General features: G+C 37.9%; 2 protein-coding genes across 2 annotated transcripts; one reads left to right on the top strand and one right to left on the bottom strand.

Moving 5' to 3' along the window:
* Positions 1 to 3541: 3541 nt before the first annotated feature.
* Positions 3542 to 95285, top strand: HHIP (hedgehog interacting protein; the record flags this gene model as incomplete). The annotated part of the gene is made up of 13 exons (XM_083367778.1): positions 3542 to 3864; positions 21478 to 21670; positions 31868 to 32024; positions 39670 to 39871; positions 72586 to 72737; positions 74233 to 74406; positions 75967 to 76110; positions 79226 to 79347; positions 80748 to 80871; positions 84108 to 84238; positions 86350 to 86431; positions 93948 to 94096; positions 95092 to 95285. The coding sequence occupies exons 1-13, from the start codon at positions 3592 to 3594 to the stop codon at positions 95283 to 95285; spliced, it is 2097 nt and encodes a 698-aa protein (XP_083223904.1). The 5' UTR covers positions 3542 to 3591.
* Positions 95286 to 103527: 8242 nt separating this feature from the next.
* LOC310643027 (uncharacterized protein) lies at positions 103528 to 104451 on the bottom strand (the record flags this gene model as incomplete). The annotated part of the gene is given in 3 exon segments (XM_083367054.1): positions 103528 to 104070; positions 104074 to 104091; positions 104095 to 104451. Coding segments are annotated over 3 exon segments (918 nt in total).
* Between the last annotated feature and the right edge of the window lie 39728 nt (positions 104452 to 144179).

A 144179-nucleotide genomic window follows, 5' to 3' on the forward strand; every position in this document is an offset into this window, starting at 1 on the left:
TATATTTCTGACTAACATCCTGTCCTATCATTATTTCTGCCATGTTTTAATGGGTTTTATCGCTCTTGACATGTCCATCTTTAAGTGAGCAATTAAATATATATTAATAATATCCCACACTGACTTTGGAGTCCAGCGGTTTGATTTCTTCTTTAAAAGATTCAACGTTATTTCATTTTTCTCTTTGACTTACTATTTTCTACAGAAATGCTAACATTAAACATCGCTCTGTGGTCAATTACCAATGTTCATCTTGCCCAACAGAAGTACTGCATCTCTGGGTGGTGAAAAAGATTAGAAGCTTTTTTGATTTCCTGTATTGGAAACCACTCCTAAAGAGATTTGTGGTGACTGTGGTCTGTCTGTCTATCATCTATCTATCTATCTATCTATCTATCTATCTATCTACCTACCTACCTACCTACCTACCTACCTACCTATATCTGATTTTGGTCTTTGACCAAAAACAAGCAGATTAAATGATATTTTCATTTAAATTTATTTATTTTTAAAAAAATAACTTTATTGCAATGTACATTCAAGTGCATGAATTAAACTTATTTAGACAATACACTCTGATGCAATTAGAGTATTTTCATCTCAATAGTGCAAACACCATAATGTTTTAAACAAGTCCTTGAACAGTGGGTGGGATTCAGCCAGTTCGTACCAATTCGGCAGAACCGGTAGCTAATTTTTTGTTGCCCAGGCCCAGAATGGACTTCCGGAAGCAGCATTCACACAGAGAACCGGATGTTCACATATTTGAATCCCACCACTGTCCTTGAATTGACTGGCAATAACTCCAGTCTGTTTCATTATACTGCAGGAGGAATAGGGATTGTGGCAAAACTCCATGGAACCTCTTAAATATGAATGGATTTGTGTTTTTTCTATATATTTTTCCCTTTTCCAATAAATTCATCTGAGATTGTAGACTGTATTAAAACATGTTTTCTCCAAATGTTTTAACTGAAATAGATGTAATACCTTAATTTTATTATTCCACATAATAACTTATTAAAAATAATTAATTTGAGTGCCAAAGGATGAGTAGCTTGGCAAAACCTGATAAACCTTAACACTTCATGATACAACTTTTCTTTTCCTCTGCCTCCACTACAACAAACTATGTATTACTTGCTAACTCTCTCAAGACCAAGAAATCAGAATATGCTTGAAATTAGATATATTCAGTGCTTTTTTTGTATAAGAAAAAGGTGCCGGAACTCACACATCATACAACCCGCCTTGCCTACCCTACAAGGTTCCATCCAAAAAAGGTGCCGGAACTCCGTTCTGAGCGTACTATGAGAAAAAAAGCCCTGGATATATTTGCCTCTAAAGTGTCAAGTCAGTCCCTGAGCCCGTAAAAAAACCCACAATCATAAGTCAAACAAAAATAATGTCAAGGACTGTTTTGGATATAAATAAAATGCATTTTCTTAAGAAGAATATGCCACATGTCACCTTTAATGTGGATTAACATATGACTTATATTTGTACTGAGGGTTTTTTTTCCAAGAAATTCAATGCAGTGCACATAGCATGTCATACTTCCTCTACCCCCAATTTTTCCTTCAAAACACAGTGAAGTAGATTAGGCAGAGACGATCGTTGTTCATAGCTGAGCAGGGACTTGACCTTGATCTCTTTAGTTTTAGTCCTCTAAGAAAGCGTACTCTGTCATGTTTGGAAGATTTTCTCACAGTTCTCTAAACATCTAAAACAGCACCCTTCCCATTTTTGGACCAATTCCCAGATTTGTCAGTTCAGGCTGGGAACAGCTGATATAACTGGGCAGTAACTAAAGACAGGACATTTTTAGTGGTGGCTTCAAGATTACTGGTTTTTTTAAAAAAAAATTCCAATATTTCAGAATTCTAGTTTTTATTTTGCCTTACACAGAAAAACAAAAAATATCTAAAATAAACACACACACAGAGAGAAAGGCAGCAAATAACATATATGTATATTTTAAAGAATCTCACTTTTAAAAGATATTAACCCTTGATCCCACAGAAAAAATAGTGATCGCTGTTTCCAAGACATGCTGCACACACAAGACTTTAAACATAGTGCACAATGCACTGTAGTACAGGTATTTCTCAACTTACGGCCACAATTGAGCCCAAAATTTCTATTGCTACGTGAAATATTTGTTACGTGAGTTTTGCCCCATTTTACAATCTTTCTTGCCACAGTTGTTAAGCGAATCACTGCAGATGATAAGTTAATAAAACCAGTTGTTATGTGTAACTGGCTTCCCCATTGCCTTTGTTTGTCAGAAAATTACAAAAGATAATCACATGACCTTAGGACACAGCGGGGTGTGTGTGTGTGTGTGTGTGTGTGTGTGTGTGTGTGTGTGTGTGTCTGTGTGTGTCCATAAATATGAACCAGCTGCCAAGCATCTGAATTTTGATTACATGACCATGGGGATGCTGCAAGGGTGGTAACTGTGAAAAAGGGTCATAATCAATAAAGGAGAATATCTGTAGCTCAAAGTTGACTGTGGTTCTTTGGTGCTCTCTGAGCTTGCTTGTTTTCTTGCAGACATTTCATTACCCCAACTAGGTAACATCCCTAGCACTGATGATGTTACCTACTTTGGGTAACGAAATGTCTGCAAGAAAACAAGCAAGCTCAAAGACCGGCAAGGTCCCTTTCCAACGGTCACCAGTCACATTTTTCGGTGCCGCTGAAACTTTGAACGGTCACTAAACGAACCGTTGTAAGTCGAAGACTACCTGTACTAGAGTAAGTCACGCCGATAACTTTCCACACACCCTCTCACCCCACCCCACCCCACCCCCACCCCTCTTTTCGGCTCTCTCCGGCTCGGCGCGATCGGGACGCTCGCGCACGCGCCGTCTTTCGCCGCGGCGGCGGCGGCGGCGGCGGCGACTCCCCGGCGTGCCTTCCCCTTCTTCGCGCCCTCTCTCGCCGCCGCGCGTGCTCGAGCGCTCCTCTCCGTCGTATCCCCGCGAATCCCTTCCTCGGTGACGTGTAGGGGCGCGCGGTGGCAGCACCTCCCCGCGCGCTGCTTAAAAAGAAGAAGAAAAGAGGGAGCGAAACATGAGAGCCCTAGTGAGCTCCAGCTCCCGCCGGCAGCAGCAGAGGAGGCATCACGCCCGGCAGGCTGTCCTCCTAGAACGGCGGCTTCGTTTATATGGAACCCCGCAAAGGGACTTGCGGCTGCCGCCTCCACCGTCGCCTCCTTCGCTTCGGCCGCCAGCGCGGAGAATCCTCCGCCAGGAGAAGTTTACGCTCCGCGCTCGGGCGCCTCGGGAGCGCCTGTTAAACCTGCCGCCGCTCTTGTCAAGTGGCGCAAACGCCCCGCGTCGAGGCTCAGCATCTTCTTCCCTTTTTGCTCAGCTGGGGCGTGCGCCTGTCTGTCTGGTGGCCCGCCGGGTTTTGTTCGCTGCCGGTCCTTCAGCTGTCGGGCCTCTCGTTCGCCTTGCAAATCGACCTCTCGGGTAAAAACGCAAAAACTCCCGAGGTTTCCAAAAGAAAAGCCTTGCCTCGTTGGATCGATTGCCTTGGGATTGGTCACATCGGCCGGCGGCGCTTGAGGTTTTCCCCAGTGGCATGGTGGGGCTAAAGATGCTTCCGTTGAAGCTGCTCTTGGTGACCCTGGTCCTCTGCTTCTTGGAAGGGGAAACCAAGTTGGGCGAGACCGCTGCCAAGAGGAGAAAGTGCTTGAATGGCAGCCCCCCCAGACGCCTCAAAAAGCGTGATAGGAGGCTGATGCTCCTGGAGCCCCCCAACAGAGGGGAGCTGTTGTGCCAGGGATTCTACCCCCGCCTGTCCTGCTGCTCCAGGGCTGAGAGGCAAGGATTGCTCCAGATAGAGAGCAACAAGGTAGGCTCTAGTTGGGCTGGATAGGGTTGGGTGAGAGACCGAAGGGGCATGCTAAGAAACCAATCTTTGGATCTAGGGTTCTAGTGATCTGGGAGAGGGAGGACAACCAATGGAGAACAAGAGGTGGAACTCACACGCATCACTTAACAGTGCTTGGAGAGGTGTTTCAGGGGGATACAAGAAGGTAATAAATCATCTTTACTAGGTTCTGAGTTTTGCTGCACTGGAAGGCCACTTCATTGACTGTTGGAAGTTGTGGGTTGAGAAGTGTTCCTTGTGGGTCCTTCTTGGATTACAGTGGCACTATTTCTAAAAACCCTCGTCATGCTGGGTGAGAATTGTTGGAGCTGTTATCTATTACCTATGAAAGACTGTAGATTGAGCAAAAGCTGACTGAACAATAGTCTTCACTGAACATAGTGAAACAGTATGGGAAAATGCTGTTCCTTCTAGATGTTGCACTTTTGGCATTGGTGTAATCCAATTTGGGGTGTTTCTAACTAAATGGGTTTAATTTTAAATGTTTCTTTGTGTTGAATCGAACTGCAGCATCCTGTATCTTTGTTCCACCTGGGCAAATTATTTCAAGTGGGTTACGAGTATTGGTAGTTATTACTGACCTTCCAGATTAGAAGGAGGATGCATTCTAAATGCTGAAGAATAATTAGGCAACAGAATAAACCCTGCATACACTAAACAATCTAGTTTACCTCTGCCGTTACTAGCCAGGTGCTCAGGGGATTCCAAACATCCACGGAAGAGGAGGAGAGAAGCAATATGTTATGAAGACAGCAGGGTTTATGTATTTATTTTAAAAGACAAATTTTGAGATAAGGAACCAGCAAAGGAAAGGAACAGAAACATCCTTCTGAGGATTTCAGCTATCAGATAGGAACAAATGCAGAAATGAATTCATGAATAAAGTAGAAACAGGTACAATTTGGACCCTTAGCTGAAAAGATGTTGCAGATGGAGGAATCTGTCAAGAAGGATTAGTGGGTTTTTTTGGACTCATTTGGCATGCCACGATAGTGATGAATTGTAAATTAAGGTGGTGGTATTCACAGTTTGTCCACATGTTTGTGCAGGAAACTTAAGTTAGCAGATAGTGACTGGGAGAGCAGATGATGCCAGGATACTGCAAAACTTTTACGATCCTTTCAGGTCCTCCAGTAATTTACTCAGACTCTTCTGGAGAGAAACCTGAGAGGACAGGATGAGTGAATTCTATGAACTTGTTCACAGCAAATCGGTATAGGATAATATCGTATGTGCAGTGGTTGACATTAGTTTCACCAAGAGAGAAATGTTGAATACATTGTCTCTTATGTTTCAGAACCCTCTATCTATAAATATATCATTGACTTGAGAAAAGAGCATTAATGTGTAACTTTTATTGGAAATGTGATGTGGAATGACAATCTAGCTATTTTAGAATAAGAAGATAGTCTGCTTCTTAATGGGGCTGCAATTCACTGCCTTTCAGCATGTGGATGTTATAAGTTTTGCAGCCTATTGTTTTGATCAGGAGTGCAACGTGCAAAACTGAACCTAGGGAGTGAAACGGGATGAATAAATGTCATTGAGAATCACTGCACGTGAAACAAACAATCAGGTGTCTTTCTCATTGCCCTCCTTCTCCCCCCCCCTCCAGCATTTAGTTTAATTAAGAATTCCTCTGTTACAACACTGCAGTTGTCAAGGTCTGAGAGTGGCTTGGAAAACTTGTGCTTCAGTCTTTCTGGCCCAGGCACAATTAAAAAAAAATACCCAGGCTGAATCGAATTTTTATGCTCAGTTCACGGTAGATTTCACCCCATTCTCATGTAAACAGCTTCTACGAATCAACATATGTGTCTGGGTGGTATCTCTCACTTTGTTTTGTAACAAAAAGCCATATTGCATCATTTAATTTGCTCAAGTCATGCAAATAGGGAAAAAAATCAATAGGACAAAAAGGGGTCGACTTATCCTCCTCCCCACTAAACTGCTGCCCACACACAGAGTCCTGTTGCTTATGGCAAAAGAATAACAACAACACCATTGTGTTTGTTGGTTGGTTCAGTAATGGGTGAAACTGGAGAACATCATTCTCCTTCAGTCTCCAGCTCTGTCCAAATGTTCATGCCTTTTGAGGGAGCATTTGTCCTATTGCCTCCACTCCCAGATGGGTGAGAGCTGCCTTTGCTGCAGGGTTTCAGCGAATCAAACTCTATTCTTAACAGATGCAACAGGAGCTTGGATGGATATTTTCTCCTCATGTTTGGCCAGAGGTAGTGTCAGCAAGCTCCTGTGTGGTAATCACATTAACTGCACACTAACTGCATTCAGATAATTTTTTAAAGGTTCTAACTGAAACCCACAATGGCCAAGCCAAGCTGGGAAGGAAAATGTCCTTAATCTGCCCAGTTAGCATCATTGACAGTTAGCCACTGCAGCAGTAGCACAACATCTATAATATGAACTCACTGGAGAATTTTGTAATAAAAAGTTGTATTTATGTGATGAATTAACAACGAGACTGATTTTAAACAATTCCTGAATTTCTAGGAGTTAGTAATTTGTGACAGTTATGACATTTATCTCTAAGTCTTGTTTTTTTAGCATTTTTCACATTTGTGACAATGCATTTAATTGGAAGACATAGACTTTATCATAGAGAGAGAGAGTGCACCAAATAATTCCAATTGTATTTTTAAAAGACTGCTTATTTTTACAAACAGAAAAACAAAAGTACATACTTTATATTTCAGTAACAGTAAGGACGAATACAATGCAGTCCTGTTCATACATAAGTAATTTACTTCATTTGCAATAGGGTTTAAGATCAGTATTTGGAGTTCAATAGAACTAGCTCCCAGATAAAGTTTTCTAACAGATGCATGTGGGATTTGTTTGGAGTTTTTTTTTAAAAAAAATCATTTCTTGTTCATTAGACATCTGAGGCATAACTTTTCATTGAAAATGCATCCAATTTAAAGTCATCAAACCCTGAACAGGGTAATCTGGAAGGAATCCAAAAACTACATTAGTATGTTTTGAAGTGCCACAGCATATATGTGTTTGGTATAGTGGTGAAGATGCTAGGATAGAAAGTGGGAGGTGATGAGTTCAAGTGTCGCCTTAACCATGAAAGTCAGCTGGATGACTTTGGGTCAGTCACTCTCTCTCAGCCCAACCCATCTCACAGGGTTATTGTTGTGGGAAAAGAGGAGTAAGGTGTGTTGGATATGTCTGTCACCTTGAGTTATTTGTGAAAGTAATAAAGATGGGATACAAACAAATAAATAGGCAAATAAATAATCTAAGGAAAGGTGTTTCGGCAGAGTTAAAGTAAGGCAATGTGTTCATCAGTTACTTTAATTACAAGGAACCTCCAAAATTAAGATTACATTTGTCAGCCCTTTGGCTGACAAATTTTATTATCAAAATTAATGACTGCTAAGAGAAACATAGCCAGTCTCTTAAGAATCACAAAGATGAGACAGAACATATTTTAATGCACAGAAATGAAACGACAAGCTTCTCTTTTGTAATGATATCATTGACATTTTTTCTTTTAATTTAATTCACTAATCTCATCAGCAAACCATACATTTTAATATTTTGTGGTTTAAAGTTTGTTTGCAGACTGTCAAGCATAGTGGTTTTTCTCTATCTTAGTTGGTTTCACAACTGAGGCTCTTGTGGAATGAATGAAAAGTAATTGTTTTCAAGTGTGCCCTTTTAAGATTGCAATTGTTGTGTCTAATTCTTTCTTAAACAAAAGCTATTGTTGAACACATCCAACTAAACAAATAAGTCATCTTGGGGTCCCTTTAACAGCTGCCTTGGTACAATGATCTATTTATTATTGTCCTAAAAATGAAACTGAACTCCTTAATGACACAATCTAGCACTATAGTCCCAATGAAGTTTATGTTCAAACTAGCAGATGAATAATATTGCAGTTAAAAGAAGTTAGTTTCAAGTTTCAAATACTGATTAATCTTAAAGCTTGAACTTAAAGATTTGAACTTTTCCCTTCCCCCAATCTCAAACATCACTTCCCTATTGAACCCTACTTGAAAATAATAAATAGATTTCATATGCAGAAACTATGTTAATCTGTGTCTGTTATGTTTTTTTGCTATTAACCTATTGCCAGGCCAAATCTTTCAATACCTGCCATTTTTATCTGTCTTTCTGTAAAAGTTAATGAATAAATTAAGAGATGTCATAAACTAGTCAGCAGTAGACATAATAATTAGAATGGATGTTTCAAAAGTGTAAATCAATATGTTATAATTTTACATATTATTTTTGAAAACAGAAAACAATTAGCACAAATTTTTAGCTTCAGGACATACTTATTATTAAAATGAATTTGAATTTATTGGTGCTGTTGGAGCAATTAATACATTTATTCAGGCTCAGTACATTATTATTATTATTATTATTATTATTGTTGTTGTTGTTGTTGTTGTTGTTGTTGTTGTTGTTGTTGTTGTTTTTGTTGCTGTTGTTGTTATTTGCCAGTTAGTAAAGCCAAGAACAGAACATTATGTACTGCATATGAGCAAACATTTTCCAAAGCTCAGGCTGATCTTCAGTTTAAAATATCTCAGTTAACAGATCCATATTGTGAAAATAATTGAGAACAGACTTTTGTGTGCAAAATTGCCAGGTTCAGTACCTGATATCTATTCTATCCTCCTCACTGAAGACCTCAACATCATTATTTAAAAAATTATGTCAAGACTAGATAGGTTGTGTCCAAAGATGACTGATCAGACCACTTTGGGCACTGAATGTTCTTACACAGTTAGACATGTATAGCCAATGCAGTTGTTGCACTAGTGATTCTGGTCTTACCTAGCTCAGGCTTATGTTGTGTTTCAGCAGTGTGCATTGCTTCATAAGCTTGACAGCCATTATGGATGAGGCCACACCAGGTAGGGAGACTTTTTTACAGCATTTTGTAGTAACCTCAGGGAGCCCTTTAATGGTTCTTTGTACCATTTCTTCTATCCTCCATGTGACCATCTTCCAGCAGAAGGAGCTCTTTAGGTATGTGCTTTTCCAACATGTGGATGACATGATCTGCCCATAGATCTATACTCTCATCAGCCCTGTGTGGACTTATCATAGACCTGATGGTGAAGTATATTTGAAAAGACATTAGGACATTTATTTCTTTCAGCTACAGTAGATAATAATGAGTTAGATAGTCTGATATCTTGGAAGGTAGCCATACGAGCAGCTGAGCTCACATAGAGTAATTCTGTAATGTGACAGCAACGTTAATTATACATATGACATCTAGATTTTAAAAAAATGGGGTCTTCCTGTAGAAACGTTTCCATATTTCAGGAAGACTTAATCTAGCACACATTTGATTTTCATTTCTCAAACCATTCAGAGCCATCCATAGCCTGTAGACCAGGGGTGTCAAACTCAATTTCATTGAGGGCCGCATCAGCATTGCGGTTGCCCTCAGGGGGCCAGGTGGGTGTGGCCAGGGTGGGTGTGGCCTACTGGGTGGGTGTGGCTAGAGTGCATATGGCCTACTGGGTGGTTCGCATCAAGAATGCCTATGGGGGCCTGGGCAGGAGTGGGACAGATCTGAGGGTCTCTGGCAGAAGGAGGGTCTCTGGGCCAGGGCCAAGGCAGTGGGGGCCGTTCCCTCACTGTTTCCAGGATGGCTTCACGGGCCGCATGAAACCACTTCGCGGGCCACATCTGGCCCCCGGGCCTTGTGTTTGACATGTCTGCTGTAGACTCTCTTTCATTTGTTTGACTGTGCAGCAGGACACAAGATGGGAGATTCTGTGGCATTTCTAAGGCTCCAGGTCATTGAGGATAGTAGTCTGCCCAGCTGAGAAATATTTTCCTGTGTGTATTCTTATGACCAGCCCAACTTTATAGTCCAGTGTTTCACAAACTTGGCACTTTTAAGAAGTGTGGACCAGCTCCCAAAATTTCTCAGCCAGCATGCTAACTGAGGAATTCTTGGAGTTGAAGTCTACACATTTTTATAGTTGCCAAGGTTGAAAAACATTGCTATACGCCAGGGGTGTCAAATGGCCCATGGGCCAGATGCATCACATGGAAGCCCTGCCCATCCTAGCTCTGGCAAGGGGGAAAAAGTCATGATACATCGCAACACATCATGTGATGCAGTGAGTTTGACACCCCTGCTATAGGCAAACAAGGGAAATCTAGGATGCCAAAAATTCTTGCCTCTGATATTTAGATAAGAACATAAAATGAGCTGGATCAGACCAAACAGTCTGTAGTCCACTCTTATGTTTTTGGGAAAGAGATAAGGAAACCCAAAAGCAACAGTAGAATTTTCCCATTTCTTTGCCCCAATGCAGGTGTCAAGAACATACTGTTTCTTGTGTTAGAGATCAAATAGAATTGCCATCAACGGTAGCTACTCTAATACTAATCTGCCTAAGTCCTGTTCAAATTATCAACATTGATAGGTATCGTTACATTCTGTGTGAACAAATACCACAGTTTCCAGATAGGTAAAATGACCAAAAAAAATCTCCAAGCTTCAATAATTGTTGTTGTGGTTTTTTTTTTAAAAAGCCTTCTTTCCTAGAAGATCCCTAAATCTTCCATTATTTAGCAACTTATGATTATGACCTTAAATGATAATTTTCTGAGAGAGTGAGAAAACCTTATCTCCTTTCACTTGCACTATTTAGATGTAATTTTATAAATATGTTATAGGTGCTATTTGCTCACTTTTTTTTCTAAACTAGAAATAATAATGTAAACTCATTGTAGCGGGGTACCACAATAATTTTGGTTGCCCTCTTCCTGGTACCATTTCTAGCTTTTCAAAATGTAATTTCAATGAATTTACTATGCATTTTTAAAATAATTTTATCTTTTAATCATCTGGTACATAAAACTGTTTTCCGCAAGTTTTTTTTCAACAACAACAACAACAACAACAACAACAATAACAATAACAATAACAATAATAATAATAATAATAATAATAATAAAAGTTGGAAAGGGCCTTGGAGGTCTTCTAGTCCAACCCTCTGCTCAGGCAGGAAACCCTATACCATTTCAGACAAATGGTTGTCCAGTCTCTCCTTAAAATTGTGATTGTGAACCAGTTTTTATTTTCTGATAATATAATGAAATTTGATTATTTTTTCTGAAATACATAATTACATTCTGCTCATAAAATACATGTTTGAAATAGAGGCTAGTGATATAAGTGAAATGTATTCCTAACCAGAAAGCAAGTCTACTCTACAATTTACAAAATAAATTGTATTTTGTCTACTACAATTTACTGTGTCTACTCTACAATTTACAAAATAGGAAAACATTGCAGAACATTAAGAAAAAAAAACATTGACAAGAACAATTTGACAATGATAATCAATTCCAGAAGGTGATATTTCACCTTAGAGATTTTCAAGCCAAGACTGAACATCAACTTACTTGCTATATTCTGAATGGAGCAGAACGTTCAAACAAATGGACTAAACTTTCCGTACAATTTCAAAAAAGGAATAAGGAAATAATTGTATAGCCATAAAGTAGAATCTCTTTCTAAGAAACTGAAGTGTTCTCTTTCAGTACACACCTATTCAGAGGACAGTAAACCAGATTCGATGTCAGCTGGACACTTTGCATCATAACAGTCCAATCAGAAGCTATCATCAGGAGTATTTTGTGTTGGAAGAAGTCAAAAATTCCGTATTTCTTTTCTACCTTCAAACATTTCTATGTTTATTCTTCATTTATCTTTTCTGTCTATTCTAACAGGGATTTGGAAAACTCTTGTTAGGACACTTTTACACTTTGTAAGACTTTAAAGGTAAACTCATCACATTGTATATGATGTATTTTAACTTTTAATTTTCCCTGTAAACCGCCCTGAGTCCTACGGGAATAGGGCGGTATATAAATTTAAATATAAATAAATAAATAAAAATCTGATTTGCTAGAAAAAGGTTTCCACTATTAAAGCACTGCAGCTTTGCCAACTCTATAATAAGACACTGCAATGTCTTCTCAAAAGAGAATGTGTACTATTTTGCTTAAAATAGAAATATCATTCCTAAAGTAGAATAGAATAGAGCTGGAAGGGACTTTGGAGGTCTTCTAGTCCAGCCCCCTGCTCAAGCAGGAGAACCTACACCGTCTCAGACAGGTGAATGTCCAGTCTCCTCTTAAAAATGGAGCACCCACGATTTCTGGGGGTAAGCTATTCCAACTAGTTGATTGTCCTCACTGTCAGGAAGTTTCTCCTTAGTTCCAGGTTGCTTCTCTCTTTAAATTAGATTGGCTCTAAAACATGTCAAAAACAAAGACTGGTAGATAACATTATCTGCTATTCAAGATATGTAAGATATTAATGTCCATTAGGCTAGTTTTTAGGGCAGAATTGGCCACCCTTTGAGCAGTATGACCTTATCATATGATTCTGTCAGTTGCTCCCTATTCAAGGCTGAAAATTGTAGCAAAGATTGTAGCAAAATCACGCATTTTAAGACTAACAGTTACAGTATATGATGCTGAAACAAAAGTTCAGAAAGCAGCTCACCATGCACATTTGGTTGTGTGTGTGTGTGTGTGTGTGTGTGTGTGTGTTTGTGCACCATTTTTAAGTGTAAAATTACATTAATGATGAAGATCCATTATGCTAAAGCTTGCTTAGAGATTACAAATCTAGGTGATATTCCTATTGCCAGAGTTGGAATTAAATCTGCTAAATTCTAAACACGTTAAGCACTATTAGTTTATTTTACCCATTATTTTTGAACTTGTTACTTGAGTTATTCGGCTTTAACTCGGCTACAGAATACATGCGATGCAGTCAAAGAAAAATGTAATATAATTGTTTGAAGGTATTGTAGTTTACAAATAGGGAATGTAAAGCTGAATGCCTAATAATTAAATTGATATTCCAGTGTCAAAGCACTCATAATACCTTCAGTACATTTCATTAGCTTAAATGTATTAAAATCACAAACTAATTACATATCACAATTAAGTCACCCTCTGATCTACTTTGAAGATAACTATTTTATGATTACCATCAAACCAATAAAACATGATGGTCAAAATATCTTGTAGAACTGCAGTATCTCAGAAGATTCAGGAAACTATACATATATATTTCAAAAGATATCTGAATTAACAATCCTGGAATTGGCAAAGAAAGCAATTAATTGAGCAGAATGAATGGAGTAATATAGCAAAAAAATTTTTTTATACATTTGCCAGAAATATTCATTAATAATTACAAATCTAAATCATCACACATATCGCTCCTATTCCATGGTCTGAATAAATTTAATAGGTGTTGAATATCAAATTAATTCTTGGTTACAACATTAGAATGCAGAAAATAGCTGGAATGCTACATTATTTTTTGGAAGGAAAAAATATAATTAGTATAAGTATGCATGCATAAATCAATTATTATGAAATATCTTGTGCAAATTTCCAAGATTATTAAGTTTATAACATAAAAATAAGAGCATGCTATTTCCTTTTCTACTATAAGATTACTACACTCCTTTAGTGTTGTGTAAAACTCATTAAAACTAGTTAATGAACAGTTTAAATATTTAAAAACTCTTATATAATAGAAAAATGGACATTTCACTCTGTTTTAAATAATACAAAACCCAAAATATGTTGTAAGTATATATCAATGAAGGAGAATATTTGTAGTTCAGGATTGAAATGTGGTGTCCTTGGTGCTCTCTGACATTGGTTGAATTATATTGAATTATACTGTATATATTATTCAGATATCGAATAAAATATGTCCATGCGAAGTGTGTGTATTTTTAAAAGAAACTCAGTTTTAAGACTGATGTTTTAGTATGGTTTCTATTTTTTTCAGAAGCTATATTACCTTTCAAGAAAATTTGGTTGCATTTAGCAGTAAGTGTTTTACAATTAGGGAATTTATCAAAATTCAAAGTGAGTTAATTCCCTTTTTCACTTTAGCTCAATTGTTTTTCTTTCTGTCTCTGTCTCTCCCAGACTCAAACTTTTACACATATATTTTTAGAGAAATGTATTGGCGCAAGTTTTTGAAAAATCACAACACTGCACCATTAAATAATGAAAACAAATATGGCTACACCTTTCAAACAACTGACTGTTGATTAACAATAATTAGAAACCAGCACAAACTACCTCGAAAATAACTTTAATATATATATATAAGTAGATCTCGACTTATGACCACAACTGAACCCAAAATTTCTGTTGCTAAGCATGAAGTTGTACCCCATTTTATGATCTTTATTGCCACAGATTTTAAGTGAATCACTGCCATTGTTAAGTGACTCATGAGGCTTTAAGTGAATCTTGCTTCCCCAGTTGGCTTTACTTATTGGAAACCAGCTAGGAAGGTTACAAAGGGTGATCACATGACCCCAGGACACTGTAACCCCCATAAATACATGCCAGTTGTCAAGCATCCGCATTTTGATCACGTGACCATGCAATCCTGCAGTGGTTGTAAATGTGAAAACTGTTCACCATTTTCAGGGCCGTTGTAACTTTGAACGGTCACTAAATGGTCACTAAACGGTCACTAAACAAATGACTGTAAATCTAGGACTATGGGTCCGGATTACCTACGGCAACACCTGCGGCTGGCGTCAACTTCCCTCCGTCCAGTGCGCTCCCACAGAGGAGGCCTCCTCAGGGTGCCTCCGATCAAGGAATGTCGATTGGTGGCCCCCAGGGGGAGAGCGTTCTCTGTGGGCGTGCCAGACCTATGGAACCGCTTGCCGGCTGGGCTCCGGACGGCCCCCGACCTTCGCTCCTTCTGGCGCGATCTCAAAACCTTTCTTTTTGAACAAGCTGGCCTGGTCTGATGGGTTGGGGTTGGGTTTTATAATTGGTTTTAACTTCAATATGTATTAATTTATTACGGGCATTGTTGTTTAATTACTTTTTAATTTTTGTATCCGGTTTTTTATTATGTATTGCCCTGTTCACCGCCCTGAGTCCTTCGGGAGAAGGGCGGTATACAAATTAAATTATTAAATTAAAATTAAATTAAATCTGTATACAGTTCTCAGTGAAACAAAAATAGCAACAACTGCCAATCCAAGCACTTCAGATTCCAAATGACACTCCCACCTGATACATTTTTATGTCATATCCAGCTTGTCTGAAAAAACTATATATAGTACGGGGGGGGAAACTATACACATATCTAGCCATCAATCAATAGACAGCTGGAGGAACCCTTACATTTTCATTCATTCAAGTTGTCTCAGCTAGATCAAGGCTCGTGGGCCCGACTATTAAGATAACTACTATAGAGGCAGTCCTTGACTTACAACCATTTGCTTTGCAACTGTCTGAAGTTATGACAGCGTTAAAAAAGTGGCTCGCTTAAAGGTCCTCACACTTACAACTATTGCAGCATCCCTATGCTCATGTGATTGCAGTATAGATGGTTGCAACTAGCTCACACTTACAACATGCAAATCATATGATTACCATTTGCAGTCTTCCCAGTTGGCTTCTGACGAACAAAGTCAATAGGGAAAATGATAAGAAATGTCACAAGTTATGGTTACTTGATGTCTTGCTTAAAAAAACAGCAAAAAAAATTTAAGATGCAATCATGTGATGCTTTACTCACCTTTTAATGAGGAATTTTCTGATTCCACTTGAGGTCATAATTTGTAGATTACCTGTAACTTATTGGTTCAGCATAGAATTACTTGACTTGTATCTGGTGATGGATATAAGTCAATTTAGCTACACAGAGATCAAGAGCCTTGGTGGAGCAGTGGGCTAATGCCTCCTTAAGTAACTAACACCAGCTGCCTGCAATTAGTGCAGGTTCGCATCCCACCAGGCTCAAGGTTGACTCAGCCTTCCATCCTTCCGAGGTAGGTAAAATGAGGACCCAGAGTGTTGGGGGCAATTAAGTTTACTTTGTAATAATGCCGCTTGGGGTGTGTGTGTGAAAGCCCTAATAAGCAGGCATATACATAGAATGAAGGCTATTGCTAAGCACATTGATTTGTGCTTAGATTGTAAGCCGCCCTGAGTCTTCGGAGAAGGGTGGGATATAAATGGGATTAAAAAAACAAAAAACAGAAAGTTCAGATGTCTTCTCAATCTTTGCTCCATAGAGCCCATGGTGAGAAGCTCAGACATTAACGTTGCAGAGTCAATACATTTTGAACAAAAGAGAGGTTATAGCAAGAATTATAGTAGTTATCTAGTTTGCCAGTAGTATTCTTGAAAAGCAACATGAAAACTGGGGAAAAAATTCTCACCTTTAGGTTCAAAACTTGTTTAAAGTAGGATTGGGCTGAAAGAAGAGTAGAATGGGACCTGGGCTCTGTTTCCAAAAACAATTCCATTTACTTGCCTAACAGTGATGTGATATTATTTAATCAGGTTGGTTTTTAAGAAATTGGAAATGAATGGAGCAAGCCCTAAATATGTTTGAGTTGTCATCATTTTGTTGTAGGCAATGTCTGCTCACATAATTTCCATCTCTATTTTGACTGCTGCTGTGGCAGTTCTCAATTTTTGCCTAAACCTTTCCCCACTTCCTCTCTTTCTCTTTTTTCACTGTTTAATGGGGAATGGACTCCTCTGTGGTGAGTGGCAGTGCCGGTTACTCCTGCTCTTTGTCCCGCAGTCTTTTTCTAATGCTGATACCATCCAAAGTTCCAGCTGCCACTGTCAGCTCTTTAGGTTGCAGCTGCTTTTTTCCTTTGGGCAGCCCAGCCATGCAGCTGTGGGAAGCACAAAAGCTATTACAGCTATTGCTGTCCAGTTTCCACTACTTTCTCCACTCAGGGAATTATTGTGGCCAACACATGTCTTCCCCTAGCTCAGCTCAGGCACTTTGGAGACACTGAGTCAGGAATAAAGCCAGCCGTTGCCTAATTTACATAACACCTAGGTGGCCATGGGAAATTAATACTGAGATAAAATTTTTGTCACTAATAATTTGTTGCTAATAGTTTTTGTAAGGCTAATAATTTTTCCCCCCACTTAGTGGTTCTTTACACTGCAAGAGATGTTCTATCCTACTTTAAAGAAATGGAGCAATAGGATTGGAGGTTGTATGCCCAGCCCATCTTCTCCCATCTATTTAGGGCTCACTTACTATACAAGTAGTCCTCAACTTACAGAAGTTCACTTAGTGACTGTTCAAAGTTACATCACTGAAAAAGTGGCTTATGACCATTTGTCACACTTATGACCATTGCAGCATCCCCATGGTCACATGATCAAAATTCAGATGCTTGGGAATTGATTCATATTTATGACAATTGCAGTGTCCCAGAGTCATTTTTGCAACCTTCTGACAAGCAAAGTTAATGGGGATACCAGTTTCACTTAACAACTGTGTTACTTATTTACCAACTGCACTGATTCATTTAACAACTATGGCAAAAAGAGTCATAAAATGGGGCAAAACTCACTTAACAAATGTTTCACTTAGCAACCAAAATGTTGGGCTACACCTTTGTATCAGACTAACGTCTCTGCTTATTCATTGAGTATGTAATGGCCTAGTTTATTTATTGTTTTTGCTTGTCGGTTATCAAAAGTAGGACAAGATAACCTTTATTGTCATTTTTTTTACTGTGGGCACAACGGCACACATCAAAAATGAAATTTAGTTGCCTGCTCTCAAAGTGAAACACATGACACACACCTAAACATACTATATACAACATATGTATAGACCCATACCCCTATATTACATAACAGATAAATATTAAATACTGTCCATCTTGAATATATAATGGAAGAAGGAAGCCTGAGAGTTCACAAGGTTAATGCTGTATGGAATAAAACTATGGCTGAATCTGGATGTTCTGCTGTGGATACCATGAAGCCTCCTCCCAGAACAAGGAAAACAGGTTGTGAAGAGGATGTGTAGTGTCCCAGATAATCTTACGGACCCTGCTCAAGCAACGCTTCTGTGCTATGTCCTGGATGGGAGGGAGGGAACTGCCAATAAATCTTTTCAGCCATCCTCACCACTCTCTGCACCGCCTTCCTGTCTGAAGCAGTGATGCTTCCAAACCAGACTGTGATGCTGTATGACAGGATGCTCTCAATCGTCCACCTGTAGAAAGCGGTCAGGACTGGGGAAGGAAGATGTCCTTTTCTCATGTGACGCAGAAAATGCAGGCACTTCTGTGCCCGCTTCATCAGTTTCTCACTGTTGAGCAACCAAGCCAGCCTACTCGTTAGCTGCACATCCAGGAATTTGATGCTGGTAACCGTCTTCACAGGTGAATCATTAATGCACAGAGAAGTGTGGCTGTGCCTGCCTTTTCTGAAATCGACAATGATCTCTTTGGTTTTTCCAGTATTTAAAACTAAGCTGTTTTCCTTACACCAGTTCACCAACCCCTCAACCTCCTTGCGGTAAGCTTCCACCTTGTCATCATGAATAAGGCCCACTACTGTTGAATCATCTGCGAACTTCACAATATGGTTGGTGCCAAACCTAGCACAACAGTCATGGGTCAACAGGGTGAACAGCAGCAGACTTAGGACGCAGCCCTGAGGAGAACCTGTGCTCAAGAAAATGGTATTAGAGGTATTTCTTCCAACTCGCTCATATTGGGGCCTGTTGGTAGAAAATTATGAATTCAGTTGCACAAAGGAGTGTTTAAGCCTAAAAGGCCCAGTTTGTCTACTAGATGCTGGGGAATGATTGTGTCGAACTGAATCAACGAACAATCCATTGCTTTGAATTAATGGCAAGACAGATGTGTACAAAACCAGATTATTATTAAATATCTACCCAGTGTTTCTTAAAGTGTAGTCCTAGGACTCCTAGGGATCCATCAAGGCCCTCCCAGAGATCCATGAAATCAAAATTATTTTCCAGCAATGTTGGAAATGAGAAGTAACGGTTGGTAGCAAATGAATCAATTTTAATTTTAATTTTAATACAATAAATATTGATAAAAATAATGCTCCTTTGTGGTCTTCTTTAATTTTTAAAAGTGGGAAAGGGTCCTGAGAGAAGAAAGTTTAAGAAAAACTCGTCTAGACTATTTTATACTTTAGAAGTATTCCCTCTGTGCAAAGAGCACATTGATTTGACTGTCTGAATCTCTTTTTGTGGACATTGTGATTACTAATAAGAAGAAATTAATTATGTGCCATCAGGTTGTAATCAATTCCTGTGGACACATAGGTAGATTTTCTTCATGATGATTCCTAACCTGCTTTTTCAAATCTTCCATCAGTGCATTCATCACCACTGTAATTGAGTCAATCCACCTTGCTACTGGTTGTGCTCTTCTACTCTTTCCTTCTTACATTCTTAGTACTGGAAACTTCATTTTTAGCTCTATTGAGAAGTCCGGGTTGATTTGTTTGATGATCCGTTTGTATTCTTGGCTGTTCACAATATTCTCAGGAAACTTCTCCAATACCAAAGTTCAAAAACATCAATAGTCTTTTTATTCTGCTTGTTCAAAATCAACTTTTGCTTTTAAGAGATGACTTACTTAACAACTACATCACTTAGCAACCAAAATTCAAGTCCCAACTCTGGTCCTAAGTCAAGAATTACCTGTATTACAAGTTCCATAAATAATCTTTGCTAACTTCAATTATATTTTAAAGAATATAAGAATATATTTAAAGATATACTGTAAATCATTTAAATGTTTTAATGGATATTGTTGCTCATGACCCTCAGCATACTTATAAATTAATTTTTCAAACTAATGTTAGTTATACACAAACTTTCAATTACTTATGAAAGGTCAATGGGTCTAATAATAAATACATTATTAATCAATTCAGTTTATAATGTAAAGTCGGGGAGGAATAGAGATATGAACAATTTGTGTTATTTGCCAGTTTGGATAAAAAGCCTAGTTGTATGAACATACAGATAGTCTTCAACCCTATTTGAGCCCCAAATTTTTGTTGTTAAGTGAAACATTTGTTAAGTGGGTTTCGCTCCATTTTATGACCTTTCTTGCCACATTTGTTAAGTGACTTACTGCAGTTGATAAAGTTAGTAACTTGGTTGTTTAGTGAATCAGGCTTCCCTATTGACTTCGCTTGTCAGAAGGTCACAAAAGCTGAACACATAAAACCTTGGGACATAGCAATAGTCATAAATATGAACCACCTGCCAAGCATCTGAATTTTGATCACATGATCATGGGGATGCTGCAAAGGTCTTAATTGTGAAATATGGTCATAAGTCACATTTTTCAGTGCCGTTGTAACTTTGAAGGTGACTAAACGAACTGTTGTAAGTGGAAGATTACGTGTATAGATCATATTTGATGATCAAATATGATGGGGTCATATTTCAAATGCAGTTTTTTTCCAGGATAGAAAATGCAAGTTTTCTGACATCATAAAAACAAACAGCTTAAAATATGATCTGTTTTGTATGCCTAGGAACTCGTGATTATTGTAGTAGTTTCCACTTCCAATATATTTTAAGGATGGTTTTCTACGCATTATCATTAACAGAGATCTATCTGGATTAATACCAAGAGATATAAAGGAAAATTACTTGACTCCTTCTATATATTGTCTGTCAGTCCACAGTATTTTTAGAAGATAAAAGAAGTATTTTTGTCAAGATCTACGTGTAAAATACTGGCTAAAGTTTAGTGTACAGTTAAAAATACCATCATGCCATGTATTTGGGCATGCATAACACATACATTACAGTATTATATTAAATGTAATTACTTTTCAGTATTACAGTAATTAGTAGCATAAATGGGAATTATACTTTTATTATTTGTGGTGTTTTGCTCAATTAACTTGAATTGGTAAGATGTAATTTTCACACATTTACAATATCTTTATTTCAGTGAAAACAAGACATACATTATAGAATTATAACCCAACAACTTATCCAGACATGTAAACAGTGACAGCACTTTATTGCTAAATGCTAGTAGAAAAAGATGTGCACACCTCAAATTCAATTTTGTGTTCTGTTTACACACAAAGAATTAGGAGAAGAAAGCCAGAGCTGTGTTATTTATTACATGAATAATTTAGCTTCATTATTCTGTGTATTCCTTTGTACTGATGCTAGAGTGAGGGTTGTATCAGCACCTTTCCACAACCTGGTCTTCATCTACTAAAGCTCTCTAGTTCTTATGTTAACAGCTTCGCTCTGTCATGGGAGTGAGTGAAACCATGTGTAACAGGTATGCATATCAAATAGCCATGCCCTGGAAGAGACAACCGATGCAATATAGGATAGAGCAACTTGGAATCATATGCAAACTATTATGCTGTGTACTTCAAATCAGGTTTCACAGAACCAAATATGAGCTAGGTGAGAGGAATTACTTTTATAGGATATAACTGAATGTTTAAACATAATCTATCTTTTAATCTAGCTATATAGAATTTTAATTACCTATGTGATAGCTTTATGATTACATTTTTATTATTTAATCCCCAGAATTGTGACAATGACTTACTGGTTTTGTTTTTTTACATATAATAGGCATAATAGGTTTAACCAATAACGATCTTGGTTAAATTGGCATAGATTTTTTATATAAGATTGCAGTGTGCTTTGTAAGATACAAGAAAGCTTATATGTTTCTGGTTTGTGGCTTGCAGATCTTTTCTGTTACCAACAACACAGAATGTGTGAGGCTGCTGCAGGAAATGAGATGCGCTCACTGTTCACCGAATGCTCAGAATCTGTTCCATTCAACTGTGAAGGAAGCATTGGAAAGAGAACTAGCCCTTCCTTTCCTGTGCAAGGATTATTGCAAAGAATTCTATTACACTTGCAGAGGTCACATCCCAGGTAAAATATTGGAAAAGAATAATAAATTGAGGTGATATATACCTACCCTAACCACATGTCCTTTATTATAAAGGACAAACTTTTATTTTAGAAAGTTATACTTTAAAGGTATTTATTTTTTTAAAAACTCAGTTTTGTCCTTTATTTTCATCATTTAACTACAAATGGTACCACTTAATGCAGTCTTTCACATTCATGTGAAAAATATGGAGATTGAATTATTTTAAAATGTACTATTTGATTTAGATATTTTTATTATAATATGTGAATTTGTAGTTTTCTTAATTCTGCTGTTGAATTTTCTTTGTAAAGCCAAGTTATCAATATAAACATTTTTTTATTCTTATAAGGCTCTTTCAGATTTGCCATTTTTTCAAATTTGTCCTTTATATTTTCCAAGAAAAAAATGGTCACCATATGTTTACTTAAATTTCTTATACACTGTAAAAAAAACATTTATTTAATACTCATGTTCTTTATCGGGAAAGTACTGGTAGTTATTATAAAATGTTACCTAGATCTGAATTTCTTAACCAAGGATCCATATACCTTGGTTGGTACAAAAGCAGTTTAGTGGAACATAAAGCGTTGGACCAGTTTATTTGAGAGAGTGTCTATTTCTCATGGTTCCTGCCTAATTGGTATTGGGCCAACACAATTGCACGGTCCCTTTAAATAATGTCACCTCTGACAACCCAGGAAATGTGCCATCTCTGTCAAGGCAGCCGTCCTTAGAAGATGGACTCTCCTGAAAGCCATGTAGCTTCTTCGTAGCGTTCCAGGGGATCTTAGAAGACTTGGTTGTTCCCTCAAGTCTTGTGGGTAGGGTAGATGGAGGCACTTCTGGGATGGATTTTGTAGATGTTTTCCTCTTTGAAGTTCCCTGCTTACATTCTTATGGGCCAGTGTTTCAACTGAAATAATTAATATCTTGGTCATTAATCCACCACCAAAATTTGTTACGTTATCAGTCATGGATCCTTTCTTATAATAATTCCTCTGGATAATTCCAGATGGCTTCCTTCATTTTTTTTAATTTAAACATTTTGGAGAATTTCCAACTGACATAATTTTGTTCTATGAGCAATTTTTAATCTGAGTTTTGCATTTTATATGTTAAAGTGGATTTTGGCTTGACCTTTATACTTATTTTGAGATTTGTTTAGAAATGACGTATTATCGCTAATTTTTTAATACGGAAATTAAAATAAAATAAATACTGAAATTAAAATATTGCTAAAGAGTAAGTTTAGACCTTAAATAATGTTTTGAAATAAGAAATAGAACTGAGGTAGCAGAAGAAAAAAACCAGAAGTGAACGTGAAACAGGAGGAAAAAAGATGATTTAGTTCAAACATTTATCAGAGGAATAATAAGCAAAGTCTACCCCAAAAGATTAAATTATAATGTTACAACAACCTGGATGCAAATATGAATCATAATGCTAAATGGCTAGTAAATTTATTTCAAAAGTTTATCCTTATAAAAGAGATGATTTGCTAGTGATGTAAGAAAGCTAAATCAAACTTTCAATTGATTTATAGTTCTTGGAGGAATTCCATGATGTTGTTAAACACATCAGGTAAACAGAGGCTTTTGATAAATACAAAAGCCCACAACACTGTAAATGAGATTCTTCATGCACTGTAAAACAGAAAAGATAATTTATTCCATCCAAATCTTTGTTGATCACACAGAAGCATAATCCAGAGGAATTTGAGGCAGTTAATTTTTCCAATCTCAAATGGGATTTAGGAGTACTTTACCCCTTTCTGTTGGCTGAGAATTCTAGGAACTATTGTTTAGGATATTGAAAGCGGGAAGGTGGAACTACAAAAATTAATAATTTGCTAATGTTAATAATGTTTGGAAGGAATCAAGGAATCCATAATTAAGTGTGATGGTTGTATGAGTCCTAGTGTGTCCTGTGATACACATCAGCCTATTTCCCAAAGCTCTGCAATTGAAACAATAGTATTATTGAACCTGAATGCAACAGAGCCACTGTGGTTTTGCAATAAACAGGAAATCTGCTTAAATGTTATGCATATAATTCTATCTTTGATTTGATATTACATCTGAGCATAATCTACACAACATGAAAAGTGCCTGTTGCACTGTTTTTATCACATTTTAAACTAAACAGTAAACATTTATGAAATAAATGCAGCTTTTAAAAAAACAAAAAAGTTTAAAAGGGGAGCAGACTACTATGAAATAAATTAAGAAAAACTTTTAAGAAACACTCTATACTTTTATTGCTTAGAAGTCCCATAGATGCATAACTTTGAACTGGGGGACGGGGTAGTCTTCTCTGATTAACATAAGGAAACATTTTGAAAGGGATGCTTTTAGTGTGGTTTAGCATGTATCTAAACTCATTAAAATATGAAAATATTATTATTGTCTTTCTAAACTACAGAGACATTTCTTAGGCTTTTTTAAACCAGCTGTTCCTTACTCTTTATTGCATTCTCCAGAGCAAAGCAGAATAGATCACAGTTGCCAAGACTGCCTGTTGAGCAGCGATAACAGATTAGATTAAATATTTGGCTCATGCTGCAGGCCTCCAAGGGAGGTTATTATTAATAATAATAACAACCCTCTACATAAATATAATTTTAATTAGCATATGTGTGTGTATGTATGTGTGTGTATACACACACGTGTGTAGATATATATATGTATGTGTGTATACACACACACACACACATATACATATATATAAAGAGTAATCTGCTAAATTGCAATATTCTTTTTTCCCCTAAAAAGTCATTATTCTTAAGGAAAATTTGCTTTTGCAGAATAAAAAGATTAAATGCTGAAACAACGGGGAGAAAGGCATCTTAGCTGCACAGGAGCTGGAGTAGAAAACGCTTCACTCCCCAGATCAACATATGTGGTGACAAATGACAAATTTATTTTCCTACAGAGTTTGTGTATATGTAAAACTGCTGAAGTGCATCAAGATGTCAAGTGGTTTTTGTGACCACCCAGGTTGCCTTGAAAGGGAACCAGATGAAAATATCACTTTAAGCACTGGACAGAGCACTGAACTTTGCATGCTACACTATCAGCCAGAATTGGGTTTTCTATATCAATAAGACCCCAATAACAATTCTATTTATTCTAAGAGTGGATAAGAGAATTATCTACCACAAATGACCCCTCCAAATCAGCATACCCATGGCCAATCAAATTAAGAGATCTGTTTGGTATAGTGATACGTTTATTAATCAAAGTACTATTCTCAGATTTGATTACTATTTCTGGAGCTAGAAATGATTAGACTGTAAAACATAATTACAGGTAGTCCTCGAGTTACAAGTGTAATGGAGTCTGCCCATTCCACTTGTAACTTGAAAACTTGTAGAATGAATCTCATACCTCGAACGAGATTACTCCCTTGCTCATTAAAATGCATGTGGCTCGTTAAGCGAACATGAAGTATCTCAGGGTGGGGAAGGCCACGGAGGACCAAGTGATGGAACAGGCCCCCAAGGCCTCCCCGACTCACTAAGATACCACATGCGTCCCCTGCTTTCCTGTCGCATTGGACTCACCTGGAAAAGATCTGTCTCCTCTCTGCCGCAGTTCATACTACTGCTCAGATCTAAGACTGGGGAACACTTCCGCACCCTACCACAGCCTGATCTGGACTCCGGAGTCCTTTCCCAGGCCATTGCCGCCTAGATCTAAGACCGGGGAATGCTTCTGTGCCCACCCCACCCCCGCAGCCTGATCTAGGTTCTGGAGGCCTTTTCCAGGTCATTGCTGCCTGGATCTGAGGCCAGCAAATGTTTCCGCAGACTCTCCGTGGCCCTATCACGCCTGGAAAAGGCCTCCGGAGACCAGATCGGGCCATCGGGGTTGGGGGGCAGAAGTGTTCCCAAGCCTCAGATCCGGGCCACAGTGGCCTGGAAAAGGCCTCAAAAGCCCCAATCCATGTGGAAGCATCCCCCAGCTTTGGTTCCATTCTCTGTTGCAAAGAACAGAGGCCTAAAATACCATGAGATCGTGCGAGATCAATAGCGTGAGATCTCACCCCACTGATCTCACGTGATCTTGCATTACTTTAGGACTCCATTTTCTGTGAACACACCGAAGGCCTGGAGCAGGCCTCTTCACAGGGTGAGTATTGAAGGCCTGGTGCCTAGGCAGACCTGGTGCGTAGGTGGGGAGGGAGGGAATAACCAGAGTGAATGTTGCAGAGCCACTACTGTCGCTCGTAAGGGCGAACGACTGTTATGGTGCTGCAATATTCGTAACTTCAGGACTTGCTCGTAAGCACTAGGAGGCGCTCATCACATAACTTTGAATGAGCGTAATTTGGGGATGACCTATACTTTAAAATATTGGTGTTAAGAGTAGAACCTTGCTCTAAGAAAGCATATATAGCGTTACACTTTATTTAACTTCTATTGTCTCTTAAGAGATTTAGCCATTTACAGAAATGTAGTCAAGTTTGTTTGTTGCAATAAACATGTTCAAAACTAACAATTATTTTATAGCACAACCTTATGGATGGGAGGTCTCAAATCCATAAGAAACTCCCTAATGCCCGATATACATATTCATCATTAAAATATCATATGGCTCTTGTTTTTTTTTCCTAAGAGCTGAATACTGATTTTGATAGAATTAACCAGTTTCATAGTTTTGATTACTGAGGAAGAAGCTTCAATAGCTGGCTTATTCAACAGAGATATTTTCTGAGAGGGAAACACAAATGTATAGTATAGCTATTTAATTATATTAATAATAAAGTAAAGGCCTTTAAGTTGAACTTGACAGATATGATTGTGCAATATTCTTGGCAAAAGAGTGGAAGTGATTTGCCACTGGCTTGTTTGGTTTTTTTATAATTTTATTTTCCAGTCTAACTAAGCAGCCATGATCCTGCTTGGCTTCATTTCAATAGCTGTGCCCAACTTCCAATAATTACTTAGTGGAACAGCTTTTGTCTGCTGACGTGTTTGTTTTTATTATGGTGTGGAATTGATATCATGCATTTTGGTGAAATGAATAAAATATTCCATTTCCCGATATTACTATGAGTGTAACTTATATGACATGAGTATCACTTTTTATCTTTCTAAACATTTGGATAGCCATATAAATAAGCCAAACTTATGTATTTATAATATATTGGTGATAGTTGGTTGTTAATGAATTCTTGGTGAATTCTCAGTTGATCGGCATTCTATATAGCAATAGCACTTAGATTTATTTTGCACTCCGTAATGCTTTAGAGCCGTGGTGGTGAACCTATGGCACGTGTGCCACAGGTGGCACACAGAGCCCTCTCTGTGGGCACGCGCGTCGTCATCCCAGTCCTAGGCCTTCAGCTGGGTTTTATAAAACCTTTTCACTTTAGGCCTCCGCCACTGTGTGCAAGGAAAAAAAAGGTTTAATCAATCAATCAATTTCAACTTCTCGCGGGGAAAAAAAAGATCTCGCAAAGTTGGAATTGATTGATTGAACTTTTTAGTTCCACCCAGTCTGCCGTTACCACTGCAGCCATGCCCACCCAATGGGCCACACCCACTCAATGCACCACGCCCACCCAATGGGCCACGCCCACCCAATGGGCCACTAACACCTGGCACCCGACGATACATAAGTGGGTTTTGGGTTGCAGTTTGGGCACTCGGTCTCTAAAAGGTTCACCATCACTGCTTTAGAGCATTCTCTAAGCAGCTTATAGAATCAGCATATTTCTCCCAACAATCTGGGTCCTCATTTTACTGACCTTTGAAGGATGGAAGGCTGAGTCTGTCTTGAGCCAGTCAGGATCAAACTCCTGGCTGTGGGCAAAGTTAGCCTGCAATTCTGCATTCTAAGCACTGTACCACCATGACTCAGTAACAATTTAACTGAGAATTCAAAAAATAGGAAGAGTTTCTTTTGCTTTGATGTAATGCAAGGGCAACTTAAATTTTTGTTCAAATTCATGGGACCAATTTCAAAAGCTTTCTATAAGCTATTAGATCAGTCCTTCGGCAAGGATATAATCACAACTTATGACAGATCATTATCTGTGTAAATTATTCAAATTGCTAATAAAGAATTTTTTAGGGAGGCTGAAATGATCATTTCGAACTTCTTATGTTCTCATCAGTCAATCATACCCTTTTTATCTGAGATTCGAACCTGGGCTGATTATAATGATCACTGCCTTGGTGGAGCAGTGGGCTAATGCCTCCTTAAGTAACACCAGCTGCCTACAATTAGTGCAGGTTCGCATCCCACCAGGCTCAAGGTTGACTCAGCCTTCCATCCTTCCGAGGTAGGTAAAATGAGGACCCAGATTGTTGGGGGCAATAAGCTGACTTTGTAATAATGCCGCTTGGGGGTGTGTGTGAAAGCCCTAATAAGCAGGCATATACATAGAATGAAGGCTACTGCTAAGCTTGTAAGCCGCCCTGAGTCTTCGGAGAAGGGCGGGATATAAATGGAATTAAAATAAAAAAAATAAATATAAATAAATATACATAGAATGAAGGCTATTGCTAAGCACATTGATTTGTGCTTTAAATTGTAAGCCGTCTTGAGTCTTCGGAGAAGGGCAGGATATAAATGGGATTAAAAAAAAATTCAGCCTCCCTAAAAAATTCTTTATTAGCAATTTGAATAATTTATATATATATATATATATATATATATATATATATATATATATATATATATATATATATATATATATATATATATATATATATATATATATATATATATATATATATGTATGGTGGGACGCGGTGGCTCAGAGGGTTAAGACGCTGAGCTTGTCGATCAGAAGGTCGGCAGTTTGGCGCGTTGAATCCCGAGTGCCGCATAACAGAGTGAGCGCCTGTTACTCGTCCCAGCTTCTGCCAACGTAGCAGTTCGAAAGCACGTTAAAATGCAAGTAGAAAAATAGGGACCACTATGGTGGGCAGGTAACAGTGTTCTGTGTGCCTTTGGCGTCTAGTCATGCCAGCCACATGACCACGGAGACGTCCTCGGAGAAGCGCTGGCTCATGGCTATATCAGTCTCCCTTTAATTCTTTGTTAGCAATCCAAAATATTTATTATATATATATTCCACAAAGACATTTTGTGGTATATATTCCACAAAGACATTTTTTCTCCCACAAATTAATTATGTAGAACTATCCATAAATATTGTTTATTAGTAAATAAATAATTGTATTATTTATCTAAAATTATAGCTCTTCATACGTTCATTTGGGCAATGTAGAGTGGATTGAATATATTAGATTGGTAGACATGTTGTACACTCTGAATTTGTACTGAAATTATACAAAACATAAGACTGAGGACCTCCATGAATGATTTAGTTTTAGTCTGATTATTTTTTCTGTGGACAAAAGTCATTTGATCACATACTGTATTTTAGAGAAATATATGTGTAATTTGTATCAATATTATGCACAGAAAGTTTTTCATACAGATTGTGTAAAGTATATGCTCATGTGAACAATATATTTGTTACTTTTACAAATCAGCTATGGAAATTGATGGTCTTCAGAATAAGTTTGTAAAACTCTAATGCAATTATAAGTTTGTAACATGTTTGAAAATAAACTCCAGTATAAAAGCAATTAACTTGTTTAAAGAATTTGCAGAATGTAGCTTAATTTTCAAGACCGTTTTGCTCTTATTTTTGATTTTGATAACCTAATACATTGTAATGTAAGAAAGCTGTAAATTCAGCAAACTGGAAAGATAGATGGCTTCATTCCATCTGGTCAGTTGTTTTTCAGGACCACACGGACTGCATCTTTATGAATATATCTGTTGATGGTTGTCTGGAAAACATGTATAAATAATAAGAACTGTAGATAGTTGGATTGCTGCTCCTAAATCTGAGAGTTTGGCATGATTTCTAATCAGTTTTATTATTGATCTATGATGTGATATTTATATAATTTTATCAAATTCATCAAGAATAAGAAATAATGTATAACAAATAATATATCTAATTATTTGGCAGGTTTTTATTTTTCATTAAAGGTACCTACATTTCTCTTGAAATGTTTTAGAATTTTTAGAGTGGCATGCATGCTGCAAATTAAACTAAGAAAAAACAAATAAGCAAAAGTTTGGAACTTGTATCTATGTCCAACATATTATACCTCGACTTTTTCTTCACATGCCTAACTTTTTTACTTTGTTGTCTTCTGAATAACACATATAGTCATGCTGGGCTCATTTAGAATTTACAGATGAGTCAGTGAAATAGGACAAATGTAATTTTTTTTTATTTTATTTATACTTCAAATTTCAAGGCTATCCAACTTCAAAGACACTGAGTGACTAATATATAAAATGGTAAAAGTAAAATTTGAAAAGATAATCATTTGAAGGAAACAGCTGTTTCTTCCCACCTGTCGCAACAAGAGATAGACAAAAGGCTACACAATCATCCTAACCCAAAACTGGGAAACAGCCATGTTTTTAATGCCCTCTTAAAGACCAGTCAAGTGATCTGCAATTACTGTAAAAGATCATAAGATCCTAAGAGATAAATATTCTTCCAATAGAAAAATGAGGAAGGTTCATGTTATTTCTTACTCTCTACTGATGTTTGGGTTTATGAGTTATTTTAGGCGTTCATGCATCATGAAGATTTGAATGCTATTTCCAAGCTCTGTTTATACAGTAGATAGACTGGAATTTCAGTCACTAAGCAAGGTGGATGTTAAGCAAATCATTTCACGACCAGGCCTGATTTTATGAACATTTTACCACTGCCATTAAGTGATTAACTATAATTGTTAAGTGAATCACATGCTCATTAAGCGAATCACATAATTAATAAGTAAATCTGGCTTCTCCAATTAAGTTTGCTTGTCAGAAGCTGGCTGGGAAGATCACAAATCATGATCTTGCAAACACTCCAACCATCTTGAAAGCAAGCCAGTTGCCAAATACCCAAATTGCAGTCACATGACCATAAGGGTGATGTGATGGTTGCAACTTCAGTGATGGGTTATAAGTCACTTTTTATGAGATTACTGTAACTTTAAATGATAGTTAAACAAACGGTCATAAGATGAAGACTACCTGTATATTGATAAAAAATATTGATGAAAAATACCCTTATGAAATAATTGTAGGATACAAAAATGATTGGAAATCTGTATTATGTAGTATATAAATATGTCTATATTCAGTATTATTGTAAAGCTTCTATCCATAGATTCTGATATTAACAGTACTTGTCAGAAAGGAACTTTTTGATAATTGCTATTTGTCAAAACTTAATTTTTTATATATATTGTGCTGCAGAGATTCAAATGCTAATAAACCTTTTCTTGGTCTTATTTGCCTACATTAATTTCCTTCTATAGCAGGGGTGTCAAACTCAGTTTCATTGAGGGCCGCATCAGCATTGCGGTTGCCCGCAGGGGGCCAGGTGGGTGTGGCCTACTGGGTGGGCGTGGCTAAAGTGCGTATGGCCTACTGGGTGAGCATGGCCAGCTCTACATCGTTCGCATCAAGGGTGCCTATGGGGGCCTGGGCAGGAGTGGGACAGATCTGAGGGTCTCTGGCAGGAGGAGGGTCTCTGGGCCAGGGCCAAGGCAGTGGGGGCCGTTCCCTCACTGTTTCCAGGATGGCTTTGCGGGCCGCATGAAACCACTTCGCAGGCCGGATCCGGCCCCCGGGCCTTGTGTTTGACATGTCTGTTCCATAGTATAAAAAAGTATGCCTATGTACATTCTTGGGAAGAACATTTGTATTTTAAGAGATATAATGTATCAAAATTACTCAGTGGTCTAGTTCATACATAATATACCAACTGAAGAGAATATATGTAACTCAGGGTTGAATTGTGGGTCTCTTTGTGATCTCTAAACTTGGTTGTTATCTGAAATGTCTGCAAGAAAACAACTAAGCTCAGAGAGCACCAAGGACTTCACACATAATGCTAAATTGCAATTCCTTTTTACTTGTGCAGGTAGTTCTGTTCCATTCTGTCATACGTAATGTATGGATTTTCATATCATATTAATTTATCATACTATTTTGGTTAACATAATGTGTAAACCAGAATGATATCTAGTGAGCATTATGTGTGAATCAGAATGATACCCACTTTTTCTACAATTCCTTTGTAAAAAGTAGCAAAGTCTAAATAGAAAATAACACAAACTAATTTGCTAAACATTTCTTCCTTCCTTTTCAAAGGTTTGCTCCAAATTACTACTGATGACTTTTGTTTCTACTATGCACGAAAAGATGGTGGTTTCTGCTTTCCAGATTTTCCAAGAAAACAAGTTCGAGGACCGTCTTCTAACTATTTGGATCAAATAGAAGAATATGGCAAAGAAGAAGATATAAGCAGGTTTCTAAAGATAAATATTTTTTAAATCAGAAAGCCTGACAAATCTTTGTGGCCTGATAATGTGTTGAGTCAGTTTCTGCTTGTGCTCTCTAGCTATGTCATCCAGATGTTGATTTTTCCAGCTTTGGCTAAGAAACTGTTCTTTAAAGTACTGAATTCTTGCATAATACATACTTTACTAATGATTCATAAAATTGTTAGATCAAATATATTGCAGATGTCTTATCTGAAATCTTATCAAGGTTACTCGTTAATATTTTTCTGATTTGTTGAAAAAAATCACTCTTGCTTTCCTGATTTTTCTTTTTACTCAATATTTTCATATTTTGTATTTACATATTTTATTTGCATAATTTATAATCTGCCTGATTTCACTAACTACATAACAATACAATCATTTATGATTAAAAATGGAATAATATCATTTAAATGTAGTGCAATTAAAAAGGTGTTTCTTATGTTGTCAATATTTGATAATCATTGAAAATTAATGAGAAATTCAAGCAGTGTTTTTAGCAATGAGAGTTTATGCTCATTGTATGAAGTTACATAATATCCAACAGTGGTCCAGTTGAAATTTCTATAAATTTATTCCAGACTCTTTTATTCCAGTTTTATTTATGACTTCTATATTATGCTTTGTTAATTCATTTTAATATTTTAAATTATTTGATTTATATACCTCACATAGCATTGGTTTCTACTATTTTTTCCTGAAATCTCTCCACACAGCCTTTAACTATATAAAAGTGCTAATATCTAAACGTAAAAGACCACAGTCAACTTACTATCAATTGGCACTACATGAACTAATTCTCCCATCTCAGACAGGAATCCAGGTTTGATCATGATTGATGCAAATCAGCCTTCAAATGTTACAAATCTAGCAACTATCCCACCATTATAACTTATCCGTTAGATTGAAGTCTAACAAATCTAATAAAAAGAACCAAACAAATTATCTGGGACCAACTTTTCCAAGCTAAAAATGAAAGAAGTTCCTGTCTTTTAAGGAAAATAATTGTAAGTTCCTCGATTAATAAGACTTTTGGCCTGTGATTAAGATGTTCAAAACAATAGCATACCAGATCCTCATTCATATTATGAGTCCATTAAAACTAATCTATAGCAAGATCAGGATTTGGAGAATGCCGGCGGGTTATTCCCAGGGGAAGGGCGTTCTCTGTGGGTGCGCCTGCCCTATGGAACCAACTACCCACGGAACTTAGGACTGCCCCTGACCTTCGCTCATTTCGCCGGGACCTGAAAACTTGGCTCTTTGATCTGTTTGGTCCAGACTGTGGGGTTGTTAATTTAACTGGGTTTTAGATTTACTCTTGGGGCTTGAATTTAATTTAATTGTTTTAATTGATTTTAATTTTTTGTATTTCATGGTTTTAACTGCCCTGTAAACCGCCCTGAGTCCTACGGGAATAGGGCGGTATACAAATTCAACAAAATAAATAAAATAAATAAATTTCACCCAAGAGGTGGGAAGAACTTTATTGTGCTATACAGGTCCTCCTCCACTAGTTCTTTGCCTCAGTTCATGCCTCTAAACAACATTGCCCTGGCCACCAATCTCTCATCTGATAATTATTAAATTAATCAATCAGTTAAAAAAGATAAAGGGCCTGATAGCAATCTAATAAACCCAGTTGGAATGGTATAGCAACGTTATTTGGTGGGTAAACCCCGCCCCCTCGGCCTTTAGTGTTAACACATTCCAAATAGCCAAAGACTGGAATTGTTTCATTACTATTCCCCTTTTTTAACACAGGAAATAGCATGGAGCCTTACAATTATTTTCCAATCAGTTTTTAAGTATTCCTACTAAGTTGTATGCATGCTTTCTATAAGCCTCTGGATTGGCTGGAATGTGAGAAATTTCTAGTCAATAAACAGTGTCTTTAGACAGGCCAAATTCATCATGGATCAATGTACTATTTCATAGTTTTTAGCAGAGCAATATAAACATATATACAGGCACCATTGTTATATATTTCATTATTGATGCAAAATAAAAAATTGATTCTATCCCTAGAGAAAGTTGTTTCATTCATCTATAGCCAGGAGATTACTTTGCTTAATTAGGATCTGTGGCTGGCCGACAAACCATACTCAGCAAGTAGTCCTCAATGGTACTACATCCACATGGAGAGAAATAATCACTGGGGTACCGCAAGGCTCCCTCTTAGGCCCAGTACTCTTCAATATCTTCATAAATGACTTAGATGAGGGAATAGAAGGGGAACTCATCAAATACAGATGACACTAAACTGGCAGGAATAGCCAACACCCAGAAGACAAGCTCAGGATCCAAAAAGATCTTGACAAACTTGAACAATGGGCCCTATCCAACAAAATGAATTTTAAGGTGGAGAAAAGCCAAGTTTTACATTTAGGCAGGAAAAATCAAAGGCATAAATACAGATTAGGTAAGACTTGGCTCAAAAACAGTAACTGTGAGAGGGACCTTAGAGTCCTATGACTATGAGCCACCAGTGTGCAGTAGCAGCCAAAAAAGCTAATACAATCCTGGGTTGTATAAAAAGAGGCACAGAACACATGAAGTATTAGTACTGCTTTATAAAACCCTAGTAAGACCACCAAGCAATTTTGGTCACCATACTACAAAAAAGATGTTGAGACTTTGGAAAAAGTTCAGAGAAGAGCCAACTAAAATGATCAAAGAAGAACGGCTCCAGGACTTGGGTTTGATTAGTGCAGGGGTAGGCAACCTTGGCTCTTTTATGACTCGTGGACTTTAACTCCCAGAATTCCTGAGCCAGCCATGCTGAGGGAAAAGGGAGAGGTTTCCAAGCTGAGCCATGCTGGCTCAGGAATTCTGGGAGTTGAAGTCCACGAGTCATAAAAGAGCCAAGGTTGCCTACCTCTGGGCTACTGTAAAGAAAAGAAGAAACAGGGGTGACATATATTTGAGTGGCTGTCACAAAAAAGAGGGCATCAAACTATTCTCCAAAGCACCAAAGGGCAGGACAAGAAGCAATGTTTGGAAACTGACCAAAGAGAGAAGCAAACTGGAATTAAGGAGAAACTTCCTAACAGTGAGGACAATTAACCAGTGAAACAGTTTGCATTCAGAAATTGTGGGCACTCCATCACTGGAGGTTTTTAAGAAGAGACTAGACAGTCACTTGTCTGAAATGGTATAGGTTGTCCTGTTTGAGCAGGGGGCTAGACTAGAAGACCTCCAAGGTCCCTTTCAGCTCTATTTTATTTTAAGGATGTTGCACAAAAAATACAGTTACCGGTATGTAAACTAGATGCAGTAGTAGCAATTGCCTTTCTTTATTTAAGAAAAGAGTAAAACGACTATATTGTAATATTTTAATATTTATGTAGACAATAGTTATTACCTTAATTAAAGCAGGTTTCCACCACAGTAAATCTGACAATAGACAGATATCTATGATAGTCTGTACTGATGATCCAGCCATTCCATCTTTAATTTTGTTTGGCTTTAGAAGAAGCCTCTAGGGGTGCCGTTAATTACTGTAGAGAAGAAAAGGTCACAATAAATTATTTCAAAACCAAAATCTAAAATTTATTTTAAATGACTTAAGATATCTCATATATTGATTGCAAATAAACAATCATAATAATACATTCCAGTTTCATCCTTTAAATAGTTGCACTTGCATTCTAAACCTTGACATCTGGTTTGAATAAAATTATTTTTGACAAGGCCAGCAGCAGATTTTTTTCATATAAAAGGAGTGAATGCTAGACTTTCAACTAGAAAACCTTTAAAGGCAGATTTATTTGCCAAATGTGGCATAGCTCTCAGGTATTGCATATAATAATTTACAGCCCTGAGATATGATCTAGTCCTGCTTCTTTAGAGCACTATGTAAAAGGAAAAAAATCACATTTCATTTAGAAACTGGAATGACCACGCTGGATTCTAGGGTCGCCATATAACAGCTGTATTTCTCGTTCAAGATTTATATTTCCAGCAATTCTACATAATTTTTTTTCTTTATGTAGAACCAAAATTTAGAATGATCTATATCAGTATGACTTCTGTGTAGGGCATTTTGGTCCATGAGTCTATCAAAAACTAGAAAAACATTTTGGTAGTGTGTGTTTGACATAACTCTCTAAGTCAGGGGTCCACAACCCCTGGTCCGTGGACCAGCAACAGGCCGCAGCATACCAGAAACTGGTCTGTGCAAACAAAGCCCCATCTTCGGGATGTAGGAAGTACATGAAACCATGCCCCCTCTGGTCCACAGAAAAACCTCTCTCCACGGAACCGGTCCCTGGTTCCAGTGGTGAAAAGAAGCAAGGCCTCTTTAAGGAAAGGGTAGAAGAGACAGGATCAGAAAAAGGAAGGGAGGCAAGGTTGTCGTGCAGGAATGCAAGCTAATTTGAGGGCTAGTCCACATGGAGCTCCATTTCCATCTGTCCTGTTTGCCATTGTTCGCTCCCTAGAGACTAAAATAGAAGATCTGTAACTTGAGTTGGCCACGAACAAGGAGTGTATATCGGAGGTGGTGACACTTTGAGAGTTGTATGCAACAAAATTTCACTTTGATGTACGCCGACTGGTGTACATTCAAAGTGATAATAAAGGTATTATGAGGATGATGGTGCTCAAAAGGTTGGGGACCTAGACCTCTGCTCTAGGTCGAACTTGGTAATCTAGGCAACCAATACCAGCAGGATATTTATTTATTTATTTATTTATTTATTTATTTAGATTTGTATACCGCCCTTTCCCGAAGGACTCAGGTCGGTTTACAGGGTAATTAAAACAAGAAATACAAAAGTTAAAAACGATTAAAAAAATTACAACAGTCCCTGAAAAAGTAAAAGCCCCCAATTAAAATTAAAATTAAAATTCTCAGCCTGGGCCAGAGAGCTCGAAGAGCCAGGTCTTCAGGTCCCGGCGGAATGAACGGAGGTCGGGGGCAGTCCTCAGCTCCACGGGCAGCTGGTTCCAGAGGGCAGGCGCACCCACTGAGAAGGCCCTCCCCCTGGGTGTTACCTGCCGGCAATCTTTTACCGGAGGCACCCTGAGAAGACCCTCCCTGCGGGAGCGCACTGGATGAAGGGAGCTTGATGCTGGCAGCAGGTGTTCCCTCAGATATCCCTGACCCAAGCCATTTAGGGCTTTATAGGTCATTACCAGCACCTTGAATCTCACCCGGAGGGCAACCGGAAGCAAATGCAGCTCGCGGAACAGAGGTATTACATGGGAGTATCGGGAAACCCCCATCACAACTCGTGCGGCTGCATTCTGCACCATTCTCCAATATTAAAGGAAACCAATCACATTACAAATTCAGTATGACCAGTCCAAGAACACTGTAGAGCTCTTTCCTTAGCCTGCTTTAATGCCTTTAATGTGATATTGTAGCAAAGGTAAAATAATATCCTTTTTGCAGAATTAACTTGCCCCCGTGACTTGTAGGAACCTGAGAATCTAGCCTACATGTCCCTTCAGTGTTTTTTCTATATATCAACCTGTGCCCTACCCTCCCAACTTGTTCATAGGATTACCCTAAAATCACCAGAACAGTCACAACATTTTTTTCAGCTGACGTTGCTCTACTCAGGAAAATATTTTGCTACTTTAATCAATTACTATTAAGTATTTAGATTATTAGTATTGTTCTAATATTTATTAGAAACATTTAGTAGTTTGAAGAATTTAGTAGTCTGAATATTTTATTTACTAGTTATTTTTATTACTCTTAGAAAACCTGTGTGAATTTTAACTTGGATCTTGTATTCTTGTAAGCTGTATAACATGATGGTCAGTGACCATAAAAGATAGCCTGTAACAACCCTAGGAGATAGATTGGGCTGGGAGTGCTGCGATGATTGTCTCTAACACCTTAACCACTTCCTATGTAATAAATAAAGTTTCAGTGTAAATAAATGTCAGCCGAGAGAGAGAGCTAATGTGATACAGTGATTAAGGTATTAGATTAAAGTCAGAGGGACCCAGACTCTGGTCTATTTTTGGTCATGGACACCTAATTGCATCAGTAATCATATGTAGGCAGTCCAATTTATCAGGTTTATTCTTTATGAAGGAAGCGTTTCTATGTGCGCACTGACCAAAGCCATTAAAGAAAATGTAAGAATGCACAGAAACAAGTAAATAAATTAGTAGTTTTGTCACAATCTGGTTTTTTTATATTTTGTAATATTTTTCTAATCATTCCAGATCTTTTCGTGTTACCTTAGCATGGATTTTGAAATGAACTACATGATATCGAGCTTCAAAATAATTAATTTGGATGCTAAAATTTGTTACATTATTTATGCAAAGTATTGCTCATTTCTTTTTGGAGAGATAGCAAACATTCCTGAACAATATGGGATGAGACATATGGGGGAATAGGGAAAACATTCCACACTATTCAGGAGATCATCCCAACCTTTCTGAGTGACTGTTGCTGGAATACATCTAATTCCAGAACAGAAGAGCAGACAGGAAACCTTATTTCTTATTTCTTATTTAAGTTAAATTACCTTAGGAACAATTTCTTTTTATGCAGAATAAATGTGTTCATTTTTCTCCTAATTTATAGTAATGTTTTTGTACTATGTGAAAAATTCTGGGCAGAAAGTTTAGGAAATAAATACATAAACAAAAGTGAATTGGAGCAAAAAGATGTTTCTTTAGCAGATAGTATATTGTCCTGGAAGAGTCATGTTGCCATTTACTTTTCCAAGTCATTATCTCTAGGTCCACCTAATTTTCTCCAAACTCTCAATATTATGTACTCTTTTTCTCTGTTTTAGATGCTCTCTTTTTCTACTTTCTCTTCTTCTGCAGTCTTATTTGTTAGTTGCTTCTCTATGTGTAAAAAATGGGCTCTGAAAGTAACTAGTTAATCTCCAAACAATTAATAAATATTTATTATTAATTTGTCAAATTTGTAAGGCCACCCAACATCAGCAAGATTCTGGGCAGCATATGACAAAGCAAGAAACAATATAACAAAGAAAAGAACAATGCATGTCTAGAAAAGAAAAAATATTCAGATGAATATGTTCAAGCATGCAAAAGACTTGTATCTCACTCCAACTCAATTGTTGGGGAAAACCCAAGTTTTAAAGACCTTTTCAATACAGTCACAGTACCGACTGTACCATTTTCCGGGGTGATGCTGTTCCAGGGACAGGCACCATGACAGAGAAGGCCTCTTTCCTGGGACCCATCAAATGATGTTATTTCCATATCTCAGTGTAAATTCCCACAGATCAAACAACAACTAATATTGTAGACCAGTGGTCCCCAACATTTCCGGCTTGGTGGCCAACCAGAGGGATGGGGAAAGGGGATAGTTCTGTGTGAGTGGCAGGCAAATGGAGCTTCATGCACAAGCACCCACCACTCATGCAGCCCGGTTCCAAACGGGCCAAGGCTGGTAATGGGCCACACCCCATTACAACTGGGGACAGTTGTAGACAGTTAACTAAAAACTTAGCTTATAAAAGAATGGTCAATTATCAGTTTTATTAGCTGGTTTTTAAAGTGAAAGTTACTTTATCATCAAATTGAAATATATCATGCTAAATAAATGCCACCAGTATATCACATTTTGTATTTTTTGCTATTAAAAATAAAAATAAAAATAATTTTCTTATTTGTTTGTTTTAGGAAACATAAACACAACTGTTTTTGCCTCCATGAAGTTGTAAGTGGCTTCAGGCAACCTGTTGGAGCAGTACATTCTGGAGATGGATCACACCGTCTTTTTATCCTTGAGAAAGAAGGCTATGTGAAAATATTAACACCTGAAGGAGATATAGTCAAAGAACCATTTCTGGACATACACAAAGTTGTTCAAAGTGGAATAAAGGTTTGAATTCCTTTTATTTACTATTGGGGACTTCCTTTCTTTTAAGTCTAATTTTGTGTTACATTTTGTATTGTTTTCAATTTTGCTTAATTTTAACTCTAGAAAGTAAATAATAAAATAGAACATAAGTCTTTTAAAATGAGGTTTTCATTTAAGTTGTTAGAAAAATAAATGGCTTCAGCCTAATGTGCATTCATCATGATTAAGATCCAACCATGATTTGAACTCAGTTACTCAATCAGTCCACAGTTCCTGTGCAGACTTTCAAGTAAAGTATTCAATTTTCTTTGAGCGTACAGCTATAAATGTGATATAGTTATGCAGTTTAGAACCAGATCATTATCTATCTCAGTTAAAATGGTAGCTCTTTATAAATTATTTCTATGAAATAGATTCACCCCATTGGTAATCAAATGCTGTTATATACAGAAGGGGGAGCTCTCACTGCATCAACTATTTAAAATGATAAGTCTTTGCTTATATTAAAATCAAATTCTCCACTATAAATTAGACATTGAAAAAGTCCTTTCCCCCCTTAATCTTGATTATATGTGTCAAAACATATTGCTTTAGAAAAACCAGTTTTGTTTGCAAAATTAACCCATTAACCTGTGAAATTGGAAACTTTCATTAAAATAAATAGAATGATGTTAACTGAAAACAGAATAGCTAAGTGACTCTGTTATACTTCAGTATACAGTATGTATTAACAACTGAATGGTTTAGTGACTAAAGAAAATTCATGAAAAAAGGTATGTTAGGATTATTATAAAGCAATGGTATATTTTCTAATTCTAAGAATATTTTTATATGATCACATCAAAAATGTATTACCTGAAAGTACTATCACATATATTAGTTATTTAAAGTCTAGATCTGTTTAAAAACAGCATGACATTTAAATGTTAAAATTGAGATAAAAATCTATATTCAGGTTAATAACTGCAATCTGGTCTTATTTATTATATACCTCTTCATTAATCTGAGTCAAGAGATGGCATTTTAGTATATTATAAACTGTATATTCCTTAAGCTTGATTCCCAGACTTTTTTTATAAAACTTTTATGGGTGTGATTGTTTTGAATTATCATTATTAAGTGTTTGTGACTAAACTTGATATGTCATTTCATTGTAGGCTGCTTTGTTAAAAGTAATTATGAAAGATCATAGAAGTTGATAAGATCTATGAAAACAATTTCGTGTAAGACCAGTTAATCTTCCCTCCTTAGGCAGTCTGAGTAGTCAAATACTGAAGAAAACATGTGCCATGGAAACTGACAGAGTAATTGTATCAAAATCATAATGACCCAATAAAATAACTTCCAGATGCATTGAACTCTCCTAATTTCCAGGTAGCATTGCTTAGTGACAAGCCACACTATTTAAAATTATGGGGAAATAATCATAGCTTTCTCGTACTTTGTGTGAGGAAGCTAAGATATTGTATTGAAATCAACCATTTAAAACTGATAATAGCATTTCAATCATAAATCATATAGAAACATAATGAAAACATAAATCATCTAAGGAGAATGAGAGAACCTCCATGAAAGGGAAAACATATGTCAGGGAAATGAGTGATACTGGGGAGAGACTATTAAGAATATATGGGCTAGACTCCTTGACCTCAGCCACCTTATACACCCCTCCAAGCTATGAATTGTTTTTACATGTCACAATGGCTTAAATTTTAATAGGAAGTTTCCCTAAATCTTGAACTACATCAGCTTCTTTGTTTCTTTCTACAGCTGAATACCACAGTGAAGTCAGTTACACAAAGTGACTTCTAGCTTTTTTAACAAGCCAATACAATATTTCTATATAATTCCTTGTATAATCTTCTGAATAGTTTGCCACAAATTATTTATTGCAATTTATTGATAAGAGCAAAGATATATCACCAATATATATATTAGAGACATTTTTTCTCTTTGTCCTTGTAAATTACATCTACCTATACATTGGATATATCTAATGTATATATCTAATGTATATTTCCAATTCATGTCAATAAAATATGTTTATTAAAGTGCCAATACTGGACTTTAATAAATATATTTCATAAAGAAAATGTAAATATTTTTATTTTCATTTATTCACATTTCATATATACAGTTCTTATCTCATTGCTATTGATTGAATGAATATAGTAATAATTAGACAAGATACTAACTATGTGATCTGTAAACATCCCATATAATGGGCTTCTCTCAGGTATCACTGATAGATCCTATCATGTCTGCACATTCTATTACATATTAAAAATGTGCATCTGCCCTTCAACTATCCATGCATTTGTCACATAGGCACTGTTATTATGACTGGACCCCAGAAGAACTGATTATAATAATAATAAACCTTTATTGTCAAAGTACAACATGTGTACATTGAGATTAGCTGAGCCTCCCCCCGTGCTCTCTCCCCCCAACACACAGTGACAACAAACCCTCCATCCCACCACACTATGTGAACCAACTACACCACACACCGGCCTCCCAAGTCAATTCTGCATAAGATTATGTCCCATTTAAAAGCCTAACAGCCCACGGATAAAAGCTATTTTTCAGCCTGTTGGTACGGCTGGCTATATTCCTATATACCGTCCAGGGTATGAGTCATCCCTGAGAATCTTCCTCACTCTTCCAAGGCAACGAGCCCTGGCGATGTCATCCAGTGGTGTCAGGGAACAGCCCACAATGTCTTGTGCTGTGCTCACTACCCTCTGTAATACTTTCCTATCCGCGGCTGTCAGACCAGCATACCAAACCACAATACCATACGAGAGGACGCTCTCTATAGTAGACCGGTAAAAGAGGGTCATTAGCTGTTGTTCTACCCTGTTCTTCCGCAAGACCCTAAGAAAGTGAAGCCTCTGTTGGGCCTTTCTAGCCACCTGAGTTGTGTTAACTTTCCAGGTCAGATCTTCACAGAGGTAGACTCCCAGAAATTTATCATGCCTGAAATGGAAATATGCAGTAGAAAATGAATAGAAAGTCTATTCTTTCTTCCTTACTAGATCAAAATAAAAGCCCTTTCTCCTTTCCAGTGTTGGCTTTCAATAATGTAACATAGCTACTATTATTTCCAATAGAAACTTCACACATGCTTCTTGAATGGAAGTGTATGTATGCAGAGACCGTGGTTAATTTGTTTCATATCTCTGCTCTTAAGATTTAGGTATCAGATCATTCCAAGATGATCAAAACTTCCTAAGAACAACTCCATAGCTATCATTTAACACAATGCTAAGTGTGATTAGCCTTACTGAAACAGAAGACATTGAATACATAAGTGACTTTCTAGTCTAAAGTCATATTTCCTATACATTCTGGAAGTAATTAGAATTGTTTAGGAAACCAACAGCAGTTAAAACATGAAACATCACAATGTTATAAGTATTCTTTAATAAATTGTCTACGTTCTTGAAACAACAGGCTTAAGCACTAGTGAATATTTATAAATTACATGGTATGCATTTTTAAAAAAAATTAAGGAAAAATATGACCAGACAGGACAAACTGTTGTTTCAGTAGTTTCCTTTTCAGCAAGACAGTTTACTGCATTTGCATATTATACACATTCAAAGCTGCTCTGTTCAGAGAAAAATACAAAATATGGCATATGTTTTTAAGATTTGTAGTCTCATCTAAACTAAAATTCAAATAGTAATTACAAAAAATAGAATTGCAGCTATACTTTAAGCTACTTGTTGAGCATTTCATCCCTTAAATTTGATAAAATTCATATTCTGTTCACAAATACTATGATTGCTTAAAGAATGTACATGTACAAAATAAGATGTAACATCTATCAAGTTATGTCTATTCTCTGAGTTCAGTTAATCAGTATGACAATATATAGCAGGGCTTTTCAACTAGTGGTACGGGTACCACCTGTGGTACATTGGCACCTGGCAGGTGGTACGCGACCGTCCTAGAAAAGTGGTAGTGGGGGAGGGGAATCAGCTGAACTGGTGGCAGCAACGCACAAGCCTGAGCGAGAGATGGCTGGAGCTACAGGGCTGTCAGGGCTCAGTGAAAGCGCCAGGATCAGCGCCAGACTCCAGCTGGAGCTCAGTGCTGATCGTGGCGCTTCTGCTGAGCCCAGAAGAAGCACCGATCACCTGGAATGTTGCAGCATCTCCAGGGTCTTGTGATTTACATTCAAATGCTTTGCAATTGATTCATATTTTTGATGGTCACAGTGTCCCAGGGTCATGTGAAGTGACCAAAACCTGCTGCAATCACCCAGCAGACGGGGGAAATAAAAATCAAACACCCCCACCCCACTCCCGCTGCCAATCCTCAACAGAAATGCTCACAACAGTGAAAAGCCTTGGTGGAGCAGTGGGCTAATGCCTCCTTAAGTAACACCAGCTGCCTGCAATCAGTGCAGGTTCGCATCCCACCAGGCTCAAGGTTGACTCAGCCTTCCATCCTTCCGAGGTAGGTAAAATGAGGACCCAGATTGTTGGGGGCAATAAGCTGACTTTGTAATAATGCCGCTTGGGGGGGGGGGCGAAAGCCCTAATAAGCAGGCATATACATAGAATGAAGGCTATTGCTAAGCACATTGGTTTGTACTTAAATTGTAAGCCGCCCTGAGTCTTCGGAGAAGGGCGGGATATAAATGGGATTAAAATAAATAAAAATAAAACCTTGGACAGGAGGAAGAGTGCTGCCAGGTGGGCAGGCAGGTGCCTTTCTCGGCTGTGGCTTGGGGGCCAATTTTTTCAGTGCCATTGTAACTTTGAACAGTCACTAAGCAAACTGTTATAAGTCGAGGACTACCTGTACTTCATCACTTTTTTCCTTTTTTGGGGGGGTGTCATCAAGTTTTTGACACCTTGCTAGGCGACTGGTGGTACTTGGATGTTGACATATCCTAAAAGTGGTACAATGGGTGAAAAGGTTGAAAAGCCCTGATATAAAGTACTGCATTGTTTCTTTCTTACTGACTGAGAAAATGACTGAATATTTAATTACCTGTTTTCTTAAAGATCAGAAATAGGTTTTTATTTATCAAATTTATTTAAAAAATTTATATATCCACCTATCTTACCAACAGCTACTATGAGCAGTACACAACAATCAGGTAAAAGCAGCAAATGTAAAAACAGATATAAAATATAAAAATACATATTAGTACATGTCATAAAGTTCGTAAACTAGGTTTGAATAGGCTAAAGATATAATAGTTTTAGCTGTCAATAATATATTTTTATTTAGTTATATTTATATACCGCCCTATTCCCTGAGGACTCAGGGCGGTTTACAGGGAATTAAAAATCCAAAATACAAAAATTAAGAACCAAATTAAAAAATATTAAATTAACCCTGTAGTCAGTTAAAAAGAACCCCAAATTAAAAATTCCTCCTCAGTCTGGGCCCGAGAGCTCAAAGAGCCAGGTCTTCAGGCCCCGGCGGAATGATCGGAGGTCGGGGGCAGTCCTCAGCTCCATCGGCAGCTGGTTCCAGAGGGCAGGCGCTCCCACTGAGAAGGCCCTATCCCTGGGTGTCACCCGCCGGCAATCTCTCACCGGCGGAACCCTGAGCAGACCCTCCCTGTGGGAGCGCACTGGGCGAAGGGCGTTTGATGCCCTTGAGCTTTATAAAAATCTATAAATCGGAACAAGATCACTCAAATGAATGCTACTGTATGTAGAACGTTTTGATGACATGTGGGCAGTATGTTTATGCTAAACATTATATAATGTTGATTTTGGGTCCCGTGCCTTATACTAGAAAAATGTCCAGGAAGAATTATGATGATTCTTTATCATTTTTTATGCACATGTGTAGGTTTAATGTCCTCTGTTTCCTCAAGAAGAATCCCCTGGTGCCAATGAACTGAGTTTAGTCCAAAACAAGTCTCTGTTTGGAAAGTGTAGTTTTCATTGTGGGTGTTCTTGAAATTGTATGCTTTATACCCTGTTATTATGGAGATGTGTGTAGTATGATCATGACTGCCAGTTTCTTTTCTGTGCACTATATGAATTAGAGCTGTATCCCACACACAGTGTTAGATAATCTATATGTTTCTGTTTTGTTATATGTACAATTCAATTTTGACATTCAGCTATTTAAGAAGTGTTCAGAATATCTTCTTGTGATATGTAATTTGTTGTAGGCAGAGGAATGTTTTAGTCAGAAAAATCTCAAAACCAAGTAAATGACATGTCATTTAAAATATGTGTAATTAAAGAAAGGGAAAAAAGAGGGAAAGGAGGACAGAAGACAAATCTAATAGCCACATCATGGTATCCTCTAGCAGGGGTAACCACCAACAATTTAAATCCAAAATATTGGGATTTTGAGAGTTAACCACAGCATTTCCTCGACGTATTTAACAACTTCCTTTTTTAAAAAATGTGACTCATCCAACCCACTGGAGATCCTGCACTATACTAGTAGACACAAATTTTTATAAAATATCTGTGGCTCAGTGGGTTAGGACGCTGAGCTTGTCGATCAAAAGATCGGCAGTTTGGCGGGTCGAATCCCGAGTGCTTTTTCAGTTCATTTTCTGTATCACAACAGACCTGTGAGATGAAAGTGTGATTGGCTTGGGTGCGACCTATGTGCACAGACCTGTAAAATTTTGGAACTCGGAACTGCAGTAATGTTCAAATCCATCTAGAAACCTTCATCCCTTAATGTATTCAGAATCCTTTAGTCAGGAGGTTGTAGTAGAGCATCTTTCGTGATCAACAGGGAGATCACATGACATACACAGGGCAAGTTTCAGTTAAACCTGAATGGTTAAATCTGCACATATTTCTTTCTTGTAAGGCTGTTTGCTGCCAAATACATAGTTCTTAAAGGTGGGATAATTCCATGGAGAATATAATGAGCAGTCTTGGCATAAAACAATACTGTCCTTTGCAGTGATAGAAAAGTGTTGGGACAGGAGCCTCCCAGGGCATACCTGCAAAGAGGAGAAAAGAATGAAGCTCTTTCATTCTTGACTGTTTTTTCCCATTGTTTTCCCATTTGTGTAGCCAGACTAATGGTAAATGTTCAAGAACCAAAATCAGCCAAGATGATTTTAGGTATTCTACCAACTAGGAACCTGCTGAAAAAACCTAAAAGAGAAAAGCAGAGATTGGAAGAATAATCTTCAGGTTCTTTGTATCTTGCAGGACTGTTCCCTGATGGTTGAACAAATCCTCAAAAAACAATGTTTTTAATGTTGTTTATAAATTATTAGAGGGACGCGGTGGCTCAGTGGGTTAGGACGCTGAGCTTGTCGATCAGAAGGTCGGCAGTTTGGCGGGTCGAATCCCGAGTGCCGCGTAACAGAGTGAGCGCCTGTTACTCGTCCCAGCTTCTGCCAACCTAGCAGTTCGAAAGCACGTAAAAATGCAAGTAGAAAAATAGGGACCACTACAGTGGGAAGGTAACAGTGTTCCGTGCACCTTTGGCGTCTAGTCATGCTGGCCACATGACCACGGAGACGTCCTCGGACAAGCGCTGGCTCTTCGGCTTTGAAACGGAGATGAGCACCGGCCCCTAGAGTCGGAAATGACTAGCACGCATGTGCGGGGGAACCTTTACCTTTACTTAATTGAGAAAAGAAAAATAACATAGCAAGGGTCAGGGTAGTTGTTTTGTATTTCAGATTTACCTATCTTAGGAACTATCTTTGTCCTCTGCAATATTAAATTTTTCTTCTAATATTAACAATAGCAGTGTTAAATCCTGTAATTTAGTAACTGGTCTTTGGCAAAAGAAAACACACCCTACTGCCAACTCCTAGAATAAAAACCACCTTATGAAAAATTTTGCAAGGTTTCTTTGCTAATGTTGAAGTTAGGTGATAACTTTGAGGATCTGTCCTCAATGTGATTGTTGACATCATATCCGTGTTTTACACAATTGGTGTTGCAGTCCGACTATTTACAAATGGAACATGAGTTCAGAAGTGTTCTAGAAGATAAACACTCAAAAGACGCTTATATACATATTGTCTGTTTAATCTATGTAATATTCTATATTTACAATAATGTTATCTTTCTGCCAGAGAGAGCTCTAGCTGATAACTAGATATAGTGTTATATATGAAAATTACTAATTACCAAGATGTCTTTAGATGTTAATGCTATGAAATACTAATGATGTTTCAATAGTATTGAGGAATTTCTTTTTACTGTTTTTTATACAAAATAAGTCTAATAGTCTGTCCTTCCTCTTCTTCTCTGATTCTTATCTTTTGGTACTTATACTCCAATTATTTGTACTTTCTGAGATATGCCCCTGTCCACAAAAGAAATCAGGTGTACAATAGTCAGAAAGAAATTAAAGGATGAAACTATGAAATGAAAGGAACAAAGATGACAAAATGTAGTCTTCCCATAGATGCCTGACCATAGTGGCAAACAAATTACGGGACTAAATAATCCCTAGCCTTTCTCAGAGTGGTCATTCTGTAGATATTATTGGTTTCATTAGAGCAGTCCGTTATCCAGAAAGCCCCAGGGCAGTGTACAGGTAGTCCTTGACTTAGGACCACAATTAAGCTCAGAATTTATGTTGCTAAGTGAAAAATTTGTTAAATGAGTTTTGCCACATTTTATGACTTTTCTTGCCACAGTTGTTAAGTGAATCACTGCAGCTGTTAAATTAGCAACACAGTTGTTAAATAAATCTGGCTTTCCCATTGACTTTGCTTGTCAGAAGGTCACAAAAGATGATCACATGAACCTGGGACCCTGCAACTGTCGTAAATATGAACCAGTTGGCAAGTATCTGAATGTAAATCATATGATCATGGGGATGCTGCAATGGTCATAAGTGTGAAAAATGGTCATAAGTTACTTTTCTCAGTCCATTGTAACTTTGAATGGTCAGTAAGTGAACTATTGTAAGTGGAGTATCAATAAAAGAAAAATAATCCCTACCTTTAGGCTTACAATGAAAAAAGTTTAAAAAAAAATAAAAAAGAGATATGGGAATGCAAACCAATAAATGCAAACATTTTTAGTGATATATAATACAGATATAACAAGCACCATCTTTCATTGGGTAGAAAAAGGTAATATCTCAAGCAGCAGAACTTAAAGGCACATTGGGGCAGTGAGGTATCAAGAAAACAATGCTGTGTCTGCTGTATAGTTTGTTTTTTATCTCTCTGAATATTCAGCACCCTATCTTATCAGCTTTGGAACATGAGTTGAGTGATGGCTATCAATTCTGACTCAGGAAATAGAAAGTTTTGGCATACTCCAGTCTGTAACTCTGCAGTTTTTGCTTTAAAAAAAAAATCTTTTTAGCACTGGTAGGAGGAATGGAAACACCTTCTCTAGAAGAGTCCAAAATTGCTGGCCCACATAGCTAACAGAACAGCCTGGTGTCTTGTTTTTTAATCTGTTAGAGCCTGGTAGCACAGCTCTGATGGAAAGTTATGATGAAGCGAATGGTTTTTCTGCCTCTAATGTTTATGCGGCTTGCTTAACTTGACAGGATAAATAATAGAAAGTTGATAAAGTCAAAAACAGCAGGATTTTTCTATTCTTCAAACCAAACACAAACTTTCAGTGATTAAATTAATTCAGACATTTTGTAGTTCTAACACCAGGGAGGTCTGTTATGACATTGCAGAGGTTTATCTAATCTAGGAAGATCAGGTCTCTGAATTTACTTTCTTAAGGTATTTATAATGTGCTAGCCATCATAGTGCTTAGCACAGATGTGTTTGCTTTTCCTTGTATGGCTGTTCATACTTGATATAATCAAAGGGAAATCTTTCTCCTTCATGAACTTGATGTGCATTCTGGCCTATTTTCAATTGGCAGAGTTTCAGCTAAGATCCACAATAGCTTTCCAAAACAAATAACATTGGCCCAAATATGCCATTTCTGACCAAAATGCAATGCAGCTAGAATATTTTCCTGTTGTTTTATTTGTGCAAAGAATGCAAAAGCCACTATATGACAGAAAGTTTGCACATAACCTTGACAAATCTAGAAGCGAAGAGAGTTTTAAAAAGAGTTTTTAAAAACTATTGTTCAGATATTAAAAATCTGTCTTCAAAAAAAGTATTTTATTCCATATGGCAGGTTAATCCCAATATGATACTGTTAGATCAGGTCTTCCCAGAATTCTTAACTATCATGGCCAAAGATTAGGAAAAGTTGTAGTGCATAGTTATTCAGATAAATTTAAAACAATGCTTACCCATTGGTGTTATCTAAATGAACTATAGACATAACCCCAGAACCTGAAACAATCAGCAATTTCAGTGAGGTAGATTTTCACAGGCCATAGAGAATTTTAGAATTAGTCCCAAGCATAATCTGAGCATATAATATGTTGCCATGTTACTAGAGCTAAGTAGATTTGAATCTACCTATATTTGGACGAGAGGCAGCCCATATATCTAATACAGGGGTTCCCAACCAGGGGTGCGAGACGATATTCCAGGGGGTGTGAAATCTTTGGTTTTCAAAATTATAGTGTATATGCATAATTTGTTGCTATTATTTCAAACTTTTGTAAGGGGTGCAAGAATATATCAGAATTGTTCTAGGGGTGCGGTATATAGAAAAGGTTGGGAACCACTGATCTAATGGATGCAATTTTACTTTCCAAAACAAAGAAATGCAAACTGGGATCTAGGCCTCCTCTAAGAATCTTACTTTAAAGATAGTGTGGCTGACAGTTCACAGGCATGGAAATTGTGAGCTATCTTATTGTGAGTTAATATGGGAAAAAATAATCAATAACAAATGAGCTTCATCCTCAACAAGTGCTACAAAAGAATGGCATTGCTGGCAGTCAGTTTCCATGGCCAGCATCTCCTAGAAGAAGCCATGAAGTAGGCAAGTGGCAGAGCAGTAGGCAAAATGGTGCTGCCAGTCACCAAAGTAATAACTTCGGTAAAAATTGCAGCCATGGAAAACTTTATCAATAGAAGTAGCAGAAAACCTGTAATGTGCTCATTGATGACAGAATCGGCAACACACTGTTGGTAGAACCTGACTGTTTTTCTGAGCTTCCCTTCAGCCTTTAAAACAGCATTAAATTCTTATTTGAAAACTGGCCTAGTGTCATTTTTAAAGCATGCTAAACCTCTCCACATAAGAAATCTTTATGGAAGCCAAGTCTTTGTTTCTCCTGCATACTACACCAACATAACCTTGAAAGTTCCTGGACAGGAAGGTCATGCCCCAAACAGCCTAAACTAGCCAGTAGGATGTGGGCAGATGTCAATCATTGACCATATCATCAACCATATTAAGTATAGTATACAGGTAGTCCTCAACTTATAACAGTTTGTTTAGTGACAGTTCAAAGTTACAATGGCACTGAAAAATGTGACTTATGACCATTTTTCAAAGTTATGACCTTTGCAGCATCCCCATGACCATGTGATCAAAATTCAGATGCTTGACATCTGGTTCATATTTATGACTAGTGCTGTGTCCCAAGGTCACATGATCACCTTTTGCAACCTTCTGACAAGCAAAGTCAATGGGAAACCCAGATTCACATAACAACCAGGTTACTAACTTGTCAAGTGCAATGATTCACTGTGGCAAGAAAGGTCATAAAATGAGGCAAAACTTACTTAACAAATGTCTCACTTAACAACAGAAATTTTGTGCTCAATTGTGGTCGTACGTCAAGGACTACCTCTATTGTGTTCTTCACAAAAACTGTGTCAGCAGACAACGGAAAACATTATTTTAAACCTGAAACAGCTGAAGACAACTTTCATGCATTTCAGCTAGACACGTGATGAGTACAACCATGAAGATATGGCATCAAAATCTTGTTACCAGGGCATGTTTGTGTTGTGGCTAGGGAGCCATGAGACTGAGCCCATATTGACCGCTGATAGTCAATTTTATTAACAATAACTTGCCATAGAGAAAATTAATAATCTTGTATTCAGTACCCTATGTGTCTTCTTGTGACATGCTGTTCATAGAAAACATCCCAAGTTCAAACCCTGTCATCTTCATATCCATCTCTGAAACCCTGGAAATTTATCTCCTTTTAAAACAGATCTGCAAAAGGCATTCAGAGAAACAGTTAGTGTAGCTTCAGTTTTTAGCAGCTGCTTTACTGTAAACTTAAGCTCTTTTCTAAAGTGTGTGTAAACAAATTTTAAACTTCAAATGCAAACCACCCAAGAGATTATATAAAACATAAAAGACTGTCAACAAAGTTGCTGTGAAACTACACTAAATTAGGCCCAACAGAAAAACATATTTAAGGACTTTTTCATAGTCTGGAAAACGGGACAGAAGGACTTGTGTTTGAAGTAAAAACATTATATTAGAACATTCAGCATTGCACCAGTTTAATTTCATTACATAATTGTTGATTATATTTTATGTAGCTAATTTTTTATGCCAAACCAAATTTCCAGATGGTTATTATACTATTTCTATCTTATTTACCTACCAACTATCCTCACTGGCTCTGATTATCAGAAACCACAACAGAAGTGTATGCATTCTTAAGTAATATGGAGTAAATATTTTCAACTTACAAACAATTGTGCAGCATTTTCTGCCTGCATATAGTTGAAGGCTATAAAACATCTTGACTAATCAGAGCTAATGATATAATTTGAAAGTTCATGCTACCTTATATAGTATAGGATTCAATAGAGATGTCCTTGGAATTAGTTTGGAAGCTGCAGCTATTCAGAACATACTGTTAATACTTGGGAAGAAAGGTGATAAAATCAACAAAATGTAGGCTAGAACAGTGGACAGAAACATATAAAATGAAATTTAACATGGAGAAAATCATGCATCTAGGTAAGAAAACAAACATGTACAGGATGGGAAATTTCTGGCTCAAGAACAGCACATGTGAGAAGGACGTGTGTACTATTGGATCACAGTTTCAACATATCCCAACAATGTAATTGAGCTGCAAAGACCAATTACATATTGAAGAGCAAATCAAGAGAATAATGGAATCCAAATCACATGAAATAATTATACCATTCTACTCCAAAAGACTCCAAAAGACTATTTCATTCAGGTTTATGCAATCCAGTTTAAAAAGACACTGATAAACTGGAGTAAATCTGGACAAGAGCTACCAAAATGGGGAAAGTATCAGAAACCAAGTCCTACTAGGAAAAGTTAAATGACCTTCATATGTTTAGCTTGCAGAAGAGAAGGTTGAGGGGGAGATATGATAGCTGGGATGTACTGTAGATACAGATCACGGGTTTGAATTGATAATCTCTCAGGTCCCTTTAAACTCTATGATGTTCTGATTTCTATAGAGATGAACCAACTGGAAACATTTTACTCTTTTTTCTTCTGTTACTCTACATATTACTTTATTACACTTCTATTCTGAGGAAGTTGCACTCTGCCAGCTTTTCAGGTTGTTTGTCTTGAAATATAAGACATATATACCTTAAGATCACCTAGCTATCTGATAAAGTCTATACATATATATTTTTCTGGGCATAAAGAGCCAGTGAAAAACAAATTAGATTTTAAAAGATAAGAAACAACTCATAAACCAACTTATCAATCAATCAATCAATATTCTAAGAACATTTTCATATATCCTAGAAATTTACCTTATTTAGACCTTAGATTTCAAAATTATTTGAGGCAGGCCAAGATATTTTGTTCTGTGGCATAAAGTCTCCCACTGAGGAGGGGTAGATTTGTTACATCCAGGTCTTAATCAAGGGACTAAGAAGGAATAGTTGACTGCCAACTTCACCTGTCATGAGAATATCATCTCGCTGCAACGATCTTGGCTGAAGCCATTTTTGCTTCATTTTCGGTTGCTACAGTACTGGGAGGGGGGATGAGTGGTTTTAAGGTTAGACTAAACAATAAATTGTCCCGTGGGAACCAAGGTCAATGCTGCCTGACTTTTGGTAGGCTGAGCCTTCCGTTAGAAAGTCCGCCAAAGTATTCTATTGGGGAACGTGGATAATTATATATTGGGGAACGTGGATAATTATATAGTGTTGGGGTGGGAAGTTCAACTTTGTAACACTGTAATGCTTGGGAGAGAACTCCAGACTTGGTTTCACTTTTGATTGTGCTGATACTTAGTAGCCAATAAATATGTTTTTTAAGGAAATCTCTTGCTTTGGGAGTTCTGCTTTTACTGGTCTCATCTATCAGAACCATGACACTCGCCCTGTCTTGTAAGCAGGCAGCCCTATTTCTGTTGCTTCTCATTGTCAATAATTTAGCCCAAGATTTGAACTTTTATCTAAGTAGAAACAAAGCTATGACTTCAAACAGCTGATCTAAAGGCATTCAAACTTATGATACCAAGGTCTAGAGAAAGCTGTGTAATATTACTAAAAGCTTTGACTGCAAGGTAGCTGGTGTTAGAGAAGATCTTCAGGCAGTGTCAGTAAAAGAAAGAGAACAAGATTCAATCCAGTATGTTAAAATATTGATATATCATAGGCAACTATGAAAATAACAACATGCTCATAGATTAATAATTAGAAATCACCCCTCCAGACAAGTATAGTGTTTTGTTCCTATACTATTTATGTTCTATTTATAATTAAGTTAAAATTATACAATATGTCATATTCTTGAGAAAAATTAAAATATAGTTAGTTCTTATGCTAGATTGGAAGAGGTTTATCTTTTAATGTTGGCCATCTTGTAGATAAGTTTAGTAATCCATAAAAAAACTCCTTGTAATCCAGATTTACTGTCTGCATTTCCAGCTTTAGATCACATAAATATAATCCTATATAAATAGCAGCCTTATAAAATGAAATATCTTTTTATGTGAGTAATTTGAACATGTACAGATGCATTAAACTAAATTAACTTTCAGTGTGGAATCTAAACATATAGTAATAGTATTCTGATGTGTGTAGCATTTCTAGTAATCTAATAAAAATATCCCATCTATATTGTGCTCCTATCTTTATCTTTTAATTGTTAACTATGAAAAACCTAGTATAATTTATTTTAATATATTTAAAGTGATTTTATACAGCCTGGCTAATTTGATTAACAACTGGGAGCTACTCTGTGTAGAGTATAACTCTAGTTCCCATCTAATGAAATTTATGGTGAATGCCATAAAGAATTTCTCCTTAAAGAAATTTCATTTGCAATACATGTCCAAAGAAAAAGATATACAATTATAGGCTCATTTTCTATACCAAAGTATTACAGTATTTTTTTAAAAAAACAACACCATCAAATCAGGAGAACTTGTGTTTTCCACAAAGAAAATACAGTCGATACTTCAACAAGTTTCTACCGCCACTTATCACTACAGTTCCTTCCCTCATGGATGTTCAGCAAACTGATACCCCAATTTGTATGAAAGCTGATTTAAGAATAAAATATTTATGTAGATGAGTTTATGGAAACCAAAACACAGATATTCTAAGTCATCGTTTTGATTTTTCAAATTATTTACTTTCTGTTTACCTGCTTTCTATTTCTTGATCTATTAGTGTCATCATCATCATTAGGTCATGTGCAGAGCATATTGGGAACAAGTGTTTTCCATTGGTTTTGATCATTTGCAGCATCTTTGGCATCATCCCAAGGGACATAAATAATGTTAAGATCTTCATAAGTATTTGGTGCCGTGTCTTCTCTTTCCTCTAGGAGGTATCCAACGTAGTGTAATTCTTGGATGTCAGTATTTAGGCATACATAAGATGTGGCCAACAAGCTGCATTCAAGGTTCATTCACACTTATTAGTATAAAAAGGTAAAGGTAAAGGTTCCCCCACACGTGCATGCTAGTCGTTTCCGACTCTAGGGGCCGGTGCTCATCTCCGTTTCAAAGCCGAAGAGCCAGTGCTTGTCCGAGGACATCTCCGTGGTCATGTGGCCGGCATGACTAGACGCCAAAGGCGCACGGAACGCTGTTACCTTCCCACCATAGTGGTCCCTATTTTTCTACTTGCATTTTTACGTGCTTTTGAACTGTTAGGTTGGCAGAAGCTGGGACGAGTAACAGGCGCTCACTCTGTTACGCGGCACTCGGGATTTGACCCGCCAAACTGCCGATCTTCTGATCGACATAGTTGTCTTTAAATGCTGTTTACTATTTGGCATATAGCATTTGGCATATAGTATGCAATAGCAATAATTATATAGAGAGAGATTTCTACAGTATCTTTTCATGAACATTTCCTGGATATTCAGAATACCGCCACTGATCATTTTGTATTATTAGTATCAATATATGTTAAAGGACGATATAGTTCTGTAATGGAGAGTAGGTAAGCATTGGCAAACACTTTGGATATATACATTGTCTGTTTTAGGTGCTTTCACAAAATGTCTATTCACAAAATAGCTGTCTCAATTTTAGACAATCATAAAACGTTTTCTAGAAAGCAAATTAGCAGTGTTGCTTTCCATCAAATCCTCAACCTTTTTCCCTGAACACTTTTTCCCAAACCAGATTGCCTTAGTACTTTGGGAGGCAGGCAATTTCACTTCCAAAGAAAGCTCTGGGCTGTAACCACCTAGCATTTTATTCTCTAAGAATATAAGGCCTATATTCGTTCCAAGGACCAAAGATCTCACAAAATAAGTTTGGATTTGTTAGATGCTCAAATTATCTCTGCTCACAGAATTATATAATGCAGAAATCAGACTGTAAATTTAAAATTAAGTATGTTACACATTATTAATCTAACCTGCAATATTAAGAGTGTGATACATAATGAAATACAGAATGCAATCTTATACCTGCTTAACCAGATGTAGAACATATTGACTCAAATGAAAATTTCTTCCAAGTAGATTGCTGTCACATTGTAGCTTCATGTTTTTAAGTATCTGTATTAAGAAAGGCTATTAAAAACGAAACCTCAAGAACCAGCAACATCTGTTGTAGTTGTCTGTGGCACAACAACTTGAATATTGTATCAATATTTAGAACCTGAGACTCAAATTCATAGCGGGGATGGGACAAGTTGTAAAGCATATACCTGTGTTGGAAGCCACAATGTTTTCATGCATCACACCATGAACACAATTATCCTTAACATATTCAGGAAATCCACTTCCTTTCCAGTGAAGTTTTCTACAAGTACACTCTATTATACTTTTCAATTCTAAGTGATTATATCTTCATTTCTATTTTTCTATAGCAAAACTTGGTCAGTTAGATTTTAAAATCTGGAACATCACTGAAAATAAAAATAGTTATTTCAGTAAACAGCTCTGTTTATTAACAACGCATTATTGTATTTGTCTTCTATGACATTAATCAATCAATCAGAATAGAGCTGGAAGGGACCTTGGAGGTCTTCTAGTCCAGCCCCCTGCTCAAGCAGGAGACCCTATATCATTTCAGACAAGTGGCTGTCCATTCTCTTCCTAAAAACCTTGAGTGTTGAAGCACCCACAATATCTGAAGGCAAGCTTTTCCACTGGTTACTTGACCTCATTGTTAGGAACTTTCTCCTTAATTCCAGGTTGCTTCTCTCCTTGATTAGTTTCCATCTGTTATTTCTTGTCTTGGAAAATAAATTGGCTCCCTCCTCCTTGTGGCAGCCTCCAAAATACTGGAATATTGCTATCATGTTCCCCCTAGTCCTTTTTTCTCTAGACTGGACATTCCCAAATCCTGTAACCATTCTTCATATGTTTTAGTCTCCAGGCCTTTAATCGTCTTAGTTGCTCTTCATTGCAGTTTTTCCAACGTCTCAACACTTTTTTGTAATGTAGTGACCAAAACTGGATGCAGTATTCCAGATGTGGCCTTACTAAGGCTTTATAGAGCAGTACTAATACTTCACTTGATTTTGATTCCAATACAATATGACAAAGTGGGGTGTGCTGCCAGATAGGATTACTGGGCCACAAGCTATTTTTCATAGGCAAGAAATGATAGTGAAGCAACAGTATGGGCTACAAACTGCAATACTTCAGCATGAAAGAATGTCTTTTCTAGGGGTTTAGAAAATAGTTCAGCTTTTCTTAAAATTTACTGGAATGTATTGGTCTCAGATCTGATAGATAAATATGCAGTTTAAATGAACTTGAATCTCTTACAGTCAGAACTATAGAAATAAAATAATAATAGCTTTCATTTGTTTCATTAAACATTTGTTTAATGCTTCTAAATCTTCCCCTCTCCCATATTACAGAAAGGACCCATATTTTTGGACCCACCCCCTATGGGTATTCCGTGATTTTTAAATGTACTCCTAGTCAGTTGTACCTTTTTAGCTCTTGGCATTTAGAAAATGGTTTTGGCCTAAAATGTGGTTTCATTATATCTGATGTTTGCAGAGGAAACTAAAAGCAAAAATGAGGAAAAGGAAAGAAAAAGAAGATGGAGATGGAGATGGAAAACACGAAAACGAAATAAAAATAATAAGTAGTATAAGAAAAGACTGAACTTCAGAGTAGTTAACTTAATAATAAAATTGAACAATTTAACATTGGGAACACAGATATTATTATTGGAAAGTACCCAAAGTTTTAAACAGGCTTTGAAAGGTATTGAAGATAACTGGGAGAGTTAAAGCATTTAGACTCATAAAAGAGTAACTCTGAAAATCATTTACAATTATTAAAAAAATAAAGCAACTAAGCTGCTTAATATAGTGAAATTGTTTTCATGTTTTTAATTATTTGTATCCCACCTTTATTATTATTTTTACAAATAACTCAAGGCGACACCATTTTTAATGCAATGTTTACCTGAAAACATACGTACATTTTTGAAAATAGTGTCCTGTACTAAAATTAGAGGGCTGTAGTTATGAATAAATATTTATGATCTATATAATTAATGAAATAAAAATATTAGCATACAATTTAGCATACACTTTAACCCTATTCAAACAATAAGCAAAAATATATAACCTATATGAGCAGGAATCAGTCCTAGACATAGAAAAATGAAGCATAAAGAGTTTTTAAAACCAAAACAGAATAGCCAGGAAAGCAGAATCACCATGATTTTGAAAGAATATAGAAGCAAAGCGACAATAAATAAGATTGATTGATTATTTGATTAATTATAACTAGAAAGAATCATGAGATTTACCGCAATATTATAATATTTATTTATTTATTTATTTTATTGCATTTATATACCGCCCTTTCCCTGAGGACTCAGGGCGGTTTACAGGGAGTTAAAAATCAACCATACAAAAGTTAAAACCCAATTTAAAAAATATTAAATCAACCCTGTACTATTAAAAACCCCAATTAAAATGAATGTCTCCTCAGCCTGGGCCCGAGAGCTCAAAGAGCCAGGTCTTCAGGCCCCGGCGGAATGATCGGAGGTCGGGAGCAGTCCTCAGCTCCACCGGCAGCTGGTTCCAGAGGGCAGGCGCCCCCACTGAGAAGGCCCTGTCCCTGGGTGTCACCCGCCGGCAATCTCTTACCGGCGGGACCCTGAGCAGACCCTCCCTGTGGGAGCACACTGGGCGAAGGGCGTTTGATGCCGGCAGCAGGTGTTCCCTCAAATACCCCGGACCCAGGCCATGTAGGGCTTTATAGGTGATAACCAGCACCTTGAATTTCACCCGGAGGGCAACCGGAAGCCAATGCAGCTTGCGGAGTAGAGGTGTTACATGGGAGTATCGGGAGACCCCCATTACAACTCGCGCGGCCGCATTCTGCACTAGTTGAAGCCTCCGAGTGGTCTTCAAGGGCAGCCCCATGTAGAGAGCGTTACAGTAGTCCAAACGGGAGGTCACAAGCGCATGAGTAACTGTGCGTAGGGCGTCTCGGTCCAGATAGGGACGCAACTGGCGCACCAGGCGAACCTGTGCAAAAGCCCCCATGGTCACGGCTCCTATGTGATCTTCAAAATTGAGCCGTGAATCCAGGAGGACGCCCAAGTTGCGAGCCCTATCAACGGGGGGTAACACCTCACCCCCCATCGTTAGAGGTGGAATAACTTGGTTAACCCGAGATGCCGATATGCACAGCCACTCAGTCTTGGCGGGATTGAGACGAAGCCTGTTTCTCCCCATCCAGACCTGAACCGCCTCCAGGCACCGGGACATCACGGAGAGGGCATCACTGGGTTGGTTCGGGGTGGAAAGAAAAAGTTGGGTATCATCAGCGTACTGGTGATACCCCACCCCGAAGCCACGAATGATCTCGCCCAGCGGCTTCATATAGATGTTGAACAGGAGAGGCGAGAGAACCGACCCCTGAGGGACTCCACAAATGAGAGGCCTCGGGGCGGATCTCTGCCCTCCCGTCAACACCGACTGCGAGCGGCCCTGGAGGTAGGAGGAGAACCACCGTAAAACGGTGCCTCCCACTCCCAACCCCCTGAGACGCCGCAGCAGGATACCATGGTCGATGGTATCGAAAGCCTCTGAGAGATCTAATAGGACCAGGACAGAGGAGCAACCCCTGTCCCTTGCCCTCCAGAGATCATTCACCAGCGCGACCAATGCCGTCTCCGTGCTGTGTCCGGGCCTGAAACCCGATTGGTACGGATCCAGATAATCAGTTTCCTCCAGGAACAGAGGGAGCTGATGCGCCACCACACTCTCAACAACCTTCGCCAGAAAGCGAAGGTTGGAGACTGGACGGTAGTTGTCTAAAGCAGCCGGGTCCAAAGCAGGCTTCTTGAGAAGGGGTCTCACCACCGCCTCCTTCAAGGCGGCAGGGAAGACACCCTCCTTCAAAGAAGCAGTTATTACTGCATGGAACCAGCCTCGTGTTCCCTCCCGAGCCGCATAAGCTAGCCAGGAGGGGCACGGATCCAACAAACAGGTGGTGATGCTCAGTCTCCCCATGATCCTGTCCACATCATCATCATATCCCCCACAAACCACCACCCAGCCTCTGCTTACAAATCTCCAGTGGAAAGTCACCTCCCATGAGTCTCTTGCATTGATAAACAACTCTTACCATTTGGATTTTTTTCTGATATTCAACCAAATCAACCTTCTTGTAAATTAAATCCATTCTTTCTTGTCATGCTTTCCGTAACAAATCTTCTATGTAACATCCCTTTAAGGGATGTCATATTTCATTTCCTTCTTTGTGTAGGCTAAACATACTCATTACTTCCAACTATTCCTCATTATTCTTTCCTTCCATACCTCTTAGTGTGCTATCTTGACTACTACCCTTTGCAATTTTTCAAGTTTCCCTAAACCCAAAGACTGAGAACTGGTCACAGTATTCTACGTGTAGTCTGCCTACTGCAAAATAGGAGGATAAATATTATTTATCTTGATTTTGACAGCTTACTTCTATTGATGCAGACTATGATGGGATTTGCTTTTCTACGTACATCATTCATTGTGCTAATTTCTACTCAGCTTTCCAACTTGTCAAGATTCTCCTGAATTGTGATGCTGTCTTCTAAGATGTTTACTAGTCCCATTGTACATAAATGTATTAATATCTTGAATAGTGCAGGGTCTAAGACAGAGTGCTGTAATATGTCATTTGACACTTCCTTCCAGCTTGAAATCCATAATGGAAAATAAACTGTTTATCCCCCACCTGAAAGATTTGCACATTTGTGTACTTGCACCAGGAGTCTTAGGGCTGATCCTGTTAATCTTTATAGACAAATTCCTAACTTATTTAGGTCCACACAAGAAGGGTTTTGTTCTAATTTCTAAACTGTTAAATTTTGCTTTTATAGGAAAACTCTTCTCCTAATCCACCTTACCTTGGTTTTTCCTTCCTTCCTTCCTTCCTTCCTTCCTTCCTTCCTTCCTTCCTTCCTTCCTTCCTTCCTTCCTTCCCTCCCCCCTTTCCTTTCCTTTTCCTTTTCCTTCCTTTCTTTCCATCTAATAGTCTTTCAACTTTCACAAAATATAATCAACAATAATTGAGATTTTGCAGGAGGGAAGATTATTTTCAGCTTGAAGCCTTTTCCACTCTCCACTTTTGCAAACTTGTTCTTTCAGGCACTGAAATTTTCTTGTTTTTTTTTCATAAGGATAACACAGAAGAATTCTTAATATATTTATATAATGACTAAGTGCAAAAAATGAGATTTTCTAAAAAGCAATATCACTTTTATCAGTCATATGATATACAGTAGGATTGTTATAATATATTATGAGCATCAAAAGGACTTGGTATACTTCACAGTTACAAGTGAAAGAATAGCTTTTTGTCCAAAATTGAGCTGTATGCTCTTCTGAATATATTTATGAAGTAGTTTAGTAATTTTTTTCAAACTCATTTATATTTAGCACAATATTTTCTGCTATTTTACTATAGTTCACCACATGAACACATTCACACATAGTTTGGATAAAGCTTAATTTCACTTCATTTCATTTCCATACATGTTTTTTAAAGTAAATTGTATATAAAATACAAGCAAAATTGTTCTCACTGATCTGGCTCACTCCCAATCTCCATCCTTAAAATAAGTTTGTGGGATAAAATCAGAGATAGCGAAAGGCTCAAGGTGCCAGTAATCATCACAGTTTATCAGGGATTGGAACTATAAGAGAAATGATTGCAGTTTGGCCAAACAGAATTAAGGTGTCATGATCCCTACTTTCAGCATTTACTGAGTCAAAAGGAGAAAGGGCCAGCTTAAGTGGAATGGAGTTTTTGATTTATAAGTCATTATCACTTTCCATGAATTGCAAACTGGATCTGTACCAGTTCTAGCCTGATGTGTCCATGTGTATTTCAGCAAACATGGTTTAATATACAGCAGAGTTTTTTAATGGAACAGAGGCCATGCAGAAGGTATTTTTTTACAACAAACAGGAAATATGTCTAAATATAACATAAAGTTTGAGAAATGGAAGGATATATTAATGATGTCACACATTACAAATATTATTTGTACTTGCTAGGTTATTTCAAGGGAAACTATAACAATGACATCATAATGATGGCTGACTTTTATTAGTGTTTTCCCTGTCCCTTGTAGACTGTAAGAAAGCAACATTCAAAATGTTGCCTCTGCTCTTGTAATTGGCTTTAACCTACCACAGTTTTAACAGGAAACTGTGTCCCGTTTCATTAAAAAAAAGGATAAAACTAAACTGAAGGACTAATAAAATGCAATGAGGAAGAAGCAATCTTTTGAAAGCTTGGTTTCATTACTAAAGTTCAATTTTGGGATCAGAACACTGTATCTGAGCCTTTTTCTGGGGGCGGTTTTTGATTATTATTTTTTTACCCAAATATGTCCCACTTGTTTTATCCTTCTTGGGGAAAACATAGCTTAGGTTTTCCCTCTTGAATGAAAAAGCGAATAAAATAAGCAAACAAACAGTAAAAGTAAAGTAAAGTTTCCCCCGCACATGCGTGCTAGTCGTTTCCAACTCTAGGGGCCGGTGCTCATCTCCGTTTCAAAGCCGAAGAGCCAGCGCTTGTCCAAGGACATCTCCGTGGTCATGTGGCCGGCATGACTAGACGCCAAAGGCGCACGGAACGCTGTTACCTTCCCACCGTAGTGGTCCCTATTTTTCTACTTGCATTTTTACGTGCTTTCGAACTGCTAGGTTGGCAGAAGCTGGGACGAGTAACAGGCGCTCACTCTGTTACGCGGCACTCGGGATTCGACCCGCCAAACTGCCGACCTTCTGATCGACAAGCTCAGCGTCCTAACCCACTGAGCCACCGCGTCCCTCAAAAACAAACAGTAGCATTATTTAAATCCCACTAAAGCAAACAGATAATAAATGGCAGAGGGTATCTGTATCTGCTTTTTTTTTGCCTGAAAATGAAAGGATTATTTTGGGCAAGCCTATTGAGAAAGAATTCTGCAACTGGATCAGCCCTAACTGAAAAGGCCTCTGATGTAACTGAATAGTGTTCTTAGAAGAATATTCCACTAAAAAAACCTAAAACAGGACTAAATAACCAAGGCCCTGGACTACGGATAGCCCTTGGATATTTGTGTGTGTATGACATGGAAGTTGCCTTTCATTGTATAATTATATGCTGTCAAAAACCAGCCCAGTTTGTTATGATTGATGCATTCCCTATTGCCCTCACCTTCCTAAACTATTGCATGGATCACAGCTACAAAGTTACCATTTCTCTATATTAAGGCAAAGAAAAGATATTTGACTCAAAGTCCCAAAGCTGCTTTTTCCAACTGGACTTTTTTCGGGTTTTTTTCTATCAAAAAGCTTCACTTGTCATTCAGTTCAAAACTGAAGAAGCTCCTTGGGTGAAAAGCAAAATGTTTTCAAAGAAAAAAATAAAGAAAGTCCAGCTGCCTTTTTGGGAAAAGCACCTTTGGGACAACCGTGACCTGGATGGTTGAGAATCTCCATAGACATTTCACTCAAAGCTCCTGTTTGCTGTTCCCGTTACTTTTGCAAGCACTGTATCTTGGGTATTGGAACATGAGACATCAACTCACTTCTGCATTATTTTCCTTCAGAGTTTAGTCGTACTTCTCTTATTTGTAAATCGATTGGTTAAAATTTAAAATGATCAATTTCTTTTATTCTGTTGTTGAATGGTGGTTGTTACTAGACCTGAAATTACAACTAAGTTGAAACAAATAAGCTTATTTTTTTTCCACAGAGGATATCTTTTGTATGTTGCTGACTACATCATTCACCAGGTATACATCTTATAAGGAAAAATATTTCTCCATGAAAATGGAAGGTCAAGCAACCAAAAGCATCATATTTTGTTAGTGATGGATTTCATTATATGCCAATCACCTAAACTCTGGAGATTACTAGCAAGAGTAAACACCAGTTAGGAATTTTTCATCACATCTTATGAATCCAAACACTTTTATCACTTGTCTTTACCTCAAAGTTGAAATAGTCAGATTTGAGAGCAGATGAATGGTCAGAATTTTCTAATGAACAAACTTTCTAATTGTAAGCCCAGCAATGTAACATATATTAGTGGATTACTCAGTCTCTGTTTCAAATACTGTGTGTTGTTCTGAGCACTGCAATTTAAGAAGAATTCAAGCAAACTGGAATATTCACAGAGATGGACAGCAAGATGATGAGAGAACTAAAGACTGAAATCATTGAGGAGAGATTGGAGGAAAAAACCTTCATGGTGAACTATAATCTCAGAGATCCATAATACAGAATCAGGCCATGATCTGGATATTAAATAATTATTTTAAATTATAGGAGTGCATATTCTATTGGATGCATTCATTGGATGCATTCCATTGAAGCTATTTAATAATAAGAATAGTTTGGCAGCAAAATCATACTGTGAGAGGTTGTGAACTCTTTTTCACTTGATGCATTAACCCATAAACTGAACAATAGCCATTTCTTGAGGATAATTTAGTTTGAATCCCTGTACTGAGCACAGATTCCCTTCCAAATCTATGATTCTTGGCATGTAAATTTCTCAGTGATAAATACCAATGGACATCTATATAAAATGCAATCTCAGCCCCAAAAAGCACCTTACAAAGCCCTTCAAAATAGATAATAAAAATGTTAATTTGATCGGGCAATTATTTCAGTCAAGACAATAGATGACTGAACTACATTGCAATTAAGAGAACACTTCTGAATTTCATTTCATTTATTTATTTGATGTATACCCCAACTTTCTATTCTAGCAGTTTACATCTTCTTTCAAGATGACTAATAAATTTTCATAATAAAATATAAATGTTTTAAACGTTCAGTTAAAGGTGATGTTAAAATAATGTAACACCTTAAAGCATGCAGAAATATAGTTTTTGAGATATCCTATAAAAGGACTAAAGCTAAATACAAATGCAAGTGGTACTTAAGTCTTGAAGATATTGTTAAATATCATCTTATTTCATAATATTAATTCTGAAACTTAAATTACAATATACGACTTGGTATTAGTGACTTGTTCAAAGATTGTACTTTGTAATTCATCTAGAATTCTCATCTGACTAGATCCTTACACTTATAATGAGATGTATTAGACAACATGATATCTATGTTTTATCTCAGTGACCTTATTTTGCTGGGTTATGACATTTTCTTCAGACAAGTATTACTTGTTTCCAATGTATCTGTGGTTAGCATGTGGGGAGGCAGGCAAATAGGCTGCTTATTATCAAGTAAAGTAGCAGGCCATTTATTTATTTATATAGGTGCCTACGTGACAGTGAATCCGGGCATCAAATAATAAATTTAGACATCTGAAACAAAAGTTGCAGCATTTATAAAGCATACCTTGCCCAAAGATGGACCCTGTTTGTCTTGCCAAACGTACCTGTGCTGTTTATTTGTTCAGTGTCTCGTGTAGCATGGATCGCAGCTACATGTCTGCTATGTGAAATGAAGAAATGAAGTCCAGTTTAGAACAAATGGTGTCTGCCTCAATTTATGTTGTTTTATGTTATATTTTTGTCATTTTGGTGTTGATTTGTTTACTTTGTTCTATGTTTTAATTCTATATTAGCCACGCAGAGTAAGGCAGTCAAATAAATAATTAAGGATATAATTATGATGGCATTTCTGCAACATTAAATGATTGAAGTTATGGAACTAAATTAAACTAAACTATTTTTGTCTCTATTAAAACAACTGTGGATTACATAATTCACTATTGGCCTAGCATTCAGCATTTTTATTCAGCTTAGTAACATATCTTGTTTAACTGTCGATAATGATCATTGTAAAAATAGAAACCCTATAAACTCTATAAATCTCCATTTTTAAAAAAGTTTGACCCTTGTGTCACAACAAGCTGTTACATAATTGGTAAGGAAGATCACATGGTCAAAACTTAATTTTTAAAATTTTATGATTGTTTCTTGGTGGTCCAAATCACTTTCATAAAAGTTCCATTTCATAATAATATTACTGGTTTAAATGTTTGCTCCATTAAAGGTCAGGGCAAGTTCTTATTTAGATTTACAATGGGAACTATATACTATAATACCAGATAGCGGTGAAAACTTAAGCAATGAAGTCAGGCACTTCAGTGTTATATTTCATTCTAATGATGTGAAGATAATCTCTTTAGCTGTATGACCACTATATTAGCTACAGTCCATTAAAAATCTTTATGGAAACAGGGAGTCAGAAATTATATTGTGTTATTCTATTTGTCATTAGTAACATTTTGATTGGTCAAAGCCCCTAACCATTTCATTATTATCTTTCTATTTTTGTTTTCATTGGCAGCAAAAGATGACAGTATAAGATAGCAGAGTGTCCTGCTTTTTGACCATAAATTAAATAAAATATCTACGACTAAGTATGTGGCATGAGGACCTTCTGTTAGAGGAACTATAGAAACTATTATTTCTAACACAATTTAAGGAACATAAACTTAGATTTCCACTATGATCATTTTTTTTCAAATACTATAGGCAATGTAATTCAAGTAGTCCTTGACTTACAAATGCAATTGGAACCATCACTTCAGCTAAATGATGCACTTGTTAAGTGGACCGTGTCCAATTTTATGAAGTTTTTTGCTGTAGTCATTAAGCAAATTGTTTTCCCCCATTGACTTTGCTTATTGAAAGCCCACTGGGAAGGTTGCAAATGGCGACCTCGGGATCCTGCAACATTTGTCACTAGATGCCGATTGTCAAGCACCCATGTTTTCTGACCACCCAGATACTCTGACAATTGTTAAGTGTGAGGACCATTTATAAGTCACTTTTTACACACCATTATAACTTCAAACAGTCATTAAACAAACAGCCATAGTTCAAAGACCTGTACAATGTAGTACTAATGATGACCTGGTGACCAACCTCTTTGAATTTCATGTTTTCTAGTGCATCACCCATTAAAGCCTTTAGAATAGAAGATCAAGTCCAAATTCTCACTCATCTATAAAGTTCACTGATCTTTTACTAACTATTCTTATCTAACCTAATCTGACCATAAATTATTTTATTTTCTCATTACTACAATTGATCTTTATCATATGAAGAAAACTGACATCATACAGTGATTTTAACAACTATATTGTAGCACAAAAATAGAACATCCCAACCGCAAATTACTGTAACTTCTATTTTATGTATTGGAGTACAATTTCATAATTCTATTGCCATCAGATTATGACAGTTAATCATTATAGAGTATTACAAGTAATTATTATAATTAACAGTGTATCCTCAATAGTTCTCAAGGGTAGAGTTAAGAAGTCTTATTTTGGCACAGATTTTGCCCTTCAAATGCTGGAGTGTCTGAATATCTGGCCCATGATATATTGTCTCTAGAGATTTGTACAACTGTGTAACAATGCTGGATAATCTGACAAATTTTATTAATGCTATTTTTGTTCAACCAATTATTTAACATATCATTTACTGTTGCCAAATAATCCATATCAGCAAAGAGAATTTTCCACCTTTTTGAGAGCTTTCCCCCATTCTTTCTCATTCTTATATATTCTAGAAAATTCTATTTTTTTATAAGAATAATTTCAGTTTAAAAAGCCAAATTGACGTCATTTATCTACTACTACCTGACACCAATATGCTTCTGTGTATAATTAGTACTTGTGATCATAATACTTCCTAGACTGAAAGAACTTAGAATGGTGACCACATCAAAACTGCATTGGTGCACTATGTAGCATTGTAACTCACTGCATCTTGGAGAGAAGATATAGGCTTATTCCTGATTTCATAGGCCTATCAGGGGTAGGCAACCTTGGCTCTTTTATGACTCGTAGTTTTCAACTCCTAGAATTCCTGAGCCGGCTGGCTTGGGAATTCTGGGAGTTGAAGACCACGAGTCATAAAAGAGCCAAGGTTGCCTACCCCTGGCCTATATATTGCAATGAACCAAGGAATAAAATATAAAGCCACTGTACCACTTTAAACTCAATTTATGTATGCCATATTCCATGGTTGCATCTATACCAGGGGTCTTCAAAATTGGGCCTTTTATGACTTGTGGACTTCAACTCCCAGGATTCCTCAGCCAGGCACGCTGGCTGAGGAATTCTGGGAGTTGAAGTCCACAAGTCATAAAAGGCCCAAGTTTGAAGACCCCTGATCTATACAGTACATAAAACTAATATGTAGAAACACTGATTGAAGTGAAAACCAAGGGAGCTTCATGTACTCTACTAGATCAAGATAGGCTTTATTAGGAGCAGGGTATGCCAATCAGCACATCTGTACTAAATTATTAGCTAGATTTTAATATTTTTCAAGCAGATTGTACTTCTATAGAATTTTAGTACCTGAAAAATGGTGAGCAGCAGTTTCTTTTGCAAGATAGACGGGTAATATTATTGAGGAGCAGGACTCCAAGGGCAAAGTACTGTACGTATATTTTTAATGTGAACTAGAACTTTCTGTATACAGTGTGTGGAAGCCATACACTACAATGACACTGTATACTATATATGGAGACCAGCTTTTCGATGTCATATTCAGCATGACATGACTCGCTGCTTATCAGTACTTTTATGCTGAATAACATTATATAGTAATGTTTCTTTTAGAATCTTAGGGGTTTTGTCCCTGAAATGCCAGAATGTACATTATCCATGCAATTACAAGATAAAGGAATAAGAGAAGGAAGAAAATGCAAAGTGAGCAGGTTTCAAAGCACTTTAAAACTCAAACATTGTTTCTTGGAAATTTGTTACTTTTCATATCCTGATAATAGTTTATTGATTTGAGGAATTTTAACTCATTGTGTTAAAAAAATAGAAATGTACAAGTAGTCCTCGACTTATGTCTACAACTGAGCCCAACATTTCTGTTGCTGAGACATTAGTTTAGTTTTGTTCCATTTTACAACATTTCTTGCCACACTTGTTAAGTGAATCACTGCAGTTGTTAAGTTAATAACATGGCTGTTAAATGACTCTGGCTTCCTCATTGACTTTGCTTATCAGAAGGTTGCAAAAGATGATCACATGACCCTGGGACACTGCAACCATCATAAATATGAGTCAGTTGCCAAGAGTCTGAATTTTGATCACATGACTACGGGGATGCCACAATGGTCGTAAGTGTAAAAAATGGTTATAAGTCAGTTTTTTCAGTGCTATTGTAACTTTTAAATTAAAAATTTAAAAACTTACGGTATGTTTTTAATTTTTTAACTCTAATTTTTAATTTATTTTAATTTTAATTTTAATTTATTGTACAGGGGCCTTTAATTTTAATTTTATCTTAACTTCTGTATTTATTGTATGTTATTGTTGTTAGCCGCCCTGAGTCCTTCGGGAGATAGGGCGGCATATAAGTCCCAATAATAAATAAAATAAAATAAAATAAATAAACTTTCAACGATCACTAAATGAACTGTTGTAAGCCAAGGATTACCTGTAATATTTTCTTGTCAGGTTAATGGGAAGCACAAATGGGCAGCTTCTAGATACACCTGATTTGAATAAGACTGTTTTTAGAATCACAGATGAAGGTCCAGCCAAAGCTTGTTGCACTTAAACACATAGTGATTCAGCCATGAATTTCATTTCAGATTTTTCATAACCTGATACAGAATTATCTCAATGTGTCAGTGTTTTTCTGAATCAAATGTCAGACCTGTTATTAATGGTTCTTATAAATTTTCATGTAACATGGTTCTATAGAAGCAAACAGTGCATCCACAATGCAGTATGATGATTCATTTCATATAAACACACATTCAAACTTGCCCTAGTTTCCTGTCAAATATTAATTTCCAACTTTCTCCCTAAAGAAAGATAGAAGTTTTAATACAAAATGGATTTCAAAACCATTCAGATTGTATATTTTTATAAATGAGGGTTTATTATTTTTAACATATTCAGCTTATCACTGCACTGTGGTCAATGCTTTTTGTTTTAAAAAAAAGGAATTTAATTTTTAAATGTTGATAGAATCCCAACACATGCCAATAATTATAGCAGTATTTTCTACATTATTCAAAGATTTATAATACAAAAGGACTTGCTAGAATTTCATTTCTGTTAAAAGAGTACATCAGTTAAATGTAAATTAGATCTTTGAATTTCAACAGCTGCTTTCAGAAATTTTCAGGTTGCTTTTCCTGGAAGCAACATGAACATAAGTTTACAGTGAAAAAGCAAAGAATCAGTGAAGTGTATATAAATCATATAAAAAGGTATTCAAATAAAATACAATTAAATTAAGAATAATTAGATTTCAGATAGTTATTGTTCCATTGTGCTCTTTAGAGGAAACTGGCATCAGAATGTCCAAGTAACTTGGAAGCTGCTCTGCAATAGTTTCGTTTATGAATTTTAAAAGAAGGGGTGGATGGTTTTGCAAAGCTTTCATCCTAGATGCTGCTAATTGGAGAAGTTCTTATCAGGCTATTGAAAGTGCTGTCTAGTGAACTCTGGCTAGGATCCAAAGAGCAATGAAATTCTGAGAATGGACCTACATGCTGCCATACAAGCCTCACCTAAAATTCAATGGAAATTTGGGAGTGGTCTCTGATGGTGGCCTCTAGTGTAGCATAACAAGGGGGAATTGGGAGGGGGAGAACAGAAGAGAATAGTGGACAGAGCTGCATGTACCTAAGTAACTTTCTGTATTTTGATCCTTTCTTTAGTTTCAGCTAAGAAGCTTAACTTTACAGGATGGTTCTTCAGCATTAGTATATAATGTGTTCGAATATACTATTTCCATCTTTTATTAAATAAATTCTGGAATTCTATTGAACATAGAAAAAATGAAACTGGATTTATTTCTCTTGTTTTGCAGCAGAAAAGAGGAAAGAGAGCACAGAAACTACTCCATTTCCTTTCTTCCCATATACATAGTATTAAAACATTATTTAGCCTCACATGTAATTTTCACATCCAAAGCTTGATCCAGAGTTGTATAGAATAAATCCATTAAAATCAACAGCACATAAATTTCTTATAACCGAATTAACTTCCAGTAATGCAGTATGACTGGAACTGGACTATAATCTTTCTATCGTCATGGGAACATGTTCATATCATCAGTACATTTTCTAATAATGCAAGAATATTTGTATGCTGTTGAAAGGAGGAGAGCAGAGTTTCTGATTATTGTAGATCCTAATTCTGATCTAACCTTTCCTGCCTTTTCTCTCTTTTTTATTTTTTATTTAGGGAGAATTGTCTTTCTGTATTCTGTTGCTGACATTTGTATTGTCACAGTATGTGAAACTGATGCTAAACATGTAACTATACTAATCTGTGTGGCATACATAAATAATGAAAGAAAGATGTTTGGGCATTTTCTTTCTTTCTTTCTTTCTTATTTGAAATAATAAAAAGCTGTACACTGTATGCTCCCATATAAAATGATGCTTTTATGCAAAGAGACTGGAGTCTGCTTATTACCTACAGTATGCTTGCTAGCCCTGACGAACAGACCACCATAGTTGTGACAAGTGATGTAGCTGCCTCCAGGGTAAAACAAAGCTTTAGATATTACACAAGCAATTTAACTGTTTTCTAAACAGATTGCCAAGACAGTGGGAGTTGGCACTGTATTTTAAAGCTTGGATACTTGAAGTGACTGCTGATTATAGACCTTTTGATTTGCCTTCTGCATACAACAGGCAACCAAGTAATCCAGGAAAGAATGCTCACAAGCACTTAAACTTGTCTTCATGTCTTCCCATAGATTACACTCAAAACTCACTCTATAAAAGTGGAGGTAAAGAGGCCTGTGTACTGATAACAAAACAGTTGCCTTATTCCAACTCTCAAGAAACAACCCTGCCCTCATTACCCAATCCAGAAGAAGTGTTTTATAATCCTCTTCCTCATAAATAGAAAAGGAAGAAAGAAGCCTGGCAACGATTCTGCACAAGGAAGAAAGAAACTGGGGGGAGGGGATCTTAAACACAATAAAGAACATAATTAACTTCACAATTCTTTGTGTTTTTCATTTGACTACAGGGTGGAGATGAAAGAGGGCTCCTAAGTCTTGCATTCCATCCCGATTACAAAAAAAATGGGAAGCTCTATGTGTCCTATACCACCAACCAAGAACGATGGGCTATCGGGCCTCATGACCATATTCTTCAGATAGTAGAATACACTGTGTCCAGGTATGAATTCTATATACAATCTTTACAGTATTTCCTTGTGTGTTAGTATGCTTTAAAGTATTTGCCTGGTCTCTTAAATCCTAAAACTTTCATATCTTTTATTTTCAAAGATGAAACTCTGATTGATGAAAGGTACATATAGATATTATACAGTGCTACGCTATGCTATGCTATGCTATATATAATACATATTATGTATTATAATACAATCCGAACTAAATTTCAGGCAAGTAATGTTGAGACTAGAAGCAATTACATTTACTTTTCTCCCTTCTATATGTATTCAATTATTCTTATACATATATTCTGATTACTAAATAGTTCAGTGTATAATATAAAATTCTGATAGCCCACTGTATCTGGAATTAAATGATTTGTTATATATTGAGGAATAAACAACAAACTAATTGGGAGGCATGCATGCACAGGATAAATAATATAATACTTTCTTTTTCAGGCTTATCATAACATGTAGGAAAACTAATCTCGACCCTTATGATGATTTTGGAAGTCCTATTCAGAATAACCTGCTCATTCACATTCTCTGAATTTTTCCCTTACACTAAGATTACAACTATATGGATTGGCTCCTAATATTCCTCATTTTCTGTTATAATACTATATGGTCTTTCACAAATGTCAGGACCCTAAAATCAAAAAGGACACCCAATTACTTCAAAGCAGTTTCCTGTATTGATCCTCATCTATATACAAAAATACTGCCAAACTGAAGGAACCATTTACAGCATTAATGATATACTCTGAGAAGTTGTAGGCAGGAGCTATCTTGACCCTCTTTCTCCCAACCAAACTATCTACACTTTGCTATCTCTTGGTTCTCTGGAATGCAACCCCTACCTTCTGGGAATCCAGACTACATTCCACCAAAATAAGTTCCCTCTGGAAAGTGTTTTGGTTGCCTATTCTTCTAAGCAACCATTGTTGTTGTTGTTAGTTGCGAATTCGTGTCCGACCCATCACGACCCCATGGACAACGTTCCTCCAGGCCTTCCTGTCCTCTACAATCAAGCAACCATTAGTGAAAATCTAAAATTAATTCTTCTCTGTATACAACTCTGTGTGTGTTTTAGATTCTGACTTGCCTCCAAAGAACTTTAGGTAGTACTTACTGTATAACCTGTCTCATACCCCAGCACTATTTTTCATAACAACTCTATAATATGTCATTTGAGAGGGCAACCTAATACCGTACCATAATATGGACTTCATGGGCTGCCTGAAAATATGTTAGTCAGAATCTACTCCTTCATCTACTACACTTCCTAAAAATTCAGAATCATTCAGATGGCAAGCTCTTGTAAAAGTGAAGGCAAAGCGACAAAAACCGTATATCCATTTGTATTATGGCAAGCAACTTTTTATATTGCTCTCTGTCATTCTAAAAAATATTTTAGAGGATGAAGGAAAAAGTGGTATACCTACTTTGAAGTTAAATGTATTATTGGGATTCATTTTTCCCCCTCCTTTATTGCAGGAAGAATCCACACCAAGTTGATATGAGGACTGCAAGACCTTTCCTAGAAGTTGCAGAACTACATAGAAAACATCTTGGAGGACAGCTGTTCTTTGGTGCTGATGAGTTTTTATACATAATCCTTGGTGATGGAATGATCACAATAGATGATATGGAGGAGATGGATGGTCTGAGGTATAAACATTTCCAGTAGATAAAGCCTTTTTATAATTAGATTTTTAAAATTTCCACCCTGATTCTGCTCTTGAAATATAAGTAATTGCCATTCTATACTTAAGTAATTTCTTATTACTTGTCCCCGTGACAAATAGTTGGAAATAATTCATAATAAATAATTTGGTTGATAAAGATGTGTGATTTATTATCTGTTATTCATTGTCAGAAGAGAATCTGATTTAAAATAAATAAAAATGTGACCAGTAAAAATTAAAGATCGTTCACGTTGATTTTCTTAATTTTTCAGAAACAAATTTTGCTTTAAATCAGTTTTCCTAACTGTGAGGTGTATCTCCTTGGGAAGAGGCAAACAGAGTCCAGGGGAGACATAAAGTACCTGGATACGTACACTTTTCCCAAAGTTTCATTGTATTGTATTTATTGTTCATTTGTATTAATTTTGGTGTTAAGATTTTTAGAGTAGGTATGCATATTAAGACTATACTAAGGGGAGCTCTGATGACAAAAAGTTTATGAATCCCTTAAATTCTATTTGTCATTTCCAAGGAGGATTAAAGCAAAGATGAAGAGGTTAATGTCTGTGGATGTCCATTTACGTATATATGTATATACATAATATCTATACAGATAGTATTTTAAATGTGTTTGACATCAAACAAATTTGACATGAAGCCCAGAAGGATACAGTGGATCGAGCTATATATTATTTAAATGACTAGAAAAACTGAAATGTAATAAAAAAATAAAAAATGGTATACTACTTTGATTCTAATTTTTTTGAATATTCCATTCTTAAAAACATAACTGGCTTTTGTTATTCTGAGAAAATGCAGGACCGATCAATTTTAGGCTGCATGTAATATCTCAGTGTACATAGAAAATGGTCTGACAGCCACGGATAGGAAAGTATTACAGAGGGTAGTGAGCACAGCACAAGACATTGTGGGCTGTTCCCTGACACCACTGGATGACATCGTCAGGGCTCGTTGCCTTGGAAGAGTGAGGAAGATTCTCAGGGATGACTCACACCCTGGACGGTATCTCTTTACTCTCCTACCATCCGGTAGGAGATATAGGAATATAGCCAGCCGTACCAACAGGCTGAAAAATAGCTTTCATCCGTGGGCTGTTAGGCTTTTAAATGGGACATAATCTTATGCAGAATTGACTTGGGAGGCCGGTGTGTGGTGTAGTTGGTTCACATAATGTGGTGGGATGGAGGGTTTGTTGTCACTGTGTGTTGGGGGGAGAGAGCACGGGGGGAGGCTCAGCTAATCTCAATGTACACATGTTGTACTTTGACAATAAAGGTTTTTTATTATTATTATTATTATTATTATTATTATTATTATTATTATTATTATTATTATTATTATTATTATTATTAAAATGGCACAATGCTGTTTGCATCCCTTTGACTTCCCTTGCCCCAACCCTACAGATGTCATGTCTCATCTAAAAGATTTTCTAACAAATGACTACTGATCAGAACAGAAAGTAGAAGTCAAAATTCTATTGCCTTGTAAAAATTAATGATTTTATCTCCAACTTTCTCAGTGATTTTACAGGTTCTGTACTGCGCTTGGATGTAGACACCGATTTCTGCCATGTGCCTTATTCCATACCACAGTCTAACCCACATTTTAACAGTACTAATCAGCCTCCTGAAATTTTTGCCCATGGACTCCATAATCCAGGCAGGTTCGTAAAATACTTTTTTTTGCAGAATGGAAAAGGATACTAACACAGTTTGCAAAACTGAAAACAATATGGAAAATAATATGGGGGAAAAAGAAGCTAAATAGATATAAAGTAGCTCTTTCTTCATGAAAAATGTTTTGTTATAATTTGGAATCTTGAGAAAAGAGACTTATAAATGTGTAGAATTAGAATGATCCGTTTGTGGTGTCCTTGTTGCTTTCTGAGCTTGGTTGGTTTCTTGCAGGTGTTTCACTACCAAACTACGTAACATCAGCAGTGCTCAGAGGCAGTGGAATTTGCTCTCATTTTATATTTTAGTGGTTTACCCTGTTTGTGTTGGTGGAAGTGGTCTTGATGATTCCTTGATTGGGATGTTGTTTACTGTAGTTCAGGGGTGTCAAACTCAATTTCATTGAGGGCCGCATCAGCATTGCGGTTGCCCTCAGGGGGCCGGGTGGGTGTGGCCTACTGGGTGGGTGTGGCCAGAGTGCATACGGCCTACTGGGTGGGCGTGGCCAGCTCTACATCGTTCGCATCAAGGGTGCCTATGGGGGCCTGGGCAGGAGTGGGACAGATCTGAGGGTCTCTGGCAGAAGGAGGGTCTCTGGGCCAGGGCCAAGGCAGTGGGGGCTGTTCCCTCACTGTTTCCAGGATGGCTTCGCGGGCCACATGAAACCACTTCGCGGGCCAGATCCGACCCCCGGGCCTTGTGTTTGACATGTCTGCTGTAGTTGTTTGGCGGTTCCTTGACTGGGGTATTGTTTGCTTCTTGATTAATGTTAATGTTAACCTTGGTGTTAATTCTCTGCTCATGTGGGTGTTGATTGCTGGTAAAGAGATGTTTTCGTCTTTTTGTTTCCTTTTTGGTTTTTTGATTGTCTGTTTTGAATAGTATATAGATGTTGTTTATGTTTATGTGCCTGTTAATGTCTGATTTGACTGAGTATCTGGCTTCCAGGAATTCTCTACCATTTTTGGATTTGGCCTGGTCTAGCATGCTCACAGTTTCCCAGTTGAAACTATGATTAAATTTGTTCATGTGTTGTGAAGTTAAGGAGTTTTCTTCATGTCTTTTGACTTTTAATTGGTGTTCATGGATGCACTCTGCTAGACTTCTGCCTGTGTGTCCTACAGTGGTCGTTGCAGTCCTTACACTGTATGTTGTAGATGGCTCCTGTTTTTTTTTCCTTTGGGGGCTGCTGGGTCTTTTGTTTTACTTAGGGTATTTTGGAAATTTTTAGTTAGTTTGTGTGCTACAGTGATGCCGTGTGGTTGTAATAGTCTGTTGGTGGTTTCTGAGATGTGTTTGATCTATGGCAATGTGGTTGTAATAGTCTGTTGGTGGTTTCTGAGATGTGTTTGATCTATGGCAATGTTGTCCTTTTCACAGCTTGTGTTGGGTTGTATGATCATGCAATTTTTGATTAAGTTGCATGGCTATCCATCTTATTGGAAGATATTGTATAGATGATCTGTTTCCTTTTTCTGACATTCAGGGTTACTACAGTGAGTTTTGTGCTTGTATAAATAATGTTCTTATATAGCTTTTCTTGTAGGAGGCTTTGCTCTTGCTTTAGTAATGGAGCATCAGAGCAACAACCCAAGGTGTGAGGTGTGAGTAGTTTTATGATAGGTTTGTGTTTCTAATTCTATTCTCATGTTGAGAATATCCAGGAAGGGGAACATATTGTTGTTTTCTTCTTCCCAGTGAGTTTTATTCCTTTGAAGATGTTTTTGATGGTTTGGTATGTGTTCCCTAGTTATTATATCAAAGGTGTCATCTATGTACTGGGTCCATACTTTGGGTTATATGTATGGAAGTGCTATCAATTCCAGGTGTTCCATTACAGTCTCTGCTATGAGTCCTGAAAGTGGTGAGCCCATGGGTGTTTCTTTGATTTGTTGATATATTTGTTCATCAAACTGAAAGTATGTAGATATAGAAAGGTTGGTAAGATCAAAGATTATGAGCATTTTAATCTTGGTGTATTTGATGAGATTGGGTGAGCTATCATAGATTCTTTGGTTATTTCTGAGTCTAAGAATACAACAAGTGCTGTGACTTCAAATGAGACCATGATTTTATCTTCATTTGTTATCACGTCTTTGATTCTTTGGAGGCACTATAATGGTGAGTTGATGGAGTATTTGCTTTTCCCTGTGAAGTGTCCAAGCTTTTTTGTCAGTTCTTTAGAGATGTTGTAGGTTGGGGTCACTGGTAATGATACAATTGGACTGAGAGGTATGTTTGGCTTGTGTGTTTTGGAGCATCCATAGAATCATGGGAAATTGGGTTTATTCCATTTCATCCACCATTGGTCTGCTTTGGTGATTTGACCTTTCTTGGTGAAGTCACTGAAATTTCTCTTGATCTAGTTGTCTAATTTTTGTACTGGATTGGTGCTCACTGGGATGTACGTTTTTTTGTGTTCTAGTAATTCTTTTGCTTTTTGTATTCCTGGAAGCCAGGCACTCAAACATATTACTGATTTTTTTTCCCACTGGCAAGAGAATATCAGTAATGTGAGAACAGAAAACAGTTTGCTCTCATTTAAACTGAATTGCCATAAATTTATATTATCTAATCCAGACATGTCAAACACAAGGCCCGGGGGCCGGATCTGGCCCGCGAAGTGGTTTTATGTGGCCCGCAAAACCATCCTAGAAACAGTGAGGGAATGGCCCCCTCTGCCTTGGCCCTGGCCCAGAGACCCTCCTTCTGCCAGAGACCCTCAGATCTGTCCCACTCCAGCCCAGGCCCCCATAGGCACCCTTGATGCAAACGATGTAGAGCTGGCCATGCCCACCCAGTAGGCCATACACGCTCCAGCCACGCCCACCCAGTAGGCCACGCCCACCCAGGCCACACCCACCTGGCCCCCTAAGGGCAACCGCAATGCTGATGCGGCCCTCCATGAAATTGAGTTTGACACCCCTGATCTAATCTGAATTATCCTATTTCTCAGTTTGCATATCTTTATTATTTAATGCTCCATTTAATAATGTACACTTTAACATCAGTGATTAAAAATAGGTTGGTGATATAGAAATAAAAGTCATATACAGCAAACAAATGAATTAGTTCATGTCATCACAAAACAATGTCCTTGAACAGGTGTGCAGTGGATCGCCATCCAACAGATGTAAATATTAATGTAACAATACTTTGTTCAGACTCAAATGAGAAGAACAGATCATCAGCAAGGATCATTCAGATAATAAAAGGAAAAGATTATGGTAAGTTCTGGATCATGGAGCATTCAGTGTTAATATTCCCATCAAAGAATGGATAGAAAATTGAATATAGCAATAGTATGCCCAACAAGGTACTGCTCATGTGTTAGGAGTACAGTAGGCATCTTTTTTCCCTTATGATGGATATTTGTCTATATTATAATTGTGTTAATTATAATTTATATAATTATATTTGTATATTCTCTATTTATATGTGCCCTGTTCACTGCCCTGAGTCCTTCGGGAGAAGGGCGGTATATAAATATAATAAAATAAATAAATAAAATATATAAATAAAAACTAATAGAAACTTTAAAAAAGAACAAAAAGAAAAAGTGTACTTTGTAAAATTTATTTATAAAATAATAAAGGCAGGATATAAATAATTGCCATATAAAATGCTAAATAAAATAAAGTGAAGGAAGAAAAAAATGTAAGTGCAGCAAAGAAAAGAAAAAAGAGTTAAAAAAGTAACTTGCTCCCTGGTCACACCAAATGTATTTTTTTCTAACAACTGATCAACTTCTATTAAAAAAAAATAGTATCTCTTCATCGCATATCTCATCTCTTTATTTATAAACAGGTCTTAAAATCTCGTTATTCTGATCAGCAAAAGTTAATTAAGGGATATCAGAAACAACAACATATCTATTTTAAATGAAATCCCAGAATCCACTGTTTAGTTATTTCTCTTCCTTCTATATATCATCCTTTTTCTATAAGAAAACCCCAAACCTCATTATTCAATCATAGTCAATCAATATTCACGAGCAGCTGAATTGTAAACCTTTGTGAACAATTCAGGGTTATATAAAAATTTCATATAATATAATATAAAGCAAAAAAACCCCAAACTTTTGCAGGTCAACATGGGGTATGTTTTCAGGACAATGATGAAAATCAGCGATAGCTATAGCCTTCCTAAGTGAAAGGACCATATTAGATAAATGATCATTTGTCATTAATCTTTCAGTATTAAAATTTGGCACCCACTGTTGTTTCTTTTTCCCCTCAGTTAAAAGTATAAGCAATAGTACCATTCTTGACTATTTATTTACTTCTGAGAGCACAAGTGTATTCCAGTTCTTCATATTTTATTTTTATACTTTGGAGATACAGCAAGAGTATTCTCGTATCTTTAAAAAAGATGTGAATGGAATTTAGAACAATTGTGTGCAATTAGCATGTTCTAACATAGGCAAAATAAATAGATGATTCCCTCTGATACCAAAAATGCTAAACTTTTTTCCCTATGGTACTTATGTTCAGAATGAACCTAATTCTGAAATAATGTCAGATAAAAAATAAATTTCTATTTTATTTTAATTGTTGTATTTCCCAATTCCTATCACATGTTTTTACCAACTTTAATTTAATCTAACACTATAGTAGTTTTTTTCCAGAAAGCGAACCTTCACTTTTAGAATTTAAGCCATTCAGTTCTGGACCACTGATTGGTGGATTTATATACAGAGGCTGCCAATCTGAAAGACTGCATGGAAGCTACATATTTGCAGACCGCAATGGGTAAATTACTTACAATTCTCATAGAAAAAGCAATGTGTTATTTCTAACTTAAAAATAAAAGTGCATTATATGGTGATGATGGTTTGCTAGTAGTATGTGTTGCCAGGTTGATTTCAGAAATCCAATATTACAGTATTATAATGCTTCCAGCCCTTAATGGAAAGATGAACTAAGATGAGGCCGCTGAGGGACTTTTACTCCATTGCTTTTAGAATTGCATTTGCTCCCCATGTTCAACCTTTATTTGAAACCATGAGGTAGACTCAATTTAAGAGCCTTGGTGGAGCAGTGGGCTAATGCCTCCTTAAGTAACACCAGCTGCCTGCAATTAGTGCAGGTTCGAGTCCCACCAGGCTCAAGGTTGACTCAGCCTTCCATCCTTCCGAGGTAGGTAAAATGAGGACCCAGATTGTTGGGGGCAATAAGCTGACTTTGTAAAATGCCGCTTGGGGGGGAGCTAAAAGCCCTAATAAGCAGGCATATACATAGAATGAAGGCTATTGCTAAGCACATTGATTTGTGCTTCTTAGATTGTAAGCCGCCCTGACTCTTCGGAGAAGGGCGGGATATAAATGGGATTAAAAAAAATTGATCTAAAATGTTATTAGTATATGGATGGCATACAGGTTTACCTTACATTTTGGTCTATCAGTCACAGGGAGGTAGTAGAAAAACTGAACATGTGTCTGAAGGCAGTTGGAGATTAATAAAATAAATAGCTATAATTAATTTAAATAAATTGGAGGAAATCATGGACTGGGAAATCTTCATCTTTGATCTTGAAGATCAGTTTTGGAGCTTGTGATTAATTCTGGTCTGAGTTCTTCCAATGCAGAGAGCAGAATTATTGTGTAGGATTACTTTTTACCAATAAAAACAATTGCCAGTTATCTAGGAAAAACTACAACATTGCTTTGCATTTAGACAGAGCCATTATAATGAGCTCTACATGAAATTGCATTTAAAGGTGTTCCTCAAAAGTTTAGCTTCTATACAATGCAGGTGTTCCCATACTGGTACAGGCTAAGTATTTGGAACATATAACAATGTATTGTATTAATGTATTGTGACAGGACTCAAACAGAACTCAAATCTTGACACCTAGATTGTGTGATCTAGGTAAGAATATCATGAAAACACCATCATCCAGTAAACTGTGGGCTTAGTTATGTTAGTTTTAGTCCCAATGCTCCTTAAGATATTTACATTGACATCAATCAGCAGTATTACTGAAAAAAGATTAGTTTCTTGCTGGTACTGTCACAATACATCAAACTAGACTGAAAAAAAAAGCTGTTCTAGAAATTTCCTCTCAAAACATATTTTTTCCGTCTGTGGCCACATGAGGGAATGAAACATGGGGGGGGAAAGGAGAAAAGTAGGTAAGCAACCCATCCTCATTCAGACTACCAGAAATGTTTTAATTTTCACACACATTCCCAAAAATGACAAAAATTGACAGCTTCTAGGATACCTTTACAGAGAAGATATATCTCTCCATTTTACTACAACACTGACATTTATATTCTACTAGGGCATATATACAAGCATTGAATGTGCAGTACAGACTGGCAGTTGAATATAGGTCTAGAGTATGACATGCCCTTAATGCAAACAAGTAGTGAGTTCTCAGAAATACTTTTATGTATTGTGCAAACATAGTGTTCTAAATGACATTAAAGTTCCCATGTTAAAATTATAATAGTTGTACGAGGGTATTTCGTAAATAAACTTCTGTTTGATTATCAATGACAGGCACTTGCAGATACAGAAGTTTTATTATTACATTAGAAAACTACAACATTACATTACTTTTTGACATAATCGCCATTCCAATTGAGGCACTTGTCATAACGTCTTACAAAGTTTGAAATTCCTTAGTAGTAGCTCGGTGCCAAATCTGGGCTATGGTGGGGGGATGATTAAAAATATTCCAATGGAACAGCTTCAAAAGTTCTTGGGTGCGTCTAGCAGTGTACAGGTGAGCATTATTGTCAACCAACACCACACCGGAAGTCAGCATGCCCCGACACTTGTTATAGGTGGCTCATCTGAGTTTTCATAACGTTTCACGATAGACTTCTGAATTGATGGTTGAGCCATGCTCCATGAACTTCATTAGCAGTACTCCTTTGGCATCTTCACATTTGACAGGATTTTCTATGGCACCACTTCTGGTGTAGTGTTGGTTCACGATAATACTCACCCGCACACTGCTAGATACACCCAAGAACTTTTGAAGCAGTTTCGTTGGGATGTTTTTGATCCCCCCCCATAGCTCAGATTTGGCACCAAGCAACTTGTACTAAGGAATTTCAAACCTTGTAAGACGTAATGACAGGTGCCTCAATTGGAATGATGACTTTGTCTAAAAGTAATGTAATGTAGTTTTCTAATGTGTATAATAAAAGTTCTGTATCTGTGAGTGTCTGTCATTGATAACCAAACGGAGATTTATTTCCGAATTGCCCTTGTAATTGAATTACTTCAACACACACAGTCCTGTTCATGCTTAAAAGGCACTGATTCCCTTGAATCAAGCTCTTCTTCAGGTGATTACATGACACACCGCAATTTTCTCAGCAATGTTTCTTTTCCATTAATTCTTTGTTTTTCTATCTTAGAGCCCTGAGATTTCCTTATTGTGTCTGAACCAAATACTAACCATATCTATCCTGCCTAACTTTTCTCAGGGTTAGTTGAGAATACTAACCATATCTATCCTGCCTAACTTTTCTCAGGGTTAGTTGAGAATCTCTAAATGTGCTATTGAATCTCCTATGGAATATTTATGCTTATGTTAGTCCTGTCAATTCTATTGACATAATGGGACTTGCTTTAAAAGAAACATATATGCAATTGTGCTGTTAGTTCTGTTACCATGCATTAAGAACAAATCTTTGACCAACTCTAGTTGTATGACATCAATCTATTGTAAGCTCGTCGGTTGTAACTGGAGGTAGAAATTTCAAAATCTCTTTTAAGTATCTACCAAAATGAAAATTGAATCATAAGCTTTACAGCTCAGACTTTAAATGTAACCTTCTCAAATTTGGTGCCTTCCAGATGTGTAGGGATTACAACTAAAAAACCCAACCTGAGAGCTTTAATGCCAAAGAATCTGGAGAAATCAGGACTCCAATTCAGATATTATTTAATATTTAATTTCTACTTTGACCTCAGTAAAGTTAACGGAAGCAGTGTGTAACCCTTCTCTTTTTATTATCTGTTTTTAGAAATTTTTTAACACTACAACAGAGTCCTATTACAAAAAAGTGGCAAGAAAAACCATTATGTCTGGGCAACAGTGTTTCATGTGAGGGTTTCTTTGCTGGACACATTTTAGGATTTGGTGAAGATGAATCGGGTAAGACAAAAAGCAACTTCTTATTGTTCACAGTATATTAATTGGCATTTAGCCAAGAACTATCTTACGATTATTTAATATATTTTTATAAAATAAACTGAAACATAATTCCAGGAAGAGCCATTTGGTTCATTGTATGAGGTACATATTAATAACCAGCTTCCATTTGGACAAATTCAGTGAAGAAGAGCCAAATCATTCATAATATTAAAACAATATAATAAAATAGTAGGTAGCTGATATAGCCAATTATAAAAACTCAAATACCTTTGCAAATAATAAGGTCATCTGACAGCAGAAAATTTAACAGCAAACGTTTGTAGAGCTTTGGCCATAAATAGGGCTATATTTGAAGAATACCCTTTCTCTTCTAATTGTTCTACTTCAAAGAGTAGGATAACTCTATTTTAATTCAGCATTGTTTTCCTCAGAGCCTCTAAAATGTGAGGGCTGAATTACGATTATTCAGTATGTAGAATACTTTCCAGGTATATTAGATTACAAGAATATCATCAACAAGAGTTATGGGAGTTAAAGCCAAAATATCTGGAGAACATCAGGTTGGAAAAACTACTATAGATAAATACTTTAAACTGTGCTCAGAAATTATAAAGGCAATGGAGGTATAGAAATGTGAAGGAAGCATATTTGTAATAGTTCCAATAGACATAGGTTGTATTATCTATGAGCAATATTTCTGGGGAGTATTATAAACAGTAATTTGGAATAGTCTGAATGAGAAGCATGTGCACAATGGTTCAGCAGTTAAAGACACCGAGCTTGTCTGCTGCAAAGCTGACAGCCCAGGTTCAAGACCCAAGCATCACACGTAGGGGTGAGCTCCCTTTACTTGGCCCAGTGCTTGCCCACCTAGCAGTTCAAAAGCATGCAAATGTGGGTGGATAAATAGGCACCATTGGTGGGAAGGTAACAGCTTTTTGTGTACCTCAGCATACAGTCATGCTGGCCAATTGACCATGGAAATGTCTTCAGACAACACTGGCTACCTCAGCTAAGAAACAGAGATGAGCACTGCGCCTTAGAGTCAGACACGACTGAAAGAGGAAACCTTTATTTTTACCTTTAGATGAGAAGCATATAAAACAATAGAATTGGAAAGAACTATTCCATTAATTACAACTCCCTGCTCAGTGCAGGAATCCAGATTGAACTATTTTTTCCAGATCTATTCAGTATAGAATCTGCTAAAAATTTGTTCAGACTGAAAAGTACTTGAAAACTGGGATTCTAACTAAAATGTTTTGAGAACTAACATGTAGTATAAAGCAGCCCATTGTGCCAAGCCAAAATATGTAATCACAGCAATTACATTTTATTAATCTGGTTTTGTAAATGGTGAATACAAAGAATGTTATTACAGTCTTCTCTCACTATTCTCAATATGATGCATATTGAATACCTACTTAAATATTTTAAAGAAACCAAAAGACAGCAATATACTAATAGTACTGTATAGTATGTTACAATATATCTACTGAACATTTGTTTTTTTCTATTTCTAAAAAAATGAATAAATTTGGCTCTCCAACCACTAAATTCCCAGTTTACATTATTAAATAATCTGTGAAGAAATGGTAAAGAAATATGAAGCGTACTTGATAATTCAGGTTACCAAATATTTTAGGAAAAATGCAATCAAAAGCATGCCTCACAATATTTCAGAAACTCAAGAACAAATTTGACTAAAGAACTGCAGAATTCCACCATTTTGTCAAAATGACTAAATGAGTTTCATGTCAGCACTTCTCCACATAGTCTTTTGACATCATAGTACATAAAGAAAAAGGCCTCAGTTTGCATCACAACTATACAATGCTCACTTCATCATTTTTGTTATCTTCACTCTTTTTTCCCTACAGATGCCTCTGCCTTAGACTCATTTTCTAGTCTTAACTTCATCAAGTTATTTTATCTCAGCTTCTATTCGCAGTTTTAAAAATGAGGATATAAATTGATGCAATGGTCAATTTATATAATTTCTTCCGTATAATAATATCCATAACATTATACTTTTCATCATAATGCATATGTTGCTTGGTATTTTTTTGGTGAATGCCAATATTTATTTATTTAACGTGCTTAATTGACAGGTGAGGTTTACATCTTAGCAAGCAGTAAAAGCATGACACAGTCTCTCAATGGAAAACTCTATAAAATCATTGATCCCAAAAGGTAAGAAATGAATATGATGAGACATAAATCTAACAAATAAATAATAAAACTGAGAGCCAGTTTGATCCAGTGGTTAAGGCATCAGGCTAGAAACCAGGAAGCTGTGAGTTCTAGTCCTGCACAAGGCATGAAAGCCAACTGGGTGAACTTTTTTTTTTTAATTCCATTGATATCCCGCCCTTCTCCGAAGACTCAGGGCGGGTTACAAGCTTAGCAGTAGCCTTCATTCTATGTATATGCCTGCTTATTAGGGCTTTCACACACACACACCAAGCAGCATTATTACAAAGTCAGCTTAATTGCCCCCAACAATCTGGGTCCTCATTTTACCTACCTCGGAAGGATGGAAGGCTGAGTCAACCTTGAGCCTGGTGGGATGCGAACCTGCACTAATTGCAGGCAGCTGGTGTTACTTAAGGAGGCACTAGCCCACTGCTCCACCAAGGGTTAGTCACTCTCTTTCAGCCCAACCCATCTCACAGAGTTGTTGTGGGGAAATTAGGAGGAAGGAGCATTAGGTATATTTGGCACCTTGAGATATTTATAAAATGATAAAGGTGGGATAAAAATAAATAAAATTAGTGGAATGCTACACCATGCACATTTTTATTTGTATGTGTGCATTTTTGTATAGATGCTTCTCCATATATTTTTTAAAAAAATATGTGTTTTAGGTTTTTTTATGAAAATAGTCATGAAAAGTTTCTCTTTTTAATAAAATAGGATAGGATCTAGTATGAATGATTGAAAATAAAGTTATAGAAATATATACTGCAAGGTCCGCAAGAACTGACAGTGGTATAGGGAAGGTGATCCTGGAGAAATAAAAAGCTTTTAAACTATAAATTAAATAACATTGCATGTCACAGAAAAAGTTATAATGATTTGTCATGGGTCTGTCATTGAAAGGACATGTTATTAATTAAGAAGCAGATGTTTCTGTCAATCATGCTCTTCTATTTGTTTTGTTTATTAAAGATTTCTAGTGAAAGTATTTTTATAAAACAAATACTACTCCACTTCACTGAGATTGTTTAGTCTGTTGGTGTGTGGATTTAGGTGAATTTTACACCTTTAATCCACTATTAGTTTCTGATTACAGAGAGGTTGTTTGTTTGACCCTGGATTTGTGCTCTTGTTACCCCACCATTTAGAGTGGCCTGAAATTGGCATTTCTTAAAGGCCAGACCTCTCAAAGCAAAACTCTCTGTTCACTACTTAATGTGTGGCACATCTGTGTGGAATAAGATCAGGGGGAACAATGCAGTAACATAAGGGCAACAAATACTTTGAAATATATATTAAATGAAAATGATGAAGAAAAGACGTTTTATAGGGTTACCATTTCTTATATGTTTACATGAGCATAAAATTACACTTAAAGCCTTACTAACATTCTCAATGCAACTTTAAAGTGATGAGTCTCAGTTAAAAGTATACCAAAAAAAGAATAATAATATATAGTTAGAGCAGTCGCCTTTTTCCACCATGTCTCCCAAGTTCTGTTTTCTCATGAATATGCAAGCATCTGCATCTGTGGAAATATATTCCTGGATTTTCTTGACAGTTTGCATGAATTGCATGTTTGCAGCAGAATCTCATGCCAGTTGTTGAGGGTAAAAGGTTGAATGATGGATCTCTTCTTGTTTAATGGCAATGGTAGGATTTCAAGGGCAATGCATGTAAAAGTGAACCTTTCTCTATGCAAAACATCAAAATGAGGCATGGAAAGGAATTATTACACTGAATTAAACCATTTTCCATAGAAATATACAAAATATTGATTTCTCAAACCAAGGAAAAATTAGTACAATAAACATTCTGATTAGTTAATATTTTTTCTAGGATAGTATTGCATTGTCTTAGGCCATTTGGTATAATAAAGCGTTGGAGTAATATGATTTGTGGGGGAATATATTAATAGTCATGGTATTCATCGATAATATCAGTGATGGTTTAATTACTGGTGGTAATATTTTTCTAGTTGAATGAAAACAGAATTGATTTTTTTTAAAATGGCTTCCAAAGGAATATTCATTGGATCATTTTTTTAAAATTCTTATCAGAAATTCCATATATAGTATACTCAGGTAGAAGACTACCTGCGGATAAGCCGAACCCAATTTGGGGGGTATATTTTGGCACCTAAAATTGTTAGCTTCTTTGCAAGTTTATATATGGTAAATTTGAAGAAGCATTTGAGAGTTCCAGGCTTTCCTAGTTAATTTGATGAATGAATGGCACAGTGGCAAAAGAATCATTTGTTATCCCAAAGCAGCCTTTCCCAGCTGGAATTTTCCAAATGTGTTGAAGTATAACTCCCCAAATTCTTAGCCGTTATGCCTGTAATATATTGGGCTTAGTCTTACTCAAGTATATCACGTGGGGTTAATTGCTGGAAGGTTGCTTAAGCAGGGAAGCTGGCTAACGGCTCCCAGCTCCTCAGACAACCCGTCTCCAGCGCCACCATTAGCTGCTTCTAGGGCAGCAATAGGTTGCTTTAAACCTATTGGCCGCCACCTAGGGGCCAGGGTATAAATTGCTGCATTTGCAGCCCTGTTTCTCAGTTCAGTTCCTATAACCAAATAAAGAATGTTTCTTGCTGAACTCACTTGCCTCGTCTCGTCAATCAAGCAACAAACCCAGTATCTAACAACGCCCATCTGAAAAACATGGCCCACACATTTAAAGCAATAGAATAACATACATTTCAGGTAATAGAGATTTTCCCTTATTTAGTGTTCACACCAGCATGTAGCCTCTATAGATAGCAGGCAAATTAATATTGCTAGGCTATCTAAAATAAAAAGATGTTTCTTAAATTAAGAAAGCCCTAGTATAAGGATATAGCAGCTTTATTTTTATGTGTGGACAGATTTTTGAAATATTTTAAGAAAGCTACATCTAACTAAGATGTAGGGAATCCATTTTCAATTGCTATAATTTCCAGCATTCCAAAAAACATAAACACCATGCATTCCACACCCTGCCTTTTCTTTTTTTTTCCTCTCTCCCTACTTTTATTTAAAGCTTTATTTGCTCATTCATTCCTTTCCTCTTAAGAAGGCACGTTTCCTGTTTAAAATTTTTAAATAATATTTGGTTAGCTATTAACTATATTTTGTCCATTTCATTTAGTAATATTTCTGCAGGTTTAGCACAAACTGGATGTTATAATGCTTCAAAATCATTTAAAAATTACTCTTTTTGGATGGGATTTATTTTTTATGTTGTCCTAATAAACATAATTACTCAGATTTGTCTAAATTTACCAAGCATTGTCTTTCCAACAAATACCTGGCTTGTCTCGCCAACAGAAGATTAAAGAAAGGCAGAAGAATATCAATTATCCTTGACTTAATACTGATTATTAATATGAAAGATCTTATTGAGACTAGCAGAAATATTGGGTGAAATAACCATGTAATGCTGAAGGTATGGTCTTAAATTAAACTGAAACAGAACATGTATCTTGGATTTTTGAAAAAGTGAATCTTAATATATTCATAGCAATGTAAGCAAGATTCTATAGCAGAGAAAGTTAGTTTTGAGAAATTGCTCAATTCAGCTAAATAATTCCAATGAGAGAAAAAAGCAAGAAGGCAACAGAAGACTCCAATGTTGTTGTTAGTTGCGAAGTCGTGTCTGACCCATCGCGACCCTATGGACAATGTTCCTCCAGGCCTTCTTGTCCTCTACCATCTTCTGGAGTCCATTTAACCTCATGCCTACTGCTTCAGTGACTCCATCCAGCCACCTCATTCTCTGTCGTCCCCTTCTTCTATTGCCCTCAATCTTTCCCAACATTAGGCTCTACTCCAGTGAGTCCTTCCTTCTCATTAGGTGGCCAAAGTATTTGAGTTTTAGCTTTAGCCGAAGACTCCAATATAGCTGTTTAAATCTTAGTAAAGATCTGAAAACAAGAAAAGAAATATGCATGGAATGGAAAAATTGCCCTCCCAAAGGAAAAACATAAACAGTCGCTTAAAACTCTAGAGTTGGTGTCAGAAAGCAAAAGCTCAGAATGAGCTGATGTTAATAAACCTTCTTAAGATATGTTCAAAGAAAAAGACAAAATATTATACCAGCTGTTCAGTGAAGAAGGCAAAGCAGTAAAGATAACAAAGGAAAGAGAACAATTCAACTTCTGTGTTAAATCAGTCTTCTCATAAAAAAACATGCATTGCTCCAGGAAACGGATGGGAAAGATGAAGGAGCAGAACTGAAGATGAAGATTGATAGAAATATGGTTTTGGAACAGAAAGTAAAGTTTAAATCTCTAGGACCAAATGAATTTCTTTCTAGTAAGCAGAAGTAGCTAATGTGCTGGCAGAACTTTTAAATATTATGGCTAAGAAATGCTGGAGAACTAATTAAATGTTAAATGATTAAAGGAGAAAAAAAATGTCCCTATCTTCATAACTATAGACCAATCACTCTTAAGAGTGATTAGAATTCCTAGAGCAGGGGTGTCAAACTCAATTTCATTGAGGGCTGCATCAGCATTGTGGTTGCCCTCAGGGGGCCGGATAGGTATGGCCCGGGTGGGCGTGGCCTACTGGGTAGGCATGGCTAGAGTGCATATGGCCTACTGGGTGGGTGTGGCCAGCTCTACATCATTCACATCAAGGGTGCCTATGGGGGCCTGGGCAGGAGTGGGACAGATCTGGGGGCCTCTGGCAGGAGGAGGGTCGTTCCCTCGCTGTTTCCAGGATGGCTTCGCAGGCCACATGAAACCACTTCGCGAGCCGGATCCGGCCCCCGGGCCTTGTGTTTGACATGTCTCTCCTAGAGCAAACCATAAAGTGACTTGGAACATAGGTTGTCTGCAAACTGAAGTCAACAGTATGATACAGGTAGGAAAAATCAAACACAATTTTAAACTACACTAAGGGAATATGATTTTCAAATCATTAGGTGTAATTGTTCCATTTTATTTTGCATTAGCCAGACTCCATTTCAACTATTATGCTCAGACCTGGGCACTATTTTATGAAGGATACATACAAACTGGAACTGATTGTTCAGAATGAGCTAGGTTCTATTAAGAGAAATGGAGGTGAAACAGAGTACTTAGTTTTGAGCAGTTTAAACAGAAGATGGGGAGATTATGAAAACATTTTTCAAATGCTTGAAAGAATGTCACAAAGAAGGTCCAGAGTTGTCCACTATCATTTAAGAGTGCAAGACACAAAATTCATTTAAGTTATACAGATTCTGATTTAATGCTAGAAAAAAATGCTAGCAATAAAATTAATATAATAGAAACAGTGACCCAAATGAGTGGTTTCAAGTAAAGACCAGACAGCCATCTCTCAGAAACAGCTTAAACTTGACTCTTGCAGATATCAGATGATTTGACTTGACTTATAGCCCATTTCAAATTTATGAATGTATGATTTACTAATAAATAAAATACTAAGATATATTAAAATATATTTTATTTTACTTATTAATCATGTATTCTTAAATTAATGCAAAAGCTATCCACAAAGAGCAATTAAAAAAAGAAATCCATCCAGGTGGATTATGTCATCCCCTTCAACAAAAATATAAGTAAACCTTGAAGTCATTTGCAATTCTTCAGGCTACTTTAGCTTTAAAAATGATAACTGATTGGCATGCTTGCCTAACTATATGCACTGAAGATTTTTTTTTACAATAAATCTCCTTGAATATGTAAGCCCAAACATAACTTCAGAGCAACATTCCATTTCCATCTCTCCTCCCCTGCATGTTCCATTCTTCTTACATTGACTACTCTGTGGCCTTCCCTTTATAAGGCAAAAATACCTATCTGTTTATATCTTTCTGTTTTCTGATGTGTGCGAAGAAACCCGTGCGGCTGCTGTCATAAAGTATGTAATACATAATTGAGCAACTTTAGGTCCACCAGCCAGTTCTTTCCTGATTCATCCGTCAAAGTGCGATGCAAGTGCCCCGCCCCCCTAAATTGATAAATTCCCACAGTGCCTGTTGACCCAGCTGCCAAGGCCTCATCCAGCAGGTGTTGTTTTTATGACCACCCTGACAGTAATACAAACTGTTTAGCAGTTGCATTGACCTCACAGCTATTAACACTGATACAGACTTCATCTGTATAGCTGTATGACAGAATTGCTTAAAGACTCGAGGTCATGAACAAGTATACCATATAAGAATAAATTTGATATGCTGCTGAGCTTTAAAAAAAAATCCAAAAGCTGGAAAGGTTCTTTTCCTTACTTCCCACTTCATTCCCTTGCAGTAAATCAAGTAATGAGCACTTGGCAAACTTCCCAGTAAGAAAGCAAATGTACTGAAAAATACCTGAAAGAGGGCTGTATTTATTCTGAGAAAAGTAGATGTTTTTCTATGTTCCGCTGGTGATTCTGTACTATAACATATTCCCATTGTTATAATTTGAAGATGATACATTTTTCTTCTCATCACTAGGATAACTAGGATCATGATCATTTTAATGCAGTTGCTCCTGATAAGGGACAGATGAAATTAGGTTTAAAGCAGTTTTGTTCTAATAAATGCCCTTGAGATATGCCGGTATTGTATAGGTTGCCAGAGATCCAGGGATTTGTAGCTCTAGCATAAGAAATGCATGTAAGGTGTTTTAGCTAATCCTTCACGTAACAATTATGTGGTCTCCAATATTTTTGACTCAAGGTTGATTCAGTCTTCCATCCTTCCATCTTCCAGTACAATGGAGACCCAGATTGTTGGGGGCAATATGCTGACTCTGTAAACTGCTTAGAGAGGGCTGTAATTCTCTATGAAGTGGTATATAAATCTAAGTGCTATTGCTATTTTGTATTATAATATTCAACTATAAAAGATTCTGTTTAACTCTGGCTACTTTCCATAGAGTTACCTAACCTTCCAAATCTAGAATATAAAATTGAGAAGCACATTTGAAACGCATTCATGAACACTAAGACAGATGCTGACTTATGAGCTAATCACATATTGTTAGTTTATGGTTCAGTGTATTAAGTGAACACTGAGGACTGAATGAATTAAAGCTCAATTAAAAGCATGCATGAATAAAATGTGCCATGAACACTTAAGTGTTCTTATGTGAACTTCCTGTATGTGGTTTTCAATATGAAATTGGAATACCGTACATCTTCATATGTGTATCATTTTTATAATAATTATTGCTATTACACAGCAATATTATACAGTTTGAAAGGACCTCAAGCTGGTTTAACTAATATTTAGGGAACTAATTTTGAACAGTCTTTGTTGACAAAATAAGGTTTTTTTAGCATTTTAAAAAATATTTTTGCTTGGTATAGTAGCAATGTTTGTTAAATAACATACTGGATTATCATAATTAAACTCTGAAAATTAAAATACCCATTTCTTGCACTTTCCAAAAATACTGCTACATGGTCCATTTTAAACATTTAAACATTTTTGGAGAACAAAAATGAAGACTGCAAAAATGAAGATATATGCAAATTGTTTATATTTGATCCTGACATTTAAATAGATGCATTGCCTGTATTTTTTCCCATAGGCCTTTAGTTCCAGAAGAATGTAAAAGAACAGCATTTCCTGCCCAAATATTGACATCTGAATGCTCAAGGCATTGCCAAAATGGGCATTGTACTCCCACTGGAAAATGTTGTTGTAATCAAGGCTGGGAAGGTGAATTCTGCCGAACTGGTTGGTATTCTATTCATAGTAATTGCTGAACATAGCAAGCCAATAACAATTTCTGACATTTTTAAATATACTGTATGTATTTATAATGAATGGTAAGAAAATGTCTAGAAGAAGAGACTAAGAAAGCCTGATAATGAATTCAGAATTCATTTAGCAACATTCCTAGATGCCATGTGACCACAAGGCAATATTATGCTCAAGATTTCACCCTACCAAGATGTTTAAAAGTGACATTCTTAGATAATTCAACGCAGTTTTAAATCGGAAATACCTATACTTAGAAATGCCCCATTGGACTCAACGGGACTCCCCGGGAATACATATAAGTTTGTAGCCTGAGGTTTTCAAATTTTGTGCCTTGCACTGAAGTCCTGTGAGCTGCAGACACCAGATTACAAATGTTGAAGTATGGGAATAGATTCATTAACCTCTGAAGAGATATTTATATTATTCACTCACAAGAGTTTCTGTAATCCTCTGTAAAGAACTTAAAGCCTGTATTGAAACAAACTTAAACATCTTGTTTAAATATTTAATTGCCATTTTAAAACTTAGTTTTAGAGTGAATAAATGATCACAATTGGAGTTTCTTGCACATCAAGACAACATTTTCTACACAGAAAAAGGACATTGAATTGTATACGTTGCATGACATCAGATAAGCAGAACATGTAGATTAGTTTTAAACATTAAGATATAGCAACAGTGGTGGGATTCAGCCAGTTCGCACCACTTCGGCAGAACCACTAGCTAATTTTTGGTTGCCCATGGCCAGAATGGAGTTCCGGAAGCGGCATCCCCACAGAGAACTGGTTGTTCACTTATTGAATCCACCACTGTATAGCAATATAATTTCATTGTAACCAAATGGGTTTAGGGTTCGAAATGTTGTCTGAAATAACCTCATACCACCATTATGATAGTGACATTTTTGCCTCTGCATGTTTTGCTTCAGATACCAACAGAGGATTTTAACATTTAATTTTTTTTTACAGCAAAGTGTGATCCAGTCTGTCGACATGGTGGTGTCTGCATACGACCAAATAAATGCTTGTGTAAAAAAGGATACCTTGGTTCTCAATGTGAACAAATGGACAGAAACATCCGAAGAGTGACAAGGGCAGGTATTTTTGATCAAATCATAGACATGACATCTTATTTGCTGGATCTAACCAGCTACATTGTATAGTTTCTGGGACTATTTAGAGACTACATTTCAATGGGCATTTATTTTTGAATCTTCTCTTTCCTTTTATTTGTAAAGACTGTTTTCCTGCTTTGAAATTCCAGTGATTCCTTTGGATTTGTAAATCTCTTTATTTTCAGAAATGTACTCGTACACTTACAAATATCTGATTGCATAATTAGTGGAACATTAACATTACATTTTTCAGGTGGAATAATTTACATGAAAATTCCACTGGAAGCTACAGAAAATATCATTGATGTCACTATGAATTCTTTGATGTTCTACCAATGTTAAGTCTATAATTATTTTATTATTGCAATCAGAAAGGAGTTCTGAAATTTTGGACATAATTAGAAAAAAAAGAAAAAGTACAAAGAAATGACAAATGGATTCATATCATCTAATGTTACACGTGACCATTTTTTTCTTCCATTAAAAGCTTTTTTTAATGCTTAAGAAAGCTAATATAGCAAGAGCTACAGGCATTCCTTGTCTAATAACCATAACTGGGCCCAGCAACCTGGTCATTTAGCAAAGCAGTCACTAAGCAAAACCATGACTGCTTCAAAGTTTTCCTTTGCTTTACTGACCTGTGAAGGTCATAAATATCAGAATTGGTTGTAAGTTACTTTTTCTTCACCATTGTAACTGCAAGTGATAGCTAAATGAGGTAATTGTTAAACAAGGACTGTGTTGCAATTGTTCAAACGACTAGAGAAATCACTGTTACTTTGTGAAAAACCTGGCCATATGAATCCACTTTTCCCACTATAGCTCTGTTTCATAACTCCTTCATGCATTCTTATATAGGCAGTTCATTATAAGTTTGTAATCTTCACCTCTATCATTGTAACAGAATGTTATGCACTTAACTGCTTTACCTAACATACATGCAAGTCTGGCTGTCACAGCTTGATTTCCACACTGTGTTAATTTTTTTAACAATTAAATTATATCCGTATATTTTAAAAACAATAATTCTAAAAGGTCTGCTTTTTATTGAATATCTTATTTAATAATGGGCACTGGGTTTGTTTTACATATTTATATGATTTTATTTTATTTTTTATAATATAGATATCACCTAGAATGAACAGCATTGTAAAATACTAAAATTATATGTTCCTTCATCTTAATTGGAGCGTACAAGAGCAAGCACATTCTTTAATGTATTGTGGACTAATATAGACCTATATTATGATGTCATTCTTTGTTTATAATCCACAAAGTAGTAGTACCACCTAATTGGTCATTTTAAATACAGATAAAATACTTGCCACTGTATCAGGACTGGCCCTCTACATATATTATTACAAAATTCACACTAAATAAAACCTTGCCAAATAACAAGTCACTTTAACTAAAAAAAATTGTGTAAGAGAACATGTATAAAAACAGCAAAAAATATTATTGCCAAATATGGTTTAAAATGTAAATGCTTCTTGGAGAATAAACAGAATATTGTTTCATTTTTGTAAATGTATCAATAAACTTGGTGTACATGCTGTATTCATAATTGTTAATGTTTTGATTGATATTTCCTCAGAATTTTAAATGTTATTTCTGTGATACTTGGGACTGGTCAGAGTAGCTCATTCTTGTAGCAGATATGAATTTCTCTTTGTGCTATTGTTTTTACAGAGAAGTCTTCTCACACTGGGAAAAGGAATGAATATGTGTGTTCTTCATACCACAACTCATAAAACACCTGTCCCTTTTGCAGTACTGTGCAAAGATGTTAAGCAATGCATTGCTTGAATATGGCTTTAGTAGACAAGAAGGCCTATAGGCTGAAATAAAAATATTTCTTATATTTTAATAAAACTACAATTTGTACCCAGAGTGCATAAAGTAAACTGTCCTTGATCAAATATCCCTGCTTAAGCAAGAGCAGAAAAAACATCAGACTTACTGTCCACCTTGGGTTTAAAGTAGCTTCCTGACAAATGGAAATTGGTTGAGAAATCTTGGTTAAGTGCTTAGCGAATAAGGAACTGTATTTTAAAATATGCATAATTATTATATTAAATAATTATAGAGCTGTGGTGGCACAGTGGTTAGAATGCAGCTTTGCAGGCTGACTCTGATCACTGCCAGGCTCAAGGCTGACTCAGCGTTACATCCTTCTGAGGTCAGTAAAATGAGAACCCAGATTGTTGGGGGCAATATGCTGACTCTGTAAACCACTTAGGGCTGTAAAGCACTATGAAGCGGTTTATAAGTGCTACTGCTATTATTACACGTTGTAGACCAACTTACGCTCTACTCAGAATTAAATGAGCATGGAAACTAAATTACTCTGTTACCCCAGAAGAGCATTTTCTTCCAATCATACACACACCTTATTGGCTAGATCGTGTGACAGATTTTGTGATGAATCTTACAAGTGCTTGCATCTGTAGTTTGATAGTGACCCCTTATGTCCATTGCTTTTTCCTTTATTGTCTTTTTACTGAATTGCTTCACGAAAAGTTTTACCATTAAAAAAAGCACCCCATGAACTATTTGTGTACATCAGCTTTATTTGTTCAATATGGCAGAGGTCCCCAAACCTTTGGGCATCAGGAACCAGTTATCTGAAGAAAGGTTTTTCCGTGGACCAGAGGGGAACGTGGTTTTCTCTGCTGTCTGCATCCCGCAGATGGGGCTTTGCTTGTTTATGTGGCCCAGTTGCTGGCATGCCGCGGCCCAGTACCAGTCCACGGACCAGGGGTTGGGGACCCCTGCAATATGGCATTGATAGTACAGACTCTGAACTTCCAGAGAAAGAGATAACTACCTAATTCTGTCAATGCTGACAGTTTTTATACATGCATTTTGTAGCTTTGCCAGAATAAAAATAAGAATTTAGAATTTTAAGTAATTGTGTCCTTGTGGAGAAGGACAGTTATTTCTATGTTTACACAATTTCAACCATTTTAAGAAAATAGTTTTTGTTCTTACACTACTAAAACAGTTAAAGAATGAAGTTTGTTGCAGTAATGAGATACCCAGAAATCATTGCTTGAAAATTAAAATATTGAAGCAAGTAAATATACAGTAACAAAGTCCACCAAGGAACTCAAAAACAGAATAAGCAGAATCAGTCATTTGCAACTATTGTAAAAAATAATAAATAATGTCTGGTTGCAGTGCTTGTATGGTAATAGTATAATGTCTATTTTGTGACACTGAAATGGTGTAACAATTAGTAAAATGTTCAATTAGGATAAAGACATTAAATCTGAATGTCTAAGTAGGCATTCCATCTAATGAAAACAGATTTTCGTCTGCTAGGTTCCTGGGAATATATAGTTTACCATCTCATTCATCTGCAACAACTGGAGATTTGAGTCAAAATGATGAAATGAGTATGATTTGTGGCGACCTCTGCTCTTATATGCTTGTATGCAAACTACAACATGCAGAAATAGACAGAATTTATATTACAACATGATGTATATTTCATAATTTATCTATTATTTCTGCACTTTTCAAAAAGAAAAGATAGAACAATCATTACAACATGCATTTTATGTATTTATGACTATTCAGAATAAGAAACTACAGTACTTTGTTTTTACTGAACAGCCTTCTGCATGCAGATCTAATAGGAATTAGAATCAGAATTCTCTATTAGCCTTGTTATAATTGCAACATATCTAGTAACAACAATTTGTGAAAGGACGTTTAGGTATTAATAGATCACATATTTCAGTTGTCTTAAGCTAATAATTATGGAATGAGGTAGAGAATGGAGTTGTGGAAAACACATAGAACTAAATAAAATGTTACTTTGGATTATATTCTAGATCTGCCCCCTTCCTTTACTCACTAAAATAAGATATTGCAATTGTCACAGGATAGGTTGCATGATTTTTTAAATTTTTATTTTTTTGCACAATGACTGTATTGGGCAGAGTGGAAAGATCAGTCTTACACAGATGAATAGTAGTGGGATTTAGGAGATAATTTTTAAGTTTAGAGATATTTAATGATATAAACTATGACATAATAAATTTGCAAAAAAAATTGGCAGCTGCATATCATATCTGGGTCACAGGCTGTCTAGACCCCTAAACTTTCCTGTCTCCCCTATATTTATTATGCAAGTGTAGATTTGGTTACAGCTTTCATTCAAGTTATAAACTGAGATAATTTGTAAAAATAATTTACCATTCTTCTGGCAATTTACTAGGCAGGATGCAAAGAGGAGACAGAAAAAAATAGTGGTGGCTCATTCCCTTTTGTTTCTGGCCTAGTCTATTGACATTGACAAGTCCCTTTCAACACATTATTATACCAGGGAGGACCCATCCAAACGACCAGCCCTCAACAGAAAAAAAAATGTTTTCCACTTTTGCTGGTGGCACACAAAAGCAATTGTCCTACACCTCATCACGAATTAGAAAATATCAGTAATTTTAATTTTATTGTTGCTTGAAAAATGGTTACTACCATGTTTCCCCCAAAATAAGACGTATCCTGAAAATAAGCCCTAGCTTGATTTTTACGTGTGTGCCTAATATAAGCCCTACCCCCTCCCCAAATAATCTCTACTTAAGACCCTGCCCACTCTGTCCCACCATCTGGTTGTAGTACACACATAAAAATCAAGCTGGGGTGGGGATGGGGAGGTGGAGTTGCCCCACACGCCACGCACCTGCTTACCTCAGGCCCCCACAGCTAGGTCTCCAATTCCCCAATGTTTGCCTTGCACCAGCAGCCCCATCCACTTCTGGTTGTTGGTGGCCATTTGCGGCAGGCCACATGGTACGTCACACTGGTTCCGCCGCTTGTGGCAGGACACCATGTGGCGCATCACACCAGGGAGGCCTGGCTGCAGTGGTCCTGAGGTAAGGAGGTAAGACATTCCCCTAAATAAGACCTAGTGCCTCTTTTGGAGGGAAAAAAATATGAGACTGGGTCTTATTTTCAGGAAAACAGGGTACTACCTTTTTCGCATGATAAAGAAGGAAACAAGTAACAATCAAATTTCAGTGCTTATATTAAGAGGATTTCTTGGGGTTTTTTGATAGAAATTAAGGGGGAAGTACATAATAATTTTACATTTGTCAAAATAGTATTATATTAATTTTTTAAAACACTTCCGATCAGGGACTATAATCAAGAATTAAGAAGAAATTTCAAGGTATCTGAGACTTTAGACATCATGATATTCCTTGCTGTGTTACATTTTAAAAGTTCATTGGAGACAGGAGAAAGTGTAGACTCCACACAAAGTGGTGTATGATGTATATGAAGACTAATTTCATGTGACTAATGAAAGAAATAATCAGATACTCATTTCTCCTGAGATGAATAACAAACAGTGATACTGTAAAATCAATCCAGGTATCAAGTATTAATCCTTACAGAAGAAAACTTGCAATCTCGAAAGCTATGAATACCCAAAATCTAAAGGCAAAAAGAGAAGATTTTAATGGCTTTTTATTATTTAAAAAACTACCATCCAAACCAGATCTAGCAGTAATTTCTGACCACACATTTGTAGAAATCCTTATTCTCTACATAGCACATTATTATTAAAATAGTCTTATATATGTATATTATAAAATTACAAACAAAAAAATAATGGGAACTTTTTTCGACAAAGAAAGAAATGTAGTGTGTGAATACTCTTGGTATTACTTGGTAATACTCTTGGTGCTCTATTTTGAGAACTCTATATTGTTAATTAATGTCACTTTAACATATTACATATTTGTATTTCTTCTACAACTTGTCATGCTTTGTTTTCTTGCTTCACAATAAAATACACTTTTTAATCTTTCTAACAATGTTTGCTGTATCACTCACCACTCCTAAATATATATATATATATATTTGGAAATTTATTTTGAAGGACTGTCATGAAAGAGAAAAATATGTTTCTAATATGTCCTGGATAAGTGAGGAAACAAAATAGATATTTTTCAGTGCTTTAATGCCATACAATCTTCCTTATTTCAGATGCTACCATGGTTCATACATTACAATAAATAAAAAAATCATAGCTATAATTTGTTGAATACACCACATATAATAAATCCTAAATAATGTTTTACAATTGCAGTGTCTAGCTTCAAACTATATGCCAATCTAAGAGTAGACATTATGTTGTTGTTGTTGTTAGCTGCGAAGTCGTGTCCGACCCATCGCGACCCTATGGACAACATTCCTCCAGGCCTTCCTGTCCTCTACCATCTTCTGGAGTCCATTTAAGCTCACACCTACTGCTTCAGTGACTCCATCCAGCCACCTCATTCTCTGTCGTCCCCTTCTTCTATTGCCCTCGATCTTTCCCAGCATTAGGCTCTTCTCCAGTGAGTCCTTCCTTCTCATTAGGTGGCCAAAGTATTTGAGTTTTAGCTTCAGGATCTGGCCTTCTAAAGAGCAGTCAGGATTGATCTCCTCTAGGACTGACCGGTTTGATCGCCTTGCAGTCCAAGGGACTCGCAGGAGTCTTCTCCAGCACCATAGTTCAAAGGCCTCAATTTTTTGGCGCTCAGCCTTTCTTATGGTCCAACTTTCACTGCCATACATTGCAACTGGGAAGACCATAGCCTTGACTATACGCACTTTTGTTGACAGGGTGATGTCTCTGCTTTTTAGTGTGCTGTCTAGATTTGCCATGGCTTTCCTCCCCAGGAGCAAGCATCTTTTAATTTCTTGGCTACTGCAATCCATTAAGCCAATCATTCTTGTATAAACAGCTGTGGCAGCATTTAAAATTTTGATAATCCTTCAAATTATTAGACAATTCTGTTGATGGGTTCTTATGCACTCTGTAGTAAACTACTATTAATGGGAAGGTAATAGTATTAGACACCCTCAGCTGGCCTGATAAAGTTTGTTGGACTACAATACCCAGAATTTCAACCAATATAGTTATTATAGTCCATTGTCTCTGAATTCTATTCTGCTTAGGCAAAGTTAAGTGAAAGATGCTTCTCATAACCTGTATACATTTATCTGGGAGCAAGTTCCATTGAAACAGATACATTTTGCATTCTCCCCTGGCCTTCTGGGAATGTCTAAAGGCTTGGCTCTGCCATCTTCTTGGGGCTTACAGAAAAGCATGTAGTCAAGGAGCTGGTTAGTGCTCTGAAGGCCCTCCTCCACGTTTTATTTAACTTTTAATGTTGAATTTCCCCTCAAATACAATTTATATATAGTTTTTATGTTTAATATTTTACTTGTACACCATCCAGAGTTCCTCTGTGAGAGAGATGGGCAGTTTCAGAAAGAAAGAAAGAAAGAAAGAAAGAGAAAGAAAGAAAGAAAAAGAAAGAAAGAAAGAAAGAAGAAAGAAAGAAAGAAAGAAAGAAAGAAAGAAAGAAAGAAAGAAAGAAAGAAAGAAAGAAAGAAAGAAAGAAAGAAAGCCATATAAAAATGAGTGAGATAGTTTGGTCATGCAGACAGATAAAAGATGACCTACAAAACAATTGAAGGAAGCAGAGTATTGGGCTGAGAAAAAGGGAATGACCAAGAAAATCATTGCAGGATGAAGTTAAAGAGATTCTCAGAAAGAAATTAGAACTTTTATTCATTCACTGTACAGAGAATTCAGTGATACAATTCAGTAAATAATGACACTGAAATATTGTTCCCAGCGACATTGCAACAGCCAAGTCTTTCTTATTCAGCTCCAAACTATGTAGAAAACACTTTATTTCCTAAATACAATGCTTAAAAACTCTCTCCCCTCCTGAAAAACACTTCCATTTAGCTGAGTATCATTTCTCTGAAAATATATGAGATTGTAATTTTACTGTTAGATTTTTGGTTCACATTTGTCTTCAGGGCTTTTTTTTTCTCAGAACGCTCAGAACGGCGTTCCGGCATCTTTTTTTTTTTTTTTTGCACAAAAAAAAGCTTTTGCACAAGCTGTGCTACTCCCTCTATTGGCTTTCAAAAGCCTATTGACTTTTGAAAGCCAATAGGAATTGCTGCTGAGCACGCCAAAAGACCCGGCCGGCAAATGTTGGAAGGCGAGTTGGCAGAAACTTTGTACCCCTCCCTGCTGCCCAACTACACCATCTCAACTAGGTAAGTAAGAGATCCAGCAGAGATTGACATTTATAAAGTTTTATTTTAAAAAAAACATACTCCTTATAAAAATGGTTTAACATCTTCGTGCTGGCAATAACCCCAGAAATACAGTTTGGGGCTGCTTTGTCCAATTCAGGCCACCGTCTGGTGCTTCTCCTTTAGGTCCCAAGGGGGGCGGCTTAGCGTGCATCTCCAAACTACATCCATGTTAGTCTTTCCCCAGCTGTGCCTTCTTTGCGTGATGAAATCCAGACATGGAGCTGCAGCTGGCATTGTTGCTAGAGGGCGGCCAAGTGGGCAGCGCAGTTGAACTCCAGGGGTTTAGAGGGGGCTTGGGGAGGCAGCCAGGGGTGGCTGCATCAGAAACCTCACAGCCCTGCAGCCCATAAATAGCCACAATGTCTGGGAAGTCCCCCAGCGAGTGCTGAAGGCCAGTGTCCAGCTTCCTTGGCATGGTGGCAAAGGCAGGGGGGCTTGGTGTGCTGTAGACCAGGCTGCTGCAGGGTGCCGCTGTGTCCCCCATCACATAGCCACCGCCGCCACCGGCCAGGGCCAGCCCTGGCTGGCTGGCAGTCCCATGGAGCTTGTCAGGCGAGCCGGCGCAGGTGGACATCCATCTGAGGGATGCTGACGGCCCCGGCAGGGAAGCGGGGGAGAGTCTGCCAGGCTCCTGGCCAGCCCAGCTCCTCCGCCTTGGCCAGTACTTGTAGTCCGGGTAGCCGAACATGTGGCACACCCAGAGCTGCTTGGCCTAGTCAATGAAGGGCCGCTTCTAGGCGGCATCGAGGCACTGCCAGGCGGTGCCCAGCCACTTGGAGATCTCTGAGTTGTGCAGCCGGGGCTGCTCCTGCGCAATCCGCCGCCACTGCTCGCACGACCAGACCATGAAGGCATTCATGGGCCGCTTTACCTTCTCCGGCCAGGCTGGCGAGGGCGGCGGAGGTGGGGCCGGCTGGAATGGGCCCGTCACCCAGCCGCTGGCGGGCACCTCCGGGGTGCAGAAGCCCATGAACATCTGCCCATCGGGGAGGGCCCAACTAGAGAGCCTCGAGAGGTCCCTTGGCTGGAGCAGTCGGCAGCAAGCAAGCCGCAGAGATTGACCGAAAAGTTCATCTCGGGTCTGAATTCCCATGCAGTGAAAAGGAGAGGGCTTGTAACTTCTGGTTGTAGTTATCCACGTTTCTGCACACTGAGATAATCAGTCACTTGTACAAATACAGAGCCTATCGTGCTTTTATATTTATATGGAATAGATACATTACCTGAAAATTTAGGGGAGAAAAAATTGTGTATATATGTATTTTGGTTCTGACTTTAGAAGCATTTGTCATGTCTGCACTGCCAATTGTACTGTCAATTATATACCTATAAATACATCACTCGTGACATAATTTTTGGAATGTCTAAAAAATTTGAACCAGCCCAGAAACTCATTTCCCATTGTTTGTGTATATATAGAAAGTAAACCCTGAAATAGATTTGGAAAGAGCAAGGACTTTGATTAAATGGAAATGTTGCTAAGCATAGAACTGTTGAGTTAATTTGCAGCTGTTTCTTCTGTTTTCTTTTTATGTACTTATGATTTTAAATTGCATTTTAAAATCAGCTAAATTGAATAGGAATAAGATTGTGACTGAAAGAATACTAATTCTGAAATATAGTAAATATCTTTAACAAGTAACGTTAAATTTAGCTTTAGTGTAATTTGCTTGCTTACTGTAGCTAAAACTGGAAATTATATTTCTAAAGGTTTGCCGGACAAGAATTGGACAAAACTTTGGAATTTACTATGAACATTTGCCTTAAATAAAATAAATTAAATGTGTGTTAAGAATTGAATATGTAATTGTTTAATTATATAAATAAATATATAAATAAAATTATATAAATAAAAGATTAACAAGATGAGAGTTCCGGCATCTTTTTTTTTTTTTTTTTTAGAAAAAAAGCACTGTTTGTCTTTGTCAAATTTTGTGCTGAAATTTGTATATTCTGTGCTGAGAATTTTTCATATCCTCAAAAATAGCTGTTTCTTTTCTCCAAATTGTTAGGGTCCTTGAAAATCAAGACACTTTCTGAGTTCCTTGTGGTGGTATTTTTGAGCTGATTTTATGCCTTATAATAGTTTTCCGTCACTCTAGAGCAGGGGTCAGCAATCTGAAACAGTGAAAGAGCCACTCGGAACCGGTTCCCTCACAAAAGGAAAAACTGGGAGCCGCAAAAAATGTGTGCACATGCACGTACATGCGTGCATGTGCAGAACAGGGTTTGACTGAAGAGTGGAGCCAAGGCGAGATAAGCACTTACCCTACATATTTGAATTGATAGGTTGAACTTTTTTTAAGTCCCACTTATTTTATGTTTTTTGGACTGCACATGGCAGAGGACTGGGAGCCGCAAGAGACGGCTGAAAGAGCCGCATGTGGCTCCGGAGCCGCGGGTTGCAGACCTGTGCTCTAGAGTATTGTTTCTCAGCTAGGCTGACAGACACTAACCAGAGATGACTCAAAGAGTGGGCAGGCTTCAGGACCCTATTATCCCCCAAACTCCTTTGTATTGGTACTTATTGGTGGGACTTGTGGGAGGGACTTCCCATATGCTCAGGCCAACTTCTTTTGTCTGATTCAGGTGACATTTTTTCCTTTGTTTCCTTTACAATTTAGTTCCTTCTTAACTACTTTCCCTGAAGGAGGTTTTCCTGGCTTTTATCCATCCTGCTTCTATGCCATCATCATCTTTAGGTATGGCAGCTTTAGCCTAATCTTACATATTTATTCCTCCCCGTGGCATGGAGTTAAACAGGAGATGCCACAAAATGGGGCTCACTCATTACCCACTCAGAGCATTACAGGTTTTTGTATGTATTCTTACCAAGAGTTTGCTATCTAAAAGGTATGGGTAAGGGTTGTGAATCCTTTCAAGGTCTTTGTTGTATTAGTCTAACCAACAATGAGTAATTAAATTAACAGGTTTAACACACTGAAAGATTGAGGAAATTTTAATACAAAGACAAATAATACAAACAGAAATAAAATGAACCATTTTCCTTCCCCAGGATCCCACGTCAGGTAACCAAGATGTATGCCAAGACCAGTTCCATCCTTCCGTATCTTGGGAGGCATGAGAGGCTGGAGTTTTAAGCTTAAGTTCTCAATACTGGTTAGTTAGGATTCACAACCGTGACCCATTCTTAATAATAGATAATCAACTGTCATCTTTATAGTTTTAAGCTGTGTAGAGTGAAAGAAAGTTATGATAAAATGGGCTAGAACTTTTGGCAATCGAACAGAAATGAATAGGGGTATATACAATGTGATTGAAAGGACTGAATATTACATTATATTTTAGCTTTAGAGAGAAAGTTTATAAAATGATATATCATTGGTATTTGTCACCAGAGAAATTGTCCAGCATGTATTATGGCACTCTGAATATTTTGTGGAAATGTGGAAAACATGAAGAGACATTTTATTTTAGGTGGTGGACATAAAAAAAGCCAAAACATTTGGATACAAATGAATGCACTGAGATTATATGTTCAAAAATTGGAAGGTTTCACCTCAACCACAATGAAGAAATGGTTGGTGACGATGCTAGAACTTGACAAAATTGGCTAAATTGGTTTCTTCATCAGAGAAAAGCAAAATTTACATTTGTGGCTGACTGGGACCCTATTGGAGCAACAGTCCTCAACCTTTCTGGCTCCATGGACTGGCAGCAGCAGAGGGGGAAGGAATGGTTTCGCATGTGCAATCTAGCTCCTATGCGTGCACAAATGAAGTTTTACACACTTGCACGTTGCTTCCCAACTGGTCATAGACTGATTGAATAAAATAACCTTTTTTTGTAATCATAAAGTAAGAGATAATTTTGTGATTATATTTATATTTGCTCAGATGACTAGTTTGTATTCTGTTCTAACTTTTATTTACTACAAAGAAAATCTGAAGCTTTTTCTATTTCTTTTTACATTTTTTTTCCTGTACTTCTGTGGTTTTTTTCCCTTGCGTTCTTTTTTTCTGTATTTTATTTTTTCTGTATTTCTGTTAGTTTTTGAGTTCTTTTTAAAACTTTTAATTATATATATATATATATTAATTGAAACAAATGAGACCCTTGGCTTTAATAACCTAACCCTTTGCTAACCACATTTAGAAAAAAATCAGGCAAGTATGTGACAGGCAAGAATATTTTAATTTAACTGGATACTGAAAGTTACCTTGCTTTTCCACATTGCTTCTTTCAAGAGCTCCCAGTGTGATTTTATTATTATACTTAACTAATTTTGTCTACTAATTTTGTCTACTAATTTTGTCTAATTTTGTCTGTGAACTGCAGTTTTCATATACAGTCCCTAGAGGTCTCTATATATCATATTTTGAATCTGACAATTCAACACCAAATCAAATTTTGAAGCACTTTATTTCAAGCCCACAATAAATGAATGCAGAACTACCTATAACTTTCTTTAATCTTTCATTATGATTGTTATAAATAACTGACATTACCATATTATCATAGTATGTTTATGATTATGACTGGGAAGGATGAGGACAATGATAAACACTGTAAATCTTTTACGGGGATGGGAGACTTCCTTTTCATCTTACTCAGTTGAAGATCTGGATTTCTCCATCAATTTTTGCTATCAGTAATATCACTGGAAAGGGGGGAAAAAGACCAGCCTCAGAAAACTTGCCACCAAACACTTAAGAAAGATTTTAAGATTACACTGGTCTACAAGGAGAAATTAAAGTAGTTAAATTTTTACCAGAATTGGTCATTAATAAAGGAAAATTAAGTCCTGTGTTAATTGGCTCCAGTTTCCAAGTTTCAGCTTCAAGTCAAAATTGCATCAAAATAAATCAAAATTACGAGCGGGATATGTGATTATACACCATATTTTTTCTGCAAAATGTGATATAGCAATGAGAATAGTGCCACACCAATCATTATAAATTTACTGTTTACTGTTTACTGTTTATTAAATTTGTATACCGCCCTTCTCCCGAAGGACTCAGGGTGGTTAACAGGGCATATATAAATAACAATACAAAAATTAAAAAGGAATTAAACAAATGCCCAATTAAAAGTTACAATAACAATAAAACAATAAAAGACCCATTAAAAAACCCTAACATTCCCCATCAGGCCAGACCAGCTAATTCAAATAAGTGGGTCTTCAGCCCGCGCCGGAAGGAGCGAAGGTCCAATGCCATCCGGAGCTCAACCGGCAGTTGGTTCCATAATGCCGGAGCGCCCACAGAGAAGGCCCTCCCCCTGGGGGCCACCAGTCGACATTCCCTGACTGGAGGCACCCTGAGGAGGCCCTCTCTGTGGGCATGCACAGGGCGGAGGGGAGTTGACGCCGGCAGCAGGTGGTCCTCGAGGTACCCTGGACCCATGCCATGTAAGGACTTGAAGATCATAACCAAAACCTTGAACCTCACCCGGAAGACAACTGGTAACCAATGTAGCTTGCGGAGCAAAGGTGTAACATGGGAGTACCAGGAAACTTCCAAGACAACTCTCGCGGCCGCATTCTGTACCAGTTGGAGCCTCCGAGTGGACTTCAAGGGAAGCCCCATGTAAAGAGCATTGCAGTAGTCCAGGCAAGAGGTCACAAGGGCATGAGTGACCGTACACAGGGCATCCCGGTCCAGATAGGGCCACAACTGGTGCACCAGGCGAACCTGGGCGAAAGCCCCCCTAGCCACAGCCACTATATGGTCTTCCAGAGTAAGTCGCGACTCTAGGAGGACTCCCAAGTTGCGAGCCCTATCCACGGGGGGTAAGGACTCACGCCCCATAAGAAGAGATGGAATATTTTGAATGTCCCGGGATGCCAGAATGCACAGCCACTCAGTCTTGTCAGGGTTGAGTTGAAGTCTGTTCCTCCCCATCCAGGCCCGAACCGCCTCCAGGCAACGGGACATCACATCGAGGGCATCACTGGGGTGGTTTGGGGTCGAAATGAAAAGTTGAGTATCATTGGCATATTGATGATACCCAACTCCAAAACCACGAATGATCTCACCCAGCGGTTTCATGTAGATGTTGAACAGGAGAGGCAAGAGGACCGACCCCTGAGGAACTCCACAAGCGAGAGTCCTAGGGGTCGACCTCTGCCCCCCTGCCAACACCCACTGCGAGCATCCCAGGAGATAGGAGGAGAACCACTGAGGAACTGTGCCTCCCACTCCCAATCCCCTGAGACGCCGCAGCAGGATACCATGGTCGATGGTATCGAAAGCCGCTGAGAGGTCTAATAGGACAAGGACAGAGGAATGTCCTCTGTCCCGAGCCCTCCAGAGATCATTCACCAGAGCGACCAATGCCATCTCCGTGCTGTACCCGGGCCTGAAGCCCGATTGGAACGGGTCTAGATAATCCGCTTCATCCAGGACCAGGGGAAACTGATGCGCCACCACACTCTCAATTTATCTTTTTATTGATATCAATAACAACTTTCCATTCATTTATTGGTTTTTCATGTAACATTTTCATGCTTTTTTCATGAAATGACAAGGTCTAACATCAGACATCACTCTGCAAGACGTTCCACTGTTGTAATCTGGAGCCCAGTAGCTCTGTCTTACCCTTAGGCTATTCCAAATCCCTGATCGGATCATTTAGTTCACTCTGTGAAATTAGATGTGGTTCAGGAGGAGCATACAGTGGGCTAACGTTTGGGTCCACTGACATCAACAGCCCCGGATCAGCTGCATCCTGCTGATTGTCTTTATCATCATCTGAGTCTAGAGATTACGATTCTGGTGGATCTGGAGTTGGCAAGTCCTCACCATGGGGAACAGGACCCAGTGCGGATGGAATGTTTGGATCTTCCACAGTCCACTACGTCTTTCTTGAAATCTCTTTTGCAATTGGGGGAACCATGAAAAAATAGCAGTCGCTATGATTGGTCAGTTCCCTCCAAAAAAATTGGGACTGCCAAAGGCATGGACTTTTTCTTCTTGTTTAGCCAATGACACAGATAAGTTGCACATGTAATGCAATAATAATGAGGGGCCCAACTCTTGTCCTGATCCCTTACTTTGCATCCAAAATATAGGTGATATGCCTTTTTTACCACTGCCATCATACTGCACTTTTGAGATGCAAATGTAACCTCACCACAAATGTAACAGTGGTTATCTGCATTGTTTACACAGTTTTGAGGCATCTTGGTTTCTGAGGGAAAATATCATGCAATTGTTCTTTGGAAATGTTAGGCAATGACATTTTCACAAGCCACCAGATGTAACTGTATGATACATAGATCTGACCAAAACAAATGTACCTTGCAATAAAATAACAATAAATTATAGTTAGGTAACAATCTTTAGTTTCAAAGTGAAGATAAATTTATAGATTTCCATGTGGTACAATTTTCATTGTTCCATTGTACTTTGTCAAGATGTTATGAGTATCTGGATCCGTACCAATCGGGTTTCAGATCCGGGTATAGCATGGAGACAGCATTGGTCACACTGGTGAATGATCTCTGGCGGGCCCGAGATAGAGGTTATTCCTCTGTCCTGGTCCTATTAGATCTCTTAGCGACTTTTGAGATCGACCACGGTATCTTACTGCGTCATCTTGAGGGGTTGGGAGTGGGAAGCACCGTTCTGCGGTGGTTCTCCTCCTACCTCTCGGGCCGTTCACAGACGGTGTTAGCAGGAGGGCAGAGGTCAAGCCCTAGGCCCCTTAGTTGTGGAGTGCCTCAGGGATCGGTGCTCTCGCCCCTCCTGTTCAACATCTATATGAAGCCGCTGGGAGAGATCATCCGTGGCTTCGGGGTGAAATATCATCAATATGCTGATGATACCCAGCTTTTCATCTCCACCCCGAACCAACCCAGTGATGCCCTCGATGTGATGTCCCGTTGCCTGGAAGCGGTACAGATTTGGATGGGAAAGAACAGGCTTCGGCTCAACCCGGCCAAGACTGAGTGGCTTTACATACCATCATCTCGTTTAGTCCAAGAGGTTCCATCTTTGATTATAGGAGGAGAGATGTTACCTCCCATTGATAGAGCATGCAATCTGGGCGTCCTCCTAGATTCACGACTCAGTTTTGAAGATCATATTGGAGTCGTAGCTAGGGGGGCATTTGCCCAGATTCGCCTAATATACCAATTGCGCCCCTTTCTGGACCGAGATGCCCTACGTACAGTCACCCACGCACTCGTTACCTCCCGTATAGACTACTGCAATGCTCTCTACATGGGGCTGCCCTTGAAAACCACCCGGAGGCTTCAGCTGGTGCAGAATGCGGCTGCACGGGAGTGATGGGAGCTCCCCGATACTCCCATATAACACCTCTGCTCCATGAGCTGCACTGGTTACCGGTTGCCCTCCGGGTGAGATTTAAGGTGCTGGTACTTACCTTTAAAGCCCTACATGGCTTAGGCCCGGGATACTTGCAGGACCATCTGCTACCGGGAACGAATTCCCATCGCCCAGTATGCTCACACAGAGAAGGCCTCCTCAGGGTACCATCGGCTAGACAATGTCGGCTGGCGACCCCCAGGGGAAGGGCCTTCTCTGTGGGAGCGCCAGTCCTATGGAATCAGCTCCCCCCTGAGCTTCGGATGGCCCAAAATCTCCAGTCCTTTCGCCGCGGCCTCAAAACACTCATTTTCCACCTGGCTGACCTGGACTGACAGGCATTTTAATTATATTTACAATTTTAAATTTATTTTTAATTTTAATTTATTGCACAGATGATTTTAATTTTATTTTCATCTTAATTTCTGTACTTATTATATGTTTTGTTGTTAGCCGCCCTGAGTCCTTCGGGAGATAGGGCGGGATATAAATCCCATTAATAAATAAATAAATAAATAAATAAATTATGATCATTAGACACCTCCTTCCCTTGTAGCCAAATATACTCTCTTGTATATAAATCTTTATTGTGAAATATCTTGAAAACTTTAGCCAACCAGCACCTTTACCAACTGTCTTCTAATTCATCTTATCTAAATATGTAAGAATTAACACATTTTATCTCAGAGGTCGATAATTTCCCAAAATTTGTAGACCAGTGTTATTAATGTCCCTCGGGATGATGTCAAAGATGCTGTGAAAACTCAAAACTGCTGAAAAACACTTGCTGCCCAATGTGTTCTGCACAGGACCTAAGGATGATGAATATCACTGCAGATAAGTCCAGCCTTTTCTTTCCCATTTTCCACATCCAATGGAAGATCCAAAGTATCTGTTCAATTGGCAATGTCCAACATAAGTTTTGTTTGTAAAAGCAGTTAAAATTGGTGTTGCTAAACAGTTGCCTCTTATTCCACCCAGATGTTATAAGTTAGACAAAAAGGTTAAAAACAGTTGCTCCCTAATAGTTCACAGAGAATATTGTAAACATAGATAGCATAGTACTTACTTCTGACAAGATTTTGTCTTTAAATGTGAAACAACAAAAAACTCAGTGGAAAAACTGCCAAATGTTCTTGATTTGTAGCCTGACATGGACAATTATATCACAATCAATGCAATTATTGGACTTAATCCATACAATTACCCTGAGGTGCAAAAAGCTATTGATCATGACATAGATTATGTTCTTTTAACATATAGAATTATCAGATTTTAATTCGGCACCAAATACTATGCAAATAAATACTGTTGGGCAACGCTGAAAAAAGTAGTCCTCGATTTACAACAGTTCACTTAGTGACTGAAGTTACAATGGCACTGAAAAATGTGACTTGGGATTGTCTTTCACACAACAGTTGCAGCATCCCCAGGGTCATGTAATCAAAATTTGGATGCTTGGCAACTGCTTCATTTTTTCTTTATTTTCCACTCATAAATTTTATTTTATAAGATTTCACTAATACCTACTCAGTCATATTTGCCTTCTTACATTTAAACTTTTTTAAAATATACATATTTTATTAAGTTTTTATAGTTACAAATCTTTAGTGCTTAATAAACATGTTGTCTGGTTCACATATTTAACATTAATAGTAATACAACTTCCATTTCTACTCTCTATTCTGTTTTTCTAGCCATTTATAAAAATTATCCCATGTTTGAAAATATTCTGTATCTTCTTTCCCTTTCACTTCCAATGAGCCTATCCATTTCCGCACAATCCAAAATTTTCCTAATTAGATCTTCTTCCTATGGCGTTTCTTCATTTTTCAAAAACTGTGCAAATGTAATTCTCGCTGCTGTTAATACATGTAATATTAAATATATACATTTTTGTCATAGTTCTCTGTAATTATACCTAGAAAAAATAGTTCTGGCTTAAAATCTATATGTTTTCTTAGCATTTTCTGTAACCACATACCTATTTTTGTCCACCAAAGGTGATAGTATGTGCCTGGCTTTTGCCTACATTTACAACAGTTACTAGACATGTTTTTAAACATTTTTTCTAATTTTTCAGGTGGTAAATGCCATCTATAAAACATTTTATATAGATTTTCTTTATAAGTAGCTGCTCTTGTTATTTTATAGTTTCTTTCCCACAAATTTTGGTTGGTGGCAAACCTACCATAACAGTCATGGGTCAACAGGGTGAACAGCAGCAGACTTAGGATACAGCCCTGAGGAGAACCTGTGCTTAAGAAAATGGTATTAGTGAAGTGGCTGGAACAGACCACTCAAGACAGCTGGTAACTTCAACAGATTTATTAGGACAGAGCAATAATAACAGGAGCCTTTCGGCTTTTTATAGTCTGGCGCTGGTCGTCTTGTCCAATCACCGGCCGGTCTTGTTCCCGCTTTGCTTCCGCTCCAATCAGCTCCGCGGAACGCCTGACAGCTCGGCTCCTCGTGCTGGCGGCATGTGTTGCTTTGACAGCTGAGAGCTGTCAGCTAGTGCGCCTGCGTAAGTCGGGAGTTTTGACAGCTGTCAAAACTCCCTCGTGTTCGGCTGTCAAGCGCTTTACCTCATGGCCGGCTGTCAACGCTTTTACCTTATGTTCTGAACCACTTAATGAACTATATACATATAATACACCCCTTACCCTTCCCCTGGATCGTTTCCACCCCCGTGTGTTTGTTTGTTGCTCCCTCCCCATTCATAGTCCTGTAAGTAAGCCGGTGGTTTCCTCAATCGGCTGGACCGTCGCGGGGGAGCTTCATTTCCTAGTTCTTCTTCCTCCTGCGGTTGTTGTGGCTGTGCCTCTTCGGGTGGCGGAATACTTGGTATGAAGGGGGGTAAAGGGGGTTGTTGAGATGGTGGAGGTGTGTTTTGTGGCTTGCGGATTCGTAGTTGGTCTATGTGTCGCCGTAGTTGGCCTTGTGTGTCTGAATGAATTAAGTATGAGACGGGTCCGGTTTGCTTTATTATGACCCCTTGAATCCACTTTTGGTTGCCGGTGTAATTTCTTGCCCAGATAGTTTGGCCTGGGGCGAAGGTTCGTGGTGCGGATGTTGGAAGTTCTTGGTCATTAGGAGTTCTATCAGGGTGCAGTCTGTCTAATCTCGTTATTAGTCTCCTGCCCCATCGTAGCTCAGCTGGTGATTTTCCGGTGGTGGTGCCGGGTGTGGTGTGTTGGGCTAGGAGGAATTGGCTGAGGCGTCGGTGCCAGTTCCCTTTTATGAATTTATTAAGTGCCTCTTTTGTTGACCTCACCATTATTTCTGCCATGCCATTAGTCGATGGGTGGAAGGGCGCGGACGTCACCAGTCTAATACAGTTCCTCGAAGCGAACATCTGAAATTCACGAGAGGTGAATTGTGGGCCGTTATCTGAAACTATGACGTCTGGGAGGCCATGTGTTTGTATAGTGCTTGTATAGTGGAGTATGTTGTTATTTTATTTAGGGGTATCACCTCGAGCCATTTAGAAAAGCTATCAACTATTATTAAGAAATTCTGCCCTCGGATTGGTCCCGCAAAATCTAGGTGGATACGGGACCATGGGTTTTTTGTTGTTTCCCATTTATGGACTGGGGCATGGGGTGGTTCGCTTCTTGTTAGTTGGCAAGTATAGCATCCCCCTACGTGTTGTTCTATGTCCTTATCAATTCCTGGCCACCATACATAACTTCTTGCAAGTAGCTTCATTTTCACCATCCCCGGGTGCCCTTCGTGCAGGGTTTTTAATGTTTGTTGTATATTTATGTGTGGTATCACCACTCTATTTCCCCATAGCAGGCAGCCTAGATGAGAGGTTAGTTCTGGTTGTCTGGAAAAAAAGGGGCAGAACGTTTCCTCTGGGCATTTGTGTGGCCATCCTGTTGTGACCCATTGCAGAACCCTGCTGAGAGTTTTATCTTTAGCGGAGTTGTCAGCAATGATTTTTGCTGTGAGGGGGAATTCTGGTAATTCATTGATAGCCAATATGTTGCCCGCGGGGGCTGGGTCTGGGTCGTGGCGACGTATAGGAAGTCTGCTTAGGCAGTCTGCATGCCCTAGTTCCCTGCCTGGCTTGTATACCAATTTGTAGGAGTATGCTGATAAAAAGGTTGACCAGCGTAGGATTCTAGGGGATAATATTTGTGGGGTTGTTTTGTCCCAGGTAAATATGCCTAATAGGGGTTTGTGGTCTGTGAATATAGTGAAAGGTCTGCCATACAGATAGTCATGAAATTTTTTAACCCCGGCGACGATGGCCAGAGCCTCCCTGTCAATTTGAGCGTAATTTCTTTCTGTTTTGGTTAGGGTCCGAGAATAAAATGCGATGGGTCTTTGGTTGTCGTCCTGGTCTAGGTGGCTCAAGACGGCCCCTATCCCGTATGGGGACGCATCGCAAGCGATGCAGATGGGGGTGTCCTCCTGGAATAGGGTGACAGTTGAGCTTTTACAAATGATGTTCTTGAGTGACTGAAAACTATTTTCATGCACTTTTGTCCAGGTCCAGGGGTTGCCCTTGTCTAATAGTCTATAGAGTGGCTCTGCAATTGTAGCCTTGTGGGGGAGGAAGGCGTGATAAAAATTTAATAGTCCTAAAAACGCCTGAAGTTCCTGTTTGTTTTTGGGGCTGGGGGCTGCTTGGATGGCTTTTAGTTTGTCGCTTGTAGGGTGGATGCCCTGGGCATCAATTTTGTACCCGAGGAATTCCGTAGAGGGAACTCCTATAGAGCACTTTTCTCTTTTTAGTTTAAATCCGGCAGTTCGGAATCGCTCTAGCACAGCTGACAGCCTGTCAGCTAGAATGGCTTCTGTTTCTCCGGTGATGAGTACATCGTCAAAATAAGGGGAGACCCCGGGGATTCCTTTTAATGTTTTTTCCATAATGCTTTGGAAAATGCCTGGGGCGGTCGAAATACCAAATTGTAGTCTTGTCACTTTAAATGCTCCGCGGTGTGTGACAATTGTCTGAGCGACCGCGGTGTCATCGGTCACAGGCAATTGCAAATACGCCTGCGTGAGGTCTAATTTTGCAAAAATGGCGCCGGAGCGAATAGAAGCTAGGACGTCCCTTACTGCTGGAATGGGGTAAGAGTGGGCATTGAGTGCTAAGTTTAGCGTCCCTTTATAGTCCGCGCATATTCTAATTTGTCCGTTAGGTTTCACTGGTGTTACGATGGGGGTTTCCCAACTGCCCCCGTCAGTAGGTTCTAAGACTCCCAGTTTGACAAGGCGTTCCAGTCCGTCCTCAATTTTTTGTTTGAGGGCGAAGGGAACCCGCCTGGCCCTGATTTTGATAGGTTGTATGGCGGGGTTTAAATTAAGGGCGATGGGAGGGCCTGTATATTTGCCTAAGGACCCGTCGAAGACGTCTGCATACTTTCTGCAGACGGTCTCGAGGTTTGACGTTTGTATAGCATTGACGCCGGTAAGGGCAATTCCTAAGGGGCTAAACCAGTTCAACCCTATTAGATTAGTGTGATCCCCATGGGTGACTATTACTTCTAGAGGTCCCTTGAACTTTTTATACTCCACCCAGACCTTAGCCTTGCCCTTGAGTTGAATCGGTGTTTTCTGGTAGTCAGCTAACTGAACTTGTGGGCTTCCTAACGGTATTGTTTTTTTACTGCGCCTGCAGATTTCCCTATACGTCTTTGACGAAATTAGGGTTACAGCTGAACCTGAGTCCACCTCCATGTCACAATAAACTCCCTGCAGCTTAGTTTTAATTTTTACCTTAGGGCTCAAACTGTGCACCCCCTCCACTGTCTCCACTAACACCTCTGGGGACTTTCCCTTACTGGCTCGGTGGGTGATCGTACCTGGGGGGGTAGCCTCCACTTCATGCAGGTTGTCGCGGGGACAGCCTCTGCAGACGGGTTTAATGTGGCCGGTCTTGCCACAATTATGGCATTTAGCGCTCCGGAACCGGCAATTTGCCCGGGCATGGTTGCCCCCGCAGCTGGCGCAGGAGTTTCGTTGTTCTCTTTGAGCTGAGGTGAAGTTCCTTGGGTTGGGACGATCGTTGTTGTCACTTCGCCTATATTGCCTTCTCTCCATTCGGCGTTGTATCGCGTCGGTGTCTGTTAGATCGATGGACTCTTCGTCGCTGAAAGACGCTTCGTCCTGATGGACGCTGCCTTGGGGTTCCATTGCAGTTCGGCTGAGGGATTTCTTATGGTTATCTTCATACGCCAAAATCTCCCGGGAGACCTGGGCGAGTGTCATCTCGGGTTTTGACGTGATTTTTTTCTTGAGGCATTCGTCTCTCAGCCCGATGACCACTTGGTCCCGAATCCGGTCTTCTAAGTCAGGAAAGTTGCAGCTCCGCGCAGCGTGCCGGACTCCCGCGATGAAGTCGTTTGCGGCTTCATCCGGCTGCTGCCTTCGCTGGGCGAACTGTACCCGCCAGTACAGTTCTGAGCGGGCCGGCATGTAGTGCTTGCTGAGCCGGTCGACGAGTTCTGAATATGGGACCTCTGTGATCGGCACGGGGCTGAATAGTCCGACAGCAGCATCGTAGACGGGTGGACCGCTGATGTATAGAAGTGCTGCTGCCTTGGCTCTGTCATCTGTAATTTTGCTGACGAGGAGGAACCCCTCGACCTGCCCCAGATGCGACTCCCATCGCTCGGGGTGGCGAGTGTCGAATTCCCTCACTCGTCCGAAATTTGCCATGCTGTCAGGGCTCGGTGGTCCGCTTTGCTGTGGGAGTTAAAACTCCCAGTGACTAGCTCTGCCAGCCGAGGACTCTTCCTGGCCGTGACTTCAGCTCTGGAAGCGGATCCCACCTTCGTCGCCAGTGAAGTGGCTGGAACAGACCACTCAAGACAGCTGGTAACTTCAACAGATTTATTAGGACAGAGCAATAATAACAGGAGCCTTTCGGCTTTTTATAGTCTGGCGCTGGTCGTCTTCTCCAATCACCGGCCGGTCTTGTTCCCGCTTTGCTTCCGCTCCAATCAGCTCCGCGGAACGCCTGACAGCTCGGCTCCTCGTGCTGGCGGCATGTGTTGCTTTGACAGCTGAGAGCTGTCAGCTAGTGCGCCTGCGTAAGTCGGGAGTTTTGACAGCTGTCAAAACTCCCTCGTGTTCGGCTGTCAAGTGCTTTACCTCATGGCCGGCTGTCAACGCTTTTACCTTATGTTCTGAACCACTTAATGAACTATATACATATAATACAATTAGAGGTATTTTTTTCCAAATATTGGGGCCTGTTGGAAAGAAAATCAAGAATCCAGTTGCACAAAGGAGTGTTTAAGCCTAAAAGGCCCAGTTTGTCTACTAGATGCTGGGGAATGATTGTGTTAAATGCTGAACTGAAGTCAACAAACAACAAACACATGTATTTCTTTCCTCTAAGTGCTTCAAGCTCAGATGGAGAACAGAAGAAATAGTATCCTCCATAGAGCGATTTGGTCGGTAGGCAAACTGAAGCAGGTCAAATGCTGGTGGGAGGCTGGATACAATAATGTCCTTTATCAGCTTCTCAAAGCATTTCATAATGGTGGATGTCAGTGCAACTAGGCGCTAATCATTGAGGCCTGTAATTGTGGATGTTTTTTGGCAATGGCAAGATGATGGCTGTCTTAAAGCACGATGGGACCACTGTCTGCTGCAATGAGAGATTGAAAATATCTGTGAGAACAGAAGCCAGCTTATCTGCGCATTCCCTAAGAACACGTCGAGGGATGTTATCAGGCCTGCTGCTTTCCAAATGTTAACTTTCTGATGATGATAACTTTATTGTCACTTTGAATGTACACCAATCGGCATACATCAAAATGAAATTTCGTTGCATACAGCTCTCAAAGGGTCACCACCTCCGATATATACTCCTTGTTCGGAGCCCGCTCAAATTTCACATTGTCCATTTTAGTCTCTAGGGAGTGAACGATGGCAAACAGGACAGATGGAAATGGGGCTCCATGTGGATTAGCCCTCAAATTTGCTTGTGTTCTGACAACCTCGCCCTCTTTCCTTTTTCTGATCCTGACTCTTCCACCCTTTCCTTAAAGAGGCCTTGCTTCTTTTCGCTCCTGGAGCACGCTGCTGCCGCCACCACCAACTCCTCCAAAAGCCTCTCTCTCTTCCTCTGGGCCTGCCGACAGCCTCATCCAGTTCCTTCGCTCCATAAGCTCCAGGTCCTCTCCTCCTCTGCCTCCTCTGGAAACAGCCCTGATTTGCAGTAGAATCCATCATTGGGCCAGCAGTCAGATCTTGCTGCTGGTAGAACAAATTCAAACAGCGCCAACGACTTTTAACGGTCTCACCAACAGTTCCAAAACAACTAGAAACTCGCCAGGCCAGCAAAGATTGTCGGTCGTATGTCATATGTTACCTTAGTTCCACCATGTTGCTCAAACAGATGAAAACCTTCCTGATCATGTGGCCTATAGCCCTTACTATCCCTCCCAAAACTATTCGCCTTCAAGAGCCAATGCAGCCGCAGCCATTCCAGGCGCCGCCATCTTGGTCTTGGTCTGCAGTGTCTTCTGGACAAAGGTGACATCAAAGCTTAGTACTTGTCAATGGGTGAAAAGGTTGAAAAACCCTGGACTAGAAGACCTCAAAGGTCCCTTCCAACTCTATTATTGTTGTTGTTGTTATTCATATTTATCATATTGGCAAAATGGACCAAATTACAGGCAATTATTCTTTAAGAACCCAAAACTGGTATTTGTTTCCCCCTCCTTCACAAGGGAAAGCATTCTCACCTGGCACTGTTGTGAGCCACAGCTTACAGCAACTATCTCTGAAACAAGTTTTTTCTTCTTGAGATGCACAGCCTCCTCTACAGCAATCTCATGGAATGGGTTTGTTGAGTGCTTGATCTCTGCGATCACCAACCCCGAATTGTTTAGTTTTACTCATACCTGCAAAGGAGACAAGAAGAAAGTATCTCAGGGAAATAATCAAGTAGGGAATGTTTTGAGAACATTTCCAATTCTTCAGGACAGTTTCTCAACCTCAGCTACATTTAGATATAAGAAGTTCCAATTTCCCCCAGGCTGGCTAGGGAACTCTGTGAATTTTGCTCCACACATCTTAAAAGCTGCTGAAGTTGAGAAACACTACTTTAGGCGAATGAGACTTGGTAAGTTAATTCAGCTTTGTCTGTCACAAGGAAGACAAATCATAATTTTACCCAGCTGAAAAGTCAACTGATCAGCAGTTTCATTTCACCAGATGTCAGATCATCTCGGCCAATGATGGTGAACCTTTTAGAGACCGAGTGACCAAACTACAACCCAAAACCCATTAAAGTAATGTCGGGTGCCAGGTGGGCATGGCCCATTGGGTGGGTGTGGCCAATTGGGTGGGCATGGCCCATTGGGTGGGGGTGGCTGCAGTGGTAATGGCAGACTGGGTGGGACTAAAAAGTTCAATCAATTAATTCCAACTTTGCAAGATCGTTTTTTTTTCTCGTGAGAAGTTGAAATTAATTGATTTATTGAACTTTTTTTTTTGCACACAGTGAGGGAGGCCTAAAGCGAAAAGGTTTTATAAAAGCCAGCTGAAGGCCTAAGACAGGGGCGACGGCGCGCATGCCCACAGAGAGGGCTCTGCATGCCACCTGTTGCATGCGTCCCATAGGCCCACCACCATGGACTTAGGGTTATCAATGTTTCATGGTAAAATACATGGAAAAATCCCATTGGAGGAAAATTCCACTTAGTGTTAGAGTTAGGTCACCATGAACTCATAGACCAAAATGGGCACTGCCAACAAATTTGGAATATTTGGGTATGGTTAGGAGGGCACTTACTTTTCTAGGCTGCCCTATCTGTTTCCTGCTAAAGTACATGGGAAAGTCCCATTAGAGGAAAATTCCACTTAGGGTTAGGGTTAGGTCACCATGAACTCAGAGAGCAAAATGGACATCGCCAACAAACTCGGAATACTTGGGTATGGTTAGGAGGGCACTGACTTTTCTAGGCTGCGCTATCTATGTTTCCTTGTAAAATACATGGGAAATTCCCATTGGAGGAAAATTCGACTTAGGGTTAGGGTTAGGTCACCATAAACTCATACAGCAAAACTGACAATGTGTAATTAAGGAATATATAAGTGCCCACTATTTTAAACTGTATTCACAGAACTCCAAAATAAATATTTTTTAATCTTAAAAAATCCAAAATCTCATGAAATCAAGAGATGTTTTCAAGTTTCACTTTATAATCTTTAGATCTAACATTTCAGTATAACTGGTACAAATTCCAGCAATAATAATCTGGAATGTAACAGAAATCAGTAGAATTATTTGCTTTAGAATCTGTTAACATGTACAGTACATGATACCGTACAGATAAGCCATGGTAAACTTATGCTTTCACTTTTTCAAAGGTAAATACATTTTAAGAAGTTTTTCAAATTTTATAAATTATGAGTCGAGCAAGCAGATATACATGCTAGGGGACTAAAGCTATTGATTTTTTCACATATCCTATTATCAGACTATAATCCTTGTCCTTTTTATTAAGACTGACAACCTACTTCTTATTATCAGTGCTAGAATAAGTTTGCAAAGTAAATTTTGCTATTTTAGAAATTCTAGATGCTGCTGAAGTATATTTTCTTATTAGGTTAATTAGCAGTTCTGCTTAAGTGGTGTAATTTAGTATAAATTGTCTCTACTACTGTGCCATATTTTAAATAATTTTTGATATATTGTTTGGTTAATGGCTTCAATCTGTTTAGTCTATATGTAATCGAAGAAAGAGAAAGAAAAGGACACCCAATGTTTCTTTTAAGAACAGTAAAAGTAGCAACTAAAAAGGTAAAGGTAAAGGTTCCCCCGCACATGCGTGCTAGTCGTTTCTGACTCTAGGGGCCGGTGCTCATCTCCGTTTCAAAGCCGAAGAGCCAGCGCTTGTCCGAGGACATCTCCGTGGTCATGTGGCCAGCATGACTAGACACCAAAGGCGCACGGAACGCTGTTACCTTCCCACCAGAGTGGTCCTTATTTTTCTACTTGCACTTTTACGTGCTTTCGAACTGCTAGGTTGGCAGAAGCTGGGACGAGTCACAGGCGCTCACTCTGCTACGCGGCACTGGGGATTCGACCCGCCAAACTGCCGACCTTCTGATCGACAAGCTCAGCGTCCTAACCCACTGAGCCACCGCGTCCCTAAAAAGTAGCAACTACTTTCCTCCAAACTGGTACATTCTCTTTAATGATTATTTCTCAGTTCTTTCTTTCTTAGAAGTTTAATGCAAATCCTTAAGGTATAGCCTACCACTTAGGGAATTTTTTAATTACATCATCAATGTAAACTAAAACATGCTAATCTGTTCAACTCAACAAGATGCTGTTCATTAATCTTTGAAATGGCACCAGAGGAGTGAGGTAGTTGTGAGATACTTCCAAGCAGAGAAAGTTTAACACAGCATCCATTGGTGAAGCTATATGGGAGGTGCCATGCTCTTACCTCATTCGGTGCTGTCTGAGTGGAAAATTAACATCACTGCAGAAATATTTGGTTGACGGGGAAAGGTAGAGTAACTAATGGTCTTGTACGTTTTTCAGTTTATTCCCTTTCATTCCCATTAAACAACTCACTCTAATTGACCGAGAGTTGTATTTCACACCTGCTTTGACTTTGGATAGCAAATTTCTCCATCTCAGGTCCTCATCGATACAAGGGTCGGTACCATTGATGCCTGGTACATGAAACATTTTTTTATAAAAGGTTTAGGTCTTCTCTCTGTAAGATTGCGTCATGAACTTGGTAAACTGATTCTAGTTCCTGAAAACTTCAATTTATATGCTGATCTTAACTACCTGTAGGGAAAGTGGGATAATATATCTAATAAATATTTCAAGCATTAGCCCTTAAAAAGTTATAGAGGTCTTAGTTGGGCTGTGGGGTCCTGACATTCTAGTCTGCAGGTGGGAGGATGAGTTGTTTGCACGACATTTACTGTGAAACCATTTGAAAGTCTTCTTTGGGATCCAATCTGGGTCAGACTCGTGTTGGAGCCCATCCTCAGGCATCTTCTCTCTAGTGGAGTGTGTGTTCTCTGTGTGGTATTGCATGTGCTCGGAAGACAAAACCTCTGGTGCTGGTGACCAACCAAGATTGGATTTTGCAACATTATCCTGAGACACGTATATTCACCTTCACTTGTGAAAGTCTTCTGAGCACAGATTTTATCAACCCCTAAACTAAATATGAGAATCAGTTTGGTGTAACGATTAATGCATCAGATAATAATAATAATAATAATAATAATAATAATAATAATAATAATAATAATAATAATAATGATGATGATGATGATGATGATGATGGGCTGGCGACCCCCAGGGGGAGGGCCTTCTCTGTCAGGGTGCCTGCCCTTTGGAATCAGCTCCCCCGAGAACTTCGGATGGCCCCAGATCTCCAGTCCTTTCGTTGCGACCTAAAGACATATCTTTTCCAACTGGCTGACCTGGACTGACGAGGGGGGTTTAAATTTTGTTTTAATTTTTATTGGTTTTTAGTGGGGCTTTGTAAAATTTAATGACCTGCTGCCGGCATCAACTTCCCTCCGCCCTGTGCGTTCCCACAGAGAGGGCCTCCTCAGGGTGCCACCGGTAAGAGAATGCCATCTGGTGGCCCCCAGGGGGAGGGCCTTCTCTGTGGGCGCCCCAGACTTATGGAATCGGTTGCCGGTTGAGCTCTGGACGGCGCCCGACCTTCACTCCTTCCGACGCAATCTGAAGACCTATTTATTCGAACAAGCCGGCCTTGTCCTGATGGGGGATGGGTTGGGATTTTATTGTGGTTCTTATATTATTATTTATTGTTTTAGCTTGGGCCTTGTATTTAATTCTTTTTTAACTTTTGTATCCTATATTTTATATGTGCCCTGTTCACCGCCCTGAGTCCTTCGGGAGAAGGGCGGTATACAAATAAAATTAACATTAACATTAACATTTTAATATTTGTATTCATTGTTTTTATTGTTGTTTTATTGTTGTTAGCCGCCCTGAGTCCTTCGGGAGATAGGGCGGCATACAAGTCCCATAATTAAATTAAATTAAATTAAATGATGATGATGATGTTGGAAGGGACCTTGAGGTCATCTAGTCCAACCTCTTGCTCAGACAGGAAACCCTATACCATTTCAGACAAATGGCTGTCCAGTATCTTCTTAAAACTTCCAGTTTGGAGCATTCACCGCTTCTGGAGTCAGGTTGTTCCACTGGTTAATTGTTCTGTCAGGAAGTTTCTCCTTAGTTCTAGGTTGCTTCTCTCCTTGATTAGTTTCCATCCGTTGCTTCTTGTCCTGCCTTCAGGTGCTTTGGAGAATAGCTTCTTTGTGGTAGCCCCTGAGATATCGGAATATTGCTATCATGTCACCCGTTGCCCTTCTCTTCATTAAACTAGACATACCCAATTCCAGCAACTGTTCCTTATGTTTTAGCCTCCAGTCCCCTAATCATCTTTGTTGCTCTTCTTTGTACTCTTTCTAGAGTCTCGACATCTTTTTTACATCATGGGGACCAGAACTGGATGCAGTATTCCAAGTGTGGCCTTACTAAGGCATTGTAAAGTGGTATTAATACTTCGTGTGATCTTGATTCTATCCCTCTGTTAATGCAGCCTAACACTGTGTTGGCTTTTTTGGCAGCTGCAGCACACTGCTGGCTCATATTTAAGTGATTGTCCACTAGGACTCCAAGATCCCTCTCACAGTTACTACTATTGAGCAAGTTACCACCTATACTATAGCTGTACATTTGGTTGTTATTGCCTAAATGTAGAACCTTACTTTTTTCACCATTGAATTTCATTTTGGTAGATAGTGCTCAGTGTTCAAGTCTGTCCATATCCTCCTGTAACTTAAGCCTATCTTTTGGAGTATTGGCTATTCCTGCCAGCTTGGTGTCATCTGCAAATTTGATGAGTTCCCCATCTATCCCCTCATCCAAATCATTGATGAAGATGTTGAAGAGCACTGGACCCAGAACAGAGCCCTGGGGCACCCCACTACACACTTCCTTCCATGTAGATGCAGTTCCATTGAGGACCACACACTGAGTACGGCCAGTCAGCCAGCTACGAATCCATCTGGTGGTAGTGCTGTCTAACCCACATTTTTCTATCTTGTCAAGTAGTAGGTTGTGATCTACTTTATCAAATGTCTTACTGAGGTTCAAGTAAATTACATCCACAGCATTCCTCTGGTCCACTAATTTTGTCACTTGGTCAAAGAATGCAATAAGTTTTGTCTGGCATGATCTGTTTTTGACAAACCCATGTTGGCTTTTAGTAATGACTATGTTTGCCTCTAGGTGTTCGCTGATTCATTGTTTGATTATCTTTTCCAGAATCTTCCCAGGTATTGAGGTCAGGCTGATAGGTCTGTAGTTTCCTGGATCTGTTTTTTCCCTTTTTTGAAGATGGGAACTACATCAGCTCTTTTCCAGTCTTCTGGTAGTTCCCCAGTACTCCAGGATCTTTGAAAAATATAGTCTAGTGGTTCTGAGATCACGTCTGCCAGTTCCTTGAGAACCTTGGGGTGTAATCCATCTGGTCCTGGTGATTTGAACTCATCTAGGCTGGACAGGTGCTCACTTACCATTTTCTTGCCTATCTTAACTTGCGTTTCTATTCTGTTTTTTTATGGCACTGATTTTGGTAGGTTGGACTGTTTTTTCCCTTTGTGTAAAGACAGATGCAAAAAATGAGTTAAATAGTTCTGCTTTCTCCCTGTTGCTTGTCACCTTCTTGCCACTTTCCCCCACTAATGGACCAATCATTTCCTTCACTTTTTTCTTGTTTTTTTACATGTTGAAAGAAGCTTTTTTTGTTATTTTTGACTTTGGTCGCAAGCCTTAGTTCATTTTGAGCCTTATCTTTCCTCACTTCAGTCTGCTGGATGTCCTTGGGCTAGTCACTTTCACTCCTAGGAAGGAAGTGATGACAAACCACATCTGTGGGGAGGGGGAACCTTGCCAAGAAAACTGCAGGGACTTGTCCCGGAAGTCTCTGTGAACTGGACACGAATGAAATACATACATACATAATTAATCCATTCATGCAAATATATATAACATGCAATCTCTTATAACTTATAACCTCAAGTATACCAGAACTCTAGGCAGTCTGAAGACATTTTGCTGTGTGAGATGAAAGTCCTCTCATCAAGCAGCATAAAGGAACTGCTTAGTGACATTTTATGTCCACATGGCAGGGGAGACTAGTTAACCACAAGACCTTTTGGGAGCCCTTTTTGCCTTTCAACAGATAGAACCAACTATTCCTAGACCTATGCTTTTCAGGGCTCTTCTATGTATCCACTTCTATATAACATTTACATGAATCCGGACTTCCGGTGGCTCCGCGTGCATGTTTCAGGTGTTATCCATGAAACAATACCATATAATGGGACCCAGTGAAAAATGTGCTTTTCTGTTGTGGTGCCTATCCTTTATAACAACATACGCCTTGAAATTTGGTCACTCCCAACTTTGCTGGCCTTTAGTAAGGCTTTAAAAGCTTGGAAAAACCCCACCCCCAAAAAAGTGTTGGCAGGATATTGAATAACTCTATTTGGAAAATTAGTTTACGCTTTTAATATGATGTGTTTGGATTATTTTATGTTCTAGTTCTTTTATGTTCATTGCTTATCTTGTTTCATTTTTAATCCTGTTGGCTGCTCAGAGTCACATTTTTCAAGTTGGGTATCTAGCAGGAAGTTTGGATTTTAATTGATAGATATTTCCTAATAAGCATATTGCAAATTCAGAAAAAAGTAATCAGATACCTAGAAACCTCAGGCATGGCCAAAATAAAAAAGCACTAACAAGAATAGGTAGAAGAGCTAACTCCAGGAATGTAAGCCAAATGCCTTCATTTATAATAAGAGCCTGGGAACTGTTAAGTGCTGGGAACCAAGGTGGATAACTGTTAGTCTAAAATAACAATTTAGTTAGAATTCTAAAGCCTACTGTTTGGATTAAAGGTATATTGCATAGGGAAAGTGTGACTGCATAAATCCCCCTGTTTTTCACTAATATAATAGACATATGGATCTATCAGTAAAATTAACCTTATTAATAACATATGACAAATTGTTACTAATTAATTGTGGTTTTAATGAAGCCAATCAAATGAAGGTGCATAAATCTATGAAGAGAACTTGCATGGTAACTCCACTCTTCTTTGGGGATTCTTGCCTCCTGTCTGCTGGTAAGATGCTTGTCAATAAATCAATTTGTGTTTGATTACAAGTGTGTCCTGGTATCTAGTTTAGACATACCCCATTCAGGAAAATATTTTTCTTTTTCTGGCAGCCATACAGATTGTTTAAATAAATAAAATTCTAACAAATCCAGATTCATTCTAATTTGCCGAAATCCATAAAAAAGGTTAATCTCGTTAATTCTAACAGATCTGTTTTAAGTCTGGATCCAGTTCAGGTTCTAAGAATTAGTATCCTTTTTTCCTCCAATACACATATTTATAAATCTGATTTTGTTTATTACAACGGAGTAAAAGATCATTTGACTGAACATTTATAAAAAATTATCAACTCTGAAAACGTTTGGTTGTGTAACAGTATTTTAAAAAAATGAAAAAACATACGTCACAGTTTAATGCTTAGGACCATTGGTGTAAACACAAAAGAATTATGAGAAGAAAATGCAACTATATAAAAATTGATCAAGGATTAAATATTTAATTTAACTTAAATATGAACCAGCAGTGAGCTATAGCTGCCAAAAAAGCCAGCACAGTTCTAGGCTGCATTAACAGAGGGATAGAATCAAGATTACGTGAAGTGTTACTACTACGTTATAATACCTTGGTAAGACCACACTTGGAATATTTCATGCAGTTTTGGTTGCCATGATATAAAAAAGATGTTGAGACTCTAGAAAGAGTACAGAGAAGAGCAACAAAAATGATTAGGGGACTAGAGGCTAAAACATAAGGAACGGTTGCTGGAATTGGGTATGTCTAGCTTAATGAAGAGAAGGTCTAGGGGTGGCACGATAGCAGTGTTCCGATATCTCAGGTTCCAACACTGAAAGTTTTTAAGAAGAGATTGGACAACCATTTGTCTAAAATGGTATCAGTTTTCCTGCCTGAGCAGGAGGTTGGACTAGAAGACCTCCAAGGTCCCTTCCAACTCTGTTATTCTATTCTGTTCTATTTACATAAATAAAGCATAATCAGTTGATAAATTAAAATGAAATATCACTAGAATTATGTAAGGAATATTTCATATACACCAAATTATGGAGAAACAGATCAAAACAATATGATTTATAAGTTCATATTAACTGAATATATAAGGAACATTTTTTTAAATAAAGGTAAAGTTTTCCCCAGTTCAGTGGTTTCCAACTCTAGGGGCTGGTGCTCATCTCTTTTTCCTAGTTGAGGGAGCCAGCATTGTCTGGAAATGCTTCTGTGGTCATGTGGCCAGCATGACTAAATGATGAGATGCATGGAAGCTGTTACCTTCCCACCAAAGTGGTACCTATTTATCTACTTGCATTTGCATTGCTTCCGAACTGCTAGGTTGGCAGGAGAAGGAATAAAATACAAAATTCAAATATCTAAATTTAAGAATATTGGTAATATATTTCTGAATAAGCTCTTTGAACTGAATTCATATGAACATCAATCATCAGGATAGCTTTATTTAGTTTATAATGCTTTATGAACTACTAAAAAATAAAATGAAGTTAAAGAACTAACCTATCAAACTTCTCTAATATAAAAAAACAAAACTGCCATGTAAAAGAAAAACAACTAATGATTATAAGTGTAAAAAGAGAATCTACCTTATGCCAAGCTTGGTATCACTGCCTTTTCCCAGAATTTTTTCTTAGCTTCCTATCCTAGATTCCACTTTCTGGAATTTTTGTGCTCTCCTGTCCAAATATGCATCAGATTACTTTTTTAAATAAATTAGGTAATTATTGTAATCAAACTAAGGTAGAGAAAGTGTGCAAGTGGATGGTTTATGGATTTCTTTCCAATCTCTTAAGAATACTGTAGCTCCATTCTGCATCCTCTAATTAGAAGAGGAGGAGGGAGGGCTCAGAATACAACAGTTGGCAATACTCCCAGGTTTCTGTCCCTATTCTTATAGGGAAGCAGTGAGATAATTTTTCTGGATTTTCTTTCCTCCACAGCCACTGGACAATATGGACAACGTTGAACTCTATCTTTATTTTGTCATTTCTCCTCCTATACCAAAGTTATGTTGAGTTTTTAGAGAGGTACCCTGCTGTCAGACCAATCAAATCCAAAAATAGCTAAAGGCTTGCTTGGAAGATTGGTATTTTATGAGCGACCACACTCACCATAATGTGTTTTTATGGCTCCCCCTTCCTCACACCATGTGGCACCCACAAAATCTCAAATTTCCAAATGTGCCTACCAGACTCAGGAGTTTGCCTACCCAGAATTAAGCATTAGTGGGATGGGATGCTATACAATTTTGGAGGTTTAAATGGGTTATCATTTCTTCTCCTGTCAATTCAATATGCAGTGATGGGATGAGTAGTAATTTGGTTTGCCTCTCACTTGGAAAACCCTGGCAAGCTCGACCAAAAGAAAGAATGCTAGGAGTGAAAAAGAAATCAACCCTCTCAATAAAGGTGAGGCTTACGGAGAGCACCTTGTATCCATTTATGGCTTCATCTTCATACCTTCCAATGGACTAAAGCAGGGCTTTTCAACCTTTTCACCCATTGTACCACTTTTAGGATATGGCACCATCCGAGTACCACCAGTCGCATAGCAAGGTGTCAAAAACTTGATGACCAAAAAAAAAAGGAAAAAAGTGATGAAGTACAGGTAGTCCTCGACTTACAACAGTTCACTTACTGACTGTTTGAAGTTACAATGGGACTGAAAAAGTGCCCCTAAAGCCACAGCCGAGCAAGACACCTGCCTGCCCGCCTGGTGGCACTCTTGCTCCTGTCCGAGGTTTTCATTGATGTGAGCATTTCTGTTGAGGATTGGCAGCGGGGGTGGGGTGGGGGGTTGGTTTTTATTCCCCCCATCTTCTGGGTGGTTGCAGCAGGTTTTGGTCACTTCACATGACCCTGGGACACTGTGACCATCATAAATATGAATCAGTTGCCAAGCATCTGAATGTAAATCACAAGACCCTGGAGATGCTGCAACATTACAGCTGATTGGCGCTTCTTCTGGGCTCAGAAGTGCCAGGATCAGCACCGAGCTCCAGTTGGAGCCTGGCACTGATCCTGGTGCTTCCGCTGAGCCCTGACAGCCCTGCAGCTCCAGCCGTCTCTCGCTCAGGCTTGTGCGGTGCTGCCACCGGTTCAGCTCATTCCCCTCCCCCGCTACCACTTTTCTAGGGTGGTCGCGTACCACCTGCCAGGTGCCAATGTACCACAAGTGGTACCCGTACCACTGGTTGAAAAGCCCTGGACTAAAGTAGCCTAAGATATAGCAATATGACAAAAGGTGATTCCCACTGCCAGCTTTTTGACCACCCCATTTCCCCAAAGACCTAGGAGGAATTGAAAAAAAGATCTGAGGTATCCTGAAGTTCTAAAACCAAACAAAAAGTAATCACCCACACAAATCAAACTCAGTATCTTCTGGTGGATTATACTGAATAATCTTTAATATTTTTTTCTATTCTTCATTTCCCACAAGATATTATTTCTTGATGCAGTGTGCTTAAGTCCTTTATTATGTTGCATCAAACCAAAGGCAAAACCCCTGGTGAACCAAATACTTTTTCAAGCAGCTGCGGAAAGTTGTCATGTCATATTGCCCACAAACTATTTCTGTTAAGAAAGCCAAATGCTGTCATGTTTTTGAAAAATTGGTCTCTACTGAAACTGAATCCCTGTCTAAATAAAAAAGGTTAACCATATTTTCTTCTCTCTCTAACCCTTTGCTTTGATTTTTATCTCAAATATTAATTTTTCTGAAGACCACCCATTCACCTATTACATTCCTTTAAGGTAATATAATCCTGAGATCTCTCATCAACATCTGTATCTACAGACAAGTTCAGCTTCCCAAGTAGATTGATAACACATTTCACTGATTTGTGTTTTTTCCATCTGTTGAATCTTTTCATCTAACTGCTAAATATTCTCTAGTTCAAAGCCATTATTTGTAGTTCATGGTGTGCACATAAGGCAAGTACACTCTGTGTAACTTGTTGCCACACATTCATCATGAATCCATAGTCACTGATGAAAATAATTAAGATATTATTTTTAACCTATATTTTCTCCTTCGTTTTTTAAACATTTAGTATCAACATATGATAAGGCAGTTCACCAGCTCAATTTTGTGGGAGTCAATCTGGTTTTCTGATGAAAAAAAGAGATAATTCTGAAATGCTAGTTATTAGCTTCACTAGCCAACACTTCACTATTCTGTAGTACATTAATAATTAAATATCACTTCCATTCCTCTATAAAAAGCCTACTTGATTACCAGCTGTAAGTTGGATGGATTACAGCAGTGATAAGTGCTCCATTTGAAGACCTGAAAAAACATGTTAGGGCTAGCTCATCATGAAGAAGGTTTATCTACACTGATTTGATGGCGCATAATCAAAACCATAGGGACGCGGTGGCTCAGTGGGTTAGGATGCTGAGCTTGTCGATCAGATGGTTGGCAGTTTGGCAGGCCAAATCCCAAGTGCCGCGTAACAGAGTGAGCACCTGTTACTTGTCCCAGCTTCTGCCAACCTAGCAGTTCGAAAGCACGTAAAAATGCAAGTAGAAAAATAGGGACCACTACGGTGGGAAGGTAACAGCGTTCCATGCGCCTTTGGCATCTAGTCATGCCAGCCACATGACCACGGAGATGTCCTCGGACAAGTGCTGGCTCTTCGGCTTTGAAACGGAGATGAGCACCGGCCCCTAGAGTTGGAAACGACTAGCACGCATGTGCGGGGGAACCTTTACCTTTACCTTTTAATCAAAACCAACCCTTCTCAGATAATGGAGCAGAACAAACAACAGACAAACACTACAATCCTGAATTTATTACAAACAGACTTAATACTCTACATCAGATTCCAGGTTCTTGGACAACCTTTCCCAATGAAATGGTATAGGGTTTCCTGCCTGAGCAGGGGGTTGGACTAGATGACCTCCAAGGTCCCTTCCAACTTCTTCTTCTTCTTCTTCTTCTTCTTCTTCTTCTTCTTCTTCTTCTTCTTCTTCTTATTATTATTATTATTATTATTATTATTATTATTATTATTATTATTATTATTATTTCACATGTTGCTAGTCAGCATGAAAGAAAAAAAATGGAATCTAAGATAACAAATCTAAGCTTTAACTAGTTATGGTTAAATCTGCATATTCTAGGATCCATCTTCTTGGAATAATGCATGACTTTAATATTGTGTCTTAAAAGTGTCTTGAAAGACACTTTGGTTATCATGACTGATGTTCATCTAGGCAATCAAAAATGTAATTTAAGTTCTAAAGTATTATCATAAAATCAGACAATTCAAAGGATGTCATGTAGGAATCACTGTGTTCTCACTTACTGCTCTACAACAAAACTTAGAGAGCAAAGCTCTTCAGAGATTTGCATGAAAATGTTGTAGTACATTTTCACCCCACTTACCTGAAGCGTAAGTTTCCTTTGTGTGTTCCAACTAGGTAGCCAGAATTTTCTATTCCTGATACCTGACAAGCTTTCTGCCTCACCCGTTTTTAATTAATGGAAAAAAGTGGTAGTTGGCTAACTGATTATTTTTAGTGACTAATCATATATGCATGCATGCAGACATACATACACATTTTGTTCTGGGACAGAATAACCAGGAGCCACTTTCATAATCACAGCCTTTTAAATCCTATGATATTCAAGAGTTTTGACGAAACAGGTGTTCGAGCTCAAAATATTTAAATTTGTAGAATATTTGAATTTCCTTTCTGTTTTTAGGTATATATATATATCTTTATATGCTGCACCTTTTTGTATATCTCTAAAGCAGGGCTGTCAAACTGCCAGCCCGTGGGCCGGTTGCATCATGCAGACACCATGCCCACCCCAGCTCCGACAATGCGAAAAAAGTCACGATACGTCACAACATGTCACGTGACATAAGGCAAGTTTGACACCTGGTGCTCTAAAGTAGTATCAACCACTGTGAAATAAAGTAAAAACATCTTTGTATGATTTTTATTAACAATAATAACCATAAAGTTTTCATTTGTAATACACATTGTTTTAAAAACATGCCATCTAGTGGTCTTGTTGGTTAAATGCCATTGTACTTTATTATTGGGCACATTCATTTTAATATGGTTTTGGTTTTGTAATGGAAGTTTCTGAGTGCTTTTGAAAGGTAGTCTTTAGTCATCTTAAGCATACCAATATTTAGAAAATAATGATATGCCTTCTTTGAAATGAATAAAATTTGCAAGTTCTTTTGCTAGCATTTTTTTAAAAAAAATATTTATAAGCCAATTTTACTCCAGGGATTTAAGACAACTTAGATTTGCCTTCGTTTTATCTTTACAATAACAATTTGTGAGATAGCTTGGGCTGAAAGGGAATATCTGTCCCCAATTATCCAGTGTATTTCCATGGCTGAAAGTGACTTGAATTTAGTCTTATTTTTATTTGTTCATTGTATTTGTCTCAGTCCATCAACTTAACCCCTACACACAGCAATTCTGTCATAAAATGTGGGGTTGCACAGCAGAGAGGGCACTACTTATCAGTGTACTGTAAAACTCTGTACACTTCATAAAGACGGAGGGAAGAACATGTGGTCGTCCAGTTGCTGCTGAAGTGCAACTCTCAGCGGTCCAGGCTAGCTTGATGTACTGAAGGATCTGAGAAGAGTAATTAAATGACACTTCTCCTTTAAGAGTTTTTACACAGCTATTTTGTGGCTGGCCAAAACTTTCTCACTTTCAGAAGACTTCTACACTATGTGCAACTCGCCTTGCTTATTGGTCCCTGATCAACATATCTATAATGTGTGTGCATTACAGCACTTTTTTATATTTTATATTGATCAAGTACTCAGTGATTAGTCATAATAAAATCATCTGCTTTATTAATCAGAAAGTGTCTGGAAGCAGGAACAACATGCCACCATCTAGTTGTGCTGGAACTGTGACTAGTCAGGCATTGTGTTAAGTTGAGGAAGGATGCCGTTATAAAGATGCATATAAAACCTTACTGATCTTACTAGACCAGTTAATAAATGCTGGTAATGCTTGATTTACAACCTTTCTTTTACTGACCATTCAAAGTTACAACTGCCTGCCTTCTTTAATTATAATCCTATTGGAAATTTCAGTATAAATACAAGTTCCCTCTCCGTATGGATTGAGCAACTTTGATTCAGCATATTACTATGTGCAATTCTTACATCCATTTCTCTTGAAATGCTTTATTCTTTACTTATCCCCAAATACTAAATACATCATCATACTAATCATGTCATTCTTTGTCCAACATATTGTTGTAGTAGATCTTAACATTGATACACAGATATGCCGTGCATTTTCTCACATGCTTGTTATAGCATTGGAAAAGGGGAAGAGAAATGGATGTGACCAATTTTTATTTTTAGAACTGAGACAGAGTAGCACACTTATATTGCTGTATTTATTTGCGGAGGAGTGTTGCTATAATAAAAAATGATAAATAAATATTAAGTGTGCTATTTTATATTTATTGAATTGCAAATAACCTAAACCCCCTTTGATTTTCTCAAAGAAGTATTTATTTTGAAGAGTGCTTCCAGATATAATGGGCTCCTAACTGATCATAAAGCACCATGAAGCTTTAACTTCTCCGCTTGCTCTGTAAAAACTAAAAGGATAGAAATTGAATCTGTGTTGCATAGTGCTGCATTGTATCATATTATATTCCTTGTTATTTATTGTACTTTAAACGTGAAGGCTCTTTGGAAATCATTGGATTCTCACCCAGGATAGATATCTCCAGAACAGAAAAGGGGCTATTTGTTGAAACAGCAAAGTCTGATTCTGCTTTTAATTTTAGGGGTTCAAGGATAGCTTTGTATTATGTACATTGCCTTTCCATGAAATGGATAGTGGCAGTTATGATTGGCTCCATGTGATGGAAAAGGTGTTGATAACATGATTTATGAGCAGCCAAGCCCACTAGCATATATATCCCATTAGGGCACATCAGAGAAGGTAGCAATAGGTTCTCTACTTAGATTATTGTGAGCCCATGTTTAGTTGGGGGGAAAAACCCTATGGATTTTTTAATATGATCTTTGAGGGCAGGGGAATAGAGACCTACTATTTCAGAAACATATACTGCCCACTTAGATAGATCTGTTGGAGCCTGGATATCAAGCTGAGGGAAAAGCCGCAAAGATTTCAGGGTGCAGTGAATTCACAATATGGCTTTTCAAAGAAAAAGCAATAATTATATTTGTTTTATATAGCATGCTTTTTCAGCCACAAGATGTTTTCAAGGATACTTTTGATCTTCGATAATTGGTTACAATCTACATTTTGTTTTCTCTTACCAGTTTCACTTTTGGTTTTTTGTTCTTTCCAGATGTTAGTTATTCTCCATCACTTTATTTTTTCCTCAACTCCCTGATTTCCTTTTTCGCTTTCCCAGTTTTTAATTACAGACTAACTCAAATTCCCGAAAACTTATACATTACTTAATTGGCAAAAAAATTCCTCCAATTAGCTTTCACCTTTTATGATGGCAATTTTTAGTCTGATCTACAGTATCTTGAAAGGCTGACAATATGTAAGGCTTCCTAATTTTCTATAATAAAAAGACATCTAACCACCTTATGTTTATCTGAGAATATGTAGGAGTCACATGTAGTACAAAGCAATATCCCATAGATTTGTAGAGTTGGAAAGGGCCATTTAGGCTATCAAGTCCAAATCTGTGCTCAATACAGGAATCCAGATTAAAACATTTCAGACAGCTCTCCAGCCTGCACTTGAACTTTAAAGGAAATTAGATAGCATGTCAAAGCTTAAGGTATTTGAAAACTACTATCATCAAAAAGTCAATATTTTGCAGAGTAGACATACTAGTTTCTTCACTTTCTCTTCACAGAGCTTAATTTCTAGTCCCTGGTGACACATCTTCCAGTTGTCTTCCGGGTGAGATTTAAGGTGTTGGTAATGACCTACAAAGCCCTACATGGCATGGGTCCGGAATACCTTAGGGAGCACCTGCATCAACCTCCCTCCGCCCAGTACGCTCCCACAGAGAGGGCCTCCTCAGGGTGCCACCAGTCAAAGAATGTCGACTGGTGGCCCCCAGGGGGAGGGCGTTCTCTGTGGGCACGCCGGATTTATGGAACCATCTTCCGGTTGAGCTCCGGATGGTGCCTGACCTCCGCTCCTTCCGGTGCGATCGAAAGACTTACCTCTTCGAACAAGCTGGCCTGGCCTGATGGGATGGGGTTGGGTTTTATTAATGTGTTTTAACCTATTTTTGACGTGTTTTAACTTATTGTAAGAGTTGTGGGCATTTTGTTTAATCTCTTTTAATTTTTGTATTTTGTCTTTTAACATGTACTGCCCTGTTCACCGCCCTGAGTCCTTCGGGAGAAGGGCGGTATACAAATAAAATTAATAAATAAATAAAATAAATAATTTCATCCTTCTCTCCAGTTCAGTGAGGAAGCAACTTTCATGCCAGTTATCTATCCACTTAATTGTCATGCAAGCCCAACCTTTGCTCAACTAGGCTGCTAATCAGTATGAAATGGGATATTCTGTCAAATATTTTTCTGAACTGAAGATATATAATGTCCCACAGTCTATCAAGGAAGTTTCCCAATTAAAAAGTTAGTTGATTAATTTGGCAAGATTTGTTCTTGTCAAATCCATGATATTTTTTGGTAATTCTGGTTAATGATGTACTGATTTCTTTATGATCTGCTGCAGAAACTTTCAGGTATTAGCATCTGATTGATTTTTAATTCCCAGGATACTTCTTTTCCTTTCTGAAAATAAGAAACATGTTTACTTCTGTCTCCTGGATTTCTCCAAAACACACATAAAGCCTTAGCCAGAATATCAACTTTTTTCATTTGCCTAGAACATAATCCTTCTGAACCTGTACATTAAACTCATTCCAAGTAGACTGGAATTCCATAACTATTGTTTCAATCTGTCTCAAGCTTCACAATGCACATCAAACAACTGGAGAAATTTCCAAATGCACATGCTCCACTCCACCCATGGCCTCCATTGACAACACTGTGTCTCCAACCTGGAAGTCCTGGATTGTGTGGAGTCCACTAGCATTGTGTCCCTGATTATCAGAGCCCAAACATCATCAGAATGGACAATCATAGTAAGTTGCCAGAGAAAAATATTGAAAGTGGAACTACAAATGACAGGCCAAGAGAATGATTTTGAAAAGGACATTTTATTGGATGTACAAAACAAACTGTATGCAGTTTTAAAAATTAAAAGGGAAATGCAATGCCAAATCAAGAGAATGACATGGAAAATGTTTTCTTATTGGGTCTACAAAAGAGACTTATTAAATCTTCATGAGATGGAATGGGATAAAGAAGAATTGAAGAGAAATCAAATGCTATGACAATATTGGATTGAATTAAAAATTAAAACAGTAAGAAATAAAACGGAGGAATATAAAGTTTGCTTAGATCAGTGGTGGCGGACCTATGGCACACGTACCAGAGGCGGCACTCAGAGTCTTCTCTGTGGGCACATGTGCCGTTGCCCCAGCCCCACCTCCCCCCCTCACCAGCAGCCCCCCTGGAGGAGAGTTGCCTCCAACCGCAGCCCACATGGAGCAGCACAGCCAAGGACATGGCAGTCAGGCAGTGGGGACAAGACTCCGCCCTCGCAGTCTGTCATGCGCACTTGATACTGCGAGGCGTGGGCAGAGGGCATAGCTGCCATGGCACTGCTGGGCCACCTGGGCAATTTGCAGCAAGCCGTGGAGGCAGTGGGTGGCCCAGAAGGCAGGTGGGTGGGGGCGGAGTAGGGGTGGAACGTGTGGGGTAGGGTAGAGCAGGCAGGGAGGAGAGCGGAGCAGGGGGCTGGGCTGGTTTTGGGGCAATCGGTCTCTAAAAGGTTTGCCATCACTGGCTTAGATGATTCAAGTTAAATAAGACTGGGGTGGGGTTTTTTTGTATTATAACAACTCTTTAAGGATTTTTTCCCCACACTGGGAAGTAAAAGATAAAGTAAAGAGATATTAAAGAGATATTAAATCTGTTTGTACTTGTTGGGGGGGTGTTCAATAATTTTATTAAGAATTATATTAAACAGATAAAATGAATACAAAAAAACCTAATAGAAAATATATTTTAAAAAGAAAAAAATTAATTGTTGGAAAAATATCTCCCCCAAAAGGAAGCAGTAAGAAAATGAAATGTTGCCCTTTATCCCCAGCAAGTATATTCAACATCAACAATATTTTACTGTCTCTGAAAATAGAGCCAAATTCACATTCATGCCATATCTCAACTTATTTTCTACTTACTGTATTTCTAAAATCTTGCATGTCCCACTCTGAAGCCCCTGGAATTAGCTTTTCTCATCATCTGAGCTGGCATCTGGGGAAGCCATTACACCAGTTAAGATAATCATTAAGCACTACACAACATAGCAATTCATTAAAAAGATAAAGGTAAAGGTTTCCCCTCCCATCCATGTCCAACTCAAGGGAACGCTACTTATCTCTGATTGACTGTTTAAAAGCCAGCATTGCCCAAAGATGCTTCCATCTTGATGTGGCCAGCATGACAATACATTGAAGGCACCTGGAACACTGTTACTTTTCCACCAAAGTGGTACCTATTTATCTACTTGCATTTGCATGCTTTTTAACGGCTAAGTTGGCAAGAGCTGGGACAAGTAACGGAAGTTCACGCCATCACATGGTACTTAGGGCTCAGATTGCCAACTTTTGACAGGCCCGACATCTTAACTGCTCAGCCACCACACCCCTTCAGCAACTTATGATTAAATGAACTGATTTTTTTTTCTTTCCACCAACCATCCTTAAATCCCATAGATAAAATTCCAAGTCTTGTTTTCTTCTACTATCTTTGATTCTTCTCTTGAAATCTTGTTATATTTATCCATTTGTAATTTCTGTATAGTAACTCCAGTAGATCTCTTATATTTCAGTTTAAAAGGGTAATCACTCTTTTGATACATTATTTGTATGTTCTTTTAATTTCTAAATGAACATCCAATTTCATTTTTAAATCCAGTATTTCCATCTCTTTCTTACAGGCTATAATTCTTAAGTCCACCTTAAATCTATTTAATTATCTTCAAAGAAACATGTTCATCTTCAGTAATAACTTTTGATTCTAGTATAAAGTTAAAAAGCCCAAACACTTCTTGAACCCACAGATAAAAAGTATCTTTTAAAGTAATCAACCTTCATAGTTTGTTTTGTTTGAAATGTAAACAAGACAATTTCTCCCACACGAGGATCTTTTTACTTAACTTTAAAGTTTTTCTTTAAATATATTTCATCCAAAGGGTTGGCATTCAAAAAAATTCCAAAAAAGTGTTCAAAAACATCACAAAAGCTCTACAATCACTCTTTATATTGCAAAGAATTGCAAAAAATAAAAATCTTACAAACCTAGAAACACTCATTTTTTAAATGGAGGCACCCAGTGATTGGTAAACTTGCAGTTCTGAAGGTTTTGTTTATGTTTGTTGTTAAAAAAAAACAATAAAGAAATTAAAGCTCCAAAGTGATTAAAAAGATGATTTGGTCAAGAGTTGAGTCTATGAAAATCTGCATTTATGGTTCAGAGTATGGTGGAACCCACAACTCCCAGTTGATCACAAGTAGCTGCAGAAACATTGGTTCGTGAAAAAAAAAGCTGCACATATGTACATATTGGTAAACTCCAGTACTCTTTTTGTTCCAAAGAAAATTTCAGCAGTCTGAACCTTGCATCCAGCTGCCTTTTGGGCCATAATGACCCTTGTAATCCATGGAGCAGAAAAAAATGTGTCACGTTATGAAGCCCAATTTGTTTACACCTGTTGTCATGAAGGATGGAAGTAAGTCCTTTGTATATTTCTATTCTTTTTTTAAATATTTCTTCTTGCCTTTTTCTTCACTATTTATATTTTTCACACTGTCTTCTCTTTCTTTAAGTTTAATTTGTATTGGTTTTTACTATTGTACTTAAAATCTTTAATAAAAATGTATTAAAAAGGTTAAGTGGGGTTCACATATGGCCCCTCAGCTTGTGCATCTTGACTGGAAGACAATCTTTGGAATACCTGATTGTGTTTCTTATCTTGTTCTCTATTTCCAGCAAACCCTTCCAATTCCAAGATCTCTGTCCAGACCCAAGTTATACCTAAAATACTTTTGGTTAACTGTATTTATTAGAATCAGTAATACAACATGCTTTTACACTGAACTTTCGCCAACATAATTCTGCTTTGGAAGTTTGCTCTGTCATAGACCATTAGCAAAACAAAATAAATGTAAAGTAAGTAGTGAAGCCAAGTCGAAACTGCAAATCAGGAAGGCCACTCATGCAAGTTATTTGCCAAAGCTTAATGTACTACATAATGGAAAGATAATAAGAGTCCAGATTTTGATTCTTCATATAAATGCCAACAGGAAAGATTGAACTTCTTAATCTTTAAATAAATATCTGATGCATTCTCCATCTCCCTTTCTCCCCATTACATTTTCTCGACAGTAATACACTGTCTTCTCTACTCTTTTAAGGTGAAGACTTTTCATTTTAGAGATGAATAGTCTGAACCTTGCTTATCTTCTAAGCCTGCTTATTTCCTTCAAAACTTTCAAGATGCACCGAAGTCTACACTGATACAATACTTTGGTTATGTCACACAGGAAATTAGGGCCATATAAGTAATGACTAGACGCCAAAGGCACATGGAACGCTGTTACCTTCCCACCGCAGTGGTCCCTATTTTTCTACTTGCATTTTTACGTGCTTTCAAACTGCTAGTTTGGCAGAAGCTGGGACGAGTAACAGGCGCTCACTCTGTTACGCGGCACTCGGGATTTGACCCACCAAACTGCCGACCATCTGATCAACAAGCTCAGCGTCCTAACCCACTGAGCCACCACGTCCCATGACTACGGAGATGTCCTTGGACAAACGCTGGCTCTTCAGCTTTGAAACGGAGATGAGTACCGGCCCCTAGAGTTGGAAATGACTAGCACACATGTACGGGGGAACCTTTACCTTTACCTTTAAGTAATGAAGCAATAGATCAGAATATTAAAAATCTACATTTATTCCTGTCTAAATTGGCACCAATTTAGCATTTAGCAAACAGCACTGATTGTTGCTCTTTTGTTAAAAAACCCCATTAAATTTAAGCTTACATCAGGGGTAGAAGCCAAGATGGCAACACATTAATAACTTCTGAAATAAGTTCTTGGCTTATGACAGTCCTTACCAATTCTGGCTTAAGCTAACACCTTCAAAATGTCACCTAAGAAGAGAACCCTGAGCAGGCCCAGCAACAATACTAGGACTGATAAATCTTACAAAGCAGAAAAAGAAATGAGGATCAACTCTTATCTCTCCACGACAGAGGCAACGAAAAATGTGAGTAATGGATCTACTGCCCCAGGACCTCTTTCACCTTCAAGGATTATAACAACACAGAACTCAGCCATAACACAGTAACACAGGTTATCTCTTCGGCCCTTCAAAGACTCTGCCCAAATCATCCCCTGCAGCAGAGAGATAACTTTCTGGAGAAAGTTCCCATAATAACTATCACTAAATCTTTCTAGGAGGCTTGTCTTTTGTCTGCAGAAACATTGATATTTATATTGCAATGATTAAATAAAATTACAGCAAGGACCAGCCACCTCAGCACTTTGGTAGCTGGTGTCTTCAGGCATCCACCACAGTGTGTTCCAGAAAATCCTCCTGGAAATCCATTGGAATGGTCCCAGATGGATGGAACCTCACCTGGGAGGTGCGGGGGAGGGCAAAAAAGGAGAACAAAGAGCAAGTCAATTATATATTTCCTTATTTTTCTACTAAAAAATATTGGAAAAACTGTGACAAAGGAAAAATTATTTTCCCTTCCATTATTAACATTTTTTAACCAAATGTAATCAAACTGCTCAGTACTCATTTAAGTTGTTCAGAACTCATTTAAACAAATGCAAGCATTGGTAAGTGGACATAATAGTTATGCAGTTAAATGAATTGGTACAAACTCATGATATCCCTCTGATTTCTGCAGCAGGTACGTTAGTGGTGTGCTTAGACTTTTATTTTTATGCTAAAGCTTTGGGGGGTTTAAGTGACTTTGTTAAATTTAATTCTGCTATTTTCAGGTGTTTCCCTGTCAAAACCATTTTGTATTGTCTCTTTTCTGAAATGTTAGTTATCACTAATTTTATATCATCTGCAAATTTGATAAAAATTCTGCATTCAAATAATTAACAAAATGTTGAAGAGTACTGTATCCTGAATTTAGTTGAACTGTTGTGGTCCACTTAGTACCTCACTCTATTTTGATAAGGAACTATTGATGAGTAACTACATTTATGGTGCAGTTTTCAAGTCAACCGTATCTATCTGTCTGTCTGTCTGTCTGTCTGTCTATCTATCTATCTATCTATCTATCTATCTATCTATCTATCTATCTATCTATCTATCTATTCACTCATTCATGTGCAGTTTCCAAGTCAATTGTTTTGTTTTATTTATTTATTTTCCCAATCTCTGCAAAGCAACTCTGGGCGGCATTATCTAATAGAAAGAACTGAACTGGGTTAAAATATTTGTTCCCTATCATGAACATTCACCAAAGCAGGGCATATTTCTTAGTTGGAAAATAATGTTCAAAATTCTGCCAGATCTGTCAGTTCAGCAAGAGCTGAGAGGATAGACTGATCTCATATGAATATTACCATTCATTCAGGTCCTCATTGGACTCTAAACTTTAAGTGTTATTTGAAACCAGAAATACAGAGATTGAAAAACAATTTCATTGGGCATTCGTATCTTTAAAAAAAACCTTTGTGCCTTGAATATTATCTATATAATAAATATTTTAATAATAAAAAGAATAATTTTGAAACTATCATAATCTTCAAATTGACTTGGCAAACATGTAAAATACAGTTAAAAAGAGAATTGCCACTGACATTACTTAATAGCATGTGAGTATACATAAAGAACGTATATAATATTTTAACAAAAAAGCAGCCATTATTGGAAGCAAGAAGCAATATGGTATAAACCTATGGAATAGGCAATTAACCTTAAGGAAAGAAAACATGTCTGTGTCAATAAAACCTATGGTTTGAAATGCTTTCAGATAGCACACATGGCAAAACCTCATTTATGTGGTTGTTAGATGATGCTGTTCAAGTGCAAAGAAAATTAGGAACTTTCACATGGTTTTCAGGTCTTGGTGAGTTCAATTCCTGCAGTTTCATGGTACCATCTGATTAATCTTCAGGCAACATTTGGATTTGAAGTCTTTGATACCTTGTTTTAAGGTGTGAACACCAGATTTTATTTTCTCCTTACCAAAATTTTTTAAAGCACTACATAAAAA

Source organism: Vipera ursinii (genome assembly GCF_947247035.1).
Source record: "Vipera ursinii genome assembly, chromosome: 7".
Taxonomy (NCBI): domain Eukaryota; kingdom Metazoa; phylum Chordata; class Lepidosauria; order Squamata; family Viperidae; genus Vipera; species Vipera ursinii.